The sequence below is a fragment of the Microtus pennsylvanicus genome, chromosome 12 (assembly GCF_037038515.1).
Source record: "Microtus pennsylvanicus isolate mMicPen1 chromosome 12, mMicPen1.hap1, whole genome shotgun sequence".
Taxonomy (NCBI): domain Eukaryota; kingdom Metazoa; phylum Chordata; class Mammalia; order Rodentia; family Cricetidae; genus Microtus; species Microtus pennsylvanicus.
The window spans coordinates 97,122,468-97,266,646 of NC_134590.1; the positions used below are offsets into that span (position 1 = coordinate 97,122,468).

Genomic DNA, 144,179 nt, shown 5'->3' on the forward strand with positions numbered 1-144,179 from the left:
CCCATGTAAATTAGATCTGTGTAAGTGTCTGTCAGTGTCCCCATTGTTATTGAAGTGCTCCAGGATTGTGGTTTGTAGGCTGGTTTTCTTTGCTTTATGTTTATGAGTGAGTACATGGGATAATTATCTTTCTGGGTCTGGGTTACCTCACTCAAAATAATGTTTTCTAGCTACATCCATTTTCCTCCAAAATTCAAGTTGTCAATATTTTTTCTGCCGTGTATACTCAGTTGTGTAAGTGCACCACATTTTCCTCATCCATTCTTCAGTTGAGGGGCATTTAGGTTGTTTCCAGGTTCTGGCTATGACAAACAAAGCGTTAGCAGCTTTTATAAGACTATGACTTCACATTACATTATAGTCAGATTTAGTCAAAAACAATAATTTTGAATTAAAACTCTTTTAGTATCAAAATAAAACCTTTTAATTATAGATGATTATATATAGATTAATTACATAGATAGATAGATAGATAGATAGATAGATAGATAGATAGATAGATAGATTAATTATAGAGTCTAGTAAAGAAATTGGGATAACCATTCTTTGGGTAATGGGAGAACAAGTTTATACCACACTGAGACTGTCTCTTGAGAAGGCAAAGAAAAGTGATTATATCAGACAATAATCAGAATATTTAGAGGTAAATTTTAAGCTTGGGCAGTCAATAAGGGCTACAGCCAGTACGCACTGAACATGGTTAACTTATACAGTTAACAAACAGTTAGTGGGCATGTTTATGCATTTAAACCAGACAAAACTTTTCTTTCCAGTTGAGTTCTTTGGCAGGGGGAGGGGCTGCAGGCCATTTGTCCTTTCCTGGTGGGTCTGCTCCTGCAGCTGCTCTGCTCTGGTGCTTCCCATTGTGCCACTTTGAAGCAGGAGTCATCTTGTGAGGCCAAAACCAATTATCATCCAGGAGAAGTGATGGACGGTGGCCATCCTTGGTACCTGTCCTTGTAGTCATCTCTGCTCACCTCTGTCCTCCTGGCTCCTCGTTGGCTTTTGGGTCTGAGACTGCAGTACCTGTGGGGGGAGGGGCAACCCTCTCCCTGGCTGCCTGCAGTGCTAGCACAGACAGAAGCCTGCTGAAGCCAGGCGTCCTGAGGAAAAGAGGCGCAGGGAAGGTTGGCAAAATCTACTGTTAGATTCCTGAAATCCTAGAAGTGATAGAATCGGATGAGAAACCTCCAGGCATAAGGACTGACAACCTTTAAGTCTCATTGTGGCTGTGTCAGAGCCAGCTGAGAAATCTGTGAATCCTTGCAGCAGGCGAGTCCAGGGGAATGAGCAATGAAGCCCTGGCTTTAAGTGTTAGGTTGAAGAAGGCATCCTTAAGATTGAGAACTGAATACACTTGAAGCTCCAGGGAGAGGGAGATTATCGGGGTTGGGGACTGTGGCATGAATGGAGGCTTTTTAAGCATTTGAAAAAAGAGCTCACTGTAAATTATTAATCACTGATCTGCTAAGAAAGCTGCTGACAGTCTGTTCTCATATTTCTGGACTTATAACTTTATAATTTTATACATTCTTATTTCTAAAATCTATATTTTTATTTTCTTATTCTAGGACTCTTCAGTCTACATAGTAAGTTCCAGGACAGCCAGCGCTACATAGTGAGACCTTGTCTCAAAAAGAAAAAAAAAGGGTACAGTGTATGAAAGAAAAACATTATCTGCTCAGGATACCCAAGGTAAAGTTCTCAGCACAAAGAATATTTCTCTGCATCAAAGGAACAGAGGGCAGTGAATAAGAAACAAACACAGGAGATAGAAGATGAGAGAGAAGGGGAAGGGAACAAGACAATGGGGGTAGGGATATTTGTTCCAGAGGGACAAAGGACTGCCTCTCAATAGAGGAGAGATAGATACAGCCCACAGGCATGGTGGTTGATAAAGGTAAAATGGGAAATCTTGCATTAGGATGAGGTATTTACTGTTAATTGGTTAAGCAAAAATTAGATGAGCCAAAGAGGAATTTTGATTGCTGGCAGTCAGCCTCAGGCAGAGGAAGAGACCAAATAAGGTGTTGTCTGTCTGTTTGTCCATCTGCACAATTGGTATCCCATTGGGCAGGGCTCATGCCACGCTCTGATGATCATCCCCCAAAGCAGGTCAGTCTCTTTGCCCTTGTCCTTCTCTACATAAGCTTTGCAACAAACAGTCTTAGAGCTTTAAACAAAGTTTGTAGACCTCACCAAAGCAAGACCTTGGGAAGTTGCTGCCCATACAATAACCATAGACATTATACATATTTGGGAATATTAAAAATATTACACTCTAACCAACACACAAGGCCAATGATAAAAATATTATTTATAAATCATATATATTTACAATGATGTCTCTGGTAACATACAACCTATACATAGAAGCCCAGCAAGAATACAAAAGCCTTTGCTATATATTGACAATTTTACTCCTGAGTCACTCAGCATACCATTACTTCGTTTTTATCGAGTGCTCACTTTTAATTTGTGGTGTTCATCAATTTAATCCCATTCTCAAGCCCCAGCATCCAGCACCATTTGTCTTGGTCCAGCCGACTTGAGCCTATGTTCCTGAAAAGTGGAGTGTGAATTGAGGAAAGAAAACACAAAAGTCTGAAGACAGAGTCAGGAAGGCATTCCAATGAATACGGAATCTGCCTCAAGTGAATTTTTCTAGCCCTTTTATACCTCAAGCCAAAGAGGAGGGCAAAAGACTGGTTTTTTTAAAATCATGATATAAAAAAAAACAAGAGTGATTACTTCCTTAATATTCAAAACATCTAACAGCTATGCCTTAAGGCAAACATCCTATAATTTGAAACAAAATATCCAGTAGCTACATCTTAGGCCAAACATCTTGTTGTTTGACCTTGAAGGATCAATAATATGCTTGAACTCTCTGACCTTATATCAAGATGGAGCAGAGCCATTTCTGTGGGCCTCCACATACGCTGCCTTTGGGGACACAAGATCCTGGGAGAGTAACCTATTGAGGTTTAGACATTCTGGGTGACTTAGTATCCCCACTCCAGCACCCAGGAACCCTGGTCTGGTGAATGGAAAGATATACCCAAGCCCAAAAGGCTCAGGGTATAGGGACCTAAGGCTATAGCTTTATTTCTGATTTACCCGGTCAAGGAACAGTCACTCACCATGGCCTCCTCTGGTACTCTTTCCATTATCATAGGCACTGGTGGTCTGGGTGCCCTCTATCCCAGCATCAGTGGACACAATAGCCAGCACATTCAGCCAGGGTTAGGCTCCATTTCTGAGCTGTGGTTTTGGGCTTCCTGCCCTGTCAATGCTACCTTGGCTTCCAGAGCCCTGGCAAAGAGAAGACTATACCTTGAGGAGATAACCCTACAGCAGAGCTCCCATACCCATAGATCCATTAGGGTCTGCTTGCTCACCCTGGAGTGCATGGGAGGTTCCTGGGTGTGCTTGGGAGGCCTGAGTATCCCACCCAGGTCTTCCTGTCTCTCCAAGATGCCTCACAACACTGGGAGAAGAATGGAGAAGAGGATCCTGGGCTTCAGCTCTACTTCTATCCCTAGCACCTCCCAGCCCAGGAAACATCTGTGAACCAAGTGGCCATCTACTGCATAATCATAAAAAAAAACCCTGTTTGGATGAGGGTCCAGCCCTCCTTCACAGCACTGTGACATCGGGTTCTTAGCCCTTTCTGAAGCTACCCACTACTTCCCTGTGGTTGCTAAGACAGTAGCCCATCGCAGGGAATCCTAGCTCTGTCAGAGTAGACCAACAAGGGCCAGCAAGATGATACTGCAGACAAAGGTGCTTGCCAGTAAGCCTGGTAGCCTGAGTTAATTCTGCAAGATCCACATGGCGGAATGAACTCTCACAAGTTGGGACCATCATATGTACACCTTGGTATCTGTGAATGCATACAGGCACACACACACACATCAAATGCCATAAGTGGTGGTGCAAGCCTTTAATCCCAGCACTCCAGGAAGCATAAGCAGTATGATCTCTGTGACTTCAGAGACTGGGGATCTACAAAGTGTGTTCCAGGACATCAAGGGCTACATCATGAGACCTTATCTCAAATAATTTAATACATAAATAAGTAATTATTTATTGTAATAAAAGATATTATAAAGACCACATCAACAATCGTTGCTTCCCAGAGTACCCCAAATCCTCTCGGGGTAGCCACCCTGCCATATGGATACTTCTCTTATCTCAGCTCTTTGCCTGGCCTTGAGTAAAGTGAGGTACAGAAGTAAGATCTCCCTGTGAGTATAGGGTCTTTTGAGAATAGCTGAGGGAATCTATGCCCTTGCTTAGACCTGACACTGAATACCTGCTGTAAGGCATTGTCTAAGGACTCTTGAGGAATATTGTTTTCAGGTGTATTACTTTTGTATATGCTGCATTTGATTAACTGTAAAGCTGTGATTCTTTGCCTATCTAAAACATCTGAGGGTCTAATAAAGAGCTGAAGAGCCAATAGTGAGGCAGAAGCAAGGAAAGGTGCACCACACAGGCAGAAAGTATAAAAGGAGTGAAAGACCCTACAGACCCCCTCCTCAAAATCCGCAGCTAGCATGCTCCCGGGGTAACGTCCTGTTTGCTTTAAAAAAAAAAATTCTCTGGATCAGCAGCCAGCCTGCTCTCGTAAGAACATCCCATGTGCTTGAGAGGGCAGGATGTCAATAAGATAGGACATCAACAAAGCAGGTTGACTGCAAAACAGGATATCTATAAGATAGGAACAGGGTGACTTTTGCTGACACCCATGCTGAGAGAGGAAACCAGTCATGCCCCCCGCCTCATTCCAATAACCACGCTTTTGCTTCTGTAAACTTGCTTTTTGCTCTTCCCTATAAAAAGACCCCCCCCCCCCCGTCTGCAGGCTCGCATTGCCGCCCGCAGGTACCTATGTTTACTCAATAAACTCTTGCTAATTGCATCCTGTGGCCCGCAGGTACCTATGTTTACTCAATAAACTCTTGCTAATTGCATCCTGTGGCCTGGTCTCGAGTGTCCTGGTTCTGGGGTCTTCATCAGAGAAAAAGTCCTCTCTGAGGGTCTTTCATTTGGTGCATTGGCCAGGAATTGAAGACCCCCACCCCAGGAACTACCGACCCACCACCGGGAGGTAAACTGGCCAGCGCAGATTCGTTAGTCTGTGTCTGCATCATTTGTGTTCTTTGTTAAGCTCTGTACACTCAAATCTGAGTGCTCTGAATCTGGCGAGGTAGAAAGGGGCTGACGAGCCTGGACTCACAGCCGTGGAAGACGTTCCAAGGGTGTCTGGAGCCTTCGGGGCTCAACCCCGTGTCGGAAGGATACGTGGATCTGGTTGGAGAAGGGAGGTCCGGACTCCCATAGTCTCCGTCTGAAATTTTGCTTTCGGCTTCATGCCAAAGCCACGCAGCTGTTGTCTGTGTCTAATTGTTGGATTTTTGTGTTTAATATGTTCTTTGTTTTTGTATATCTGTTTGTACTCGAGTCTAAATCTGGTACCATGGGGCAATAAATAACCATCTCTTTGACCCTAACTCTATGGAAATCCAAAAGGAACGCTGACAGTCTGCCCCTCCTTTACTTCTCTAGGCTGTGCCTTGCTGAGGCTGTGCTGCTGAAGTGCCCTGCTTGCTGTTGCAAGGGGGGGAGGGAGCAGGGCTGTGATCTCCTGTGGCACAGCCTGGAGCCAGGCCTAGGCTGGGCAACCAGCTCCAGCTCTGAGCAAACTTCTCAGCAGGACGCAGGGCGGGGCATGGCAGCAACCCTGGCCGGAGTCAGAGAAGGGGGCAGCTGTGCCCCCCCCTGAAATCCCTGCGCTGAGAGTGACGTCCTCCCTTGCTGACCTGAAGTCCACCAGCACCGCACGGGAGGACTGGGGGAGGAGGGCTGCCTTAGACAGTCCAAGGTGTTCCCTCCCCCTACAGCCAATGCAAAGGTCTTCCCAGCTGCTACTGGCAGTGTGAGGGCTAAAGAGGAGCCGATGTGGCATCCCCTAGGAACTGAGTGGAGGCTTCCAGATGGCTGACCAATCCTGACCTCCCAAGTTCCCTGGAGGGAATGCCTCCTGGGGCCTCTGTAATCCCATTTAGAGAAAAGCTGCTAGATTGCTGTGAGTACTGAGGTGGGGTGTGGGAAGCTTGTGCTACACAGCTAGGAGCTCACTGTGGACGGAGCTGAGGCTGAAGCCAGGTCCTGGGAGGATCCCCAGTGGGGTTCCCTGTGGAGAAGGCTTGTTTTCCTTGGAAAATAAGGTGCTAGAGACTGAATGGCAGCCCCCCATCTGCAAATGCCGTGTAAAACCTTATGCCAAGGATCTGTGGCCCTTGCCCAGGGGCAGTAGCTGGTGCTAGCACCAGGGTCACAGAACTAAGGCCTCCTGTCGAGACACATGCCAGCCAGTGGGGTCCAAGCTGGTGCTAATTCCTCCCCACAGGACCCAGTAAGCCTGGGAACCTGCAGTAGGCTATTTCTCTGGGGTCGGATACCCTATTAAAAGCAAAGGTCCCCTAAAGAACCTGGATCTTTTCATTTTGGCAGTAGGGCAAGAGATTGCAAGTAAATATCCCTGTGGCTGTTGGTAAATGGTGAATGTGGATTCAGGAGTGGCAGGTAGTGGAGTAAGCTGACATTAAAAGGGCCTACCAGCCCTGATAGCGTCTCTCTTCTGGGGATGCTCTGTTCCAGTCATCATGTGCTGTATTCAGGGTAAAAGCCTCTGGTTTAAAAATTGGAAAATTAAATTAAGTCACTTTAAAATAATGTGCTTATAAAAAAACTACAGATTGTTGGTTTCTATATTTTTTACTATGCAGTGTGTCCAGAGGAAAGTGAATTCCCAGCTCTGTTTAGATGGGTGCAGGACTACACTGTCTTCAAGAACTATTGCTGTAAAAGCCCTGGCCCAGGGCTGCAGCCATACGAACAGCCCAGCTGAGCTTCTAAGCCAGCCCATGTTTAGATCTGAATTTAACACTTGTCTGCTCACAATGCTTGTGGTAAGGTAGGGGCCCCGAGTTGCCCCACATGGCAAAGATTTGCTAAAGCCTCTCACCCCACCACAATGTCAAAAGGGGTGTTACTGAATGATAAGGTTGAGTTAAAATGGCCCTTTTTACTCTTTATAATGTTTATGGCTATTTAAAAAAAACATGGCTAAGATTCTCATTTATTATTAATATAAAAAAAGGTGCATTTTGGGTTGTTTTCAGATTCTGTCTATGATAATATAAAGAATGTCACTAAGTTTTAAGATAATATGTTATCTAATTCTGAAAATCCACCATGCTAATGTTCAAAGTAGCTGTAAGCGTAAATTGTCAAATGATATTTTTAATCTTGGTCAGTTTTACAGAAATAAGATAAAATCTCAGAATTGTTTAATTTGCATTTCCCTGATGATTAAGGATGTTATATTTAAGCAAATTTTAAATATCTTTCAGTCATTTCAAGTTCATTTGTTGAGAATTTACAGTTTTGGTCTGTGACATAATTGTACTGAAATATTTGTTTTTATGAGGATTAAGCTTCTAAGTTCCTTGTATAGTTTTAAAATAATTGATAAAGATACCTTTCCTATTCTACAGGCTGATATTATGTTCTGTTAATTATATCCTTTGTTATACAAAAAGCTTCTCAGTTCTGGAGATTTTAATTACTGATTGTTTTCTTTAATGTCTACGCTATTGAGGCTATGTTCAAAATTCCATTTATATTGTTGCCCTTATGTTAAGGTCTTTAATTTGTTTGGATTTCAGTTTTGTGCATAGAGATAAATATGGATCTATTTTCATTCTTCTACATGATGATGTTTAATTAATTCTTAAAGGGAGAAACTGACAATCAAAATGCTGGGCTCATGGCAAATCTCGGGGGGGGGCTGCAAGGCACCCCACTAATTCGGCCAAGGTAAGAGAGGTTCTCCAGGGGCCAGTTAAAATCTGTGTTCCTTAAATGATTAATAAAAGTTTACAGGCATTTTACCCAACCTCTGAAGGTCAGCAGACAGCAGTAGCCATGGCCTACATAGGACTGAAAGAATAAAAGACCCCTACCTAGTAGCATTAAGTTAGCAGACCCCTACCTAGTAGCATTAAGTTAGCAGCAATAACGAGCCCAGCCGCCCCCCCCCCCCATAACCCACAGCTGGCCGGCTCTCATGAGAAACATCCTGTCTGCTTGAGACCCTCAGGACCCTCTCAGGACCTGCAGCTAGCCGGCTCTCATGAGAACATCCTGTTTGCCTAGGGGAAACAGGATGCCTATAGCCAGCACATGTGCCCAATTTAGGATATATCAGCAATTCACAGGAGAAACAATTCCCCCTACGAAAGATCCCAGCTTAGCTGCTGTAACGTCATTCCATAAGGCTTTTGACAAACAATGTAAATGCAGAGTGAGGTCAGGGTTCCTGGCTGCAAGGCAGAATATAGAATCAATTAACAGGAAGCCTGTTGCCATACATCTGGGCTGGGAAAGGAAGAACCAAAAAAAAAAAAACAGGATATTTGACCCCATACATCTATTCTGGGAAAGGAAGAACCACCTGTGCCCCTTGCCCATTCCAGCTGACCAATAACCATGCATTTGCTTCTGTAATCTGCTTCTGCTACCCTCTTTCCTATAAAAAGACTTTCCCCCAGTCTGCAGGTGCGCAAGCCCTATGAAAGACTTGCTGCCCACAGGTACCTGTGCTACTCAATAAACCTCCTGTTAATTGCATCCTGTGGCCTGGTCTCGGAGTGTCCTGGTTCTGGGGTCTTCATCAGAGAGGAAGGTCCTCTCTGGGGATCTTTCATTTGGTGCGTTGGCCGGGAATTGAAGACACCCCCCAGGAACTACCGATCCACCACAGGGAGGTAAGCTGGCCAGCGCTGATTCGTTAGTCTTTGCGTTTGTCTGTGTGACCGTTTGTGTTTCTATGTTTGCGCTTGCGACCGTACTAGTTAGCTAACTAGACCTGTATCTGGCAGAGGTGTCTGGGGCCCGTATCTGTAGGTGTATCTGTATCTGGCGGACCCGTGGAGGAGCTGACGAGCTCGTACTCCCGACCGCAGCCCTGGGAGACGTCCCAGAGGTGTCTGGGGCCAGATTCTTGGCCCATCTGTATCCGTATCTGGCAGAGGTGTATCTGTATCTGGCGGACCCGCGGAGGAGCTGACGAGCTCATACTCCCGACCGCAGCCCTGGGAGACGTCCCAGAGGTGTCTGGGGCCAGGTTCTTGGCCCATCTGTATTCGGTGAGTCCTACCCAGGAAGGGCTGTTCGGGGCACCCCCACAGTCCAAAGGGTACGTGATTCTTCTGGGAGGAGAGAGGTCTCCGTCTGAAAGTCTGTTTTGGGTATTACGCCGAAACTGCGCCTGCGCATCTGTATTGTTTGTGTATTTTTGTGCTTAATATGTTCTTTGTTTTGTATATCTGTTTGTACTCGAGTCTAAATCTGGTACCATGGGGCAGTAAATAACCATCTCTTTGGCCCTAACTCTATGAAAATCCAAAAGAAATGCTGACAGTCTGCCCCTCCTTTACTTCTCTAGGCTGTGCTGCTGAACTGTCCTGCTTGCTGTTGCAAGGAGGGAGGGAGCAGGGCTGTGATCTCCTGCAGCACAGCCTGGAGCCAGGCCTAGGCGGGGCAACCAGCTCCAGCTCTGAGCAAACTTCTCAGCAGGACGCAGGGCGGGGCATGGCAGCAACCCTGGCCAGAGTCAGAGAAGGGGGTAGCTGTGGCCCCCACATCTGCGTGTGAGTCCCCTCCCCGGCCCAACAGCGGCCGCCTTAGCTGTTACCATGGGCGCCGATGCAGAGATGCTTAAACTCCTTAGCATCATTGCAGGAGCCCGGGGAGCATAACTCTCCCCTCAGTGCCAGGTGCTGGGGTAACACTGAGCCTCTGCCACACCCCACCCCACAGGGGAGCTCACTGACGGGAGAGCTCTCTTAGCTGTGTCAAAACCAAACAAAGGCTTTAGCTCCGTTAGACGCTGCTCAGGAATAAGCCCAGCTGATGACTAGTTGGGCCATGTAATCCTGCCCACCTCTGCTCACAATTTGCTCTCCCTGCTACGTCAGGTAGAGACTGGGGTTGGAACATCCACGAGAAGGGAATGCTTGCCCCCCCCCCCCTGAAATCCCTGTGCTGAGAGTGACGTCCTCCCTTGTTGACCTGAAGTCTACCAGCACCGCACGGGAGGACTGGGGGAGGAGGGCTGCCTTAGACAGTCCAGGATGTTCCCTCCCCCTACAGCCAATGCACAGGTCTTCCCAGCTGCTACTGGCAGTGTGAGGGCTAAAGAGGAGCCTCAGTGGTGACCGATGTGGCATCCCCCAGAAACTGAGTTGAGGCTTCCAGATGGCCGACCAAACCTGACCTGACGAGTTCCCTGGAGGGAATGCCTCCTGGGGCCTCTGGAATCCCATTCAGAGAAAAGCTGCTAAATTGCTGTGAGTACTGAGGTGTGGATGGGGGATGCTTGTGCTATACAACTAGGAGCTCACTGTGGACGGAGCTGCTGAAGCCAGGTCCTGGGAGGATCCCCAGTGGGGTTCCCTATGGGGTCTTCTTTCCAAAGATAAGGCTTGTTTTCCTTGAAAAATAAGGTGCTAGGGATTAAATGGCAGCCTCCCCTCTACAAATGCCATATAAAGCCTTGTGCCAAAGATCTATGGCCCTTGCCCAGGGAAAGTAGCTGATGCTAGCGCCAGGGTCACGGAACTAAGGCCTCCTGGACCTTTCCGTTTTGGCAGTAGGGCAAGAGATTGCAAGTAAATATCCCTGTGGCTGTTGGTAAATGACAAATGTGGATTCAGAAGCTGCAGGTAATGGAGTAAGCTGACATTAAAAGGGCCTACCAGCCCTAATAACATCTGTCTTCTGGGGATGCTCTATTCCAGTCATCATGTGCTGCATCCAGGTAAAAGCCTCTGGTTTAAAAATTAAAAAATTAAATTAAGTCACTTTAAAATAATGTGCTTATAAAAAAACTACAGATTGTTGGTTTCTATTTCTTACTATGCAGTGTGTCCAGAGAAAAGTAAATTCCCAGCTCTGTTTAGATGGGTGCAGGACTACACTGTCTTCAAGAACTATTGCTATAAAAGTCCTGGCACAGGGCTGGGGCCCTATGAACAGCCCAGATGAGCTTCTAAGCCAGCCCATGTTTAGATCTGGATTTAACACTTGTCTGCTCACAATGCTTGTAATAAGGTGGGGGCCCCGAGTTGCCCCACAAGGCAAAGATCTGCTAAAGCCTCTCACCCCACTACAATGGCAAAGGGGGCGTTACTAAATGATGAGGTTGAGTTAAAATGGCCCTTTTGACTCTTTATAATGTTTATGGATATTTCTTAAAAAAAAAAAACATGACAAAGATTCTCATTTATTATTAATATAAAAAGGTACATTTTGGGTTGTTTTCAGATTCTGTCTATGATAATATAAAAAAATGTCGCTAAGTTTTTAAGGTAGTATGTTACCTAATTCTGAAAATCCACCATGCTAATGTTCAAAGTAGCTGTAAGCATAAATTGTCAAATGATATTTTTAACCTTGGTCAGTTTTACAGGAATAAGATAAAATTTCAAAATTGTTTAATTTACATTTCCCTGATGATTAAAGATGTTATATTTAAGCAGATTTTAAATATCTTTCAGTCATTTCAAGTTCATTTGTTGAGAATTTACAGTTTTGGTCTGTGATGTAATTGTACTAAAATATTTGTTTTTATGAGAATTAAGTTCCTAAGTTCCTTATATGTCTCATGATACCTCCCCATTGTACAGGCTGATATTATGTTGTTAATTATATCCTTTGTTATAAAAAAAGCTTCTCAGTTCTAGAGATTTCAATTACTGATTGTTTCCTTTAATGTCTACGCTACTGAGGCCATGTTCAAAATTCTATTTATATTGTTGCCCTTATGTTAAGGTCTTTAATTTGTTTGGATTTCAGTTTTGTGCATAGAGATAAATATGGATCTATTTTCATTCTTCTACATGATAACGTCTAATTAATTCTTAAAGGGAGAAACTGACAGTCATAATGTTGGGCTCATGGCAAATCTCAGGGGGCCTGCAAGGCACCCCACTAATTCGGCCAAGGTAAGAGAGGTTCTCCAGGGGCCAGTTAAGATCTGTGTTCCTTAAATGATTAATAAAAGTTTACAGGCATTTTACCCAACCTCTGAAGGTCAGCAGACAGCAGTAGCCATAGCCTACATAGGACGGACAACATCAGATATAAAAAAAAAAGATACAGCAAGTAGATAGAAAAAAAATTATACTTAGTAAAATTTGGAGAGAAAAAAAATTGTTAAATGAGGGACAGAGAAAGGGAAATGAAAGAGAGAGAGGCGGGAAGCAAAAGAAAGATAGGACTCAGATAGATTAGGAGCCTGGGCAACAGAAGATCAAAGACAAATGAAGAGGGATACTGGAACTGAATAAAGAATACAAACTGGACACCTTACGAACTATAAATTTAAAAAAAAAAAAAAGACAAATAAATGACTCGTTCTTCCCTGGTCACTTCTGAATATATGACCAAAGCCTTTTGTTGACCAAATGAGGGACTTTTGCTTTTGCTGCTGTTTTCAGTTCTGCAGGAGACACAGGCTGCTTGTCTGCCTCTGCCTCTACCACGCCCTCCTCACCAGGATGACCACCTCTCCCTGCCTCCACCGCTAAAGAAATCCTCACCTCCTAGCAACTGCCTTGATGCTGTGCTTGCTCTAAAGCCCACATGAGCCCTGACTGCTCACTTTACAGTCTTGCTCCCCTCACCCATGTCAGACTGCGATACAGCAGTCAAATGCTACCACAGGTGCCCTCCTGTGCCTGACTACTGCTCCTGTGCTGGGCTGACGTCGATGAACTATGGATCCTACCAGCATCTGCATAAAGGACAGGCGAATGGCAAAATGACAGACTAAGCTGTGCCAGGCAGAACCGAAAATGAGGGCAAAGCTTGCCATTGGCACAAGGCTGACGGTCTGAGCTAAGCAGGTACACAAGACTGAAGGTAAGCAGAAGGCGGGGGCAACATTGGTGGACAGGAAGCAAATGATCGGGGCCAGTAGCCTCCGTTCAGGGATGGCAACCCGACCAGAACGCTGAACTTGTGGCTTTGATACAAGCTCTACAGATGGCAGAGGAAACGTCTATACTAACAGCAGGTATGCTTCAAAGCAATATACAGACAAGAAGGACTGACATCTGCAAAAATTTTGAGCCTCCAGGAGGCCACACATTTGCCAAAGAAGATAGCCATCATACATTGACCAAGATTGAGACACCCAATATAATGGCTAAAAAGATCAAAAAAAAAAAATCATCCTAAGGTTTGGGATGCCCAAGATAATCATGTCCCATAATAGACCTGTCTTTGTTGCCCAGGTAAGTTAGGATGTGGCCAAGACATTGGGGATCAATTAAAATTTAAACTTACCAACCCCAAAGCTCAGGTCAGATAGATAGGATAAATAAGATTCTAAAAAAACAAATTGACATAATTGGCCCTGGAGACCAGCAAAAATGACTGGACAGACCTCCCTCCCTCCTGTCCTTCCTGGGTTCAAAACACCCCGGCAATCGCTGCCACTAGTTCTGTTGCCTGGCTAGTTAGCTGCTGCTCATGTATCCGCTGACGGTGGCTGACCCTGGTGATAAAATCCTGAGCTCAAGGCTTGCACAGGGCAGGCACATCTGCTATAAGATGGGCTTACATCACCTTTAAGGCTCTTCTTTCCTAAAGTCAGAAACCCACAGGGCTCTGCTCATTTTTTTTAAAAAAATGTCTTTTAAAGCACAATATCAGACAGCAGAAGCAAAAGACAATCCTGTTCTGCTCCTCCTCTGTGTGTCTGGGACCTATGGACAGAAATTATTTAGTACAGTTTGAGACTTTTCCAGATCAGACCATATTGTGCAGATAGCTGCAGAGAAAAGCAAACACACCTAAAGCCTCCTTACCTCTTGGCAGGTTTTGTTTTTCTACAAAAAAATCTTGTTTTAATCTATAGGGATATGGCTTTCAAAAGATAAACAGATATGGTTTAATATATGATAAAATAAATTATCAATGGGATGTCAAAACTTTTTTTAATACTATACTTACAAATGTAAAGCCTGGGTAAGGTCAGTCTCAAAAAGATATTTATGTCTTCATTGGCTGTCCTCTGGTTTTAGGGCTTTTTGTTTATTTTGAACATTTGTCATCCTGTATTGCATTTTCTCTCATTGTTTGTTAAAGTTCTCACAATGGACACAACCCTGTATGTTTGGATAAAACTGATGCTACAAGATGCAATGAAAACTCGTAAATGCCATGTGGTGCCAGCTGGACCGAAACTGACTTCTCCAGCACATTCTCTGGAGCTGAGAAACAACACTCCCGGTGCCTACAACAAAAGAGATTTGAAACTTGCCTCTTGGGAAAAGGCATCCATGTGTTTCATAGGACTGAGTTAAGCCCTTTGTAGTCTATCCCCCCCCCAAAAAAAATGGGGAAATGAAAGAATAAAAGACCCCTACCTAGTAGCATTAAGTTAGCAGACCCCTACCTAGTAGCATTAAGTTAGCAGCAATAACGAGCCCAGCCGCCCCCCCCCCATAACCCACAGCTGGCCGGCTCTCATGAGAAACATCCTGTCTGCTTGAGACCCTCAGGACCCTCTCAGGTCCTGCAGCTAGCCGGCTCTCATGAGAACATCCTGTTTGCCTAGGGGAAACAGGATGCCTATAGCCAGCACATGTGCCCAATTTAGGATATATCAGCAATTCACAGGAGAAACAATTCCCCCTACGAAAGATCCCAGCTTAGCTGCTGTAACGTCATTCCATAAGGCTTTTGACGAACAACGTAAATGCAGAGTGAGGTCAGGGTTCCTGGCTGCAAGGCAGAATATAGAATCAATTAACAGGAAGCCTGTTGCCATACATCTGGGCTGGGAAAGGAAGAACCAAAAAAAAAAAAAACAGGATATTTGACCCCATACATCTATTCTGGGAAAGGAAGAACCACCTGTGCCCCTTGCCCATTCCAGCTGACCAATAACCATGCATTTGCTTCTGTAATCTGCTTCTGCTACCCTCTTTCCTATAAAAAGACTTTCCCCCAGTCTGCAGGTGTGCAAGCCCTATGAAAGACTTGCTGCCCACAGGTACCTGTGCTACTCAATAAACCTCCTGTTAATTGCATCCTGTGGCCTGGTCTCGGAGTGTCCTGGTTCTGGGGTCTTCATCAGAGAGGAAGGTCCTCTCTGGGGATCTTTCAAGGACAGGCAACATCAGATATAAGAACAAAAAAGTTACAGCAAGTAGATGGGTTACAAGATTATACCTAGTAAAATTTGGAGAGACAAAAAAAAAAAGTTAAACGAGGGACAGAGAAAGGGAAGCAAAAGAGAGAGAGGCGGGAAGCAAAAGAAAGATAGGACTCAGACAGATAAGGAGCCTGGGCAACAGAAGATCAAAGACAAATGAAGAGGAACACTGGAACTGAGTAAAGAATACAAACTGGACACCTTATGAACTATAAATTTGGGAAAAAGACAAATAAATGACTCGTTCCTCCCTGGTCACTTCTGAATGTATGACCAAAGCCTTTTGTTGACCAAACGAGGGACTTTTGCTTTCGCTGCTGTTTTCAGTTCTGCAGGAGACGCAGGCTGCTTGTCTGCCTCTGCCTCTACCATGCCCTCCTCACCAGGATGACCACCTCTCCCTGCCTTCACCGCTGAAGAAATCCTCACCTCCTAGCAACTGCCTTGGTGTTGTGCTTGCTCTAAAGCCTGCATGAGCCCTGACTGCTCACTCTACAGTCTTGCTCCCCTCACCCATGTCAGACTGCGATACAGCAGTCACAATGCTACCACAGGTGCCCTCCTGTGCCAGACTACTGCTCCTGAGCTGGGCTGACGGCAATGGACTATGGATCCTACCAGCATCTGCATAAAGGACAGGCGAATGGCAAAATGGCAGGCTAAGCTATGCCAGGCAGAGCCGAAAATGAGGGCGAAGCTTGCCAGGGGCGCAAGGCTGGCGGTCCGAGCTAAGCAGGTACACAAGACTGAAGGTAAGCAGAAGGCGGGGGCAACATTGGTGGACAGGAAGCAAATGTTGGGCCAGTAGCCTCCCTTCAGGGATGGCGGCCCGACCAGAACGCTGAACTTGTGGCTTTGATACAAGCTCTACAGATGGCAGAGGGAACGTCTATACTAACAGCAGGTATGCTTTTGCCCTCACCTATATACACAAAGCAATATACAGACAAAAAGGACTGTTGACATCTGCGGAAATTTTGAGCCTCCAGGAGGCCACACATTTGCCAAAGAAGATAGCCACCATACATTGACCAAGATTGAGACACCCAATGTAATGGCTAAGAAGATCATTAAAAAAAAATCATCCTAAGGTTTGGGATGCCCAAGATAATCATGCCCCATAATAGACCTGCCTTTGTTGCCCAGGTAAGTTAGGGTATGGCCAAGACATTGGGGATCAATTAGAAATTAAGCTTACCAACCCCAAAGCTCATGGTCAGATAGATAGGATAAATAAGATTCTAAAAGAACAAATTGACATAATTGGCCCCGGAGACCAGCAAAAATGACTGGACAGACCTCCCTCCCTCCTGTCCTGGGTTCAAAACACCCCGGCAATTGCTGCCACTAGTTCTGTTGCCTGGCTAGTTAGCTGCTGCTCATGTATCCGCTGACAGTGGCTGACCCTGGTGATGGAATCCTGAGCTCAAGGCTTACACAGGGCAGGCACATCTGCTATAAGGTGGGCTTACATCACCTGTAAGGCTCTTCTTTCCTAGAGTCAGAAACCCACAGGGCTCTGCTCATTTTTTAAGTGTCTTTTGAAGCACAATATCAGACAGCAGAAGCAAAAGGCAATTCTGTTCTGTTCCTCCACTGTGTGTCTGGGACCTATTGACAGGAATTATTTTGTACAGTTTGAGATTTTTCTGGATCAGACTGTTTTGTGCAGATAACTACAGAGAAAAGCAAACACACCTAAAGCTTCCTTACCTCTTGACAGGTTTTGTTTTTCTACAGGAAAATCTTACTTTAATCTGTGGGGTTATGAAATGATATGGCTTTCAAAAGATAAACAGATGTGGTTTAGTATATGATAAAATAGATGTCAATGGGAAGTTAAAACTTTTTTTAATGCTGTACTTACAAATGTAAAGCCTGGGTAAAGTCAGTCTCCAAAAAAAAAAAAAAAAAGATATTTATGTCCTCATTGGCTGTCCTCTGGCTTTAGGGCTTTTTGTTTTGTTTTAAACATTTGTCATCCTGTATTGCATTTTCTCTCATTGTTTGTTAAAGTTCTCACAATGGACACAACCCTGTACATTTGGATAAAGCTGATGCTACAGGATGCAATGGAAACCCGTAAATGCAATGTGGTGCCAGCTGGACCGAAACTGACCTCTCCAGCACATTCTCTGGAGTTGAGGATCAACACTCCCGGTGTCTACAGCAGAAGAGATTCGTTTTCATAATACTGAACTTGCCTCTTATGAGAAGGCATCCATGTGTTTCTTAGGGCTGAGTTAAGCTCTTTGTAGTCAATAGACTATTATTGCCACAGTGTTGGGTGCTATTCTCGGGTCTACAGTGGTTCACAATGTCTACCATGTAATTACTTTCAAGCCTCATTCAGATAATTTTGTTAAGAGCTATTCTGCACACCCTAGAGATGTTTTACTATCTTCTCCCAATACTGCTCTGTAAAGTGTAAGTTATTTTGTCCCATCAGTTGTACTAGTTTTCATATGGCTATTGTCTGAGCAAATCTTTCAGAGGTGGTGCTCCATAACAGGAGGGGCCTGGACCTGTTGCTTTTAAAGAAAGGGAGTCTTTGTGCTACACTCAGGGGAAAATGTTACTTTTATGCTGACCATACTGGATTGGTTAGAAGATCTATGACCAAGCTTAGAGAGAGGTTAAGACAGAGACAAAAGCTGTTTGAATCACAACAAGGATGGTTCGAAGGATGGTTTAATAAGTCTCCCTGGTTTACAACACTATTGTCTTCTTTGATGGGTCCCTTGATTATCCTCCTTCTGATACTCCTATTTGGGCCCTGCATCTTAAACCACCTGGTCCAGTTTATAAAAGACAGGCTGTCAGTCATTCAGGCCCTAGTACTGACCCATCAGTATCACATGTTACCACAACAAGATACCGAGGTTCTGTAATTGCTTTGAGTAAAAGATTTAACTCAATAATAAAAAGAAAAAGGGGGAAATGAAAGACCCTACAGACCCCCTCCTCAAAATCCGCAGCTAGCATGCTCCCGGGGTAACGTCCTGTTTGCTTTAAAAAAAATTCTCCGAATCAGCAGCTAGCCTGCTCTCGTAAGAACATCCCATGTGCTTGAGAGGGCAGGATGTCAATAAGATAGGACATCAACAAAGCAGGTTGACTGCAAAACAGGATATCTATAAGATAGGAACAGGATGACTTTTGATGACACCCATGCTGAGAGAGGAAACCAGTCATGCCCCCCGCCTCATTCCAATAACCACGCTTTTGCTTCTGTAAACTTGCTTTTTGCTCTTCCCTATAAAAAGACCTCCCCCCAGTCTGCAGGCGCGCAAGTCCTCCGAAAGACTTTGCCGCCCACGGGTACCTGTGTTTACTCAATAAACTCTTGCTAATTGCATCCTGTGGCCTGGTCTCGGAGTGTCCTGGTTCTGGGGTCTTCATCGGAGAAAAAGTCCTCTCTGAGGGTCTTTCAGGAGAAAGGAGGAGGAGAATGAGCAACAACAAGAGAACAAGGAGGAGGACATAAGGGTCCAGCCACCCAGCTACACAACAAGCCATGGAGGTAGAAGCAAAGGAAGGTATACAGAAATAGAGAAAGATAAAAGTCCTTAAAACAGTGTAAAGGAATATTCTGCAACAGACAATGGGTAACAGCTCATGAGGAGTTGGGGATGTGGCTAAAAAGTGGGAGAACTCTGAAGAGAGATCATGGAGATGGTTGGACATATATGTCCATACATATAATAAACTAGACTAGAACTCAGCATGTAGGACACGATAGCCTTGAACTTTTAAGTTAATGTTACACTGTTTTGTGTGTGGGGTGTGTGCAACCCAGTATATGTGTAGAGGTCAGAGGACTCGTGGGAGTCAGTTGGTTCTGATTCCACTGCATGAATCCTGAACATTGAACTTAAGTACCAGCTTCTTTGGCAAGCCCCTTTACCTGACACACCATATTTCTGGCCCACTATGAACACACAGACACATGCACACACATACACAACCTGCATGTGGAATCATGACTGCTTAGTATCCATGAAAATCAGAAGAGGGAGTTGGATCATCTGGAACTGGAGTTAAATGGATGTGAGCCTCCATGTAGGTGCTGGGAATTCAACCTGGGTCCTCTGCAAGAGCAGCTAGTGCTCTTAATCACTCAGCCTTCTCTCTATCCTCTCAATATGAGTGTTTTTTTAAAAAAATAGTTTATTTACCTTTTTAATTTTTTTTTGGTTTATTTACTTTTTTATGTGCATTGCTGTCTTGTCTGCATGTATGTGTTTGAGGGTATCAGATCTTGGAGTTATAGACAGTTGTTAGCTGCCATGAGGGTTGAACCTGGGTCCTCTGGAAGATCTAATGAGTGGAGAGTGAGAGTCAACTACAATTTGTCATAGCCTGCCACGAGCATACTGCTGGAAAAAAAACATGATTATTGAAGGTTGAATCAGAGATCCTCACACATTATAGGGGCAATCATTTCTGAAAGACAAAATGTTATCACACTACTCTTTTCCCTCTCTCTCTCTCTCTCTCTCTCTCTCTCTCTCTCTGGCTACATGTCTCTGTTTGTCTCTCTGGGTACAGGTGTTTGAGCACCACTGTAGCAGAATGTCCTGAGGGCCTGGCGCCAGAGGGATTGCAAGTAACCTCCACTAGCTATGACACCCTGCTGAGTTACACCTGGCTTGGCTTGAGTTTTCACACAGCCTCCAGGCCTTCCTTTGGGTTACAAATACCTTTTGTTGTCCTATGTGATTCTTGGCTGAGAGTTTTCCATGGATACAAAGACTATGCAAAGCTTGATTCAGGGGAAACCCGGAAAGCCATGGTACTTCATGAATCAGGTATATGCACAGCATTGTATTGTGGAAGTTTCTGTCTGCAACCGCAAAGGCTAAGTGTCTTCTCCAAGTGTCTCTGAGTCTTCATTTCTCAGACCTGTGTGAACGCACACTCCCATGCCAAAATATTCATGACACACCACAACGTAGAGATAGTAAGAACCTGAAATCCCTTTCAAGAATGTCCTCTTCCATGTGGCTGGTCATGGTGTTCTGCTCAATTTCAACAACTTTGGCTTGTGGGGAATTTCAGAGTCACACAATGCAAAAAAAGTTAATGCAGTTTTAGGCAGGAAGTTTATAACTTAATTTTTTGTCATGAAATCTAAGATATCCAAAACAACCTAAGGATGCTCTTTAAGGGCATAGAAATCTAGAAGCACCCAAACCCAAAACAGTAGATGAGGAATAATAGGAAAGTTCAGAGTTGGAAGCAGTGAGGTGAGCATGCAAATTAATAAAAATGATGATAATAATAATAAAGAGATCCCTGAAAGAGCTGGTTATTTTCAAGGATATGTATGTCACAATGCAAACTCCTGAGGTGAAAGTGATCTGGAGGTCAGACACAAATTACATTATAGAAAAGCTGATGTTGAAACTGAAGAAATTCAGTCCAGAGGGTCTTTATACTGCAGGAAATTAGAAATTAGCAAAGGGTTGCCGGGCACTGGTAGCGCATGCCTTTAATCCCAGCACTCAGGAGGCAGGCAGATCTCTGCGACTTCGAGGCCCACCTGGTCTACAAGAGTGAGTTCCAGGACAGGCTCCAAAGCTACAGAGAAACCCTGTCTTGAAAAACCAAAAAAAAAAAAAAAAAAAAGAAAAAGAAAGAAAGAAAAAAATTAGCAAAGGAATTTTTAGATATATTTGAAAATTGAATTAAGATCAAATAAAAAACACTTAAAAACATGAGTCATAAGTAAGTTTGGACTGGCAATAAAACCAGTTCCCAACAAGGCAGAGCCCAGATCACATGGATTCCCTGAATCATTCAAAACTTTGCAGAAGAATGAAGACTAGGGTTACAGAAAATACTTTAAGAAAGAGAAAGCAAAGGAATAAATCCAAACTCATCCCTGTGCCAGTATTACCCTGATTCCACACCCAAATAAGTTCAATGAATTAGAGCAAGTATAAGTTCCTTTCCTCAATGAACGTAGCTGTGAAAATCCTTAATGAGAATCCTCGATACTTCACATCCATCTCAGCAACACACTGAAGAGCCCTTTGTTCTAAGTCAAAATGGCCTCACCCAGGAGCTAAAGTAAAATCTGTAGCAATCAAATTGAACAACAGCCTAATAACGAAGGAGACTGTGGGGAAGAGCCCGCAATCAGCACAGTGATTACTGAACTGTTGTGTTATAAGGAAAATAGCTAAAACTGGATATAGCTTTATACGAAACAGATCAGGTCCAAAACAGAAATAAGATCTATCTTTTCTCTTATGGGTCATGAGGAAGGAGAGAGGCTGAGCTTTTGTAAAAGTCATTGCATCAAACACAAAGATGTGATGGAGGGACTCAAGTAGTGCAGGAGAATATGATCCAAGTATAATGTAGGCAGATATGAAAACTCCCATGCTCTTTCTTATGTGTAATTAATATATATATATATCATATATTTAGTGTAATGTATGATACTTATTGTATAATTGTGATTACTATAATTAAGAGTACATAATAGTTTCTCATAGCAGAGATAATGCCTAACCCAGAGGTCACATATCTCTGTTTCCTAAAGGTTAACTCAGCTCATATGTGTCATTGATCAAGGATGGCCAAGAAACTACTCTCAGTTTGCAGAGAGAAGCTCTGGCTTTGTAAATAAAACAGCTAGCTGTAAAATGAAATGACCTAAGCTGAGAAGCTTCTTTAGCATCTGAGAAAATGGTTCACTGTGAATAACTGATTCTTGAAAAGCTGTTGGTAGTTTGCTTAGGTTTACAGCTTTCTTTATAAGTTTTTCTTCCCATATCTTAAGCTTCTACATCCTAATCATTGGTGTCTATATTTCTATTTCTATATTTTCTTTTTTTTATAATTCACTTTTTTTAAACTTTATTTATTTATTTAACTTTATTATGTTTGTTGGTGTGAAGGTGTCAGATCTCGTGGAATTACATTTTCTTCAGACAGTTGTGAGCTGCCATGTGGGTGCTGGGAATCGAACTCGGGTCCTCTGGAAGAGCAGTCAGTGCTCTTAACCACTGAGCCATCTCTCCAGCCCCTATTTCTATATTTTCATTCATATTTCCAGACCCTTTATTTTCCACCTCGAAATTGTTACCTGAATCAAATCTTTGATTCGTTTTGATTATGTTAATGTTTCTGGCTTGGCCTTCCCTCAGCCTGGTTTGGGGACTGGGAGGAAGTATTCTCCTTTATAGCTGCCTCAAGCTGAAATGGGGCTTAAATGGTCAGGGTCCAGGAAGGCTGCAAGGGCAGTCAAAGGTAGGGAGGGGATAACTGGGAACCCAGCTGGAGTTAAGCTGCATTCTTGTAAAATGGCTTGATCCGCATCAGTTCTTTGCAGTTTAGGGTTCATGAAGACAACAGCTGAGGTCTAGATGTGCCCTGTCAGTTATTTGGGAGCTTGCTGAAACAGATATAGACTAGAGACAAAATTAAACTTTGAGGAACTTAAGAAAGAATCACAGCCTTAAGTCTCAAAAAAGAGAGAAATTCCAACCTAAAAATGAGGGGGGGGGACTTCATCCTCAAAATTGTGACTTGAGTCAAGCTCTTTATTTCTCTAAGTCTACATCTGAGCTGGAGTTGAGGTCTGTCTTTGAAATTAGACTGGTGTCCAAGTCTCTGACCACTGTATATTGTGAGCAGAGAATCAGGAGTTCTCTTGAGGAGACACAACTCCTTATAAATTTAAACAACACAGTAATTATGCAAGGCCCTGCATTAAAAAATTAACCAGTGGACCAGCAATGACAGATTTTAGGGTTGTTAACCATGGTGACCAGTCAGAAAGCCTGTGGAACCAGGAGAATGGTTTCTGTCAGGATATTTTTTTCTTGTCTTTTAAGGAGACTCAGCTTGAGCTCCTGAAGAGTGTTTTTGACAACACCTGAATGGTTTGCATAAAAACAACAGGATTTTCCCAAGGCAGCACATAGATCTCCTTGCTTTAGGAGTAGCAACTCTAGTCCTCTTTTATTTTGTAGCACCATTTCTGCCAGAGAATCTACTTGTTTTTCTAAGTATGCAGTAGCTGATTGGCTACAAAATAAATCTTTTTTTCTCAGCTTTAGAAAGGCTATTATAATTGGCTTGACTAGTAATCAATGCTGCTGCTCCTATGGCGGCAGAGCCAGCGATACCTATTCCCACCTTTACTGGAACAAGAATCTGGGTTTCTCTTTTATGCTGTCCCTCTAGAGAGGAGTCCAAGTGTACCCTGCCAGGTGGCCTATCATAGTAATATATCTGTGGTACAACCTGTACTAAGACATAAAGTTCAGGTCGGTTTCCCATGGTGAAAAGACGTGTTGATATGCAGGGATGCCCATGGTGCCTGCACACCACGATCCTCTAAGAGTGACCAATAGATGGGAGTCACTTAGGTTAAAAGCATTTGTAGACTTTGAGAAAACATATTTCTTTTTCCATACAACTGAACAAGCGGTTCTGTCTAAGGGATGGTTGTAGGTAGGAACCAGGTAGCCCCTCCTTGAATGTCTCTCCAGGGTGAGAGGGACCTCCCAGGGACAGCTGTTCTGTTAGTTGAAGACACAGTTGTAAATGTTAATGAGGGCTGTGTGATCAGGAGGCCTAATCCTATGTAAAAAGGGGCCTGGGGTCCAGACACAGCCAGCATTGCTTCTTCTGTGGGTTAGTTGCCTGGCATGGGAGGCATTTAGTCACAAAGTCCTCCAACAATTTATCCATGTTGAAAATCTTAAACCTCAAGTGTCTCAGGAGCTCTTTTAATTTCCTTTGGCCTAAATGTGTCCCTTGTGAATTGGTAGATTAGGGAATTAGCCAATTCAGCTGGTAGAATGAGTAGTTTGTCTGTTGTATGCTTTCACCCATTTTAACTAGAGTGTTCATAAAGGAGGCAATGTCTTTATTGTCTTGTGTAGAATATTCTGGCTTTTCAGGCAACATGGGATCTAGCATTATTATCAATGAATCAGCAACATATAGGGCTGCTTCCTTGGCTGCCTGGTTTGTCCTTTTATTGCCTCGGGCCTTGTAGGAGTCTCCTTTTTTATGTCCTGGGCAGTAAATAATGGCCATTATTTGCAGGAGCCAGAGGGCAGATAATAGCAAAATTTCTTCTTTGTTTTTAATAGTATTTCCCTCTGCAGTCAGTAAACCCCTTTCCCGATATATGGATCCGGGGACATGCACGGCAAAGGCATATCGACTGTCTGTGTAAACATTGATAGTTTTATCCTTCCCTAATTGTAAAGCTTTGGTCAATGTAATTAGCTCAGCATTTTGTGCTGAGGCACCGGGGCAAGGAGGTAGCCCAAATTGTCTCCGAAGGTGTTGCTATTGCTACCCCTGCATACCTAGTTCCTTCTCCAATGAGGCTGCTGCCATCTGTGAAGTACGTGAGATCTGGATTTAGCCAAGTCAAGTCCGACCAGATTCCATGTACTTACTAAAGTATGTCCGTGCAGTCATGGATGACATCAGAGTCTGGATTAGGCAGCAAAGTCACAGGGTTGAGCGAGGTGCTAGGAAGGAATCTGATACAAAAGGGGTTCAAAAGTAAAGCCTGGTAGTGTGTTAACTGGGCACTAGTTGTCCACCTGTCAGAGGCGTTTTTGAGGACCCCAACTATAGAATGAGGGGTGGTTATAATTAAGGGTTGCCCAGAGTCATTTTGTCAGCATCTTTGACTAGGAGGGCTGTAGCTGCAATGATACGGTGGCAGCTAGGCCACCCACCCAGAGGCCACAGGATCCAGCTGCTTGGACAAATAGGCCACCTGTCACTCCCAAGGTCCAAGACATTGAGTCAAAACCCCCTTGGCCACCCCACTTCTTTCACCTATAAACAGTTGAAAAGGTTTATTTATGTCTGGTAGGACTAAAGCAAGGGCCTTTAACAGAGTTTCTTTTATGGCTTTGAAAGCTCCATCTGGAGTCTCAGTCCAAAGAAAAGACTCCTTTGTCACCCAGGGAGCCTCATAGAAGGGTTTTGCCAGTTTAGCAAATACAGGTATCCAGAGTCTGCAAAATCCAGCTAAACCCAGAAACTCTCCAGACTTGTCTCCAGGTTTTGGAGGTTAGGACATCCAGTATAGTTTGTTTTTGAGCAGGTGATAGCCATCTCTTACCTTTTTTCAGTATGTGTCCCAGGTATGTAACTTTTGAGGCACACATCTGGGCCTTCTTAGATGACACTTTGTGAGCCACCATGTGGTTGCAGGGAATTGAACTCAGGACCTTTGGAAGAACAGACAAAGCCCTACATGGAGACCTGAAGGATTATCAACACTCACATCTAGAGGTTAGCCTCATCTAACATGTTGATGATCTTTTGATTGCCTTTAAAGACCGAGGCTCTTAACTACAGACAACTAGAGACTTGCTACAGACCTTATGCCAATTGTGGTACAAAGTGTCAGCTAAAGGGGCTGGAGAGATGGATCAGAGGTTAAGAGCACTGGCTGCTCTTCCAGAGTGGTGGCTCACAACCATCTGTAATGGAGTCTGGTGTCCTCTTCTGGTCTTCAGGCATACACACACACACAGAATATTGTATACATAATAAATAAATAAATATTTTTAAAAAAGGAGCCTGCAGAGGGCCAACCTACCTGAAAAGGTGGCCATTCTATTTTCTTTCTTTCTTTTTTTTAAAATTTATTTATTTATTAAGGATTTCTGCCTCCTCCCCGCAACCGCCTCCCATTTCCTTCCCCCTCCCCCGATCAAGTCCCCCTCCCTCATCTGCTCGAAGAGCAATCAGTGTTCCCTGACCTGTGGGAAGCCCAAGGACCGCCCACCTCTATCCAGGTCTAGTAAGGTGAGCATCCAAACTGCCTAGGCTCCCCCAAAGGCAGTAAGTGCAGTAGGATCAAAAACCCACTGCGATTGTTCTTGAGTTCTCAGTATTCCTCATTGTCCGCTATGTTCAGCTAGTCCGGATTTATCCCAGGCTTTTTCAGACGCGGGCCAAGCTGGCCATTCTAAAGAGCAGAAGATTTTAAGTCATTCTGGCTTCACAGGGGCCTCCTTATAATCCTGGAAATGAGAAAGGACAAGTTCCAGGGGAGCCTTAGGTTTGGAAGAAGCTTTTCTGATGATGGAAATTACTTCACACACAACCACAACAAGAAGACTGACAACAAATAGAACAAGAAAATGAAAATGGGGAGACAAGAAGCCAGCAGACACAGAAGGGGAAACACTGCACATAGGGTCACGTGATCCCATATCACTTCTAAAAGGCTGCAACCACAAAACCCAATGGCTAGAGGAGGAATAATAGTTTCCCCTATGTTCCTCCAGCTCTGATATTAGAAGTGCATCCCCTAGGTCTTATTGAGCCTCCAGATTGTCCAGACACCAGAAACCAAAACCAGAAACTTACCAATTGGTAAGAACACCCATGTCAAAGCAGTTTCAAAAGGCCCTTTTGAAGTCCCATCTTTAAAAATTTAACCCCTCAAAGGAGTTTTTAACTTTTCTCCCTACCTTGTTGTTTTGGGGGAGTGAAGAGAAAGTTCCTGGCTAGCCTGTAATTGCCTGTACAATTAACCGTGGAATTTGCAGTCCAGTCTTCTCTGGTTCCTGGTGGTCTTCCTCTGGGAAGGTGTCGTGTTCTGGGCACAACAGGAGATCCCCTCAGAACCAGGTTTGTCCTTCCCTGTATGGGCCATGAAAACGTTAGGTCCAGGGGCTATCAGGCAAATATGAGAACACCACCAAAGTCTAATAAAACAGAAGCAAACATTATTCTAGAAACCAGATTCCAGGAAAACCAGAAGCAAACTTAAAAATAAAAAGGAAAAGAAAAACACTGCAGTGCACAGAAGTTTATCAGCTAGCTGAGACCACAGACAGAGTTTGGGCTTTCAACACTGGCAAAGGCCAGTTTCTAAACCCATCTTTTTTATAATAGGGACACCAAGCATTATGTTTGAACAAAGGATTTTTTACAATCTCAAGGTAAAACTCAGATACAGATGACCTTACTTTACCATCTTCATTTTTCAGTTGACCTAATGTTTGTGCTCAACCTATTGTCTTCCTTGGTATTTCCAGATAGTGTTTACTGAAGCCTGTGCTCCCCTTGATGCTGCTGGTTTCCCATAGCAGAGACAATGCCTAACCCAGAGGTCACATATCTCTGTCTCCTAACGGTTAACTCAGCTCATATCTGTCATTGATCAAGGATGGCCAGGAAACTACTCTTAGTTTGCAGAGAGAAGCTCTGGCCTTGTAAATAAAACAGCTAGTTGTAAAATGAAATGACCTAAGCTGAGAAGCTTCTTAAGCATCTGAGAAAATGGTTCACTGTGAATGATTGATCCTTGAAAAGCTGTTGGTAGTTTGCTTAGGTTTACAGCTTTCTTTATATGTCTTTTTTGCTATATCCTAAGCTTCTACATTCTAATCTATATTTCTATTTCTATATTTTTCTATATTTTCATTCTTATTTTCAGACCCTTCATATACAAGATACTAACTCAAAAATAAAAGCAAAAGTCTCAATCAAACAATACAAATCAAAAGCATCTCCTTGCCAGATATATATGAGGAATGGGGACCTAGAGACCAAAGACATGCATACCTACAGTCAGAAAGTCAATTCTTTTTCATTTTTACAAAGTGATCACAGTTTCCAAGCTACCTCATGTTATCAGGTGGATATTCCAACAAGGCATGGAATGCTGGTGATATGGCAGGCCCAGTATCAACAGACTTACTGGTGTCATCTCAGTGCAACCTCTAACAGACCTGTAATATGGTTACCATTATTATGCCCATTGTACAGAATGGGGAACAGAGGCTCAGGGGAAATGAAATAACTCATAGATGACAGTGCTATGAACTGTAGTGTAGTAATATGGGGCGGCGGCAGGACTGCGTCCCCAAAACCCCAGCCGCCTGCTCCGGCTTGGCTAGCTTATGCCCCGAAATAATTACACAGACACTGTATTCTTTTAAACACTGCTTGACCCATCTCTATCTAGCCTCTTCTAGGCTAACTCTCGCACCTGGACTAGCCCATTTCTTATCATCTGTGTAGCACCGGTCTTACCGGGAAGATTCTAGCCTAAGTCCATCTTGGGTCGGAGCTTCAGAGCTTCATCGCGTGTGTCTGCCCAGGAGCCGGTAGCATGGTGTCTGCTCCCGAGAGGAGAGCTGTCGTGTCTGACCTCACTTCCTCTTCCTCCCGGCATTCTGTTCTGTTTACTCCACCCACCTAAGGGTGGGCCTATCAAATGGGCCTAGCAGTTTCTTTATTGCTTAGCCAAAGAAATCAACAGATTGATATGTGACACTCCCACATCACTGTAGGAGGGCAGGATTCAAATTCAGGTCTTCTTGGCTCTCAGACCCACATGCTAAGTGTTTGGACTGCCCACTATACAGCCTCCAGCAGGCATTACTGCCTTGTTCCTCACTCTTTATGACTTCTCCCTGTTAGTGAATTAGTCGTGTGTTGACACTTCTAGTCTCAGTCTAGTGGGTTGTTTATTTAACTGATGGATGTTGATCCCCATTTGAGGACATGAGCATTTAAACAAAATGAAACTGTTGAGCCCCAAAGTGACACTGTGTTTACTGTTTTTCCCCGGGTTAATTGTGAACATTTTCAAATATGTATTTTGATTTGCTAACTGTCCCTAAAGAGAACTGCAGAACAGCTCAGTAATCTCATGCATCTCCAGTCCCACTCCACTAGCATGGAAAAGGGGATTGGTGACAGTCTCAAGCTATGTCGTCTTACATACATTTATTAACATCAACTCAAACAGGAGCCCTTCCCTGCAAAATGGAAATCTACTGCTTTGAATTGTTTCCCTGTGTGAAGTATGGGCAGCATCAGCATTACTGTGGCTCCATTCTCAGCTAACAAATTACAGGTCCTTCCAGAAATTCCAGTGTAGCATATGATGGAAAAAATCGGCTCAAGTATAGGTTTTGGTGGGATGAGTCAGACTCTCTGCAAACAATGAATTAATGCCACACTTAGGCAATCCCATAGTATATGAAGTGGAACCAGACCTCAGGCCAGAACAGTGCTCCTCCTCCAAGGATTCATTATATGTGAAGCAGCTAATACCCTTTAGAAGGCAGGAGTGATGGCACTACAGAGCACATTCTATTGGGAACACTGTTAAAGAGTCAGCAGAAAGACTCTGAATCTTGACCAAATCTCAAGAAACTGCAAGTACAAAAAAGAACTTCTTTTTAGCAGGATCTCAATTCTCATAAATCCCCCAAAGGGTGTTTCCACATACTTATGGCCAAGCAGAAAGTGGCATTAGAGTTGCCACTAATAACCATAGGACAGTCTATACTAGGCTGTTTTAAGATTTCTTCTGGCAACAGATTTAATCAAAAACTCTTCTCTTTAGCCTCGGGCAGACTTTCAAACAAGCACAAAAGGTAGCAAAATAGCACAAGAACAATTTCTAGGCAACATACTAAAATTCTTTTCTGAAACCTCTTGAGCCAGTTCCCAACATTTCAAATCATTATCAACACTGTTTTCTTCCATGCTCCTTCTCCTATGCCCCGTTAGGCAGTGCTTAATGCACTCCACTGCTTTCCCAACCCAAAGTCCTAAGTTCATCTGACTTCAAACAAAAGCACGGTCAGGTCTGTCACAGAAATACCCCACCACACTGGTATCAATTTCTATCTTAGAGTTTATTATTGATGTGAGGAGACACCAGGACAATGACAACTTTTATAAAGAAAAGTTTTAATTGAGGGAACTCACTTACAGCTCAATGATTCAGTTCATCATTGCAGGGATCATGGCGGCATGCAGGCAGGCATGATGCTGGAGAAGTAGCCAAGTGTCCTACATCTTGCAGGCAATTGAAAGTAAACTGACAATCACACCATGGAAAGCTTGAGAAACAGAAACCTCAAAGCTCCCCACCCCCAGCAGTGACACACTTCCTCCAATAATACCTCACCTACTCCAAGAAGGCCACACCTCATAATAGTGCCACTCCCTTTGGATCCATTTTTCTTTAAACCAATACTGTTTGGTTTTTAATTTTGTTTGTTCAGTTTTTCATGACACAGTTTCTCCGTGTAGACTTCGCTGTCCTGGAACTCACTCTATAGACCAGACTGGTCTCAAAAATCATACAGATCCCCTGCTTTTGTCTCCAGAGTACCAAGAATAAAGGTGTGTGCCACCATCGACTGACTTTAAGTCTCCTTTTATAAACACTTCACCGCTTGGGGTTTTGGAGTGTTGGTATGTTGGTGGTGTTTGTGGTGGTGTTGGTAGCAATTTGTTGCTGCCAATGCTGCCCACATACCCCCACTCCAGGTTCTCAAACAAAATACAGTTAGAGGAAATTAAAACTTCAGTAGAATAATTAAAATTCCTGTTTGTATTTTATATCAAGGAATACATTTTCATAATGATTTGTTTTATGTATTTTGCACTTTGGTCAGAAAACTATAGTTATCATTCTAAGAGGATCTTGTAACGGCATAAAGGAATGCAGACAGATTGTAAAAATATATATACAGCTTTAATGGCGAAATAGACTTACAGAACCACCATTCCCGTGGAGACCAGGAAAGCAGAACCAGTGGCTGGGAGCACACTCGCCAAATTTATAGGCAAACATTAGCCTGAGGCGAACACGCCCCCCAAGGGGCGGGACTTATCCCTACAGGATCTCCTTTGGTCCTGAATGGCTCCGACTTGCTATGTTGCTAGAGATAATCTTCTGATCCTTCTCTTTCTAGTCCCTGAGTGGTCAGATTACAGACTAGGCTAGTACACCCCAGTTTATGCAGTACTAAGAAGATGCAGCCAAGGGCTTTTGAAGCACTCTAGGCCAGGGCTCTTCAGCTTCCTTGGTGTCGCCCCCCCCACTGCCTAGTGCCTCTCCCCACTGCCTCAGTGTCCCCTCATGCTTCTTTGTTTTCCCATGACTGACTTAGGGTCCCATGGTCTGCCTCAATGTCTCCCTATGTCTACCTTAGTGTTCGTTCCCCAGAGTTCCATAGTTTCCCCAGGCTGCCTCAGTGTACTCCTCCCCTCACTAAAGACTGAGTGTCTGCCTGGCTGTGTCAGTTGACCGAGATGCCCATGTGTGTGCTGCGCCTGCGCAGCTTGGTTGCCGAGACTGTAGGAGTGTGTGTCGGGATTGAGACTTGGAGGCTGCATTGCTGAAAGAAGAACAACCTTTATTTTGCCCCAAAATAGAGCCTTTTTATACCTTTAGGCAGCTGGCTGGAGAGGTACTGAGCAGCCAGAGGTCAAGATCAGGGCAGAAGGTCAGAAGGAACACAAACATCCTTGTTGATTTCAAGGAAGTTTAGCTGTCGGTCAGGGGGAGTGAGGGCAGCCAGATCACAACCTGTGTGTCCCATGAATGCCTCAGTATACCCCCAGATGCCTCAATGTCTGTCGTCCTCACCCCCACGGCCTTTGCCTCACAGTCCTCAGGCATGTTTGGGCGTCACCCAGCTGTTTCAGGGGCTCCCATGCTACTTTGCTGTGTGCTCCCATGTTGCTTCATTGTCTCCCCCTCTCCCAGAATGTTTGGAGCCCCTCAGGCTGCTTCAGTGCTCCCCCACCCCAACTGCCTCAGTATCTCACTAGCTGACTTGGTGTAACCATTAAGAGACCCTCAAGGACCCACCCTCAGAACCCGCAGCTGGCCTGCTCCCATGAGAACATTCCGTTTGCTTAGGAGAACAGGATACCTGTGATTGGCACTTCTGCCAATCTTAGAATGACAGCAGTTCACAAAAGGAATAGTCTGTCCCCTTGAGTAATCTAACAAAAAAACCATATGGGGAATGTCAGGGCCAGAATCTGGGAAATGGAATAAACAAACAAGTTTGTCCATTGTCACTGCCTGATCTGTTTAAAACAACCTGTGGTATTTATGCTTTGAAAACTGCCGATTACGAAATTAACTTTGCCTATATAAGCTTGCTGGAATTTTGCTTGGTGTGCTCAGTCTCCGCCCCCTCCACCCCCCCCCCCCCCGGAGTCTGAGACACCCAATGGTGCTATCGAAATAAAACCTCTTGCTGTTGCATCTGCTGGCCTGGATTATTGAGTCTGGGGACTTCCCTTGTGGCCTTAGAAATTCTAGGGTCTTTCACCATGACTGCATGAATATCACCCAGGCTGTCTCAGTGTCACCGTATGCTTCTTTTGTGTCCCCACAGCTGGGTCAATGTGTGGCCATAACTACTTCAGTGTGTACCGGGTTGCCTTGGTGTGTATTCCTTTCCTCTACTGCTACCATGTACCCTGGCTACCACAGAACACCCCCCAGCTGCCTTGGAGCTCCACTGTGTTCTGTGTTGCGTGAGTTGGATGAAGAAAGAGGTCACTCCAAAATGAAATCTTTCGGCTTTTAGCCTTGGTAGCAGGAAATGTTCAGCCTCTGACAGACTGAATCTCAAGTAGCAGTACAAAGGCATATTTACTAGATGTTACACAAAGTTGTTTTTTGGGCAAACAAGTTCGTCATACCAAAGCCCCTGATCTCATATATGTGGTTTTTGTTTTTGTTTTTTTTTTTTTCTTTTTTTTTGAGACCGGGTTTCTCTGTGGTTTTGGAGCCTGTCCTGGAACTAGCTCTTGTAGACCAGGCTGGTCTCGAACTCACAGAGATCCGCCTGCCTCTGCCTCTCAAGTGCTGGGATTAAAGGCGTGTGCCACCACTGCCCAGCTATATATGTGTTTTTCTATAGCATCATGCCCCTTGTACTTTAGTCCTTAATGTGTACCCTTGGCAGTACCAAATAATCCAAGACCTTCAGGCACATCAGGAGTATCAGTGATCACAGGCATGCAAAGACTGTAAAGATGCTTCAGAAAAACAAGCTGTAAACAACAGAAAATAATCACAGATTTCTAACTAGATTTTACTTGAGGTCACAGTTCCTTTTACAAAACAACTGTTCTGTTCTTTTTTTGTTTACCCTGATAAAGTGACCCTGCTTGACCCTACAATGCTCCCTGCCCCAGAGCCATGTAAATGTTCTCCAGGCTGTTTCAGTTTCCTTCCCCTGGCTGCCTCAATGCTCCCTACCCCCACTCTTGCCTCAGCACACCCCAGCTGCATCAGTTCCCTCAGGCTTCATGGGTGTCCTGACCTTTGTTGGTGTCCCCCCCCAAACTGTCCCTCAATGTTGCTATGGTGCCCCCTATACTGCTTCAATGCCTCATTCTTGAGTGCCTCAGTGAACCACCATGTCACTCCTTATGAGCTTATGGAGGCCAATTACATTCAAATTTCCTCACCTCCAAGTCCGTAGAAGGTAGAATAAAATAGTTTTATGGTGCACTAATAGAGGACATTTTTGAAGAGCAGAGAACTTGTATAAAAAGGAGAGTTCTCGAATAAGAGTTTTACAAGAAAAGCAGTAAATAGAGGAGGGAAAATACACTTTCCCTCTACCCATCTTAGGTCCCTTGTTGGGGACTTTAGAACTAAACTGTGATTAACAAGATAGCAGTATGAAGACTTACTAGTATAAACTTCCATAGCACCAGGGCCTTTCTAAAGAAGGGAAGCCCCCAACAAGTGCTGAGACCGGAGATTTGACGCTAGAGTTGATGGAAAGTGCAACACTATGGAGTATGTGACTGAATAAGATCAGTATGAGCCAAGCCGGTGAGTGGCAAATAGTGAGGGCTTTTGACTCATGTTCTCTGTGTGTGCCTCCATCAGTCTTCAGATATGAGGCTGCTCTTTCCTCCATGGAGGAACATGTGCTACAGGAAATGGTCAGGAAGCCCTTTCTAGGTTTTATGAGCAGCTTCAGGGGAAGAACAGAGTCATCCTCACATTCAGTTTTCTGCTCAAAATATTCCATATGTCTAGTCACCATGATTTCAGGTAACATATTCTGAACTCCATCAATTATGAAATAAAGGCAAAGATATGGGTATAATTAATGACTGTGTTCATATTTGATCCTGAAATATGACATTGAGAACAATTGCGTATTAAACCATAACTTCAGTATTCCATGTTCTGCGCACATCATTTTGCATCATCTTTTCAGTATTTCTTGCTTGAAAAATATCTAGGGACTGAGATATACAAAGCAATTTAACTAATTAGACTGTTTTTCATGAAGTCTTTGAGAATTTTGTATTCCAAAAAGTGCAGTAATCATGAAGATTATTTAACTTCTGAAGTTCCTTGGAAATTTTGACATGTGTAAGAATGTTATATTTGGGTATGTGTAGACGGCTGTAGCTAGTTAATAAAAAAAAAAACCCTGGACTGTCCACAGGGATGTGCACAGCACTAATGATCAATAGCTTTAGAGCAGATAAGCTCTTTGGGCACAAAGGGCAGCCGCTCAGAGGCACAATGCTAAGAAGGCACATGCCATTTCAATAACTCACCCTGGAAACTTCCCTGGTGCCTGAAAGGACAAAGCATAGCCCCCCTCCATGTGTGGTTCCTGAGATGCAGGAAGCAATTCCCTCCAGGCAATCCAGTGGCAGCTAAATGAGCATGTTACTTGAGGGATAAGGGTTTGGCAATGTTACAGATATTGTGGTTATAGTAATTCTACTACTGTACTTGTTCTTTATGTTCTTTGTCTCCTTCCATACCAGTGGCTTCTGAAAAGATGGATGTGCTCTATGGTAACATAAGTCCTCCTTATCTGATAGAGTGGGCAGGCATTAAAGCTGTAAAGCAGGTTATAGGAAAAAAGCCTGATTAATGAAAAAATTGGATACATTTTGGAAAAATGCATAAATTATTCTTTGCCTGATTATAAAACTTGGCAAAAAATTACACTGAAGCAGAAAGGAACTTGGCTATGATAAATAAAGTTTCTGCAGAATCTAGGGCTTAAGGGCTGACTGCCTATGGCCTTATAAATCAAAATTAGAATTGTGAGGAACAACATTAAGAAAAGTACGACAATGGAGTAAAACCCATTGAACTATGCTTCTGTTATCTGCAATTAGTTAGCCTCTGAGGTGAAAACATCAGAAGTTATTCTATGATTAAATCAGCCAAGAATTAAGAATATAGTGGTCGACGTGGGGCTTGGGAGCTGGGAAAATACGATGATGAATGATGTTCTGATTTCAAAGAATCTCTTTACTTCTTTTTTTTTTTGATTTTCAAGACAGTGTTTCTCCATAGCTTTTTTTGGTTCCTGTCCTGGCACTAGCTCTTCTAGACCAGGCTGGCCTCGAACTCACAGAGATCCGCCTGCCTCTGCCTCCCAGGTGCTGGGATTAAAGGTGTGTGCCACCACCGCCCGGCTTCTTTGTACTTCTTATGAACTGTTTTGTCCATGTAACGTTTAATCTGTAACAAGAATAAAGAATCATTTTTTGTGTGTAAAATTTATAATAAAAGACTAAGGTTTGAAGCTCGGGGTAGAAGAAGAACTTGCCTGTCAGCTGGTATCAAAATCCTGAGTTTGTGCACTCATTTTGCCCTCCAGACATCCCACATCTGAGACCCACTTTTCGACTGAGGCTGGTCCCAGGCACCGTGGTGCATTTTCATACTCACTGGTGATTTCTATTGTGCATCACTTACCTACACAGCGTTGTAATTTCCCTTTTGCATTTTCCCCACACATAATTTTGGACAAGCAGTTTCTTCAAGCTAGACAGACAACTATCCTCCCATCAAGAATTCTTACCACCAGGATGAGCTTTGATTAAGATAATCAGTCATTTGAGACAAAAGTCTGCACAAATCTTTCACAAGGCACTTTAATGTGCAATGGTCTCTAAATTTCAGAACTAGAAGAAAACCCTCTAAGGGAAAGCCACAAGTTAATCACAAAGAGAACCAGGAAAGAATCAGTGATGGCTAGGTGGGTGGAGGGACAGAACTTACTCCTCCTAATTTGTCCCTTTGCCTCCATATGGAGAGAATGAGAGAATGGTATGGCATGTATTGCATGTTCATTCTATCTCTCTCTCAGAAACATATATGTGTGTGTATACAAGCATACCTTTATATTTATAAATATATTATAGAATATCAATATATCAGTGAATGTATTTATATATTTCTGCTCACTCTAAATAATTCAATAGGTATTATTATTTCAAATACCTATCAGTAGCTCTTCACACATTCACTATATGAAAGTTTATTTTAAAATGTCAGAATAGAGAAATAAGTAATGTTTATGATAATGAAAAAAATTATAGACAGCTCAAAACTGTAATTCTAATTCCAGAGGATCTGACATTCTCACAGAGGCATACATGAAGGCAAAACACCAATACATATAAAATAAAAAAAAATAATTAAATTTTTGTAGGAGCCAGTGGAGACAGGAGCACCACAAGAAATCCCACAGAACTAACTAACCTGGGATCACAGTGGCTCACAGAGACTGAACCACCATCAAGAGAGCATGCATGGGACTGACCTAGGCCCTCTGTACACATGTTACAGTTGTGTAACTTGTGTTCTTGTGGGACTCCTAACAGTGGGTGCAGGGCCCGTCTCTGTTGCTTGATTTTGGGACCCATTCTTCCTACAGGATTGCTGCATCCATCCTTAATAGAAGAGGACATGCCTAATCTCGCCACTACTTGATAGAATATGTCTGGCAGGTATCCATATGAAGTCCACCTTTTTCTGAGGAGTAAAAAGAGGAGGAGGAATGGATGGGGAGTGAGAGCAGTGGAGGTAGGAGGGAGTTACTGAGAAAAGAGGAGGGAGGGGAAATTTTGGTTGGGATGTAAAAAAAAATAATAATAAAAATAAACTCATGCCCCAAAAGGAGAATATCAATGGTTATCATACTTAAACTTGAGGTAATAAAAGAATGGACCTCTAGGGACATTGGCACTTACTGTAATTTTATAATGTGTTTGCAGTTGTATAAGAGAGTTAAATCAAATTAGGCATAATTTTGATTGGCTCTAATACATAATGTGTTTGCCTTCTTCTTGGAATAGTTATATCATGTTTAGGAATTGTTATGAACTGGCTATTGTTTTACATTTAGAAATTAATTGTGACATAAGAAGATACAATTGTGTTTTCAGTTGACATGGGGTGCGGTTGTGATAGCTATATTTGGCTGTCAACTTTATTACATCTGAAGTTAACTAAAACCCAACAATGGAGGGGCACGCCTGTGAGGAATTTCTGTTTAATTTGCAATGAAGTTCCACGTGCATTCCATATCTTTGAGGTAGAGAGATATACCTTTAACCTGGATCTTTATGGGGGAGGAAACAACCTAAACCTGGATGTTCTGAGCTGAAAAACACCACCTCTAATCTCGATCATGCCTTGTGCTGGAAGCATGTATAAAGAAATGGAAGAAGGGAGCTTTTCCTCTTTAGCTGATTGCTCTCACCTTGCTAGGAAGCCCATTTCTTCACAGGTATTGGAGCTAACGATGTTGGGATTCCAGATTATACTAAAGATGGGCTGAGACATCTGGCTTCATGGACTGAGAAACTCCTAGATACTTGGACTTTGCCATCATAGCCAGTCAATGTTGAATTAGCTGGACCACAGCCTCTAAGTCATTCTAAAATTATACCCTTTGTGTATATAGAGAAATTCATTCCATAATTCATTCTATAAGTTCTTTTACTCCAAAGAACCCTGGCCAATACACCAGACATGTATAGAAGAACTTTTAGAGTAGTTTGGGCCATGCATTAGCTTCATTTCAGTTACAAATTCCAGATGTTCACATTCTGTTAACCTGTCTTCAAAAGATGCTTTGATAAGGAATGGAAAACCAGATGTCTTAGCTTCTGTGGCCCAAGATCTGGCATTCCCAGCTACATGAAGATCAGAGGACAGTAGGTTCTTTTTCCCCTTGGTGTGACAGATCCAGTCTGGAGAATCACAGGATCACTTCCTTTATATATTAACTCTGGCTCACTCTCTGTCTCAGAAGTCAGATCCATTCCAGAGGGGTCTCACAAAAGTAAAGCAGTCATCTGGAAGAAACACTTTCTCAATATAATCTGAGATCTGCTGTGGTAAAAGAGCAGTGTAGCAAGAGTCCTAATTGGCCTTAATAAAAACTGGGAGTCAGATATCAGGGTAAATGTTGAAAGATGAGAGAAGTAAAACATCCAGCCACAGAGAGACTTCTTACCTCTACCCAATCCCCAGAGTGAAGGGGCTGAGCTCATGTCTCCATAAATCCTCAGACTGAATGGGCTAAGATCCTGTCTCTACCTGCCTTATATTACTGTCTCCACCACCATAGTGCTGGGTTTAAAGACGTGTACCTCCTAAAAACATGAGAACCCAAGGTCTGGGATCAAAGGTGTGTGCCACCGATGTCTGACCTCTGTGGTTTACTCATGGCTAACTCCACCCTCTGATCTTCAGGCAATCTTTATTTGTTAGAACACAGACAAAATATCACCACAGAGCAGCATCAACCCTCTCCTTTTTTAGTGTTGCATAGAAAAACTTTCCACAGTAAGTATGTGGCTCCTGATACAGGCTCCTTTCATTCCAGCTAGACTTAAGGCTCTTACTAACACTGCTTAGCTAGACGATCAAGAGTGGTTCCTTACCCCCCTCTACCCCAGAAGGGTCTTCTCAATTCTGCGTTTCATCAGACCAGTCATAACCTGAATTGTCATCCTAGATGAGAGGTAAAAAAAATCCAGTCCAATCTGGCAGTCATTGATTCTGGGGCAGGGTCCTGAAATTGTGTGATCCCTACGTGGATGTATGGCAGCCTAAGATAACTAGCATACCTACTTCATGTACCTGTCCCTAGAGGTCTCAAGTAACTTCTGTCTTTTGTTGGAGGTGATCCGATCCAACTAACAGAGCACATATGACTGGGAGGACAGAGTTCAAGTGTAGGACTGGAGAGATGGCTCATGCATTAAGAGCATTGTTGGCTGTCTCAGAATGTCCACGTGACAGCAAACAAACCTCTCTAATGTAAGTTCCAGGTGGAATCCACTTCCCTCAACTGGCCTCTGTCGGAATTGCATGTATGTGGTGGCAAAACACTCACAAGTAGAAATAAAAGCACTACAAAATGACCTAACATGTCTTGGAGTACATTATTTCTGCTGTGCGGTTATCATTTTTCACTCACCTTTCAAGAAAACTAGAGGCAGATTGATTTGCATTTCGTGATTTCTTTTGACCACCTTTGTTGAATGTTCTCATTTCCTAAGAAGCTTGGAACAATGTATTATTATTCCATTGTGTGTGATGGTGGAAGCCCCTCTGTATGCGGTGAATATGTTTTACTCTCATTGGTTAATAAAGAAGCATATTTTGCCAAGAGTCAGGCAGAATATAGCTAGGTAGGAAGTCCAAACAGAGAGAAGGAAGGTGGAGTCTAGGAGATGCCATGTAGCCACTGGAGGAGTAAGATGTCAGAGCATTAGTGATAAATCACAACCATGTGGCAATACACAAATTAATAGCTAGTAATAAGCCTGTGTCATTGGCCAAACAATTATAATTAATGTTAAGCTGCAGAGTAATTATTTTACAAGCAGCTGTGTCACTGGACAGAACACATAAAAGCTACTAGTTACGGTCAGTTGTGTTCCCCTTTAACTTGGTCTGTATGATGATTCATAAACATGTGTGAACAGTACCACATTTTACTGGTAGCTAAATATATGACCTCAAGGATGCAATATGTCTTGTTTTTCTATTGTCTCATGGGTATACAAAGAGTAGGCCATGCCATCCATATCCGTATCTAAGGTGCCATGTGCCTGTGTAGCCCATGGCTGGGAAATCATTGTGCAGCCCAACGTGCCTGGAACTTGCTGATATAGATCCATGACTATGAGTTCTGGGTTTATAGAAGTGTGACACCTCACTGGACTAAAGAAGAGTCTTAAGAGTGAAAAGTTGGAAATTGCTTTTTATTCATAAAATATTCATTTTATTCGATGGGGGGTTTTAAAATAGTAGCCATTATAAAGAGTGTGTAGTCTTAGCAAACTATTAAAACAAAAGAATAAAAGAAATAACAAAAATAAGAAACCCTTACACTAAAATTAAGAAAACAGGTAAACCAAAGCACAGATATCTCGAGATATATACCAAACCAAACCAAACCAAAACAAAACAAAAACAACCAACCAAACAACAGTAAGTAGAATTCCTAGTTTTCTTTTGGATTTTCTTTAAGGAAAATCAAATGAATCATGTGAGCCATGAGGAACTGGATTAGTCTCCGTAGTGAATTGTCTTCAGCAACACTTGTGCATGATATGGGGTCATCTTCAGCACTACACTAGAGAGAGATTCTTAGGCTTTTGGGTGCAGCTGGATAGCAGTGTGACAGACAGAGTCTTCCTTGTTAGATTTCACATTACATATAGAGTCAGCTTGCCAAAGCCCTTGACAGTAAGCTGAGAGAATAACTCTTCCTTACCCACATATCTTCCTCCATGTTGTTTTTCCCCACACTGTTAGGCTTCTGAGTAATTTGTGGTGTGTCCTCTGTATCTCAAGCTTATTTCTGATGCAGTCAATTCTCCAGAAATAGCCAACAGTTGTGGATCCGATTGGGGGTGGGTCCTCTGATGGTAGGTTGATATATCTCACTGGTGAGTTCATAGCTGCAAGGACATGGCTTTTTCTGAGGAGGCCTTGATCCTAGTAAGGAATACCATGCCTTCAAGGTATATCTGGCTTCCTCTAGCCTTCTCCTCTTAAGAGGTGCTGTCAAAGAAGAAATGGAAATTAGACATAGAAACAGTCCTTCTGGGACACTGGCAAGAAAAAAATTCAGGGCCTATTTACCTCTAGTAAAGAAAAGTCAAGGAAGAAAACCCATACCATTAATCCCGTGGTTGGTGGGAATGGGGCTCAATGGTGGCTTCCTAGCCTGGCATGTAGTGCTCCTGCTGCAGCTGCTCCATCAGGCAGGAGGCTCTCCTCTTGGGCTGTGGTCTGTTTCAGTTCATGCTGGAGCTGCTCAAAACTAGAGGAGGAAGGCAGCTGAGACAAAGGCCTGGTGGGGCCCTGCCATGTCAGCTTTTGAGCCCCCACCAGCTAGACAATCCAGCATTACCTTTTAGCTGAGCTCATTCTCTGCTTTCCCAAGGGAAAAAGGTCAGAGAGCCCCTGGAATGGATTATTTTTTCAACTTTTAAAAACTGCTAGAAGTTGAACTGAAAAATACACTGTGGTGAACTAGAAAAAAACCCAGCATATATATCCAACAGCCCAAAAACATTATTTTAGAGAAATATCATTATCTGAGTCACAGTTCAGGAAAGACATTGATACCAGATAAATGTGAGCAACCTGTAAAACTCTATGTCTGACCTCTAGTGGACCCTATACAGCACTGTAGAGAAGGCTGTGGTTATTCCTCTAGCTCAGATTCTGCATGGAGTTAATTTGTCAACTCCTAAACTGTTTATGGCCAGAAAAAGTATTCTCACTGGAAACTGACGAAACCTGCAGAGAGCCTGGAATCAGCAGGAGCATGCTGCATTCAAATAATCTGAAGAATAGAAATTCATCTCTAAATGTGATGTTCCTGAAGGAAAATAAAGTGGCAGAGAACACCCTGTCCTTCACAATTGACCTCCCACTTTTAGGTTTGGGGATACCATAGGAATATTTGTGGGGAAACATAACCTAAGGGATGAGATACTTAGACCACACTAGAGATCTCAGAAGAAAGGAAGGGGTCACAATCCCCAGGAGACGAATAACCAAGCATATTGTTGCCTGGACAATATTCCTGGTGATTAACTAACTCGATACTCTGAACTTTCTTTTCCTGGCTGTGGCTGGGAGCCTTGCCAAATGAACAAAAACAAAACACACACACACACACACACACACACAGAGACACACACACACTCCTTTCTTGAACCCCCAATAAACAAAGGAGAAGACTAGAGTGTTGCTGCACCTTTTTGCTCCAGGGGGAAGTTGCAGGTCATCAGTGCTGTCTCTTACTGCTCTTAGACTCAGTCAGACTATTCTGCCCTACCCTGAATTTCTTTTCCTTCCAGGAAAGTTCTTCATCTCAAGACTCACTGATCATACAGGTAAGTAAAACCCTCTACACAAGTGGGCTTGACCACAAAAGACCAAGTCCCAAAGCAAGAGGGCTGTATATAAAGCCATCAGATGGCTCTAAGTTGACCCATTAGAGTCTCCAAAGAAAACTTATCCATGCTCCTTCACAGAAAAACCTTGATAGCACCAGAGAATGGAATTGACCCACGGTCATTAACCAACAACTTTTGACCATAATATAGTGCACATAATATGAAAATAGCCCCAGATCAGTCAGTAGGAGGCTAGAGAGGTCACCCACAGTGCTTTTCTGAAATGTAGCACTCTATATAATTATGAGTATATTAATCTGTACTGACATAACCGCGTACATGATAGAGTGAGTATCAAAATGTCAGCAAAGAGATAGACTGCCAGGTTCTGTGTTGTGAAGCTAATGAGACAAACCAGACATTTCCTGGGTGGTTACCTGTGTTCAGTGAAAGAAAAGAGGTCTGCTTTTTATTTCCAAAATAGCTCTAAATTCTTTTGTTATAAAACATATTAATTACAAAATAGTAAAACTGTGGAAAAAATTGAGAAAAATCACAACGTCTTTTCTCTTTCTTACCAAATGAATCATTTAGCAATAAGATGAAACAGAAAAGGATAGGAAGCTCTATCTGTGAACAGACAGGAGATTCAAAGAGCTCTGACTAGATAGCTTAGCCAGAACAGAAATTTTCTGTTCTACCAAGTGAATGATCTACAGGCCCTTGACCTCACTCACTCACTCAAAGCTCTGTGATACTCCCTACGTGGCTCCCAGCATAGCACCCTTTCTACCGTACTGACATGTAGGTGTGCTACATGAGATTTACCTATATCCCTCAATGGACTGCAGCTTCTACCAGAGTGGGATGGTTTGCTTGCCAATCATGTTGTGTCTTCCAAGAGGTTAACTTCACAGCAAGAGTTGTGAAGGATCACAGAAATTAACTATTGGATGGAATGTAGGTGGTCAGCTGGGTAAGTGAATGCATGGTTACATGACTGTGTATATATGTGTGTGTATGGTTAGATAGGTGGGCAGCTTGCTCCTGCCACCTCAGCTTACCTGCTGCTGCTTTGCCCAGAGGTCTTAGATTTTCTCATGGGCCTCCTCACAGAGCCTCTTCGTCTTCTCACAGGATTCTTGCAGGAAAATCTGATCCTCCTGCAGCTTTCTGTTGTCCTCTTTTAACAGGTCCACTTTTTCCTCCAGCTGTGTCCATTCACTCAGAAGCTGGCTGTGGAGGGTTCTAAACCATCACAAAAAATGATGAGCTCCAGTCAATTCCTACCTGCCAATCCTACCTATATATAATACAGCTGTCCCTGCAAGGTCCCATGTCCTCAGACAGACTGAGATTGGAGCCCACATTAGCCATGCCAGAATCACCTAGGAGATGTACCTCTGACAAATGAATTCTCCCCCCCCCCACATCGGTACTTGGTTCATGGTATTGGGAGAATATCATCAGGTATAGAACAAACATGGTCTGAGGGAGGGCAGTGGACCCAACAGGAATACATTGCACATATGTGTCCCATAAAAACAGACTTTGTTAGCCCCTGTCAGAGTTCCAGAGACCATTCAAGGTGCAAACCATATTTTCTATCTAGCAGCTGTGGAAGTTGACAGGACAATGTTGGGAGGGGCTCTCAAACTCCTTGCACTTAGGAGAATCAGTCTGGTAGACACAGGTATAAGGTAAACAAAATAGAACCACAGCCCTGGTAGGAGTTGGTCCTCAGTCAGCTCCTTGCACTTGTACAAGGCCTCACTAATTTCCTTGGGGAATTTCTTCAGATCTGACATCTTCTTCTGAAGATCCATTATTAGCACCTCTTGCTCAGAATTCAGCCTATGGTAGAGCATGACCGCAGGAACAAAGAATCCCATGAACACAGCGATCAGAATCCCATGAACACATGAATTAAGACTGTGTCTTGGACTACTCTAACCCACTGGATGTCACATCCTGAATCCTATGTACTATGTCCTGTTGATGTTTGTTAGACTTGCTACCCTGCCCAGGGCCAGAGAGTCAGAGTGCCAAGAGGAGATAGACAGGGCTACATGAGCTTCGTCAGTAGGCCTGGAGGAACTAGCTCTTTTTAAGACTCCCTAGGAGTCTGTGCCACAGGTCTGGGCCTACCTGAAACCGGGTATGACATTTCTCTTGTCTTCAGAAAAGGAATTGTTTATTTTGTGATCCTGTTATCACAATGATACCCAGAACTCATAATCAGGATTTCCATAGAGGAGACAGTATACCACAATGGCTTTATAAACTCCCCAGTGAATTCTAATGAGTCACCAAGGTGAGCACAAAGAATGAGGGCACTGATGTTCAAAATGGGACTTCCCTGGCCTCAGCACTTATATTACCCGAAAACTCTGAAGCAGACAAATCCTCAGTCCTGTTACCAGTCTCTGACTCACAGGATCTGGAAGGACAGACATATGCGTGCGTGCATGCATGCGTGCACACACACACACACACACACACACACACACACACACACACACACACACTGTAAAGGAGCCCCTCAGAGAGAGTACAGAACAAACTCAGACACTACAGCACAAAGGAGATTTATTGCCCCAGAGGAGCAATCATGGAATTGGGGGCCCGGCTCTGAATCAGGCAAGGGCTGAGAGCAAGCAACAGGTGTTTTTTTCAGTAATGGGTTTTTAAGGAGACAGGGGAAGTCTGTGCTAGGATGAGTTGGTGAGACATGATTGGACAGGTAAGCCAGTATAGCCAAATAATGAATTGTGATTGCAGGACCTTGGTGTTTGGCTTCAGGTATTCGTCAGTGGACAAATAAGGAAATGAACCTTCGGGGCTGATTTTAGGAATGCAATTTAATGGTTTATCAAGGGAGAGGGAAGTGAAAAGGGCAAAACCTGCCACTGCCATATTTGCAATGCCTGTTAGCCCTTCACACACATAAACCCACACACAATTAGAATGTCAAAGAAATCCATCAGAGTACAAGGAACAAGATCAGAGAGGTGCCAGGATGAGCCCAGGCTCTCCAGTCAAATACTGCAATGGACCCAGTAGAACCAGGTTCTGCTCTTAGAGCAACCAGCAAGAAATCGCCTAGTCAAATACAGAGACTCACCATAAACTCATCACTCAGCCTCTCCCACAAGCCAACACCTCTCAAGCCCTCTTTGAAATGCATGTTGTGAGCTCACACACTACTGCCCCTATCCATAGCATGTGGCTCAGGCCATAGGCTCATTTCATTTAGAGGAAGCAGAACAGCCTGCGTCCCCATCTCACTCCTACCCAGGCTTCAGTTCTGCATCTCCTATGCACTCAGGAAAATTAGTTTGTGCAGGAGGGTACCTTGGATGTACAGCCTCAAGTGACATGAGAAATGCTGGGGCTGACACAGGAGGGTCAAGACAGTCACCAGAGAACTGGACATAATGACTACCCATTGTTCAAATCATTGTTGGTATAACTGGTCAGGATTCCATGAAGTTCATTCCTCTCATTGGTCATCATTTGAAGCATCAGTTTATTGACCTTGTTCATCTGCTGCTCCTGCTCAGTGAGGGAGGTTGAGGTTGATGCCTTTCCAGTACTCCCTGTAGGTAGACAAACATCAGTGAATTTGTCCAGTTAGATGGTACAGGGCCATGAGAGATCATCTTGAGTCCCAAGAAGAGGCCTGAGGAAGAGGAAATGCATGGAACCCACTAAAGACCCCAAAGAGCAGAACAACTACTCTCAAGTTGGGACCCATAAGCCATGTTTCCTTTCACAATCACTGTGGCTAGATATGTGCATCAATGTTGGGGAATATTGTTTTCAGGTGTGTGACTTTTGGTTATGATGCATTTGTTTAATTTTGTGAAGCTACATTGCTGTGCCTGTCTAAAATATCTGATGTTTCTAATAAAGAGATGAAGGGCCAATAGTGAGGCAGGAGCAGGGATAGATAGGTGGGGCTAACAGGCAGAGAGTATAAACAGAAGGAGAAATCTGAGAGAAGAAAAAGGAACCCAGGAACAAGAGGGGTGGACTCAAGGGGCCAGGCACCAACTCACCCAGCAGCCACGGAACAAGAGTGAAAGTAAGATTTTTTTGTTTTGTTTTTTTTTGAGACAGGGTTTCTCCATACTTTTTTGGAGCCTATCCTAAACAAGTGCTTGTAGACCAGGCTGGCCTTGAACTCACAGTGATCTGCCTGCCTCTGCCTACCGAGTGCTAGAACTCAAGGCGTACACTACCACCACCCAGCTCAAAAGTAAGATTTACAGAAGAGAAAAAAGCCCAGAGCAAAAGGCAGTTGAGATAATTTAAGTCAAGAAAAGATGATAAGAAACAAGTTAAGCTTAGGCCAGGCATTCATAAAAAAGAATAAGCCTTTGTGTGTGATTTATTTGGAAGCCTGGTGACAGGACCCCAAGAAAGTCAAAAGAGTAAAGTATCCCACAACACATCAGTCCTTATTACAGCCCCACTGGCCCTGGCAGATATAAGCTAGCCCAGTCATGCTGGTTTGAAAATGTCAGCTCATCTCTGATGAGAAGAAGTAGGAAGGTTCTGGAGTCCCTGGTGCTTTACACCTCTCATACCAGCTAACCTGTGTCTAAGACTAACAGCAACTGAATGTCTCAGACCTGAGTGCAGGGATGGGGAGCTTCCCTCCCTGATATGCACATCAGATATCCATGGAACCTACAGAAATCCACTGAGGATGAGGTGCAGAAAACCTGACCTTGACAACTCATTAGTGACACTGTCTCCTGGTGGCATTCTTTCCACTCAATTATATTAAGGAGGTCTCAGTACAGCAGCTGCAGCCTTGACCATTCCTAATTCTCTGCCAAACTAACCATCAGAAATCATCCAATTTTGATCTTCTCTTTAGGAATTCAAAGAAGCAGCATAGGCCGATTGCTTCAGATGGTCCCAGTTACCAAACCCCATTTCTAGAAGGTCCAATTTGAGTCTCACCTTCTTCTTAGAAAACCAAAGATCTCTCTGCCAACCAGTATGCTTAGTCTTGCCAACACGTCTCTTGGTGAACTATATAAACAATGAATGCCTCAAGGGCAGATGGCGTTGCCATGGCACTGAAGATGTCAAGGGCTCTCCAGGATACAGTAGACTGTCCAGACAAGAGACTCTTAGGATCATCACCTATCTGATAGATAGCTCTTTCTCAGTTCACCAAAAACCAAGCTGCCCTTTCCAGGAGCTTTCTCTAAGTCACAGCTGAAGCCGTTCAGCACCTCTCCCTTTCAATTTAGAGGTCTCCCTGATTCACTAGAATCTACTTCATTCTAATTCACTAGTTTACCCTGTGTGGAGGTCAAGACTTACTTTTCAGACACTTCCCAGGAATGGCTCTTCAGATCCCTAAGACAACTAATCAATAAGATGAGAAATAAAGGATGCTAAGAAATTAGCTCGGGATGTTGGGAAGGAAGATCAGTTCTATGAGTTAATTTACACATTGGGAAAAATCCATGGGACTGAAACAATGTAAGAGGTGGCTGGAGATTGTGGGTGTCCTGTCAGAACAAAGATACATCACATAAATAATGATGAAAAATATGTCAAAAACTTCAGAAAAATACTTTACAGACCTCACAATGTTAGCAAAGGCATGATCAACTATTTCTAGGTAAGGCTGAATATACCTAAGGGCTGGCCATCCACAGGTGAGCCCTCAGACACTAAGAACAAATACTTGTCAAAAGAGTGATGGCCCATTTTGCACTCTCCTTAGAGGGGAGTTTATTGGCGAGTGAGAGAAAAGGAATTCAGAAACCTTAGGGGTCACTGACATGCACCAATAATTGGTGGCTCCTACCCTGCAAAAAGTTGTGATGTAAAATGTGAAAACCTCCAGCTTTGTCCAGGGGACTTTACTCTCCCTGCTTTTAGTGACACACAACCAAAAGAAATCCAGTGTGGGTGAAGTGCAGGGCTGGGACTGAAGCCTCTTCAGTTCCTCTGTACTTCCTTCCTACGCAGAGTGAAAGCACAATGCCCTCAGCACAGCAGCTGAAGCTTTGACCATCCCAGGCTCTCTGCCAAACTAACCATCAGAAATCCTCGACTCTGTGTCTGCTCTTTAGTAACTCAGAAAAGTAGAAGAGGACCATTGCTTCCCAGAAACTCCCACCTCTTGAGCCCCACTCCTGACAGGATCAACTGAAGCCTTCCTCTTTCAGGCACCCCTCTATCCCCTGCCCATTACTCACTGTGCTTTCCCAAGAACCATTTATTTCTTGATGCAGGACTCAGAGAATGAAGGTCATCTTTCTTATGCCTCTCTCTGGTGTCCCTATGCTATCCATTCTGTCTCCCAAGCATCCTGTTCTTGTCAACATGTCTGTGGGTGAACCACATAGGCACTGAATGAATGCCCCAAAGGCAGTTGGTGTTGCCTTAACACTGGTGACATCACAGAGAATGCCAGGGCTCACCAGGATACAATAGAATGTTTAGATAGGGGATTGCTGACCTCATCATACATATATTACACCCCTGATAACTGCTTCACCCAAAAGTGACCTGAAACTAAGGTATCATTTTCAAGAGCCTCTCTGGGGCCACAGGGGAAGCCTTTAGGCACATTGTCCTTCTAAACCAGAAATCTAGCCCTCTGTTTCATTAGAAACATTTTATGTGAGAAGTTGAAAGCTCACTTTCCAAAGAGTGCCCAGGGTTGGGTTCCGCCCTTTTTTTCCAAGCCAGTCTCCATACTTTCTCTACTAAACCCCAAAGCATGTTCCTTGCAACCTAGGACTGATGACTCTGTTGAGTGATCTGTGTTATTTCAGATGGTGAAACTCTAATCAAATAAATAAGATTATCAACTTTATTTCTAAATAGAGTCTTATAGAGACCAACAAGTTGAGGATACTGGAATTTAGGAGCAAGGCATATGCCTAAACTGTTATAAAAACTCTTTAAGAACATATAGCGCAGTTTGAGGGGGGTAAGGAAACCAGAAGAGAGAGGTGATATAGATAAAGAGGGGAAGAGAATGGAAATTCTCTCATTATCTTCATGTATGCTTGCATACATAAATCTAGAGATGAGAGCAGTGTTCTAGATGGAAAAGTATGAAGAATTGCTTGAAGATACCAGTGATTAGAAAGAGGCCTGGAGGCAGCTATATTTTTGAAACTTCAGAGAGTTTGGCCTTTCCAACTACTCATTGTGAGACACCACACTTCCATGAGCAGATACACAGCCCAGTAGATATAGTTATCTACCTAGCAAAACGTACACAGAAAACACTTCTGCATGTGCCTGTCCCTCATCTCACTGATGTCCCATACCAGAAGAGGCACCATGGTCTTGCAAATGCCCTGAGATCCAGTTGATAGGGGACAGCACCTGCCCTCCACAATGTTCATCTCAGCCCACCTTTAGCACCTGGATGTGTTCAGAAATGAACTGAGAGATTAGACTTTGCACAGCTGACTCAAAGTTCAAGCTTGAGACTTCCCCTCTGTGAATCTCAGCTTTACCATTCTCTACAGCTCTGGAGGCGAGTGTCTCACTGGTCAGCTGATTTCTTCTCCCTCCTTTCACATGCTTCAGGTGACCCAGGGAACAGCCTCCTCAGGCCTACTTATAGCTGCACAGAGTACAGTTTGGCTTCCAAGCCCTCAAGTCTGGCCTCAGAAGCCATGAGAATAGTGGCACAGTTCACCATGACTAGTTTCTGAGACACAGCTGGCCTGCAATGTGCAGTGCAGTCAGTCTTGCATTTCCTTGGTTCAGTTTCCTAAGTGCTGAGATCACAGGTATGCATTACTGTGTCCAGCTCCTTTTTCGTACTCCTAATTGTTCAAATCTCCAGAAAGATCCAAAATCTAAAATGCTCCCAGGCATTTTACATGGGGTATTCTTGACTTTGGAAATCCAAAATCCAGTGTTTTTTGAGTGGCTGCTTCATTCCAATCCTGAGGCCCAGACCTGATGGAGGAAGGTCATTGGTTAAATAAAAAGAAGCTGCTTGGCCCTCATTGGTTAGAAGATAGGTGGGAGGAGTAAACAGAACAGATCGCTGGGAGGAAGAGGAAGTGAGCTCAGACTCCACAGCTCTCCTCTCCGGAGCAGACGCCATGCTCCTCTCTCCTGGGCAGACGCTCGTGATGAAGCAAGCTGACAGGCTAGACATGCTGAATCCCAGTAAGACCGGTGCTCACAGATTATTAGAGATGGGTTGATTGGGATATCAGAATTAGCCAGTAAGGGCTAGAGCTAAAGGGCCAAGCAGTGTTTAAATGAATACAATTTGTGTGTTGTTATTTCGGGCATAAGCTAGCCGTGCAGGCGGCTGGGGTGTTGAAGATGCAGCCCCGCCACTTCATATTACTACACAGACCTAAAAAGCAATGTGTGTGAGACAGAGTGTCCCATGGTGTGATGTCTCCAGACAATAGAGCTGACTCAGGCTTCACTGTTTGGCAGAGGAAACAAACTTAGAGTTGGACACTATGTCACTTATAATGCCACCATCACTGTATCCTTGGATGGCTCCTACCACAGGTCCTTAATCTGATCTTTCTTCCTAGTTTATAAATCAACTGCTTTTCAAAGCAGATTAGAAGCCTCAGTGACTCTGAGGTAGGAGGGGAAGAAGCCTAAGACCAGTCTGCGCTCCATAGAAAGACACTTTTTGCTTTGTTTCTTTGGTTGGTTGGTTGAGTTTGCTTCTTTCTTGAGATGTCGGATGATTTTTTGCTCTCTATGGGGCCCTGAGACTGCCATAATACTCAGTTATCTCACCAATTTAAAAATCAACAGGCAGGACATTGATGCCTTCCAGGTGACTCTGCTCCTGGGGCCCACTGACAGGTGGACTATTCAACTTCTAGAAAGGTCCACAGAGATATCTGTTCTGTGCATGGAACCTGATTGCCTTCTAGTGTTCTTTGACTTTATTTTGCAGCCCATGAGACACAGGAAATATTCCAGAACTGGGGCATCACAGGGCCTGTGCCATACCTCCCATCCGCAGCCAGAGCCTACCTGCTTGTCATAGGTCTGACCTCTGCCACTGTAAGCAACATTGGCACCTGCAGATACCACTGCATGGGACCTTGCTCCTCCCAGATGCTCCATTAATCCCCACAATGTCCCTATCTGATACAAGTGGCACTCTAGCTCCTTCCCACTTTTGTGGAGTCTCAGGATCTGATCCTCTTTCTTTGGCTTCTCATGTCCACACTGGATGCTCGGTTACCAAACTAGCCCAGCTGGCCTGTGCCTCACATTTTCCTCACATTGGTCCTATCACATTGTTCCTTGTATTCCTGGATCCTTCCACTGTGTCTGGCTCTGATATCTTCCATGCTTCCCCGCCTCCCCATCTCAAAAACATATCATGACATGTGGATTTGTGGGTCACTCCAGTCCTTAGATATTTAAGACAAGTCCTTTTTTGTTATAGTGGATGGTTTTCCTGATATTGGGGGACACAGAGCAATTCTGAGGGCCCTGCTTCATTCATGCCAGTAGCATTCCATCCAAGTACTTACAGCCAAAAATGGTGCTGAGCATATCAATCCTGTCCAGGGTGCCCAATGACTGTGTGACTTTGGGAATGCGCCTTTGCATGACACCCCAGGTGACTGTGTCATTCACCTCCCTCGTGACCACATTCTCATGATAGTAGCCCAATACCAGACCCTGGGGATACTGGAGAGGTGTTAATTGATTGGAAAGGAAGTTGTATGAGACACAAGCCTGTCATTCCAGTGTTAGGGTTAACAACATAGGATAAGTAGGAGTTCCAGAACAACATGGATTACAGAAACTCTGGTTCAAAGAAGACAAGCAGACCAGGATAGGGGCTCAGTTGGTGGAGGACTTTCCTAGGGTAGACAAAGCTCCAAGATCCATTTCAGCACCATATAAACATGTCTTGACATCCAGCCAGAAAGAAATATCAGAGCATGAAGGTTAGCCTTAGCTTCATGGTGAGTTGGAGGCCAGACTGAGCTGTTCACTCACATCCTGCTAGATTAGGGTTTATCAGGCAATGAACAATAGTGTGGGTCTTTTCCACTTCCGCCCCAAATAGGATTCATATTCCCCCACTTTGACCACCTTGTGCTGGATTCTGCTGTTCCCAGACTCCAGCACACACTCTGAGGCTAATGCTGTCCCCAAGAACAGGATGGTGGTATGGTCCTTCCAGCAAGACTCACTTTTGACATTTCTGGACTTGAACCTAAGGTATTCAGCATGCACACAGCACTGAACTACATAACCTCAGACGTGTGTACTTCCCTTCTGAACCTCAGTTTCTCCTGTTTTTCTTTTCCTCTTCTCCCCACGCTTTTCAGAAAATTTTGTGTGTGTGCATGTGGAGGAGCAGTCTATGTCATGTCTCCTATAGCACTCTACACCTTAGTTTTGAGACAGGATCCCGCTCTGAACCTGGAGTTCACTGATAGGTTATGTGCACTGACTAGTGAACCCGCAGGACTCTCTTTTCTTTGCTTGTCAGCTGGGGTTTACAAGCGTGCTCTGCTGTGCCCAGGTTTTATACATGGATGCTGGCGATTTGAACTCAGGTCATCATACTTGCACAGTAGTATCCCCAAAGCAGCCCTCTCCCCACCAACTTTGTGAACTGTTTCTCATCACATAATCCAGGCTACCCTAGAAATGGCAATCTTCCTGCCTCAGCCTCCAAGTCATGGGATGACAGGCATGCCTACTCCCTTTTCCAAACAGTTGATACCCACTGAGCATTGCCTGTAACAACGCCCATAGTGTCTTGGATACCAAGGAAACCCAGGTAGTGTGGGGGTCCTCTGAAGAAGCCTGGCCACCTTCCTCTAAAATCACACCTGAAGCTTTGAGGACAGATAACAAGTGACTCCAAGGGTCCGCATACCCTGCCTTACAGCAGGCATTCAGTATCAAATCTATGAAAGGGGTACAGTCCCTTTGGCTATCCCCATCTGATCCCCAGGTTCACATGGATGCCTTATTTCTGGACCTCATTTTAGTCCAAACCATGCAAGGAGATGGGATAATAAAAGGGTGGGCCTAAGAGAACTGGGAGTAGTCTGGGAAGCAATAATTATTGATATGTCCTTAGATTTTTAGATTCATACATTTATGTATTTATATGTGAAACAGGCTCTCAATATGTAGCCCTGGCTGTCTTAGGACTCCTTAGGTAAATCAGGCTATCCTTGAACTCACAGAGATCCCCCAACTTCTGCTTCTTGGAGTACAGGTATGAAAGGCTTGCATGACCATTATAGCTGGTGTGTGTGTGTGTGTGTGTGTGTGTGTGTGTGTTTGTGTGCCCATGTGTATATACAAATGCCAAGGTGCCATACATGGAGGCCATAGCAAAACTTGTGGGAATTCATTCTTTTTCCACTATGTGTCTTGCAGATTGAACTCATGAGCAGTAAGGCTTGGTGGCAAGCACCTTTAGCTGTAGCATCATCTTGCTGGCCCTTGTTGGTCTGCTCTGACATAGCCAGGTCACACTGGGTGGGCTTTTTATCCTTCCAGCCACAGATAGGAAAAAAGGAGTAGCTTAAGAAATGGCTAAGAACACACATGTAAGAGAGATGTGGAGAAGGACTGGATACTCATCCAAACAGGAGTTGTATAACTAGATAGTAGAAAGTGGCCACTTGGTATACAGATGTTTCCTGAGCCAGACGGGGTGAGGGGTGAGGTGGGGATAGGGTAGGTTCATAGGGCTAAAACCCAGGATGCTCTTCTCCATCCTTGACCCAGTTATTTGTAAGGAATTTTGGAGAAAGAGGGACCTGGGCCAGATAACCAGATATCCCAAGGACACACAGGAGCCCTTCCATGGGCTCCATAGTGAGCAAACAGAGTCCAGTGGACATGTGGGTGTGAAAGTTCTGCTGTAGAGTCATGATTGTGATGCCCCCAGAAGTTCTTTTATTGTACAGGACTGACTGTTTTGGCTATCCTGGGTGTTTTGTTTTTCCATATGAAGTTGAGTACCGTTCCTTCAAGGTCTATGAAGAATTTTGCTGGAATTTTGATGGGCATTTCATTGAATCTGTAGATTGTTCTTGATTTATTTATACTATGTTAATTCTGCCTACGCAGGAGCATGGGCAATCTTTCCATTTTCTGGTGTCTTCTTAAATTTCTTTCTTCAAAGATTTAAAGTTCTTGTCATACAAGTCTTCCATTTATTTGGTTAGAGTTACTCCAAGATATTTTATGCTAGGAATACTGTCATTTTTTATTTAGCATTACAATATTCTCTAGAAAGAATACTGAAGAAATGCTCTTAATTTCAATATTCTCTTATTTTTTGCTTATTCCTGTAAGGGTTATATTTTTAAGGTTCATAACTATGATATGCCTATACAAACTATTTAAGACTCCACTTGCATATGGGAAGAAGTGTCGATTGCCTTGGGCGGGCCACTTAGTCTAGGGTTAGTAGCCCGCCTGGCAGTTCAGTTATTCCAGGGTCACAGAGAGGCACTACCTGGAAGATAATGGGCTAAGAAAGAGGAAGAAGGCTATGCAAGGTTTGTCAAAGCCTCCGTTTATTAGGGACGAGATACAACCTTTTATAGGGTAAGGAGTTGGGGGGATGGGCACAGGGTTCTGGGCTCTTGCCGCGTGGTTCACGTTGGTCACATGGTCCTCGTTGGTCACGTAGGCAGGAGGTTATCTTCGGTCAAGTCACAGTAGGCCTGGAAGTTGCAACTAGGAGATGACACACCTAGTTCTCTAGATAATTTAGAATGTGGGGTGGGTTCCGCTAACAGATAGCTCTCATTAACAACCAATTTGGGTGTGGGGTAGGCTCTGTCAATAGAACCATTCTTAACACAATTAGGGGTGTGGGGTTCTCTGCAGACTCCCCAGGGTGATGGTTCCTGTAATGATTCCAGGAGGAAATTGGCTCCTAACAGATCCCCCTTTCTTTTATAAAGACAGGCAGCTATTAAGTGAAGGGCATCAGGTCAGAGTCCAACCAAGGTGTCAGATCTAAGAGAGAAGTGACTGGGACAAGGAGAAACCCTCCTCTCGAATGGTGAAGCAATTTACCTCTCCTGGGAACAGAGGGGTGCCTTATGATTCTTAGGTCTAGTGGGGACCAGGTCTTTATCCCCCTTACCCGTCTTAGGATTCCCAGTATCCTGTCTTAGGTTGGGGGATTTCCTGCCACAAGTCACCCATCCTTGGAGCTCCTCAAATGAAAGGTATCTAGCGAGATTTAAAATAAACAGATCACAGGGAGTCCTGTCTTAGGCTATGTGGAGGGCATTCCTCGTGCCTGGCACCATGCCATTGTTGAGCCGGCCAGTACAGCCTCTGTATGGTGTGCTGTTCAGGCGAGGATCCACACTAACTCCCGTCATTGGGCCCCTGTGTCTATCACTAATGAAAAGGCTGTGAGTAGCTCCTCAAACAAAATATAATGATATAATTTGGGGCACCAATAACTCCATTTTCCAGACAAGAAGAAAGGGCATTTTCCAAACCCAGTATTTACCTTTTAATCTGGCCTTAGGTATCCTCCTTCCTAAATGCCTACTCCACATTAAGATTATGTACGCTGCCTGCCAATAATTAGGGCAGTGTAAAAGGGATCTAAATCTAAAATTTTTTAACATATGCATTAAACCCAAACATTTTACAGCGTGTGTCAGACTTTTCTCAACATCTATAAGCAGTTATAAATATCATTAGGTCAATTTCAGTAAGAGTACAGTGACATACATTGTCGTTATCAAATACCACCAGTTCCAGTCTCTGAGCAACAGTGACAGGAACCCTAATCTTCCCCCTTCTTAAGTGAAGAAGCATTAATATTTTAATTAAAATCAGTTTTGTGTCCCAAAGATTAAAACTGTCTGATGTTTAGTACGCATCAGAAGCAGCTTTTAGGGCAGGTGGGATTCCTGAGTGAGGTGAGCTGGATTCAGCTATCTGAAGCACATCCTGGCACTTATCTCAGGCGGGTCTCCCTGGACTCTCTAGGGACAGAATTGACACCCTGCAGAGTGCGGTAGCAGGTTCTGTTATCAGTCACTCCTCTCCTTGGGGGCAGGAAAGGCCGGACCAAGGACCTCTCCCCAGTCTCCTCTGGAACTCCTCTGTGGGCATCCGCAGCCTCGACAGCATCAGATCCAGCTTTTATTTTCTTTCTGTGAAAAAAGCATAAACATATCCTCGACCCCAAATATATATAGGTCGGGTTTTTCATAATGCATTGCAAGGACCTTTCCACCTTGCCTTAGCAAAGGTTAGCTTGGTGTTATCACGCCAGATCCATTTGCGTTAGGATCTGCTTGCAACCTTTTATGAGTTGCTTTCAAGGAGCCTTGTTACGCTCCACAATTTCTTTTTTATTAGCCATATATGCAGCTCTTCCATTGGAAAAGCCATTTGTAAAATTTAGCATAAAATCCTTTAAGGGATTTTTTTTTGCTATAACATTAGCAAAATACAGTTGTGTGAATTGTAGCAATGATCTGGGAAAAGATTATTGTTTTTGCCTTTGAATTGAGCAAAGACAATTGTCCAGGAATCAATCTTTATAAGAAACATTGATTATAGTCAATATTTTGTAAAGCCATTTTTTAGCTTTTATCCTGCCCTTCTGTATTAGACAGGCTGTTTTAAATCAAGAGTTTAATATCTTAACTGGCAAAACTGAGAAGGTTTAGCCATAAACAGCATTTTTTATAAAACTGTTGTAGAATAAGTTTTACATTTAATATACACATTTGTCATAGCTGAATTATAATTAATATACTGTATTTGTTGATTATTGTATACTTTACCTGTTGATTTATATTTTTTACCTGCTTGAGTACCTGTTAGGCAGCTTTCTTTAAGCTCTCTATTGGAAACTGTTTTTTTGTAAGAATTTTACCTAGCGGCTCAAGGTCTTCCATAAGAATATTATAACTAGGGCTTTAACCATTGGACCTCCAACCAAAAGTTTTTAAGCTATCCTCCTCTTAAGTTTTAAGTCTGCCTTGCAGATAGGAAAATGGAAAAAGGAAGCATTTTTTAACTAATAATGCTGGCCTCATTAGACACCAACATGTAGAAAAATGAAAATAAATCTATATCCATCTCCATGTACAAAACTTAAGTTTAAATGAGCCAAAGGCCTCAGCATATAAAAATTATGTTGAACCTCATAAGAGAAAAATTTTTGAAGCACACTTTGCCACATCTCAAACACAGCCTCAGTGGCATAAACATTGTGAGAAACCATAAATCTCCTGAACTGAGAAACTTTTGTATAACAAGGCTATAGAGTGAGAAAAAAATCTTTATTTATCATAAATCCATTCCAAAAATATATGAAGAACTCAGGAAATTAGTTATTAAAAATTTTAATCCAAAAAAAATATTTGTTATAGACCTAAACTGAAAACTCTCAGACGAACTTAAAAATAACTGAGAGACACTTAAAAAATGTTCAAACATAACCTTTAGCCCTCAGAGAAATGCAAACTAAAACTCTGAGATTTTATCTTATCCTTGTAAAAATGACCAAGATTAAAAATTATTGCTAACAATTTATGCTTAAGAAAATGTGGGTAGGGAAAAAAACTCCATTGCTGGAAGTGCAAACCGACATAGCCATCTTTGGATCACACATCATATTGAAAAACCTGAACAAACCAGACTCTCCCAGCAGGAAGAGAAGAACCAAAAATCCAGGGCTAGCCGCTTCAGCCCTAGGAACCAGCTGAAGACAAAGCCTTGACCTGGAAAAACAGGTTTTCCAGCTGCGATTATCACAGCACTGTTTTAGGAACTAGGGGATTACATCCCGAGGCAGGAGAGCTGTCCTCCTGCAACCACCACAGGATTTTTGGAATTTATGACCCTCCCGGACCACTGCGGTGTGGCCCCTTTCCTCAAAAAATTCTTTCTCCTGGTCGTGGGGGTCGAACTCCTCCCCCACCAACCAAGGCCACATGTGCGACCTCAGCAAGGATGGTCTCCGGCGAGCTATGGGGCAGCTGCGCCATCCCAAGACCTGAGTGAGAGTCTCCCCAGCATTGAGGGACCCTCATTCTGTCTATTTTTTTAAAATTAGGCAAATATCTACCTCAAAATTTAGCAATATTTCTTTTGGGCCTAAATACAAAGATGTTTGACCATACCACAAGGACATGTGTTCAGCCATGCCCAGAGCAGAACCATTTTATCATAGCCTAGAATCTGAAAATAACCCAGATGTACCTCTTTTACATCTAGGATAAATGAGACATCATCCTTTTAAATATCCATGAATACCATAAAATATCTTGGAGTAACTCCAAGCAAGCAGGACAGAAGTTTTGGGTCCCGTCATCTCTGCCTGTGAAGGCGGAAATGTTTTTTTATTTTTAACCATTATCACTTGTTAGAGTATAACTCTGGCCCTTGATAAATTTAATTAAGAGGCCTGAGTCTCAGCATTCCACCTTGAAGCCACACCTGGCAGCAGGAAAGGTCCTCAAGCTGAAACAATACAACTCCCACCCAAGAGCGGGCCGTACAAACGGAAAAACTTGTATAATAAGAACTTTAAATCTTGAAAGATCCCCTACTTTCTTGCGAAAGCAGAAGAAACACAGCAAAAATGACAATTTCACTGAAAGCAGTTTACAGATTCAGTGTAAATGTCCATTAAAAATTATAGCAACATTTCTCACAGAACTCACATACAGATTTTAATGTAAATGTTCATTAAAATTATAGCAAAACTTATTACAGAACTCGAAAGAACAATATAGAACTCAAAAGAACAATCTCCAACCTTATACAAAAGAAATAAAAACTCAGGATAGCCTAAACAATTCTAAAAATCCTCTGAATATATCACAATCTTTGATTTTAAAACTTTCCTACAGAAACACAGTGCTGAAATTAATCTACCTTAGATATAAACTTATATATCTACAAACTAAAGATTTTTGACCAAGAAGCAAGATTTTTAAAATGGAAAAGAAGCATATTTACTGTCCTAAATGAAGCTGCAGCTTTTTGAGTCTAGATTCCTGTATAGCAAACCTGCCTGTCAGCTTTTGCTCCATATGGCAGGGGGTTAAAGACATAGGCTCTCTAGCCCTAGCAGCCAGCCTGTTTGGCAGGCGTAGCTGTGTGGATTGTACCCTAACTTCTCGCATCTCGAGGGACTCCCTTTTGAGTCCACAAGCAAACACATAAAGCAAACACATGAAGCAAACACATAAATCTCTGTTTTTGACTCTTACTCCTCTCTCCCTGAGTGATTGATTAAATTTCTATATGAATTTCTCTTCCCTTGAAAGTCCCATATCTTTTTGGACGACGGTGAGCTTGCGCCTACCTTGTCCTGCAGATCTGTCCGAGTTCTACAGCCGCAGAACCTTCTCTTTTCTTCTTGTTGTCCCGGGACTGCGCGTTGTCGTCCGATAGTTGACCGTGCTCCGAGTCACTGGTTCGGGCGCCACTGTGGATTGCCTTGGGCGGGCCACTTAGTCTAGGGTTAGTAGCCCGCCTGGCAGTTCAGTTATTCCAGGGTCACGGAGAGGCACTACCTGGAAGATAATGGGCTAAGAAAGAGGAAGAAGGCTATGCAAGGTTTGTCAAAGCCTCCGTTTATTAGGGACGAGATACAACCTTTTATAGGGTAAGGAGTTGGGGGGATGGGCACAGGGTTCTGGGCTCTTGCCGCGTGGTTCACGTTGGTCACATGGTCCTCGTTGGTCACGTAGGCAGGAGGTTATCTTCGGTCAAGTCACAGTAGGCCTGGAAGTTGCAACTAGGAGATGACACACCTAGTTCTCTAGATAGTTTGGAATGGGGGGTGGGTTCCGCTAACAGATAGCTCTCATTAACAACCAATTTGGGTGTGGGGTAGGCTCTGTCAATAGAACCATTCTTAACACAATTAGGGGTGTGGGGTTCTCTGCAGACTCCCCAGGGTGATGGTTCCTGTAATGATTCCAGGAGGAAATTGGCTCCTAACAAAGAAGAAAAAAGATCTTTGAATAAAGAAACTATGAAACAAATTTCTTGAATAATTTACAGATTTTTTCCTGTATTTTCTTTGTTAGTAGAGATGAAAATTAAAGAAACAAATGTATTTCATGGAGATGAAAGCTAGAAATAAAAGACAGCATGAAGAATTCATAAAAGCAAGGAAAGAGTACAAGTAAAAGTCCAAAAATCAAAAAAACAAGCGTAAGAAGACTGATACATATGACTGAATGAGCAAAGGCAGAACCAAGGGCAGATTTCCAGTCACAGTGTTTTATTTCTAGACTAGTCTGAAACTTAGAAGATAACCAAATGATATTTTTTATATGTCCTGGCACGATACTTGAGGAAACAACGTGATTGGAAATCCCCTGGGTTAGACAAATGTCATCAATTAGGACTACATATTTTATGAGATGCCAAGGTTATTGCTTTAAAACTTGTACTCCATGGCAAATTTACTAGATAAATTTCCACAAATTTGGCAGTAAAGGATAAATACTTTCATTTTCCATACTTCTTCACTTTGGAAATCCTGGAAATGTGGTGGTGGAGGATCCTTTCCTAGGATTTGACAGCCTGAGCACACTGCTCTGAGCAGAGGGTTGCATGGTCAATAAACTGTATTTTTCAGAAAATCAAGTGTGATTCACATTTTTGTAGAGCCATTGATTTATATAGGTATAAGTAAATATACAGGCCTGGATTATATTAGTTGCTTACTGAATGCTATTTTCTTCTTCTTTTCCACAGATCAAATCTGTATACAGCAGATTAAAAAGTTTTATCCCTTTAGTGAACTGATCATGAATGTACACCCAGAAGGCATTTATAATCAACCAGGAAAATTTTCATCTTGTTATAGGAACTCGTTAGTTATGAATTTTCATTCACAAAATATAATCCAAGTGAACTCGTCCATCTCAGTTTAAGCATGTGAGGTAGAAAGGCAGGTGGCAGTGCTCCACCTACACAATGTTTTTAAAAACTGGCCTTTAGTTAGTATTTGGACAATAACTTGTCCAAAGTTCTATAGAGAGTAAACATAGGGCTGGGACTGGGACTAGGTTCTTCTGAGTCTCCATCTTTAACCATACCCAGCATCGGGGGTGGATCTTTTTTCTTTTTTAAAAATGTTTATGCTTTATAAATAATGCCATTCAAAATTTCCACTTCCTCCCCTCCTCACATTTCCCTCTGGGGGTGGATCTTGAGATTGAATCAACAATGTGCTCCAAAACACTCAAGGTTACACAGAGAAATCTTGTCTTGAAAAACCAAAATCATATACATATGGTGTCTGTGTTTGTGTGTGTGCACATGCGTGTGTGTGTGCTGTCAATACAGACACAGCGGAAGACGGAGATAAGAAATTTTCAGAACTAGAATGTCCTGGATTGATGGGAAACTTTGTTGGCCAATGATCTTTAAGAGATGGGTCTTATTTAAGGTGTGGCTTTGCTGGGACCCAGGGAAAAACTGTGTGTACCTTTGTGGGCTGTCTCTCTCTCTCTCTGAGCCTTTTCCCGTGGGACATTGCTGTGCTTGTATTTCTCCTTTCCTGTTTTGTGAGTTTTTCCCTTATAATAAATAAAATATTATTGTTTTATCTTTGGCTAGCCTGGTTATTTCAACATATTTCAACACTGGATGAATCAGGAATTTCTTGAGGGAAAACTAAAGTGCTTGCTACCTCCTAGAAAGATTCCAATGTTGTTTCAATCTTGGACTGGACAGGAAAGCCCCTTTTTTCTCTTGTACCACCATGGGCCAGGCCTGTTACAACTTTATGCACGAGATGGCATTCATTCTGAACTCTGAAGACTACATATAATGCTGCAAGATATCGTGCTAGTGCCACCTTCATGATCACCTGGCAGAGCCCTCAGCCCTTGAGCTAGAGACCAGTGAGCTCCGAATCCCAAGCCCATAAGCCCAGCATCCCGAACCCATAGCCCTGTACTGTGATTCCCCACACCCTGGCCCCAGTAATTCTCTCTCTCTCTCTCTCTCTCTCTGGATCACCATCACCTACTTCGAGGAGTGGCACAGCCACTGACTGGAGATGTAATTGTGGAAGCTGACAGGTGAGGAGGTGGACATGGTGCCCTGCAAGACTGCAAAACTGTGCGTGTGCACAGGCTGTTGGTGACTAGTTAGTTACCCCATACAGTACAGCTGCAACCTGCCTTGCCCTAAGGATCTGTTGGAAGCTCCAGCATGTGAAGTCCCCCAATCCTACTCGTCCTGACCCCAAAACGGTTTTTGCCACTTTGATCCTAGGGTGTACCTTGACTTCAGGCAAGCAAGAGCTGTAGTTCTTGGCATTGCAGACCCTGGACAACTGCAGGGACTGTGCTTCATGGGCGGCCCCTTACCACAGAGTTCTAGATGCACGCGTACTTTTTCTTTTCAGAACTCCTAGTGCTTGTGACTTCTCCAGCAGGAGTTCTCCCAGCTGCCCATTGGGGATACTGCCCCACCCCTGAGCAATGAGCCTGTTAACCACTCACCATCCGGCAGCTGTCCTCCACAGGGCCATATTGCTGTGCCATATCCGAGGTTCTTGAGCCCTTTTGTGTGTGTGTGGGGGGGGTTGCTTTGTTTTTGCCTTGGCCTGGGCACTGGGGAGCAGGTGTCTACCCAGGTTCTGCTACGTGCTTCTCAAGATATCCACAGCACTTTGGGAAAACTCTATTTTCCTGTAAAGGGCATTTGCACATGGGAACCCTGGGCCACCCAGGATTCTCTGGGCCTTCCTTCCCCATCAAAGAACCTGGGCACATTTGCATGATTCTTCCCCCTTTACATTTCTGAGGAATTTTTCAAACACCTCTCTTCGCACCTGTTTTAAAATTTTCTTTTTCTATTTATTTGCATGTTAAAATTAAATATTGATGCCCAATCTCAGGGTCCACCCAATATTCCCTACAAGAGTCCTGGCCAGTTCTCTTCCATGGCTGAGTTTCAAGTGGCTTCAGCAGCACAGTCCAAAATCATTTCCTGTAGGCAGATTTTTCTGTCCCTAATGACAGTTCTCAAGTCAGGACATGGAAACTAATATAACTTAAATTAACCCATTTCTGATCCTCTACCTGTTGCCACTTGACTCATGGAATTTACCTGTTCTCCTGCATGTCTTGCTTCCTGTCCGTCTGGTTGGTGACTCCACCTTTCTTCTTCTCAGTGTCCTCTGTGTCTGACTGTGCCACCTATACCTTCTGCCTATCTAGTGGTTGTTTAGCTTTTTATGCAGTCAATAAGAAGGTGCCTTGGAAAAGACACATTACATAGTGTACAAAAAGATTATTCCACAACACTTGCACAGAGGGGCAGAAACTGCCCAAAGTGACAGCAGCTTCCCTGACCTGGGACTGCTTTCTAGAATATTCTTCTCTAATTATCTTTTCACATCCAATAGAGGCATCTTCTTTTCACATTTTGGTTTTGTATGTACAAACCAGTTTGAGGGTGTAGATGGCACAATGATTAAAGGCACCGACAACCTGAGTTTGAGTCCCCAGGCCCCACCCACATAATGGAAGGAGAGAACCAAGTCATATGCACTGTGGTTCATGGACCAACATACAAAACGACTTAAATTGTAACAAATTTGTTTTAAAAAAATTGTATGGTTAACCTGTCCAGTGATGGTACCTACCTCAGCACCCAGAAGGCAGAGGCATGTAGATGTCTGTGAGTTGGAGGCCTGCCTGGTCTATATAAGCCAGTTCCAGGACAGCCAGAGCTGTACAATGAGACCCTGTCTCAAAAATCCAACGTAGCAAAACCCACCAATTCGACAACCAACTGTTTGCCTCTCAGGCTGTCCAGCCCTGACCCCACCAGAACACCCTCCCTGCTTCGTGGTACTTGCTTTCACTGTGCCACCTGGCGTGTCTCCAAGACAGCCAACCCTCCCCACCCTGCCCCTGCCCCCAGGTGACACTCCTCATTATCCACTCAGGAGCTGCTTCCCAGGGCTCCCTCTCTGTGCCCTTACCCTGGACTGCTATGGCCATGGCTATCCCTGATACACCACAGAAGCAGCTAATGGCCAAGGATGAGTGTTGCTTTGTCTACTGCCTGGATATCAGGCTGAGCAGAGAAGGTGCCCTGAAGTGGTTGGGGAAGTCTTCATGGAATTCATGGCAGGGAACTTTTAGTGACCCGCAGCTGCTGACACCAAAACCTCACAGCACAGCCACATCCTGCCAGAGCCTTATGGTTCTCTCCATGCTGTAAGGACTATCATGACTCATCACTCTCTACTGTGGTGGGAATTCATGAAACAGTGACAGCAGACTACCCCTGGTAAACAGTAGTGTCTCCCTGGTCCACATTTATCATGTAGGGTGGAGGTTCTATGGGGCCCTCAGAATCATCTTATGCTGTAAGACCTGGCATGCTCCTGTCCTCACCCATGGAGTTTGGGACAATAGGGTGGGTGTTCAACCTTGCAGAAGAAATTGGGGGGGTCTCACATGGCCTCATGAGTGTCAACTCTTTATCATGCAATGTTTGCATTACCACACACTCATGTGGTCCCTGAGAATGAGTCAGAAGGTGGAGGTGCCCTCAAGATGTGATGATAGCCGGAGCAGGAAGTTGATGTTAGGCTGTGCTACACAGCAAGACCTGTTCCCCCCCAATTCAATTGTGATAAATACACATTTAACTATCACCTACTTGTTAAAGGAACCCTTCAGTGTCATCAAAACATTCATATTCACCTGGGTGGTGGTGGTGCAAGCCTTTAATCCTAGTACTCAGGAGACAGAGTCAGGCAGATCTCTGAGTTCTAGGCCAACCTGGTCAATATCATGAGTTACAGTTCAGCCGATGCTACAGAGAGGGAAGAAAAACATTCATATTGGGCTGGAGAGATGGATCTGTGATTAAGAGCACTGACTGATCTTCCAGAGGACCCAGTTTCAACACTCAGCATGCACATGGCAGCTAACAACTGTCAATAACCACAAGACCCACTCACAGTCATACACACAGGCAAAATACAAAAACACATAAATTAAATGTAAATAAATTATTTTTTAAAATTATTCATATTGAGGGGATAGAGAGAAAGCTCAGTGGTTAAGAGCAATGGCTGCTCTTGTAGAGGAGCCAGGTTTCCAGAACCTACATGGAGTCTCATATACATTTAATGCCATTTCCAGGGGATCCAACTTTCTCTTCTGCTTTCTATGGATACTAAGGAAACATGATGTCCACATTCAGGCTCTCCCCCCCCTCTCTCTCTGTTCATAGTGGGCCAGAAATGTGGTTTGTCAGGTAAAGGTGTTTGCCAAAGAAGCTAGTACTTAAGTTCAATGTCCAGTATCCACGTAGTGGAATCAGAACCAACTGACTCCCACAAGTCCTCTGACCTCCACACTCATATTTGTTCACACACACTCCACACACAAAACAATGTAACATTAACTTAAAAGCTCAAGCTATCTTGGACTGCATGCTGAGTTCTAGTCCAGTCTAATATATGTATGGACATATATGTCTAACCATCACCATGATCTCTCTTCAGAGTTCTTCCAACTTGTACACACACCCCCAACTCCTTGTCAGCTATTACCCACAGTCTGTTGCAGAATATTTATTTATACTGTGTGAAAATGTGTCACCGTGGCTGGTTTAATATAGAGCTGAATGGCCAATAGCTAGCCTAGAAGAGGTTAGGTGAGACTTCTGGGGACAGAGAGGGAAGAGGAAAGATGAGGTTGCTAGCCATAGGTGGATAAAATAGCATAAGCAGTTTAGAAAGATGTGGCAACTAGAAACATGACTGTTGTGATCTAGCTGCCCTCACTCCCCCTGACTGACAGCAGAGCTTCCTTGTGGTCTGTAATTGACAAGGATGTTTGTGTTCTTTCTGGCTGGTGATTGTCCACAGAAGCAGTAGAGGTATAAAAGGCTTTAGCTGGGGCAAAATAAATGTTGCTGTTCTTCCACCTGAAAAGAAGCCTCCTTGTCTCAATCCTGGCACCCCCTGCCAGGCTTGGCATCCAGGCTGCACTGGCTGCAGCAAAGTGGAGGCTCCACGGAGATCTGGGAAGTGGGGATTCGTGAATGGGATTGCTCCATCCACCAGCTAAATCAAGGAGTGTATTGGGGAAGGTAAGGTGATTTTTTTTTTTCTTCATCCCCAGAGATACTCTGAGGGACATCTTCCAAAAGACTAGCAAGCATAAAGAAGAGGCGGGAGGGTGAATTGAAGGCCTCAAAAAGCAACTGAAACTCTTAAAGCAACAAGGCATGGAAGTAACAATGAAGACAGCCAAAGATTTTCTACAAACAATAGCTCAAGTTAGCCCCTGGTTTATTATGGGAGGGGGCTTAAATGTTCCAGACTAGAACAAGCCAAGTCAGATTAAAAGGAGTATGTGTTTTTTCATCCCCAGAGATGCCCAAATTCCCTAAAAGATTGTAAAAGTGGGGCTCCTTCAGTGGTTCTGGAGCAGGTGCAGTAAGCCTGCTTCCCTGAGTTTTGCTCCCCTCCATGCAGCAGTTTGGATCCAGAGAGCGCACGTCTGGGACCAGAAGGCAGCTGGAGCAGAGCTCTGATAGGTGGCTGTGGTGAAAGGCATGATGCCATGACCCAGTCAGTGCCCGGCCTGGGGGATGCTGCAGCAGTGTCAGGAGTATCAACAAATATGACAACAAGTGCTGGATTATAGAAGATTGGCAGAAGCAATATACCTTGGAATATTGCTATCTCTGCCACTGCAGATACTGCTGCCATAATTGCTCTTTAGATTGTGAACCAGCTGGCTGAAAGAGTCAGCAATGCCTTGGACATTCAAAATGACAAGTGGCTCTGGTTTAGGAGCAAGTGGACTATCTTTAGACTTTCAACAGTTAGTCATGTTGTGTGCATTACTCCTGGCACTGTATTGCAGGCTTCTGCTACTGTTATGGAACTCAAACTCAAACATCATATGAGAGGGGTCTGTTAATTTTATCACCCAGTTAGTGCATGCTAGATGATTGCAGCACTGGTCTGGCTCATTGGTGCTGTCAGTCCTAGGGATACTTGGTTTAGGGCTGTGTCTGGGTAGCCACGGATGGGCTATACTTTAGGGGCAGGATGCCACCTAAGACAGGGACTATTAGAGGGCTATTCCCCAGGTATTATAAAATAAAATGGGGGGAGTTATTGTGATCCAGCTGCCCTCACTCCCCCTGACTGACAGCAGAACTTCCTTGTAGTCTGTAATTGACAAGGATCTTTGTGTTCTTTCTGGCCAGCGGGTCAGCGTAGAGGTATAAAAGGATGCTGGGCAAAATAAAGGTTGCTGTTCTTCCACCTGAAAAAAAGCCTCCATGTCTCAATCCCAGCACCCCCTGCCAGTCTTGGCATCCAGGCTGCACTGGCTGCACCACATGACAGAGTGTAGATTAAAGTAAATGGGTTAAGCTATAAAAGCTAGAGGGATAAGCCTAAGATAAGGCTAAGCTTTCATAATAATAAGTCTCAGTGTCATTGTTTGGGAGCTGGTGTATGTAAAAAGACTTGCTACAACTGTCCTACTGTTTGTCTTCACCAATGACCTTGGTGTCTCCAGTATCTCATACATAAGAAATCCCACAGTCTCTGTGATGGGCTTAGCTCACTCAACATGAAGGCATTAATGTGTTCATCTATGCGGTAGATGTGGCTGAATGTCCTTTCTTGATTAGGGCTGGAACCTGGGACCATCCTGTACCTGAGTTGGCATGGTGATACTCATAGGCATCCTTGCTCCTTCCCTTCCATGTCACAAAGCTATTCCCATAGACACTGTTGATGGGCACCTCTCCTCTCCATCCACTCCTCCTCAACTCCCACCCCAGTCACAAGCATTGAGGTCCAGACATCTTAGTGTGTATGTGGCTCTGGCCTCAACTCCAGACACGGAAGCCTTGATTGAGTGTAAATGGCTCACAGTTTTGACACATAATTACCAAACCTCCAGGCCCTGGCTGTCCCCATGAAGTCTGTTTCTCTCACATACTGTGGGCTGCTCATTCCAGGCCTTGGTTTCTTTTCCCCATGAAGGGACTAAGCCTGAGGACCTGCTGACACACATCCTGCTAGATTAGGGCTTGTGAAGCAGGAAATAGCCATGTAAGTCTCATCATCCATCTCAAATTGGAATTATGTTTCCAAATTTTGGCTACCAGTTCTGGATTCTACTGTTCCCAGAATCCAGTACACACTCTGAGGCTAGCCCTGCCACACAAGGACAGAGTGATGAAGGGTCCTTGAAGGCAGAATTTTTTTTTACATTGTAACCTGACTATGTAACCTAGGGTGTTTAGCATGTGATGTGGCCCTGAGCTATATCCCCTCAGATGTGTATGTATACTTGCCGTTCTGAACCTCTGTTTCTTTCTCTTTTTTTGGTCTTCTCCACACCTCTTTCCAGAAAGCTTTCTGTGTGTGCATGTGGAGGAGAGGTCTATGTTATGTCTTCCTCTAGCACTCTCTACCTTATTTTTGAGACAGAATCCCTCTCTGAATCTGGAGCTCATTGATGGGCTATACACACTGAACAGGGAGCCCCAAGGACCGTCCTGTCTCCACTTGCCAGCTGGGGTTTCCAGATGTGCCCTGTCATGCTCAGCTTTTATACTTAGGTGCTGGGGACTTGAACTCAGATTTCTATGCTTGCACAGTTTCTTCTCCATAGGAACCCTCTCTCCACCATTTTTTTCTTTTTTTTTTTTTGAGGGGGTTCAAGACAGGCTTCTCTGTTTAACAGCCCTGGTTGTTTTGTAACTAGTTCTTTTAGACCAGACTCACCTTGAATTTACAAAGATCTACCTGTCTCTGCCTTCCAAGTGCTGGGATTAAAGGCATGTGCCTCCACTGCTTGGTTCTCCCTACCATTTTTTTGTGGGTTGTATATCACTACATAGCCCTGACTGTTCTAGGAATTGTAGTCCTCCTTCCTCAGTCTCCAAGTGCTTTGGTGACAGGCACTACCTCTTCTGAACAGTGGGTCTTCACTGAGCAGTGCCTGTGAAAACTCCCTAGTGTCTAGGATTCCAAGGCAGCTCACAGGCCTTCTGCCTCCTGGCCACCTCACTCAGAAGTCACACTTGGAGTTTTGAGGGCCAGTGACCAGTGCTCCAAGGATCCCCTGTTGTGGGATATTTTACTTCTTTGGCTTTTTTGGGGGGGGCAGCTTCTAAATAAATCACACCCAGAAGAGGATTATTCTTAGTTATGAATGCCCAGGATTAGTTTGGCTTGTGTCTAGTCATTTTTTAAAAATCTTATGTTACCCCATAACCTTTTGCCACTGGGCTTTTCTTTTTATCTATTTCTGTATACCTTTCATTGCTTCTTTTCCCATGGCTTGTTGTGTAGCTGGGTGGCTGGCTTGTTCTCCTTTCACCTTTTATACTTTCCGCCTGAAAGCCCTGCCTTATCTTGCTTCTGTCTTGGTATTGGCCATTCAGCTCTTTATTAGACCATCAGGTGTTTCATGTAAAACAACAACAATAACAAAAATCTACCAGTCACAGAGAAGTAGTGGGCGGCTTCAGAAAGGGCTAAGAGCCCATGGCAGGGTGATGTGGAGGGCTGGACCCTGTCCAAACAGGGTTTTTTTTTTTTTACTAGGCAGCAGGAGATGGCCTCTTGGTTCACAAATGTTTCCTGGGCTGGGAGGTGCTAGGGGTAGGAGTAGAGCTGAAGCCAGGATCCTCTTCTCCATTGTTGTCCCCAATGTTGTGAGGCATCTTGGAGAGACAGAAAGACCTGGGTAGGATACTCAGACCTCCCAAGCACACACAGGAACCTCCCATACACTCCAGGGTGAGCAAGCTGACCCTAGTGGATCTGTGGGTGTGGGATCTCTGCTGTAGGGTTATCTCTTCAAGGTATAGCCTTCTCTTTGTCAAAGTTCCGGAAGCCGGGGTAGCATTGACAGGACAGGAAGTCCCAGGCTGCAGCTCAGAATGAGGTCTAATGAAGGCAGCATGTTCTGGCTACTATTGTGTCCACTGATGCAGTGATAGAGGGCACCCAGACCACCAGTGTCTAGGATAATGGGAAGAGTACCAGGCAAGGCCATGGTGAGTGACTGTTCCTTGAAGGGGTGAATCTGAAATGAAGCTATATCTGGGCAGGCTTATAACCTTAGGTCCCTAAACCCTGAGCCTTTGGGGGCCTGGGAATATCTTTCCATTTACCAGTCCAGGGTTCTTGAATGCTGGAGTGGGCATACTGAGTCCCCCACAGTGTCTGAAACTCAAAAAGTCACCCTCCCAGAATCATGTGTCCCCAAAGGCAGGGTATGTGGAGGCCCATGAAGTGGCTCTGCTCCATCCTGACAAAAGGTCAGAGAGTTCGAGCATATTTTTCCTCCTTCAAGGTCAAACAACAGGATGTTTGGCCTCAGGTAAAGTTGTTCCATATGTTGCCCAAATAATAGGATGTTTTGTCTAAGGTGTTGCTAATGGATGTTTTGCTCCAAATAGCAAGATGTTTGACCTAGGGCATTGCTGTTAGATGTTTTGAATATTAATAAAGTAATCAGTCTTATTTGTTCTTTATATAATGATTAAAAAACAAACAAACAGTCTTTTGCCTACCCCTTTGGCTTGGGGTATAAAAGGGCTATGAAAAAATAAGAGGCAGATTCAATATTCATTGGGATGATCTCCTGACTCTGTCTTCAGTCTTTTGTCCGTTTCTTTCCTCAATCCACATTGGACTTTTCAGGAACATATGGACGAGTCGGCTGGCCCAAGACAAATGGCGCTGGATGTTGCTGGGGTTTGAGAACAGGAGTAAAGTGATGGACACCACAAATTAAAAGTGAGTGCTCAGATAAAAATAAAGCGACAGTGTGGTGAGTGGCTCAAGAGTAAAGCTGTAAATATAGAGCAAAGGCTTTTATATTCTTGTTGCATTTTTATGTATGGGTTGTATGTTTTGTTCATATAACCAGAGATGTCATTGTAAATATATCTGCATTTATAAATAATATTTCTGTCATTGACCTTGTGTGTTGGCTACGTGTAAATGTTTTTGATATGCCCAAATTATATGTCTATGGTTATTGTATGGGCAGCAACTTCTCAAGGTCACAGATGTTTTATAACTTGCTATGGTGAGGTCTACAAACTCTGTTTAAAGCTCTAAGACTGTTTGTTGCATAGCTTATGTAGAGAAGGACAGGGACAAAGAGACTGATCTGCTTTTGGGGATGACTGTTAGAGCGCAGCATGAGCCCTGCCCCCTGGGATACCAGTTGTGCTGATGGACAAACAAACCTCACCCATAGTTCCAGCTCCCACCTCCGCCCTGGCAGTCTGCCTAAGGTGGACACGGTGGTGAGACCAGAGCAGGAGCCAAAGCCCAGGACTGAAGCAGAGTGACCCTAGTGGGGCACAGCCAGTATCCAGGATCCAGGTCTGGTGGGGGATTTTGCATGTAGAGTGGGCCAGTTCTACCTGCCCTGCACATGTGTTTACTCCTCAGTGGGTCTTTGCTTAGCCCCTCCAACACACATGTGACAGTGTCCCAAGGAGCCTGAGCAAGCAGCAGGTCTATGTGGAGCAGGAGCCAAGGGGAACATGGCGTCTCAGAGAGGGTTTCACCCCAACATCACTGGTGTGGAGGCTGAGAATCTCCTTCTAACCACAGGAGTTGATGGCAGCTTTTTGACAAGGCCTAGTGAGAGTAACCCTGGAGATTTTACTGTGTCTGTTAGAAGAAATGGAGCGGTCTATCACATCAAGGTTCAGAACACTGGGGACTACTATGACCTCTATGGTGGGAAGAAGTTTGCCACCTTGGCGGAACTACTCCAGTACTACATGGAACATCACGAGCAGCTAAAAGAAAAGAATGGAGATGTTGTTGAGCTCAAGTACCCACTGAATTGTGCAGACCCAACCTCTGAAAGGTGGTTCCATGGTCCCTTGTCTGGTAAAGAAGCAGAGAAACTGCTAATGGAGAAGGGTAAGCATGACAGCTTTCTTGTTCGAGGGAGCCAGAGATACCCTGGAGACTTTGTTCTCTCTGTCATCACAGGTGATGACAAATGGAAGAGCAATGATGGCAAGTCCAAAGTGAGCCACGTTATGATCCGATGTCAGGAACGGAAATATGATGTTGGTGGAGGAGAGTATTTTGACTCTTTGAGAGACCTGGTGGAGCATTACAAGAAGAACCCCATTGTGGCGACACTTGGCATAGTCCTGCAGCTCAAGCAGCCTCTCAACACAACTCGTATTAATGCTGCTGAAATTGAAAGCAGGGTTCGAGAGCTAAGCAAGGTAGCTGAGACCACAGGTATGGTCAAACAGGGCTTTTGGGAAGAATTTGAGACACTACAGAAACAGGAATACAAATTTCTCTATAGCCAAAAAGAAGGTCGGAGACAAGAAAATAAAAACAAAAATAGATACAAAAACATCTTGCCATTCGATCACACTAGGGTTGTCCTGCACGATGGCGATCCCAATGAGCCCATTTCTGATTACATCAATGCAAACATCATCATGCCTGAATTTGAAGCCAAGTGCCACAATTCAAAACCCAAAAAGAGCTACATTGCCACTCAAGGCTGCCTGCAGAACACGGTGAATGATTTCTGGAGGATGGTGTTCCAGGAGAACTCTCGAGTCATCAGCATGACCACAAAGGAGGTGGAGAGAGGGAAGAGCAAATGTGTCAAGTACTGGCCTGATGAGTATGCACTCAAAGACTATGGGGTCATACGTGTTAGGAACATCAAAGAAAGTGCTGCTCCTAACTACACCTTAAGAGAACTCAAGCTCTCCAAGGTTGGACAAGGAAATACGGAGAGAACTGTCTGGCATTACCACTTTCAGACATGGCCCGACCATGGTGTGCCCAGTGACCCTGGAGGTGTGCTGGACTTCCTGTAGGAGGTCCACCACAAGCAGGAGAGCATCATGGATGCAGGCCCTGTTGTAGTTCACTGCAATACTGGAATTGGCAGGACGGGAACATTCATTGTGATTGATATCCTTATTGACATCATTAGAGAGAAAGGTGTTGATCATGACATCGATGTTTCTAAAACCATTCAGATGGTGCGGTCCCAGAGGCCAGGAATGGTCCAGAAAGAGGCACAGTACTGGTTCATCTACATGGCTGTCCAGCATTACATCCAGAGGCTGCAGCACAAGATCAAGGAGGAACATAAAAGCAAAAGGAAAGGACACAAATATATCAACAGTAAGAATTTCCTGGTGAACCAGACAACCAGTGACCAGAACCTCATGCCACATTGCACTCAAACACCATTCAGTGCAGAAGTAAGGGAGGTTCTGGGCTTGGAACATAGATCATTACCATGTCCCACGAGCATCAGAAGTTTCCCAAGAAGCCTGGATGACTCTAAGAAGGATGATAATGACGACAGTGGGCATAGCTCCCAGAGGAGGGACAGTATCTCCAACAGGGTCTTCTATGAAGAGTTCCAGGCACTGGAAAGACGTGTTGACTGTGTGGAGCACTCCATAGGCAGCATCATGTCCAAGATTGATGCTGTGGTTGTCAAGCTTAAGACCATGGAAAATGTGTATAAACAGTCGAGGTAGATGTTAGGTGCTATTCTGTTTTGGTAGTTATATTCTCCATTTGCAGGAGAAATCATCCATCTACAAATTGAGTTAGCCCTAAGATAATCCCCTGGCCACTCATGACCAGCATAATTGAGGTGAGCTGAGTTAACTTTTAAATGATGGGATGTACGTGGCTTTTGACATATGGGTTTTACATTGTCCCATAGCCTTCCCTGCTATGTGAAAGTGGCAGTATCGGGAATGCAGAGCTTTGGTAAACACTATCCACAAGTACCAGAGAGAGACAGTGGACTGAATACAAACACTAGTTTAACTCAAGAAACCCTGTTAATGGACATTGTAAAGAAAAGCAATTATCTAAGTTTCATCTCAAAATTTTAAAAATTCCTTTGTTATTGCCTAATTCTTGTTGCTTCTTACTATAAGGAGGAGTTCAGATACCAGGTTTTGCCACAGTCTTACAAGTCCATCTCTGGCTGTGCTCTCAAGGAGATTTATTTACTTATTTTTTCATTTTTATTTTTTCCTGGAATAAAGTTTGCTTCTGGTTTACTAGACTTCGGTGGTTTTTTTGTACAACCCCCTGTGGACCTAACATTTTGGTGACCCATACAGGGAAGCACAAACTTGGTTCTGGGGGGGGGCACCCCAGTCTCTGGTCTCTGGTAAACTTTATTATTACTGTTTTTACCAATTGATAGGTTTCTGGTTTTATCTTGTATCTTGTGTCTGGACAATCCGGGGATTCAAGAAGATCTAGTAGACATGCTTCTAATCTCAGAGCCTAAGGGAAATGGGGGTGCTCCAATTCCTCCTCTGGCCATTGGATCATTTGTTTATGACCCTTTAGGACTGATAAGGGCTCATTGTGACCCAACATGCAGCAATGTCTTGTCAATTCTGTTTAATTGTCATATCATGTTAACAATTGTCTACTGTCAGGCTCATGTGGTGACTGTTAGTAAATTCTTTTTTTTTCTTTTTTTGGGGGGGATTTTTGAGACAGGGTTTCTCCGTAGCTTTTGGTTCCTGTCCTGGAACTAGCTCTTGTAGACCAGGCTGGCCTCAAACTCACAGAGATCCGCCTGCCTCTGCCTCCCGAGTGCTGGGATTAAAGGGTTGTGCCACCACCGCCCTGCGACTGTTAGTAAATTCATGTCTACCCTGGGCTAAGGTACTGTAGTTCCAGGCTGGCTTGTCAAGGATAAGTCAGGAGGACAGAGGCAAGTTAGGCACCTGTAAGGCCAGGTACCAATATGGCCACTATCAGCCACTTGTCCCAGAAAATAATTGGTTTTGGTCTCACAAAATGACACGTGTTCCAAAGCTGCACAGCAGGAAGCACGAGAGTGGAGCAGCAGTGGGACCAGAGCCATCAGGAAAGCAGGAGCTGATGCAGAGGCCATAGAGGGTGCTGCACACTGGCTTGCTTTCTCTGTGATGATTCTAGTTTCTGTCAAGTTGACATAAAACTAGTCAGTATACCCCTAGTAAAGTTTGTCTGGTTGACTGCTGAGATCTTGCTTTCCCCACCTTTTTATTTGTTAAATCAGCAGAAGAAAAAATATTCATTCCTGTAACTGTCTAGCCTGTCCCAGCATAGACCAGCAAGACCCAACTACATGACAGCCTCACCCATGGCCCCTCTTTTCCCACCACTCTACAGTCCCTCCCTTGTCCCCTTTTCCTCACCTCCTAGGCCCAGCACTTCAGGCTCTGATGGAGACTGTCCTGGGAAGAACAGAACCCCCTCCTCTGGGAGACCCTCCAGCCCCATCATGCTTAACCCCAGGATGGTCCCCGGGTTCTGGGACCTCTCCCCTTGGACTGCCCCAGCTCTACAGACACGGCCTGCTGCTCCCCTTCACCTGTACCTCACTTCCCAGCTCTGCTTCATATAAGCACTAAAAGATCTCTGCCACCTTTGTCTGTTCTCCTTTGCTCCTTGTCTGCCCTTCAGATGCTCTGCTGCACCCTCTGATCACAGCAGGACCCCAACATGGCCCTTCTCCTGAACCCAGCAGCCCACAGCAGCCCAGGTCATGGGGCCACAAGCAGCTTGGGCTCAAAACTCAGGGCTCCTTCCTCCTTAAATGGTCAATTCAGGCTGAGACAGGCTGGCCTGCTGCTGGGTCTTTCTGCCCCTAGGCCTCAGTGTCTCAGCATTCCTGGGCCCTGTTCCTCACTGCAAACCAGCAGCAGCTGCTGCCTTCCTAGCCTTTCCTCTTTAGTCACAGCTGCCCCATTGGAGCAGCTTGGGTCTCACTGGGTTTCTGGTGTACCATGTGGCTTTCCTCCCAGGACTAGGGATGTCTGCATGCTTGGCTTGTGGCTGTAGCTGGACACGGAGGTAGCACCTGACTGTGTTGCACAGGCTGACTTCACACTGTTCAGGAGAAGCTTCTGCCCCTCAATTGCTGGGATGACATGTGTGCTGCCATGCTGGCTAGAAAGTAGGTTCAGTCAAAGACGGGGATGTGAGGTCCTGGGACTTCAACAGCAGGGATGACAAAGTTGAGTGCCAAGACATCTTGGACAATGTCTCCACGAAGACTCTGTCACCCTCAGGACATGGCTATGTTAATAAAACTAGGCAGTAAACAAGCCGGGCGGTGGTGGAGCACGCCTTTAATCCCTTGGGAGGCAGAGGCAGGCGGATCTCTGTGAGTTCGAGACCAGCCTGGTCTACAAGAGCTAGTTCCAGGACAGGCTCCAAAACCACAGAGAAACCCTGTCTCGAAAAAAAACAAAACAACAAAAAAAAACTAGGCAGTAAACAAACCTGTCAGAGGTTACAAACAAGACTGCCAAGCTGGGACCACTCAGTGGCAAGGTGCTCACTTGGCATTGTGAGGGCCCAAGATCTATCCCTGCCATCAGAAAACAAACATCTGCTTGTGATGGCTTAGCATATGTGAGGACCTGGGCTCTATCCTCGGGACTAAACCCCAACACCACAAAAGGATCACTGTCAACACTGTGTTACTGAGTACAATTCTCATGACCCTTATCGTGTAAGGAAAGAAGCAACTCTCCCAAGTTGTCTTTGACCCCTACATGCTCCTACCCCCTCCACACACACAGAAAGTGTAGTTAAGAAAAACAAGAAGCAGGGCAGTTGCTGGTGCACCCCTTTTAAAGCACATGGGAGGCAGAGGCAGGTGAATCTCTGAGTTTGAGGCCAGCCCAGTCTACAGAGCGAGTTCTGGGACACCCAGCGCTGCACAGAAATCCTATTTCACAAACAAAACAAAACAAATTGGGTCTGAGGAGCACTTGCTGCTCTTCCAGGATATCTGAGTTTGTTTCCCAGGATCCACACTGGGAGGCTCACCAGGTTTCCTGGTGGAAATTCTATATGTGTCCCTGTGCCGCTGGCACCTGTCCACCATAGGGACTGCAGCTTTCTATGCAGATCTGACCTCCAGAGCAGCATCTTCAAGGGGCATGTCCTGCATCTACTCAAAGGCGAGTTTTTAAGGGCCCCACCTGCCAGGAGGGAGTACCACTTAGAATAGAGACTGGAGGAGGGTGTTCTTTGCAAACAGAATGCAAGGTAAGGCCAGAGGTCCTACTTAGTATCTCTGGCCGAGGGGTGATTTGAGTGTACATGGCTTCAAAACGTCCCTCTAATGCCCAGCGGGTCTGAGTGTACCCAAGCCTGGAGTACTACACAGCAGAAAAAAATAATGACATTTTGAATTTTGGAGAAAAATGGATGGAGCTAGAAAACATTATTTTGAGTGAGGTAACAGACCCAGAAAGACAATTATCGCATGTACTCACTCATAGGTGGTTTTTAAACATAAAGCAAAGAAAACCAGCCTGCAAACCACAACCCCAGAGAACTTAGACAACAATGAAGACCCTAAGAGAGACTTACATAGATCTAATCTACATGGGAAGTATAAAGTATAAAAAGACAAGATCTCCTGAGTAAATTGGGAGCATGGGGACCTTGGAGGAGGGCTGAAGGGAGGAGAAGTGAGGCAGGAAAGGGAGCAGAGAAAATGTAGAGCTCAATAAAAATCAGTAAAATAAATAAATAAATAAAAAATAACTGGGGCAGAATTGGGGACACAGACATCAAGGCTTGGAATGAGAGGAGTCTATTATGATTCCTGTGAAGAGGGGGCTGACTCCAGCCAAACACAGAAAGCAATGACAAGGATTAACCCATGATGACAAGAGCAGAGACCCCATAGCTCTGCTCTTTGGGACACTTGCTGTGGCTCCTGCTTTTGTTTGTCTCAACTGACTTTTCCAGTCAACTACCAGGAGACAGTCCTTATTTATTCCTATCTTCTTAAACTTAACGCAGCTCATATCTGTTGTTATCGTTAATCAAGAATGGTGTGTGGTGGGGTGGATGTGTTGGTCTCTCAGTTTGCAGAGAGATGCTTCAGTTTTGTAAGTAGAGCTATGGGTTATAAAGCGGAGTAACCCTCGATAATAGTTAATCCTTAAGTTGCTGAGAAAGCTGCTGACAGTCCGCTCTCATTCTCCTAGGCTTACAACTTTATATTTCTTTACTTCTATGTTCTTATTTTTGGAATCTACATTTTTATATTCTTATTCTTGGATTATATGTTATATATGTTCAAGCTACACTCAATTTCTCAGACCAATTCCTGTTGCCTATGAGTCAAGACATGAGAATGCTCAGCTCCTTCTCTAGCACCATATATGCCTGCATGCTTCCTAGGTTCCCCCCATGATGATAAGGAACTAAATCTCTGTGAGCTATCAGAATTAAAGACTTGCCATGGTCTTTGTGTTTGTTCACAGCAATGGAAACCCAGAACTAAGACAACAAGCAAGAGGACAAAAAATGGAAATTTGGAAAATGTTTGTCATTTAAAAGGTATTTTCATGGGGTGCCAATTGGCGTGTCTGCTGAAAAATAATATAAAGGAACCTTGTAGTAATAGGAATATCTTTTTCATAATCTTATCAAGATTCACACCTGGTTCTCTGGTTGGATGTAATTTGGCCTTAAAAGGAGGATACCACGATAGAACATCCCCATTGTCTCAGTGTGTGTGTGCACCCCTCGTGTACCTTTTATTGCCTGATGAAGGTTAATATTCAGGAGGATGCCTATATGTTTTTCTTTGGGTTCACCTCCTTATTTAGCTTCTCTACGATCACAAATTATAGGCTCAATGTCCTTTATTTATGGGTAGAAACCAAATATGAGTGAGTACATCCCATGTTCCTCTTTTTGGGTCTGGCTTACCTCACTCAGGATAGTGTTTTCTATTTCCGTCCATTTGTATGCAGAATTCAAGAAGTCCTTGTTTTTTACTGCTGAGTAGTACTCTAATATGTATATATTCCATACTTTCTTCATCCATTCTTTCATTGAAGGGCATCTAGGTTGTTTCCAGGTTCTGGCTATTACAAACAATGCTGCTATGAACATAGTTGAGCATATACTTTTGTTGTATGATAGGGCCTCTCTGGGGTATATTCCCAAGAGTGGTATTGCTGGGTCCAGGGGAAGGTTGATCCCGAATTTCCTGAGAAACTGCCAAGCTGGCCTGGGTCCGAAAAAGCATGGGATAAAACCGGACTTGTTGAACATAGCGGACAATGAGGACTACTGAGAACTCAAGAACAATGGCAATGGGTTTTTGATCCTACTGCACATACTGGCTTTGTGGGAGCCTAGACAGTTTGGATGCTCACCTTACTAGACCTGGAAGGAGGTGGGAGGTCCTTGGACTTCCCACAGGGCAGGGAACCCTGATTGCTCTTAGGGATGACGAGGGAGGGGGACTTGATCGAGGGAGGGGGAAAGAAATGGGAGGCGGTGGTGGGGAGGAGGCAGAAATCTTTAATAAATAAATTTAAAAAAAGGAGGATACCACATCATAAATTGTATCAAGGCCAGGCCAAACCTGATAATACCCAGGACTTCATCCCATATCAGGGGAGATGCCCAGAAGCATGGGTCCCAAGCCACTCTCAGAAGTTCCAAACCAAAGTAGCAGATGTCCCAACACCAGAATCAACAAAACCAACCAAGCAGCTGTTCATGGTACCACAAAGGCTGATGGTTATCAGTGCAGCCTCATGGTCAGTGATGCAATAGAGTTACCAAGGACATGGAGAGTGTTACCTATCAATTGTGCCAAACATGCACAAGACCCTCAGAAGACCTGTCCTGTCAACATCTTATCACGTAAGGCGGGGCTTCATGATGGGGGCATGGTCAGGCATTGTCTTCAATGGTGTAAACACTAGTAAGGTACTCATGTTCCTGTACACAACCCTTCCACACCCATGTTCTTGACAGCAGCCCTGATGTCATTCACTGAAGTGCTATGGAAAAACATTTTGAAATGTTACTGGAAAAATAAAAGACACGAAAACAGAAGAACTAGTTGGGAAGAGAGAGGGGATGAATAGGAGTGAGTGAATAAGTGAAGGTTGATGCGGGAATGTCATATATCAATCTGTTGATTTCATTGGTTAAGCAATAAACTGCTAGGCCCATTTGATAGGCCCACCCTTAGGTGGGTGGAGTAAACAGAACAGAAGGCTGGGAGAAAGAAGCTGAGTCAGGGAGTCACCATGATTCTCCCATTCCAGGCAGATGCAGGTTAAGATCATTCCTGGTAAGCCAGCTCGTGGGCTACATAGATTATAAGAAATGGGCTAGTCCAGGTGCGAGAGTTAGCCGAAAAAAGGCTAGATATAATGGGCCAAGAGGTATTTAAAAGAATACAGTTTCTGTGTAATTATTTCGGGTAAAGCCAGCCGTGCGGAGCTGGGCAGGAACGCAGCCCACCGCAGCTCCTACAACAGAAGGTAAAGAAAGATCACTACTACAAAAGCGTGTCACATACATACATAAAAGATGAGAATGAAATTTATGTTATTCATAATTAATATATGCTAATAAAGTTATTATAAAAAGGCCAATGGTTCATGAGGAACAACACCCAAGACTGACTAACATCTGGCCTCTACATACATGGAGGGGTATCCACATGAATATGCACCTACATGTACACAGCAACAGCAAAAACAGAAAACCTGCATGTCAGGTACAGTGAAGTGGTATATGCATTTAAAAAATCAGACTAGAATACACTTGAAAACACCCAGTCCTCGGGGCTCCTACTGTCACACATGGTATAATGTTTTGATGCTGGGAGTGATATTTACCAAGAATCAGACACCCTAAATTTAGATTCCCCTAAACTTCCAATAGAGAGCAAGGTAGTGTGTGTGTGTGTGTGTGTGTGTGTGTGTGTGTGTGTGTTGTGTGTGTGTGTTGATAAAGATCAAACCCCATCTATGCTAGGCAGGCAGTCTACCACTGACCTACACCCTCAGCCATACTCTCTGGAAATGGCTATGAAAGCAGCACCGGAAATGGGTTAAGGGACTAAGACCCTAGGTCACCATATGTATCTTGATTTTTGGTGATGGTAAGTTTTCCTATGGGATAAGATTTAGGATATGGGCAAAAGCCATGTTTCAACTGGCTGTGTTACAGTTGTCACACTGGGAACTTACTAGAATGTCTGAGCCTGTCACTTCAATTTGGCTTTTGGTGGTGACACCTTACATTCTGTCCAGGTCAATTCACACAGTGGTACAGTTTATATGCCATAGACACTCCCAGGTATGTGGACAGTGAACTTCAAGATTCGGCATCTTGGAACCTCCCCTTCATTGCACTTTGTAGGTCATAAGGTTGGAGAGCGGCATCACATGCCTACTGTTAATGCTCATGCCGTTCTGGATCTCACTGATGATAGCTGCCTGTTTAGCCTGATGTGCAGATGCAGGACTTCACTGTTTCAGCATTCACCTGCAAGATGCCAGGGAACTTTAGCAATGCACATCTGGAGACTCCCATGACAATGGCTTTCATCCTTGGTTTCCTAGGGCTTTTTAATAAGTATTTGTTATAATTTTTATACCATCTTCTCAACCACAAAATTTATTTTCATTTGTGTGTGTGTGTCTGAGAGTATGTTACCTGAGGGAGTATACATGAAATACATGAAGACAAGAAGTGGGGATTGGATTCTCGAGGTGCTCTGATTAAGACAAGCAGTGATGTAAAAAACAGAGATGGACTACATCAAGAAGGAGAAGACCCAAGATGCTGTGGTCTTTTGTTTTGTTTTTGGTGGGTGGAAGGGCTGTGTGTGCGCATGAATGTAGGTACTCTTGGAGGCCAGAGAGAGCATTGAATCTCACAGAACTGAAGTTACAAATTATTATGTTCCGCCATATAGATGCTGGGAACTGAAATTCAGCCTTCTGCAAGAGCAGCAAGAGCTCAAACAATTTGGGAATTACACTTATTTATTTCAGGTGGGTGAATATCAGGTCATAATAATGCCTAAACATGATATAACTATTCCAAGAAGAAGGCAAATACATTATGTATTAGATCTGATCAAAATTATGCCTAATTTTATTTAACTAGTTCTATACAACTGCAAACACATTATAAAAAAATTACAATAAGTGCCAATGTCCCTAGAGGGCCATTCTTTTAATACCTCAAGTTTAAGTATGATAACAATTGATATTCTCCTTTTTGGGCATGAGTTTATTTTTATTATTTTTTATTTTTACATCCCAACCAAAATTTCCCCTCCCTCCTCTTTTCTCAGTAACTCCCTCCTACCTCCACTGCTCTCACTCCCCATCCATTCCTCCTCCTCTTTTTACTCCTCAGAAAAAGGTGGACTTCATATGGATACCTGCCAGACATATTCTATCAAGTAGTGGCGAGATTAGGCATGTCCTCTTCTATTAAGGATGGATGCAGCAATCCTGTAGGAAGAATGGGTCCCAAAATCAAGCAACAGAGACGGGCCCTGCACCCACTGTTAGGAGTCCCACAAGAACACAAGTTACACAACTGTAACATGTGTACAGAGGGCCTAGGTCAGTCCCATGCATGCTCTCTTGATGGTGGTTCAGTCTCTGTGAGCCACTGTGATCCCAGGTTAGTTAGTTCTGTGGGATTTCTTGTGGTGCTCCTGTCCCCACTGGCTCCTACAAAAATTTAATTATTTTTTTTTATTTTATATGTATTGGTGTTTTGCCTTCATGTAGGCCACTGTGAGACTGTCAGATCCTCTGGAATTGGAGTTACAGACAGTTTTTAGCTGTCTATAATTTTTTCATTTTTATAAACATTTATTTCTCTATTTTGACATTTAAAAATATTTATTTATTTGTTTGTTTATTTATTTATTTATTATGTATACAATATTCTATTTGAGTGTCTGCCTGCCGGCCAGAAAACACCAGACCCCATTACAGATGGTTGTGAGCCACCATGTGATTGCTGAGAATTGAACTCAGGACCTTTGGAAGAGCAGGCAATTCTCTTAACCTCTGAGCCATCTCTCTAGTCCTCTATTCTGACATTTTAAAATAAACTTTCATATAATGAATGTGTGAAGATCTACTCTACTGATAGGTATTTGAAATAATAATAATATTTGTTTAATTATTTAGGGAGAGTAGAAATATATATAATACATATTCACTAATATATTGATATTATATAATATATATTCATAAATATAAAGGTATGTTCGTATATACTTCAAATGGGGAGCAACATCCATCAGTTAAATAAACACCCCACTAGACTGAGACTAGAAGTGTCAACACACGACTAATTCACTAACAGGGAGAAGTCATAAAGAGTGAGGAGCAAGGCAGTAACGCCTGCTGGAGGCTGTATAGTGGGCAGTCCAAACACTTAGCATGTGGGTCTGAGAGCCAAGAAGACCTGAATTTGAATCCTGCCCTCCTACAGTTCATAGCACTGTTGTCTATGAGTTATTTCATTTCCCCTGAGCCTCTGTTCCCCATTCTGTACAATGGGCATAATAATGGTAACCATATTACAGGTCTGTTAGAGGTTGCACTGAGATGACACCAGTAAGTCTGTTGATACTGGGCCTGCCATATCACCAGCATTCCATGCCTTGTTGCAATATCCACCTGATAACATGAGGTAGCTTGGAAACTGTGATCACTTTGTAAAAATGAAAAAGAATTGACTTTCTGTCTGTAAGTATGCGTGTCTCTTGTCTGTAGGTCCCCATACCTTGAGACACATATATGGCAAGGAGATGCTTTTGGTTTGTATTGTTTGATTTAGAGTTTTGCTTTTATTTTTCAGTTAGTATCTTGTATAATCATAGTGTCCTCAAACTAACTATATAGCTGAGCACAGTCTTGATCTCTTGATCTTTCTGATATCACCTACCAAATGCTGAGTTTTAGGTCTGTATCATAAAGTCCATCTGGTTCTAACTTCCTTTCTTTGTTTCAGAGTCTTATTATGTAGCCCTAGTGGGCTTTGGACTTGCTATGTAGAGCAGGCTGGCCTCAAGCTCAAAGAGATGCACCTGCCTCTGTCTCCCAAGTACTGCAATTCAGAGGTATTCACCATCACACCCTGGTTGTAACTTCTAGGAATATCATTCCTTTAACCTGGAATTCTCTGTAGTCTTGAGGAACCATAGTCCTGTCACAAGGTTGGTGAATTCTGGGATCTTATCTCCTGCCAAAGATACTTGGGGTAAGCTGACCACCCAGATGAAGACCATCTAAGAGGCATCCTTGACCTCCTTCACTAGTCAGACAGGTTCATCCTCGTAGTGTTGTGGACTATTCTAGGTCATATTTTTCTTTTTTCTTTTTCTTTTGCCTTTCTGAGATGGGGTTTCTCTATGGAGCCCTGGCTGTCCTGGAGCTCACCCTGTAGATCAGGCTGGCCTCAAACTCACAGAGTATCACCTGCCTTTGCCTCCTGTGAACTGGGATTAAATTCATGGGCCACATCCCACTATGGCATGTGTGTGTGTGAGTGCATGTGTGTGGAGGTCAGGAGACAACTGGAGTCAGTTTTTCCTTCTGCCGTGAGGGTTCTGAGGACTGAACTCAGGTCATCAGACTTAGTGGCAAGCACCTTTATTTACTGACCCATCTATCTGCTCAGTCCCGTGTTCATGTACAGACATTCACATTGATTTTTCTCTTCTTTGTCTATTTTAGAAGATTTGGGGATCCCTTCTGTGTGACTAAGAAGTTAAGCTGGTTATGCCTTAACCTGTCTTCTCCTTCCTGAGTCTTGAACTTGTATGCTAGCGACGTTTATTTACTTGAAAAAAAAAATTCTCTATATTGGGTCAAGCCTAGAATCCCAGTATTTGGCAGGCTGAGAGAGGAGGATCATTCTGGAGCCAGCCTGGGCCAGAGTGAGATCCTGTCTCAAACAATAAAAAAGGCCTGGAGACTTAGCTCAGCAGATAAGAACACTGGCTTCTCTTCCAGAGGACCCAGGTTCAATTCCCAGCACACATATGGCTGCTCAAAACTGTCTGTAATTCCAGTTTCAGGGAATCCAACACCTTTACCCAAACATTTATGCAGGCAAAACACAAATGCACATTAAATATAAGTAAATAAATTATTAAAAACATCGATAACAACAAAAATCTCTGGAAGTACCCAGAAAGAAATGACAATAGATTTGCAGGGATTTCTGGGCAGTTTAAGGTGGTATGGGAGAGAAATTTGATCATCTGATCCACAATTTTCAATGGTTTATTTATTTATTTGTTTTTGTCATTGTTAGAATTTTACTGATTTGGGCAGTTTGGTAATTTTTATTTATTTATTGGAGGGGTGTGTCCTGGAGGACAAAGAACAACTTGCTGGAGTTTGTTCTTTCCTTTTATCATGAATGTTCTGAGGACCAAACTCAGGTTGTCAGGCTACAAGCACCTTTACTTGCAGAGCCTTATTGCCATCCCAGTCCCATTTTTTTTTGTTTCAACTATTTTGTAAAGATTTGTTGTTTTACTTCACATGTATGGGTGTGTCACTGTATGTATGTATATATGTTCACTGCATGTGAATAGAGCAGATGGTTTGACATCCTTAACCACCACGGAAACAAAAACTGTAACTACCTGGAGGTTTCATCTTATACCATCCATAATGGCCCAGATGAAAGAAAGAAATGATAGCGCATGCCTCTGAGGATGTGGGGAAAGAGGAACACTTATTCATTGCTGGTGGGAGTGTAAACTGGTACAGCCACTACTGAATCAGTGAGGAGGCTTCTCAGGGTTGAAAATAGATATACCTCTGAATCCAGCTCTACAACTCTTGGACATACATACAAAGAGCCTCACCTGCATCAGCACACCAATGTTCACTGCTTTTCTCTCCAGAAAGTGGAAACAGTTTAGATGTTTATCAAGAGAGGAAGGGATAATGGAAATATAATCCATTTATACAATGGGATATTATTCAGCTGTGAAAACAAAATGTAATTATAAAATTTGCAGGTAAATAATGGATTGAAAAAAATCCTACTAAGTGAGGTGACCAAGACCAAAACAGACAAACAATGTGTTTTTTCCCACTTTATACATGGATGCTATCTTTAAATGTGTTTCATTTAGGATATAAACAGAGGCCAGGTATCTACGAAGGGGTTGGTAGGGTACGGGCTCTTAAAAAAACAGAAAATTGAATAAAGTGTAGTAATATGGGCGGTGCGGGGCTGCGACCCCAAAACCCCAGCCACCTGCCCTGCCCGGCTAGCTTATGCCCCAAATAATTACACGGACACTGTATTCTTTTAAACACTGCTCTGGCCCATTTCTAACCATCTGTGTAGCGCCCCTAGGTGCGCTTACCGGGAAGATTCTAGCCTAAGTCCATCCTGGGTGAGAGCTTCATAGCGTGCGTCTTCCCTGGAGCAGGTAGCATGGCGTCTCTCTCGCGTCTGCTCCGGAGAGGAGAGCTGTCGAGTCTGACCTCACTTCCTCTTCCTCCCGGCATTCTGTTCTGTTTACTCCACCCACCTAAGGGTGGGCCTATCCAATGGGCCTAGCAGTTTCTTTATTGCTTAGCCAATGAAATCAACAGATTGATATATGACACTCCCACATCACTTCCCCTTTTTCTGTTTAAACAAAAAAAGGAAGGCTTTAACCTTAACATAGCGAAATTACATATAACAAAAGTTATCAAGTAAAAGTTACATCAGAAACATTTATACATATAACAAAATTGACAGTAAATCTCTATCAATAAAGCAAAATCTATACTAATGCAAATTATTCATATCTATATCAGTGTTACAACAGGATAAGGGAAGATTCAATGGAGGAGGTAGGTGGGTGGGCAAAGTAAAGGAAGGTATATGGAAAGTGTGGTCATTTGAATAAGAATGGCCCCCATAGGCTAATATAATTTTATATTTGACATCAGGAAGTGGCATTTTTGAAAGGATTAGGAGGTATAGTCTTATTGGAGTAGGTGCAGCTTTGTTAGAGGAAGTGTGTCACTGGGGGTCCAGACCCAGTGACTCTCTATTCCTGCTCCATGCTGGTGTAGATGTAGAACTTTCAGCTCCTCCAGCACCATGTCTGCCTGCATGCCACCATGCTTCCCACCATACTGATAATGGACTAAGCCTCTGAAAGTGTAAGCAAGCTGCAATTAAATGCTTTCTTTTATAAGAGTTGTTATGGTTATGGTGTCTTTATACAGCAATAGAATATTGACTAAAACAGCAAGGTGGAAAAGCTCTATTGATAACTGGAACTCTAGAAGTTTCCTGAAATATGCACATATATAAAATGTTTAAAGATGGTTACTATGTGATGGGGAAGACAGTACTTCCAGTTAGATATCATATGCTATAAAATCAAATTTCCAGGACTAGGAATATGCTACACCTTATTGAGTTGTTCCTAAAGAAGTCACATAGTACACCACCCAAATATCATATTTTATTACTTATGCTGTTGTTAAACTTTTACAACTTGACAGTAAGGCCTAATTTCTAAAGATACTGTTCACTTAAGTCTCCATTTGCTTATGTCATCAAACGTGAATAAATTGAGAATTTGAACTAGAGACATCAGTACTACTGACTAGTGAGGGTTCTGTTAGGAGCTATCACAACTGCCGACTTCATATTCTCCTGGCCACACAGGACCTAGTTTTAACAGCCTTTTGCATGAGGGGTAAGAAATCAGCAGCCTGTGTTGAAGGCTGTCTACAGCCTTCTGTGTGCAAATGCTGAGCCCACCTGCCTGACCCCCACGCTGGCTACTCTAAAATCAGAAATTGGGTCTGTTTACTCATGTAGTGGTTAAAAACTAGCTCCATTTCAAACTGAGTGTCAAACTAAGTTGTGTGAAGAAAGAAAAACATTGGAGTCTCAGCCTAAGGATTATTAACCACAGGATGTCTGGACTACAACCCTAAGTCATGACCCTCAGCATTTGAGTCTCAATAGCAATCTAAAGGGAAGACTGATCCCAGAGCCACCTGGATCATTTCTCAAAATTGTTCCATACTGTATAATTGTTATTTTAAAATATTAGCCAGATGCTCATTCTGCTTCTGTAATCTCACTTATCCTTGCTTGCTCTAAAAAACAAGAACAGGATAATTTCTCACATAGCAAAAATACCCCAGGAGTAAAGACAATTGAGGTTTGTGCCTTTAAAAACTCCATCAAGCCATCCCCTTTTGTAGCAGCTCTCAGGTAGTCAAAGAAGATGCTTGTGGCAATGTTACTATAAATAAACTTGCATTGTTTTTCAGTCTTTTAACTTAAAGGAAGTTTTGTCTGCTGGTCTCCCTCTGCAGCACGTGTCTGCTGGTCTCACTGAGGGTCACACATGGATGATGGGTGCAAGGGCCAACTGTCCGAGGGTGACAGAGCAAGACTGCCATAAGTGATACCTGGAGGGCCAGGGGACTGCAGAGGAATAGAGAGACCCTAGAGGGCATGACTCTGCTGTGGCAAGGGATAATGGTCCCTGGGGCCTTGATTGCTTGTTTTGCATGTGTCTGAAGAGTAACAACTTGTTTACTTCTCAGGAAGGCCAGTCCCTGTGGGTCTGGAGGGGGAAAACCTTTTCAAAAAGAATACAATGAAACATTTAGTTAGAAGTCTCCCAAAGCCTGCTTAACAAACATCCTAGAAAACTGCTGAGAGGGTTTAAGAGTAAATGGATCCAAAACATCATAATTAAATTTACCTTAATTTTACCAGTTGTAGTCAAAAGAAAAAATAAAACTTTGAGAAAATATAGTGGAGAGCTCTGTCTCTGTGGAGGGAATGAAAAGAGAGGGACCACAGAAGGTAGAATGGTCTGGTTTCCTTTTTCAGGTACTTGAGGCCCTCCTGTCTTCCTCATCCCCTTCCCCCACCCCCTAGACCCCTCCCACCACACCTGCTCAGATAAACTTGCTGGTCTCCTCCCACAGACTCTCCAGAGTGGATCTACCCACACTGGACCAGAAGTTACGCGTTGGGGATGTAACACCCTCATATGAGCCTTGTGCATGAGGATGCCACTGCCATCTCCAGCCATGGGAGTCCTGGCTTGCTTGCTAGTGCTATGCATAGTGGTTGGGACCAGAGCTGCCTCCCAACCTCCTAGCACAGAGCAGAGACGTGTGAGGAAACTACCAGGTATGGACTGACTCAATGTGCCTGGCTGCAGGGTGGGATACATGTGGGATGATGATGGTGGCCGTCAGAAGCTTTGGGAATGGCAGATAGCCCCTGAGTGAGTAGGGGATGTCAGGTTGAGTAGCACCATGGGGAGCAGTGAGTTCGGTTCTTCTCCCGAATCTATAGATTGCTATGTGTCAGTGTATGAGGTATCTTTTTTTTTTTTTGTGGTTTTTCGAGACAGGGTTTCTCTGTGGTTTTGGAGCCTGTCCTGTAACTAGCTCTTGTAGACCAGGCTGGTCTCGAACTCACAGAGATCCGCCTGCCTCTGCCTCCCGAGTGCTGGGATTAAAGGCGTGCGCCACCACCGCCCAGCTTGTATGAGGTATCTTGAGTCTCAGGATCACTACCCAAGTGTAAGGCACCCAATAGAATGGATCACTGTGACAGGGAGCCTCAGACTTCTCAGCTTAAACAGTCAGAGTGCCACTTGCTGGGTTTCCATGATTCCCATTGTTGACAAAAACTGCCTGTTGTTGGTTTCTAGCTCCATTTCGAACTGAGGACAGTTCTTGCTCATCTTAAGCCAAAATGAAGGCTAGAGTTTGGGGGTAGGCAGGAGGACTCCAGCCAAAGCTCAGCTTTTGTCACCCAGTGTCTCACATGATATGTTGAGAGCTTCAGGTCTTCCACTCCTCTCTTTGCCGGTAGGTGTTTTGCGGGGTGCTCTTTCAGAGGCATACCTCTGTAGACCACACTCTGGGAGGTGAGGGGCACTTGTCCCAGGATCGCAGCTCAGCTAAACAGACTGGCTGGCCAGCAAAGTCTGATGGGACACTGAATTCCATCAAACAAAGCCAGAGTCTGAGGCTTTACCTCCCCGAGGTAAATATGTGTACTGGCTCTTCCTAACCTCTGCCCACTGTGCCTGGGTATGGTGTGGCAATGCAGGCCAATGGCCTGATGGTGCCGCACAGTACACGGTGAGCTGTTTCCCCACTGGAGCAGATGTCCCAACAGTCACTCCTTTAAACCTTGGCTTTTGTACCCTGGTGGCACAGCTCGGCCTCCTCTCCTCCACCCAGTTGACCGCAGCTCAGCTCAGCCTCCTAGGAAGGTGCAGGTGGGGGCAAGTACCTCAAGTACCTTTCTAACTCAGCAGCTGGGCTCTCCTGGAACTTTTTCCTTTTTTTTCCTGAGACAGCTGTGGAGCCTATCTTGAAGCTAGCTCTTTTAGATCAAGTTTGGCTTGAACTCACAAAAATTTACCTGCCTCTGCCTCCCAAGTTCTGGGATTAAAGGCATGAGCCACCACTGCCTGGCCTGGAACTTTTTTTTGGTGAATGGAAGTGGACTGGAAGGTTGAGTGTGCATGCCATTCAGCTGGTATGACAGCAGTTGTCAGGAAATCAGCACTCTCTTTGAGCCTCGGCTTGCATATTAGTGCTTCCTTCCCCAGGAGCCAAATGGCCAGTGACAGAAACCATATCAATTTTAGGAGAAGATATTATTCCCTGTGTCTGATGTCAGTGATCTTAGGTCCAGAGGAAAGCATGAACCCTCTCTGTGCTCCAGGCAATGAAGGTGGATTGGTGAAAATGCAGCAGCCCTGCCCCACCCAGGGAGTTTACAAGCCAATAAACTTCATCCTATTCCTTAACTAGATGGGCCTGGCAATGAAAACACAAAGACATGGCTGACTCTCTCTGGGAACATAAATCACCAAGCAGGAGCTGGCTGGACCTAAGAGTTCTGGAGCAGGGCTAGGCCCCAATCACACTGGCCACCCCTGGTAGGCAGGGCAATCTTGGTTCTGGGTTCTCAATAGGGGTAGAGAGTAGCCTACAGTGGTTTTCAAGTATCCTAATTAATTTTCCATTAATACAGTTCCTCATGTTATGGTAACCTCTGACCATCAAATTATTTTTATTGCTACTTCTTAACTGTAATTTTGCTAGTGTTATGAATTGTAATCTAAAATATCTGTGTTTTCGAAGGTCTCAAGGCTGATGGGGGTGTGAGGGCTCCATTAGACCATGATCTGATACTCTCTCCTCAGCATATACCATATACTGTGTTGTCTCAAGCCACATCCCACACTGTGTTTCCCTTATTACCTGCGGAACTCACAACACAAGCTCCTATAGGCCCTGTGACACTGGAATGGGATCACAGTGTTGGATTTGCTGTTGCCTGAGCCCAAATGTATCTGGGCTGTGCTGGCTCCTAGTGGACAGGATAGGTAGATAGATCAAATGTCAGCTCAGCTGATTCAGGGCCATTTCCCTTCCCCACCTCATACATCCAGGCATTTGTCTCTCCATCCTGTGGAATGCTGTGTCTTTCCCCAGTCACTCTCCTGATGAGAGTACTTGTGTGAATAGCTTGACCTTTTGTCTTGCCCAGACTAAATCACAACTGTTTTGGGTAATGGTTGCCCTGAGGCCACTGACTAGACAGTTCTTGGTCTTCTTTGGTGCCTCAGGAAGCTTCCAGCGTTGGATTGCCTCCATAGGACATGGCAGCAGGAGAATTAGAGGTCAGGATAGAAGATTCCTTACTGTGAGGCCCACTCAGGGACAAACAAAATCTGTCTGGCTCCATGGGACACAAGCTTCGTGGATACTTTTGAGGACAGTCTCTCCGGCTGTTGGAATCTTGGTGGGATGACTCTGGGATGGGCAGAACTGGTACTGGTTTAGTTTGAATGGACATTTGGGCATTGAATGTAGGCTATGCATCTGCAGAATGGCAAGTGACATGTTAACCAGTCCATCTGAATCTAAGGAAGGAGGTCTGACCAGCAGGACTACCTGCCCCTGTCCTGGAGCCCGAGCCCATCTGTGCCTGTGATGGTCATTGTTAGGTCCTAGCAGGGAAATCTGGGTGTGATAACCAGCTGGTGGTGTGTCCCTAGGTGTGAGGCCTTTGGGTCTCCTCATGAGCTGGGCACCATCTGGGTAGGGGAGAAGTGTATGGCTACCTGTGTCTAACCACCCAAGAACTCCAGTTTCTTAACTCTCAGGATGGGTGGCTGTCTCCACTTGACTGTGATTCTAGCTCCAGTTGGCTCACATCCCCTAGCCAAACCATGGTCCTCATTTGTGAAATGGGAACCCCAGGTGTAGGAGTTTAAAGCTTCAGACATTCCAGGCAGGTGCTGTACCATAGAGCTTCCCCCAACCTTCTTGACATTTTCAGATCTTTCAGCTACTAGGAGTGCTGCTGTGTGTCAGGGCACACAGATGTGAGTCCATTCCACCTTGATTAGAGGTCAGAGAGTTTGGGCTTGTTTTGCTTTTTCAAAGTTGTTGACAACAAGTGACTACAAAACAAGTGGTCCTGACCTAGAGTGGTTAATTGGTATTTTAAGTACAGAGGTGTATCAGCTTCATCTTGACCAAAGATCAGAGGTGCTCTGTTTATTTGTTTTACCTTGTTGATGAAGTCTGTTGTCTCCTCCTTTACCTCTTTGGAGTGGGGTATGAAAAGATATATGGAAAATAAAGGGGTGGCTCAGTATTCACTAAATTTCCCTCCTGATGCAGTTCTGTGTTTTATCTTTTATTTCTCTCTCATCTCTGTTTCTCTTTGCTTAATAATTCTAATCATCACGCTCCTACCCTCTAATGTGTGAATCCAATCTAGGCTGGTCCTAAGCAGCTGTGTCTCTTCCATATCATCCCTGGAAGACAGCTTCCTCCTCCAGGACAGAGACAGAAACCTTAACACACACCACTAACAGAGTTGAGGTACTGACACCCCTGGGCTCTTACTAAAATAGTCTGCCTACTCCTGGTTTGAACATTGTCTGGCAGAACCCCAAGCCCCAGGAGCATGCCTCTCACTTGCCTGCCATAGCTTTGCTAGTTTGCAAAGCAAAGTATGGGCCTTCAGCATGCTACTTTGAAGAATCTGTTTCACAGCTTTCCATTTCATCCACAGAGGCCCCAGGCCCTGGGCCTAACCAGCAAGAGCAAGTGGTCTTTGGCTGCGGGGACACCATGGAGCTGTTCTGCTCTGTGCCTAGAGGTGCCGGCACAGGCTGCACTGTCTGGTCTAAGGATGACACAGAGCTGATAGCTTCCCACCGCATCCTGGTGGGGCCCCAGAGGTTACAAGTGCTGAACATCTCCCATGACGATGCCGGGGTCTACATGTGCCAGCAGCAGCTCACTCAGGATGTCCTGTGCCGCTTCACTGTGCATGTGACAGGTAAGTTCTTGGTGGCTGGGGCTGACAACTGTGTTGAGCAGCTGCATAGCTAGGGAGGTCAGGGCAGTCCAAGGCAGCATGGTTCCAGTATCCCTGGCTCAAGAGTGTTGCTGGCTTAGTTCCCCACATCACAGGGGGGTGCCCCCAATTCTGTGCTATTTGAATGAATGGCCTTGCAAAGGCAGGGAGCAGTGATCCCTAAAGATGGAGAGCAGTGTACTCTCAAAATAGGGAGCAGCAGGTCTCTGGATGTAGGAGTGTCACAGGACCACTGCTTGCTTATAACTATTGCAGATGCTCCATCCTCAGGAGATGAAGAAGATGGTGAGAACGTGGCTGAAGACATAGGTAAGATCAGAGCCTAGGCACACTGACCTGGTCAGTATCAGGCTGCTTCCTTCCTGTAGTCTTGTTGTTTAGGGGCACTGCTACAGGTAGACAGTGCCCCAGGGGCAGTGAGGAGGCAGGGCTACTCTGCAGGGATTTTGGTAAGTTCTGGTGGGAAGGAATATGAGTAAACCAGGCAAGGAGCTCAGGTTGCCACTGACGAGGACATAGATCCAGGGATTCATGTTGTCTGGGTTTCTTTCCTGCCTGGTTCCCACAATCATTAAGTCCCAAAGAAATCAAACAGAGGTCTACATTAGTTATAAATTGATTGGCCCATTAGCTCAGGCTTCTTATTAACTCATAACTTATATTAGTCCATTATTCTTATCTGTGTTAGCTACATGGCTCAGTACCATTTACAGAGAGGCATTCACATCTTGCTTCTTCTGTGGCAGGGCCAGGATGGCAGAAAGAGCTTTCCACTTCCCAGAATTCTGTTCTCATTGACCCACCTCTACTTCCTGTCCAGTTGTCCTGCCTATACTTCCTTCCTGGCTACTGGCCAATCAGCATTTTATTAAAATACAAGTGACAGGGTAGAAACCATTGTCTGACAGCAGATTCACAGACCTAGTGGCTGTTGCTGCAGACCAGCAGGAGGGGAGCAGTGCCATGCTGAGGCATACATTGTAAAGGGGGCATCATAGATTTGGTGTGAGTATATGAGGGCACATGGCAGTGCCCATGGTATGGCCTAGAACCATTGTGGGAGAGAGAGAGAGAGAGAAAGAGAGAGAGAGAGAGAGAGAGAGAGAGAGAGAGAGAGAGAGAGAGGGAGAGGTACCATCTGTAGTACAACGTGTACTATTATACTGCACCTGTATTGTGGAGCCTGCACTAAAGGACCATCCATGAGCCAGGCAAGAACCTGAAGATTTAAACACACAAAGACACACAGAGACATGGGTCATCCTTGAAACAAGAATGTCCCTTTATTGTGTACCAGAACCACTTATATATGGCTCATTAACTGATAGCCATGCCCCAGGCAAACCCACCAGAAACCACTCTCCTTCCATCAGGAACTCCTGAGGGTCTCATGCTCAGAGCAGCTACAAACACAGTAAAAACAAGTTGTTTTGCTCAGACAGAGCAGCTGCAAGCATAACAAGTTGTTTACAGGAAATTCAGGGTCTGGGCAGAGAGAGAGACAGAGAGAGAGAGAGAGAGAGAGAGAGGAGAGGGAGAGAGGGAGAGAGGGAGAGGGAGGGAGAACATCATGGGTCCAGACATCTTATGCGGAGTGGTTATGACTCTGAGACTAGGTTGGTGTTAACTGAGTCCTCAGACCACCTAGAACCTTCTGGGGTAGAGTGCACAAGGGTCTGAGAGGAATCAGAGAGACAAACTTAATGAGAAAACAGGGTAATGAGTCTTATGAGTGTGTGCGGGTGAAGAGAGCAGGTATAGGGACTTGTTTGAGGTTTCACAACCCTCATAAAAATGGACTTAGATTCTAGGACTGAAGCCAAAAAAAGGTAGTAGTCCTGAGAAGTGGGTCAGTTTATCATTCTCCCTTTCAACTTTGGCTATCAGGTTGTTCAAAGCAGAATTGCTAACCCAGTTGGTCTCTAGCTTCTGCCCCAACAATTACCAATGTGTTTGTAATTTCCTGTTTTCTTCTGTCATCCTCGACTTCCCAGGTTGTATTTAGTGTTTTTGCACCATAAACACTTAGGTAAGGTGCCTGAAGGGTCACTTTCTTGACCTTACCTGGCATTGGGCACCATAAAGTTGCTGTAGTCTCCCATTGTGGCACTCTTCTCTCAAGCCTACTGGCCAAATTTGGAGCCTGGGTGGGCAATTCAGAGCTAGGAGGGACACCTCTCCAGTGTCTGCACACTTTTCTCCTATTTCACATGTCAGTTCCTCCTCCCAGAGATGCATAGGGCCCTCTGATTGAGTCACTGTGGAAGACCCTGCCCCGGCCTTTGTTCTCTGTTTTGGAAATTTGTTGCCTCCCTCAGCTTCCTCATGAGTCCAAACATATGGCATCCTGTTGCTGGTTGTTTTTGTTCTACTCTTTGGGAGCCCACCGCCCAGCTCCCAAATAAACACACGGACACATATTACTTATGATTGTATGACCTTGACGTGGCTTATTTCTAGCCAACTTTTCTTAACTTACATTATCCCATCTACACTTTGCTTCTGGGGTTTTATCTTTATTCTATATACCTTTCTTCTTACTTTGTGGCTTACTGTGTAGCTGGGTGACTGGGTCTTTGCATCCTCCTCTTTCTTTTCTTGTTCCTTCTTAAACTTTCTCCTTCTCTTTATCCTCTCTGCCTGCGAGCCCTGCCTATATCCCTCTCTTGCCCTGGTCATTTAGCTCTTTATTAGACCAGACAGAGTAACACAGCTTCACCAAGCTAAGCAAATACAACATAAAAAAGTGAAACACATCTTTGCATCATGAAACAATTGTTCCACAACATATAAAGATGTAACACATCTTAAATTGATAGTCCACCACAGCATCCTCCACCCACCCAAGAGGAAGGAGGGAATTCAGTGGAGGGGAAGCATGACCTGAAGGGTACCTGCCTTCACTGGGCACTATACAGGCTGACTCAGGTTTGGTGTACTGGTGGAATGACCTGGCCTAGTTGCTTCCCAGGATCTACATCCTACTGGGTTCTACTTCCTGGGTCCCTATACCTGTGAGCCTGCCTCAGATGGAGAGAAGAGAATACAAGACTGAGAGTGGGACAGCTGTGGATGCAGTGTTCAGACAAAGCAAAGGAGTCTCAATACAGATGAGGGATGAAGCTTGAGGGTGTGCTGGCAGGGGAGCTTTGCAAGGGTGTACTGATCATGCTGTTATTTATGAGCATTTCTGCCATCAGGGGCCCCTTACTGGACTCGGCCAGACCGTATGGATATGAAATTGCTGGCTGTGCCAGCCACCAGCACGGTACGCTTCCACTGTGCAGCTGCTGGCAACCCCACCCCCTCCATCTCCTGGCTGAAGAATGGCAAGGAATTCCGAGGGGAGCATCGCATGGGGGGCATCAAGGTAAGTCTGGAAAAGGGGCACAGATAGGTAGGGCCTGGATTCAGAGGGTATAGCCCATATCATTTGTCATAGACCAGCCTCGACAAAAATACCTCTTGCCAGGGTAGGGGCATGAGATTTTAGAAATGGAAGTAAAGTGAAAAGTAATAAAACTGAAACCATAGAAAAGTACCAGGAGGGCATTCCAGTGAATACTGAAATTTTCCCTGTTTAGTTTTCCTTATATGTTTATATCCAAATACAAAAGGAGAAGAAGGCAACAAAAGTCTTCCTTAACTTGATACGAACTACAGGTACAACAGTTAATTACTTTAACATTTTGAGGTATCAAGTCATTAGCTTTTTGTTGTTTAAGTAGCGAAGCCACTCTAGACCAAGTATCCTGAAAGCAGTCACTTCCTAGGTAACCTTATATTACAAAATAAAGAGCAGAAGTATGTTTGCATAGCCTAACTATCTGTCAGGATGAAAACAGGTTCACATTTTTGGGCATCCACAGTCACTCACCTACTAATTTTACCTGCAGCTTAGGCACCGGCACTGGAGCCTGGTCATGGAAAGTGTGGTGCCTTCTGATAGTGGCTACTATACCTGCGTGGTTCAGAACAAGTTTGGGAGCATCCAGCAGACTTACACACTGGATGTACTGGGTAAGAGCCAGGCTGGGTGACTAAAGCAGGTCAGCCTCAGGCCATTGGACCCACTGCACCGACTGTCTATGTCTTACAGAGCGCTTCCCACATCGGCCCATTTTGCAGGCTGGGCTGCCAGAAAACCAGACAGCCACCCTAGGAAGTGATGTAGAGTTCCACTGCAAGGTGTACAGTGATGCCCAACCACACATCCAGTGGCTGAAGCATGTTGAGGTGAATGGCAGCAAGACAGGCCCGGATGGCAAGCCCTATGTCATCGTACTCAAGGTGGGCTCTGTTGTTGGCAGCTGGTTGGGTGGATGGGTTAGCTGGAAGTGCCTTGCCCTGGTCCTTAAGTCCCTCTTCAGCTGAGGAATACCTTGGGACTGGGACCCACGTGTTGGGGTTTCTGGGAAGGGGCACCTGAGTCTCAGAACTGATCACCTGTTCTGAGCTCCAGGCAGGCTTTGTGTTACTTGTGCCCTCCCGTAGGACTTGTTTCTCTGTTTGCTCTGAGGCTTGGGCCTACAGAAGGCTTCTCTGGGTGATAGCTGTGGTGGCTCAGGGGGATGTCTGCTGTACTAGTACCCTCTGACATCAGAGTACTGGCTGTCTACTCTCCAGCTGCCTTCACTGTAGCACTAGCTCCACCCTGCCTTGACGGACTCTTCCTGCCTCCCTCTGCCTGTAGCTTTGCTTCATAGCCTCAGGTGGGGGCCGAGAGAGAGAGAGAGAGAGAGAGAGAGAGAGAGAGAGAGAGAGAGTGTTGGGCTTTGCAACACAGGAAAGAGAGACTTGGAGGTCTGATGGAGAGAAGAACAGGTTTTGGCAGGAGTTGGTATCCTGGCTTTGAGAGAGACCACTAGGGCCATGTCCAGTGTGGCTCCCACTGTGGGTGTGTGGTTTCGTGAGCACAGGCTGATGTGATATGACCCTTGGGATGAAGATTTGAAGAGTATGGGTTCCCTTTCTCTCTCTCTCTCTCTCTCTCTCTCTCTCTCTCTCTCTCTCTCTCTTTCTCTCTCTATCTCTGTATGTGGTTTTCTCTCTTTGTCTGTGTTTCTCTGTGTGTGCTCTCTTTCTCTGTGTGTGTTTCTCTCTCTTTGTCTGTGTGTTTCTCTCTCTTTGTCTGTCTATGTGTTTCTCTCTCTCTCTCTCTCTCTCTCTCTCTCTCTCTCTCTGTGTGTGTGTGTGTGTGTGTGTGTGTAGGGAGAGTGGACATGAAGGAGGCCAGTCTTTGAAACCACTCCCATCACTGCCATTATGTGCCTCGCTTCAGGCAGCTTTCCAATGCTTCCTCCCCCAACCCATTCTTTGGCATCTCCGTTGCCCTGTCTTGTCCTCATTGTCTTCTAGAGATATCCTGGATCAGTGACAATCTGAAGGCAGATACACACCTTTATCTTTCAGTGTGTCAGAATGGGATGGGGCAAGTACATTTGTTGAGCCATCAATTTCATAAGCATGGCTGAGAAGGCATTTTGGTGGTATGTTCACAGTCCTCAAGTAGGTGATAACTGACCCACCTCTGACTCATCTTCTGTTTCTGATGCCTTGATAATACTGGTAGCTCCCAGCCAGCACTGACTTCCTATCTCCTTCAAAGCCCCTCAGGTCTGTGCTGTTCTCTTGCTTAGAAGTTTTCAGAACCTTCCAGGGGCTGAGCCCTGTGCTGCTTCAGAACATCGACTTTCCACCATTCTCTGGCTGACACTGATTTCCTCTGGTTTTCTCTCCATACATCTGTCTGCCCATCTTTTTTTTCTGTACTAACCCTGCATGTTGCTTCTTTGTGGTACCATGCTGCCCAAGTGCCCGATGCTTGCCTTGGGACAGGGAACTATCCACCAACAGAGGGACTGGTTTCAGGCTCCGTGCCTTGGTTCAGCATCCATTGCAGTGGTAGAGCTGTAGTTGTCAAGGTGGTAGCAGAGGCGGCATTTTCCTTGAAGCCTGTCTGATCATCTCCATGTGGACTGTGCTGTGGTACCCAAAGGGACGTGCTGGTGCTTGCCTATTGATTTCTGTTCTCTCTTTGTAGACATCAGGCATTAACACAAGCAACAAGGAGCTAGAAGTTCTGTCTTTGCGCAATATCACCTTTGAGGACTCAGGGGAGTACACCTGTCTGGCAGGCAATTATTTCGGATTTTCCCATCACTCTGCATGGCTGGAGGTACTGCCAGGTATTTGCTGCTGCTGCTGCTGCTGGTGCTGGTGCTCCATCTGCCCTCTTATGGTGCGAGCTCAGAACATAACAAAGCTGCCAGGGACAGGGACAGCAGGGTGCACTGTGACTTACTGCAGTCCATCCTGTGGTAACCACCCTGGCCTTGTGCTTGGTATGGGAGTGTCACCCTTCCTCGTCTTGATCTTGCAAAGGCCTCCCCCACAATCCTCTAGTTGGATTTCCATAGTCTAGCCTTGAGGCTCTGGGATCTCCTGGGAGCCTTGGTGGTGGTGTGGATGCTTCTGGCTCTGCCAGGCTTCTCTCCTGAGTCTGGTCCCTGCTGACTCATAGATGTTTTGGACTACCAATGTGAGTTGGGGATGTAGGTCACCAAACTCTGAGTATCCCAGTAACTTTGCTCCCCAACAGGTACCTAGAGCTCAGGGCAATGGGAAGTCCCACAAGGCTGGATGAGGCATCAACATTTATGTCTTTGCAGCTGAGAGAGAGCTGGCAGAGAGTAGTGCGGCTGGCAGGTTATCTGCAGGCACCATCAGCTTCTGGGTGGGCTTCTCCATCTTAATCTTGACTGCAACTGTGACACTCTGCTACCTGCGTAGAGTCTCAAGAAAGAACCTGAGGTCTCCCAATGTTGACAATAGCTTCTGCTTCACACCTGAGCAACAGGTAACTTAAAGTAGATAACAAGTTTTGATCTCTCTGTTGTACCTTGAATCTCCTAAAGTCCCAGCCTTACCTGAGGCCTGCTTGGTACTCATTTCTCTGCAGTCAGATGAGCTGACCCTTCCCTATTCCTATTCTCCACATGGATCCCACATTACTCAAAACAACTTTGAGTCTTCAGTAACCACTGTTTGAGCATCCCTCTTCTTGGCCCTACATACTGCCTCACATGGACTTGACCTTGCTACTCCTGGAAGTTACACCACCTCAACCCTTTCCCAATGCCCAGCATCCATTGTCTGGCACCAACCTATCCCTAATGATCCAAGCAGGTGACCTCCATGAACTCTGATATACCCTTGGTCCACATCGTCCACCCAGTTTCAAGAGAACATACTGTAATGGCCAGTATTTCTGAGCTTGAGCTGCCAGCCGACCCAAAGTGGGAAATATCTAGAACTCGGTCAGTGCTGGTGGGGTTTTATGTATACTTGGAGGAGGTTCTGTGGCTGGGGGCTAGATGGCTACCAGGCAGAGGTCTGTTGGAGGTGGGGTCCGGGGTGAGACTTGGGTTACTCTGTCTTCATGAGCAAGAGCCCAATTGCCAGCTATGGATGCAGTGGCACAGGGCCATGAGGGCTGGGGGTCCTGGGCACATACTCACTGCCTCTGCTTCTTCGGACAGGCTGACACTTGGTAATTCTCTAGGAGAAGGCTGCTTTGGCCAGGTTTTTATGGCAGAGGCTTTAACATGGACAACACTGACAAGCCTGTCACTGTGGCTGTGAAAATGCTGAAAGGTGAGGAGGGAGAGAAGTAGCACAGGGCAGTGGGGGCTGCAGGGCCACCACCTGACATTCCCACTTTCAACACAGATGATGCCAATGACCAGGACTTGTTGGACCTGGTGTCTGAGATGGAGATGATGAAAGCTATTGGCAAGCACAAGAACATTATCAACCTGCTGGGGGCCTGCACACAGGGTGGTAAGTACAGCAGGTGGGTGGACAGTTAGATGGGGGCCCCTGAGTCACACAACATCTCCGAGGTATCTATACTTCCAGGGCCATTGTATGTGCTGATGGAGTATGCCGCCAAGGGTAACCTCCGGGAGTTCCTGCGGGCACAAAGGCCCCTAAGCATGGAATACTATGGTGCCTCCAGGCTGCCAGAAAAACAGCTTACCCGCAAAGATCTAGTGTCCTGTGCCTATCAGGTGGCCAGAGGTATGGAGTACCTGGCTTCTCAGAAGGTGAGCAGAGCTGGGGCACAGGTGAGGTAGGGTCTTCCTGAGTGGAAGAGTGGATATCAAGCTTGCTTAGGCTAGGGAGGTGTCAGTTTAGCACAGGTTCCTTTCATGCCTCCTCAGTGTATTCACAGAGACTTGGCTGCCAGAAACGTGTTGGTGACTGAGGACAATGTGATGAAGATTGCAGATTTTGGCCTGGCCCGTGATGTGCACAATCTGGAATGCTACAAGAAGACCACATATGTGAGCCCCATTACAGGGTGGTTGGGGTGCTGTGCTCCACCAGGGAACACCTGACAGCCAACAACTCTCCCTCTGCCTAGGGCCGGCTACCTGTGAAGTGGATGGCACCAGAGTCGCTGTTTGACGGAGTCTACACCCACCAGAGTGATGTGTATGTGTCCTATCATAGGATGGGGATAGCAAGACCCAAGTCACACCTATCACAGCCCTTAGGCTGTAGACAACAGCATAGCCCTGCCATGTCTCTCATCCACACACTCCTCCTTGCCCATTGGTAACCTGTCCTGTTGTAAAACTGTTACAGTAATTGACCAGGAATAACAGGCCTCTGCCCTCACTCCCATACAGGTGGTCCTTTGGAGTCCTGCTCTGGGAGATCTTTACACTGGGGGGCACACCATATCCCGGCATCCCAGTGGAAGAGCTTTTCAAACTATTGAAAGATGGCTACCGCATGCACAAGCCTGCCAACTGCACACATGACCTGTGAGCAAAGCATTCCTTGTGCACTCCTCTAACTAGTCCCTGGGAGTGGCTGGTTTCCTACCAGGGCTCCTGATAGGAGGCTGGTAGCCTTGGGTGAGGTAGGGATGGACAACAGGCCAAGAAACCACAGTCATATTTGCCACAGGTATGGGATCATGCGGGAATGTTGGCATGCAGTGCCTTCACAGAGGCCCACCTTCAAGCTTCTGGTAGAGGATTTAGATGGCATCCTCACTGTGACATCAACCCACGTAAGTACCACTCAGTCCTGCCCTCTCTGCCTTCTCTGATTCCTGGGCGGGATGCTCCTCCAAGTTCCAGTAATGGGGTTGGCCTTCAAGGGCCAGCCTGAACATAGATGGCCGTGGGATCAAGGGGATGCAAACTAACATAGTCCTATGACCTTTTCTACCAACAGGTATACCTGGACCTATCAGTGCCTTTTGAGCAGAGCTTGCCAGGTGATGAGGATACCAGGAGCCCCAGTTCCTTAGAGATAACTGTTCATCCACAACCTGCTACCCCCAACCCAACCCAGGAATTGGAGGCCTCAGACATGATGGGCCAAGAATCCCATAGACCAAGCCCCAGTTAATGTTTATGTATATAAAATGTATGGAGTATTTACAAGTTGTATTTGCTGTAGGGTTAACACTTCTTATGTGACACTTCCTCGTTTTATAGTATTGACTATTATGTTTCAAACGTAGTAAGAAAAAGCAGTGAACTTACTCTTGTTATTTTTTTGTACTGTTACTGAGCCCTTGACTTTGGTGGCTGTCTCTTGCCTATAAGCTAGCAGTGCCAGGACAGTGTCTCAGGGTAACTTTTCTTGGATCCTAGCATGTGGTTTGTCAGCCCACATTGGCAGAAGTAGTTTTGTTAATGCAAACAACTTACTTTCCAAAAAATAAAGAGATAACCAGTTCTGATTCACACCTGTGCCACTTACCTTCCATTCTGGCATCTGCACAGCCACATCCTCACTCTCTGTGGGGACTGGTTATGAGATTTGTCTCTGTGGGGGTAGAGATAGTAACTGGTGAGGAATCTTAGCTGTTGACTGGTCCCTAGTACAAAGTGCTGGATTCAGGCCCTAGGAGGACTAATTGTCTTACCTTTTCCTTCCCAGTGTGAGGGCAGCTGGGCTTGGACATGCTTGTCTGTGACCCAAACTACCTCTCAGAACATCAGGGTTACCAGTTTAGAAGTTCCAAAGAGAGGATTTAAGAGAGTTAGTGTCCATAGGAGGGTACCATGGGGGTGTGAAGGACGTACTCTGAGACTGCCTTGCCAGAGGAGGGATCCTATGAGGACACAGGATGCTCAGATATATGTAGTAACTTCTGTGGGAAGGAAAGTAGGCAAAATCCCTGGTTTAAACAGTATACACTGATAGGGAATGCCTTTAATCCCAACACTTGGTCTATGAGACCAGTCTGGTCTACACAACAAGTTCTAGGACAACCAGATCTATGTAGGGAAGAAGCTGTAGGTCTGGATGTTTGTTGGTTCCCCCACAGCAACCAAACAAGGGGCACCAGACAGCTTCATACCAAGGACTCAGAGCCATGAAGATACCTGGTGACAGTGAACAGGCAGGAGGAAGTAGTTAAAGAGCCTGAGCCTCCTACTCCAATCTCCCCAAGTCCTATTGATGTTAGGTTCCTTCTACTGTGTCTAGTTTCCTCTGGTCGAGAGGAGTTTCTCTACCCAGATGCCTTGCCTTTTGGACATGGGTTGTGATAACGATAGTTGATTTTCTTGTTTGTTCTGAGTAGTACTGAGAATAGGCTGGTTCCCAGTCTGACACTCCTGCTTACTAACATTGGCCTGTGGCTGGCCATCATCCTGGGTTGGCTATGGAGGCTCAACTGGTTGTGTCTATCTTACCCTCAGTGGTTAAAGTACCTACTGTAGCAATTTGCCAAAAAGGCAATCTATAATCTGTGGGCATGTGGCATTTTCCAGATACCTAGGACTGCCTTGATTGTCTTCCACATATAACTTTGTACAGGGTCCCTAGTTGTTGTGATCTAGCTGCCCTCACTCCCCCTCCCCCGACCCACAGGGGAACTTCCTTGTGGTCTGTAATTGACAAGGATGTTTGTGTTGTTCTTTCTGGCCGGAGGGTCTCCACAGAAGGAATAGAGGTATAAAAAGTTGCTGGGCAAAATAAAGGTTGCTGTTCTTGCACCTGAAAAGAAGCCTCTGTGTCTCAATCCCGGCACCCCCCCCCCACCAGTCTTGGCTATCCAGGCTGTGCTGGCTGCAGCAGGTGGATTTCCACTGAGATCTAGAAAGTGGGGATTCATGATCGGGGTTCCTCAGTCCGAGGAGCGTATTGGGGAAGGTAAAGTGTTTTTATTTTTCATCCCAAGAGATAACTCTGAGGAACATCCCCCAAGAGATAAGCAAGTATAAAGAGGCAGGAGGGTGAATTGAAAGGCCTCAAAAAATGACTGAAACTCTTAAAGCAACAATGCACGGAAGTAACAAGGAAGACAGCCAAATATTTTGTACAGGATGGGGTTTAAATGTTCCAGACTGGGAACAAACCAAGTCAGATTAAAGTAGTATGTGTGTCTTCATCCCCAGAGATGCTCTGAGGGATGCCCTCTGGAATATGGCCAGTAGGGAAGCAATAAAGAGGAGGCAGGAGGATGAATTGAGGGCCTCAAAAGATGGAATGTGTAGAAATACATGTTATTGTGTTGATTGTGTTGTCTTTTGTGTTCTGGACTGGAGAAAGACATTTGATTCTGGGAACTGCTAAGAAAGGTATTTTGACTTTAAAATACAGGCCTAAGGATTTGATGCTTTGGAAAAGAGGTTCTGCTTTTGTCTCCACAGAGGATGAGAACCTGTGGATTCAATGCACATTTATGTGGTTTAAATCACCGAGAACCCCTGAAATGTTGATGTAAAATACTCCCAAGAACGCAACACCCCCGCTCAGCAGGAAGTAGCCAGACAGGTTGACGATGCCCAAATTCCCTAAAAAATTGATAAAGTGGGGCCCCTTCAAATGGTTCCGGAGCAGGAGCAGTGACCCTGATTCCCCGAGTTCTGCTCCACTCCATGCAGCAGTTTGGATCCAGAGTGAGTGCGGCTGGGGCCAGAAGGCAGCTGGAGAAGAGCTTTGCCACCACAGCCACTGCCGGACTTGCTCTCTCACAGACTGTGCAGATGGCTGAGACTGTCAACCAGCTTGCTGAAAGAGTCAGCAATGCTTTGGACATTCAAAATTCAATTGGGCATATTGACCTTGAACCAACAAGTAGCTCTGGTTCAGGAGCAAGTGGACTATCTTTGGACTTTTCAACAGTTGTGAGTTACTCATGGCACTGTATTGCATGCTTCTGCTACTGTTATGGAATTCAACCGTCATATGAGAAGGGTTTGGAATGCTGCTTTTGTTAATTTTACCACCCAGTTAGTGCATGCTAGATGGTTGCAGTGCTGGTCTGGCTCCTTGGCACTGTCAGTCCTGGGGACACTTGGTTTAGGGCTGTTTCTGGGTAGCCACAGATGGGCAATACTTTGGGAGCAGAATGCTACCTAAAACAGGGACTATTAGAGGGCTATTCCCCATGACACACAAGGTATTATAAAATAAAATGGGGGAGTTGTTATGATCCAGCTGCCCTCACTCCCCCTGACCCACAGGGGAACTTCCTTGTCGTCTGTAATTGACAAGGATGTTTGTGTTCTTTCTGGCCAGTGAGTCTCCACAGAAGGAATAGAGGTATAAAAGGTTGCTGGGCAAAATACAGGTTGCTGTGCTTCCACCTGAAAAGAAGCCTCTGTGTCTCAATCCCGGCACCCCTCGCCAGTCGAGGCTATCCAGGCTGCGCTGGCTGCAGCACCAGTGCCTGGGGTTCTGAGCATTTGGTCTATCACCACTGTCACCCAAACCCTGCTCTGAGCCTGGGGAGAGAGTACATTGGGGCAGGGCATTGTCAGCATGGTGTGTGGAGTGGGGTTCATAATGGGAGAAGGACTATGCATACATGTGCATCTACTGTCAGGGTCACAGGTATAATTTATGACATCTCTTTTTATTAATTGTTACATACATGTGTATATATTGCTATATATACACAGTTATATATTGCTAACTGTAAACCCTTACCTGTACTCCTGTTAATTAACTTCAATTAATTTGAGGGACTAGGTTTTGCACTGTCTTCCCTGGGAGGCAGTCAGGTAATGAAGAGGGGAACTGGTAAATGATACCTATGGTCAATTTCTAGATTCCTTTTGATTTTCTATCCAGATACATTGCAGGAAGGCCATGTTACCATCAACACAGATACAAAAGCATAGTGGGCTTTTTCCTCCACCAGCAGGCTTCCTCTCCATGTTGTTTGGTTCAGTCCAGATAGATATGTTCAAGGTTAGTCCTGAAGATGTTTACCTGAACCTGCAGGTGGTCATAACTCTTGTGAGTTAACTATGGCTGTGTCATGTCCAAAAGACAACATTTCACAGCATGTCCCCTCATCCTCAGTCACAATATTCAGGACCTATTTCTATATAATACTCTTTGAGTCTTGTAAGTCAACTATTGCTGTGTCATGTCCAAAAGACAACATTTCACAGCAAGTCCCCCATCCAGAGTCACAATATTCAGGACCTATTTCTATAATACTCTCTAAGTCTATGGCGAGTGGCTTTTCTTCATGCCCCATACAGAACTTAATGTTCATGGTCACTTTAGCATTTTGAGGATTCGAGGCTGTGCATTTACGGCTACCTACTACAGAAAGAAGAACCTCTGACCAAGACTGAGAACTGAAGAGATCTATTTGTAGAAATAGAAATATCTACAAAGCAGTTACTACTAGCATAATCTTAAAGGGCTGTGACCCTTCCAGCCATGGTCTTCTGATCAGGTACTGTGTGCCGTACTAATTTTTTGTAGTGCAGATCAGAAGGAAACTAATTATACACTAACTCTCATGCCACTGTTGCACCAGTGATTTTTTTTCTTGCCTTTTAATGAAAAGTTTTAATTTCATGAGATCTTATTTGTTAATTTTTTGTCTCATTTCCTATCAGATGAGGGTCCTATTCAGAAAACCCTTACCTGTGCTTAGAAGTGGGATTATTTTCTCTACCATGTTATCCCGACCTGTGGGATATGAACGGGGGTCCCTGATAAACCTAGTGGAGAGGAATGAAAGGAGACAAGGGACACGAAATGATGGCAAGACGGGATTTCTGAAGCTGTTCCCTTTATTCCCTCTCAGAGGCTGTTATATAGCAAATAGGCAAAGGGGGGGGGGAGAGGTGTCAGGAAACTGGTCTGCTGGAATTCAGGTCTGGAGACATCCCTAGCTGATAAGTAAATACTGAGGGTCTGTAACTGTTGATTAACAAAAGAAAATGCTAACTGATTCCAGAGCCTGGTACCTTCAGGTCTCTGTTAGGAGATAAGAGGCCAGGTTGATTTCCTAGACCCTGCAGAGATGATAGAGGTAAATATTTTTCTTAACTTGTGAGCTCAAAATGCAGATCTTGAAATACAGGGTCCCCCCCCCCCCAGCGTGTCCTTTGGCATTTTCAGAGTATCAGGTCTCATTCTGACATCCATGACTCATTTGTTACAGAGTCTGTGTGGTAGAAGATAAGGGACAGAGTTTCATTTTCTGTATACTGAAAACAGGTTTTCACAACCATGATATCTGAGACAGTATCTTCAAATGCAAACATGTATATAATAAAACACAAATATATATGCAACATTACACTAGGTACTCGTGAGAGCATTTTGCTTATCAAATGTAATAAGCGGTCAAGCTCTGACCACTCAGAGGAAGGCATGGCAACCACTTGCATTAGAATAAATTTACTTCCTAATGTGAACAAAGGATCCCACTTACAAACCACATTACATGAGAAACAGCAGCACCACAACCACATGAAGATTCTTTGGGAAGCCGGGTGGAGCTGGTGGCAAATGCTTGTAATCCTTGCAAGGAGGAGGCAGAGGGGAGGCCTACCAGGTGTTCAAGGGCAACTTCTGCTATAGAGCAAAGCAGAGAGCAACTTGTGCGATGAGAGATTCTTAAAGTGCCAACGGGCTCGGTAACTCTCACTTTCCTATGCTGAGCAGCAACTTGTGCTATGAGAGATTCTTAGAGTGCCACCGGGCTCGGTAACTCTCACTTTCCTATGCTGAGCAGCAACTTGTGCTATGAGAGATTCTTAAAGTGCCAACGGGCTCAGTAACTCTCACTTTCCTATGCTGAGCAGCAACTTGTGCTATGAGAGATTCTTAAAGTGCCAATGGGCTCGGTAACTCTCACTTTCCTATGCTGAGCAGTAGGCTAGAAAGCTTGGTAGCTTGTAGAAACTGCTGGAACCAACACCATTGCTTGTTCTCTTGGTCAAATGCACTGACAAAAACAAAAACAAAGCACTCTCTCCAAACCTCATCTGTCACTCCATTTTGCTCTATTCTTTTGAGACTGGAGCCCTAGATGGGACTGGCCTCAAATTCTTGCATCTGTTTTGTCAGCCTCTTCAGGGCTGGGATTCAAGGCAGGAATTGCATCCAGTCACCTCTGAATCTTCACAGAGGACTTCTCACCCTCATGAGAACATGAACTGTGAGGAGTCACCAGACTCTGAGGAGATGGTGGTCTGCCAGCTGTGAGACCCACCAGTCAGAGGCTTAGAGTCAGGTCTCCATGGCCTCGGGGCTACTCTCACCATGCTGAATTTCACAGACCTCCTCCTCCACTGCCTCAGCAGTTCCTCAGCAGCTCTTTTAACAGTCTCTAGTGTGCACATGCTCAGCCTTCCAGACCGAATGCACATGTTGAGGGGCGGGGGTGAAACACTTCCTCCCTAGTTTCTCATTGGGCCAGAGTACCTCTGGGGTGGGCTTAAACCTCATGTTATTTATAGTGGATGTGTTTTGTGTGGCTCTATTTGGAGGCTTGCACTTTCTGGTGGGATGTAGTGTTGGTGGGAAGGATCTGAAGCATCTTAAGGGGGAGAATCATTAAGGAGTATCTGAACACTGGGGGTCTGCACATTTGCAGGCCTCTGGATCCACACAAGAAAAGTGAGACACTCTGGCCTTCCTGGCCTACTCCTGGCTGACAAGGGAGGGCCTTGTGGCCAGCACTGCACACCTACCATCCCACAGTTTTGCTCTGCTTCTCTTCACCTCCTCTCACCTCATCTCATTTCTCCCAGCCTCACAATACCTGGACCACAAAACCTCTTTGGCCATGTCTGGGAGGCTACCATATAGCTCTTCTTTCTTACAAAGAGGAGAGAATTAAAATTAAAAGTAGCTAGTCACCCTCTCAACATCTTACTGCTTCTTGTATATGACAGGTACCCTAAGCAAGTCAAGTCCACACATAGGTAGAATAGACTTTGCTACTACTCTGCAGAACTGGCCAAGACGTATTGTGTCTAGTCCCAGTGAGGAACTGGTACCTGATGTTGATTTTGTACCAGGTCATCAACTTGGTGTTCCTGTGACTCAGCATGGACAGGGAGCTTGCATGACTCAGCCTGCACCCATGGAATTCCCTGGCCCCCAGTGATTTGATAAACATTAGGAATGTAGAATGACGTAGTCTCTCTTGCCTGAGAAATAACAAAAGCATAAGTTCTAGTGATTTTATGATAATTAAAATAGAAACTCATTCCGAAGGAAAAAAAGGAGAAAAAGGTTGTATCCTAATAAACTGATTTCTTAAAATTTACTGTGAGGTTTCTAAGTTCTACCTTGTCTATTCCATCTGGATCACTTTTAGGACTGAAGGTGTTGTCAAACCAGTTGCCAAGATAGGGAAATGATTTGGGACTGGGGTTAATGTTTAAAGGAGGAGGCATGTGCCACCTTCATCAAAGTGTCTTATTCAGAACTTAGTCCTTGCAAACTTCCACTCTATATCAGCAAGACATCATGAAAGGCACAAATACAAGGTTTTGAGAGGGAGGAAACTGGAAGATGCTATTAGGTCTGATTTAAGCTCTGTAGTTGCTTCTAGAGAGGGCAACCTAGTGGTAGTTATATAAGCTCAAATTACATGTCCATTATAAATGCAAATTATATAGATCTGACAATCCACTTTGAGAAATACATTTTGTTGGCTATGGTGGTACAGGCTGCTAAACCCAGAAATTCTGAAGTTGAGGCAGAATGATTATAAATTTGAGACAAACTGAGAGTAAGATCCTATCTCAGATAACAGAAAACATGATAGGGTGTCACATAAATGCTGTCACAACAACAGAGTAGCATTCAATCTAACTTTAAAATATAAATCACAAACACCATGAAGCCTCTCAAGTTGTCTCCTCCATCTCCCACCAAGGCCTCTTTTATGACAGAAGGTGGTGTTGAACCAGGTGACATTTATGAATGGAATATTGTAGGGGCCAGATTATACAAGCCCATATTCCTACACTGTAGGGCAGTCAGAATTCTGAGCAACCTGGCAAGGCACAATTTGCACCTGCCACACAGACGGTGGTGGCTTAGCCTTTTGATAGTGATACAGCCTGATGCTCTTCTAAGCAGGTGGTCAGGATATGATAACATGTTTTCTGCTCCTTCTATTGTAATTTAGGTCTCAAGCATGGTTTTTCAGCCTATGTGACAGAACAGGCATAGATGTGGATGTGACCTAAGTCATTCTCCCTGCTACCTTGGAAACAGAATGCTAAACTTCTCTGTCAGTTTACATTTTGATATAAAAGCTATTTGAAAAATAAACGAGGATGGATTTTAGGGTGTGAATTTAGGATTTCGTGAAGGATCCCTGAACCTACCTCCCAATAGAGTTGTGTGAGTTGTGTTTTCCTTCTCACACCTCCACTCTGGTATGAGGAAGAGTTTATGTCTGGGCTGATCCCTGAATATTGGCTCCCCACAATGTGAGGCTGATAGATGAACCTCCAAACACATGGAAGAATGACCAGAAATATGGAGGAGAACGTGAGGAACCTATGAGAAAATTGCACCACAGATGCAAAGGTAAGGAATGAGTGATCAGAAATAAGGGGTAGAATTTAAAAAAGCATGTAAGTGGGAGAATAAATCAGGAATAAAAATTATAAACAATAAGGTATATAGATGTGACAAGGAGACAATATTCAGTTATGTATGTTGGCAGCTAAAGGAAGTTAAAGTGGAGCAGAAACAAAGGCAGAGATATTTAGAGTCTGTAGGCATTATGATCACAAAGATGCAGCTTTTAATGCTGCTGAATGGGTAGAAAGAATGAAGGGAATATAGCATTTGGCCCAAAAATGACCTAGGTTACCACTGAGATTGTCCATGCACATGTGCTGTAGCTAACTGAGTTTGATCCACATGAAGTAGTGAGCTGAGTCTAACCTGTCTGTCTGTAAGGCAAGCAGGAGACAAAGTTCAGAGAGCTAATACTACCTCCCACAGTCAGCACCCAGAGTCAGCCAATAGGACAGAGTAGAAGATTCAGGAATTCTCCTAATTTTATGATTACAAGTTAAAATAAAAAAGAAAAGATAGTAAGAATCAGCACAGCTACACCCACTGGAGCTTGTGATGGCATGCCATGATCTTAGAGCAGCCACAATGACAGATACCAGAGAGCCTATAAATGTACCACTCACCTCTGACCTCTGATGGGACTTTTGAACTTAGAAAGCATGACTTGTACCCAGGCAGAATGGGGATGAGGAACGGGCACCACCTGCTCCCTAGAAAGACAAAGACCCAGAAATACAAAGCCAAGTGGCAGATAGAGGGAGCATGACCTGCCAATATCAAGTTGTTTTCAGTACTGTGGCTCTGTAGTGAAGTTTAAAGTCAGAGATTGTGATGATTCAGAAGTTCCATTATTGTACAGGATTGTTTAGGCTATCCTGAGGTTTTGTTTTCCTTATGAAGTTGAGGATTGTTCTTTTGAGGTCTGTGAAGAATTCTGCTATAATTTTAATGGATGTTTGCATTGAATCTGTAGATTGCTTTTGGTAAAATTGCCATTTGTTGCTATGTTGGTTCTACCATCCCAAGAGCATGGGAGATCTTTCCATTTTCTGAAGTCTTAACTTTGTTTTTTCAAAGATTTAAAAGTTCTTGTCATACAGATTTTTTCACTTGTTCAGTTAGAGTTACTCCAAGATATTTTATGGTATTTGTAGCTATTAGTAAAGGGTGATGTTTCTCTGATTTCTATCTCAACTCATTTATCATCTGTGTAGAAGAGGTAAGTTTAGGTTATTTTCAGGTTTTGGCTATGATAAAATAATTCTGTTAACATAGTTGAGCACATGCCCTTATGGTAAGGTGGAGCATCTTTTGTGTATAGGCCCAAAAGTTGTATTCCTGAGTCTTAAAGTAGTTTATTGTCTAATGTTCTGAGAAATTGCTATACTAGGGGCCGTAAAGATGGCTCAGTGGTTAAGAGCATTGCCTGCTGTTCCAAAGGTCCTGAGTTCAATTCCTGGCAACAACATGGTGGCTCACATCCATCTGTAATGAGGTCTGGTACCTTCTTCTGGCCTGTAGAGACATACATGCAGACAGATTATTGTATAATATATATATGTATATATATATAATATATATATATATATATATATATATATATATATATATATATATATATATAATTGTTATACTAGAATCCAAAGTGGCTGTGCCAATTTGCATTCCCACCAGCAGCATAGGAGTTTTTTCTTTACCCCGCATTCTCTTTAGCATAAGTTGACATCAGTGTTTTAAATCTTGGCCATTCTTATAGGTATAAGATGGACTCTCAGAGTTGTTTGATTTGCATTCTTTAATGGCTAAGGATGTTGAGCATCTTTTAAATGTCTTTCGGTCATTTCAGATTCATCTGCTGAGAGTTTTCAGTTTAGGTCTGTACCCTGTACTTTTGTTGAATTATTTTTTCTTTTGATGACCAATTTCTTGAGATCTTTGTATGTTTTGGAGTTGATTAGTAAAGGTCTTTTCCCATTCTATAAGCTGACATTTTATCTTGTTGACTGTATACTTTGCTTTATAGAAGCTTCTCAGTTTTAAGAGATATCGTTTATTAATTGTTTCAATGTCTGTGCCACTAGGGCTATATTTGAGATACACCAATGCATTTTAGTGTACTTTTAACCTATTCTTCTGTGAGGTTCAGTGTGGTTGGTTTTATGTTGAGGACTTTGATTCATTTAGACCTGAGTTTTGCACACATAGATAAATATGGATCTATTTTCATTCTTCTACATGTTGATGCCCAGTTATGCCAGCATCATTTTTTGAATATGCTTTCTTATTTCCACTTTCCTGTAAGCTAGGCAGACTTATAACTTATAAGGAGGATAGTTTAAAAACTTTTAACTAGATACAATGGCTAAATTCTTCATAACATTTTTATAGCAGTCCTTGAGCCACTAAATAAAATTCTTAGAGGAAGCATTGAGCCAATTTCCAATAGACAGCTTATAGAAGCTGCCAAACAGGTACTCAAGCAGGTAGAATATACTATACAATAATCAGAGAGTACATTATATTAATTTTGATTCAGCCTTAGCAAGAATGTATATTGAATACAAAACTTACTTATACAGCAGTTTTATGAAAAAATGGTTTGCTTTTTATGACTGCACCTTCCCATTCTGCCAGTTAGATATTAAACTCTTAATTTAAAGCAGGGGATTGAACAGTACAAAAGAGCATATGAAATCTAGGGGATGTTTTAGCAGAGTACTGACTATGATCAATGTTTCTTATAATAAGCAATAAATTAATTGATAATTTTAAAGTAAAGATTCTTGGGCAATTGTGTTTGTTCAATTAAAAAGCCAGATTAATAATCTTTTCCCAGCCGATTTTTGCTGTTATTTGCACAGCTGTATTTTGCTAATGTTATAGCTAAAGATTCTTTAAAGGATATTCTGCTAAATCTTACAGATGGTTCATCCAATGAAAGAACTGCATATATGGTTAATAATAAAAAGGAATTGTGGAGTGTGCTTGTAACTTCTTGAAAACAGCTTAAATGGATAAACGTTGCAAACAGATTCTGGCATGGTGGCACCAAAGTGACCTTTGTTAAGGCAAGGTGAAAAAAACCCTTGTGATGAATTATAAAAAGACCCAGCCCTATATTAATTTGGGGTCCTTTTTTCACAGAAAGAAAATAAAGCTGGATGAGATGACTACACGTACAGGAAAGGAGTGGCAGTCCCGATGACATCATAGCTGATGACATCCCCTAGAGGAATCCAAGTGAGAGGAGTTGGATAAAAAGCCCACAGTCTTCTCCACCCCCATAGAGAAGAGTGCCTGATTCCCGGGACCTGATGCCATCACTCTGCATTGCTGGATGCCATTCTGAGCCGCTTCCAGAAACTTGGGACACACACACAGTCACAGAGGTCCTGCTGTACGATGACTACAACTTGCTTGCAGTCTGAATCCTGTTTACTTTGGAGCTGAAATGCAGACTGAAATTTTGACTGTTTTAATCTTTGGGACACAGAACTCATTTTGATTAAAATATTGGACCTGCAAACTAAGACCTAAGCTTTCTCCTCATGGAAGGAAAGACACAAAATTAGAAATGATTGAAGCCCTTCTTCACTCAAGAGGGGGGCAGGCCTGAGGGTTTACCTGCGGCTCAGAGACTGGAACTGGTATTTGATAGCAGCAGTGTCGTTGGACTCTCACCTATCAGAAAAAACTTTTATTGTCTTTTGATTAATATGGATTTTAAAATGTGTCATATGTTAAATTGTGGGTTTATTGTTAATTCCCATTCTAGAATTATAGTATTGACCTGATAATGTTTGTAACTGTTTATAAGATGTTGAGAAAAGTTTTGACATGTCCTGTAAATGTTTGGACTTAATGCATGTGTTAAGAAGTCTAGATTTTGAAACAGTATAAAATTATCAAGAGGTGCTCTAGAACAGCAGAAGAAACATTTTCAACTCAGGCGATCTTCCTCTCCTTTAAATAGGACACTATATCTTATAGGAGCATGATTATTCAGAAAACATTATGATCTCTCCTGACAGAAAAAGTATGGCTCCGAAACACAGAGCCCAAAGGTATTTCTCTCCCTTAATCTCTTTTATTCACAGAGGTCAGAGATGGGTTTGAAGCTTCTCCCCAGATGCCTAAGACAGGAACTCCATGATTAGAATGCTAGTTTCTGATGGTAAGCGTCGGTAGATGCAGGAGTCTTTGCCTAAGGCAAACACAATCATCTGCCCTGTTGCAGAAGCAAGGCTTTATTAAAGTTAATATAAGGGAATGGATGGTAGAGGGTGGATTATACAGGCCCATTTTCTTACATTGTATGGCATTCAGAATTCTGAGTGGCCTGGCAAGGCACAATTTGCATCTACTACACAGAAAGGAGTCTCTGCCTTTTGAGAGTGAGACAACTTGACACCATCCTAAGTGGTCAGGCTATGCTAAGGCCATTCTGTTCCTTCTATTGTGATTTAAGAGATCCCCTGGGGAAGAGGTGTTTTTCAGTCCACGTGACAGAGCAGGCATAGGTGTGGATGTGACCTAAGTCATTCTCCCTGCTATTTAGGAAATGGAATGTTAATGAACATTACCCTCCGTTTACATTTTGATATAAAAATGGTTTAAATAATAAATGCAGGTGAATTTCAGAACGTGAATTTAGGATTTCATGAAGGATCTCTGAAACGTCCTCCCTATAAAGTCGTGTGAGTTGTATTTTCAAATCTACACCGAATAGTTTCCAGAATTTAATAGCTTGGGAATATTATGAGACATATGCGTCTTTATGTAAGTGTAGGGCTCACTTCTCTAGTTTCATTAGGAGTGGTGTTACTAAGTTTCGAGGTTAATTTATGTGTAACTTCAGGCTAACCTGCCCTTAGCTCTCCATATCCTCTTTAGTGCTTGTTGTTTGCAGCATAGTCTCGCTATGGTTTTCAGTGGTATTTCCCAAATGGGTAAAAATGTTGAATTATCTGCAGATATGCATATTTGTCACCTGTCAATCTTTTGTAATGGAGCATCTGTTCAGAATGTATGTCTACTTTTATTGGCTGGTATGCACATTTTTGTAGTAAATTTGTAGGCATAGTGTTGTTCCTTTGGTCCCTGCCCCAGCCACGCCCACTCCTTTTAACTCCTGACCCCGCCCTGACATCGCTCTCTTTCTGCTTTTCCTCTCACACGGGGCTTTTGCCTCTCTCTCTCTCCTCTCTCTCTCTCTCCCCCCCCCTCTTTCTCTCTCTCTCTCTCTCTCTCTCTCTCTCCCTCCCTCTCTCTCTCCCTCTCTCTCTCTCTCTTTCCCTTTATTTCTTTCTCTCCTTGTTAATAAATTCTTATATGGCTATTTCCTGTGTTTATATGTCTGACCCGCCGCCACCGCCACAGCCGCCACCGCCGGGACCCGCTGGAATTTGCTGCCGGGTGGGGGGACCCGCCGCGTGTGTGCCCTCCTGCTGGTGAGAAGCTGTAGCCGCTTGCTCGGGTGCTGGACCCTAGAGCTGGCGCCCGGCACTGCTGTGACCCGCCGGAGTTTGCTGCCGGGCGGGGGGACCCCAGAGATTTAATTAACAACAATTGGTGCCGTTTGACTCATCTGAACCGACTGTCAGCACTCACTTCCAACTGTTTACCACGGCCATTCACCTCATCCTCATCCTCATCCGTGAGTTAACCTAAGTTGGCTTCCCTTCCCCTGGGGCGCTCAGAGACTGTCCGGCCGGCTTTCTTTGGTGCGTCCTGGACTGGGTCGCCAACCTCCCTTCCCACCCCCCCCCTGCTTCTTGCCCTTGGCTTAGGCCTGCGTCACCCGCAACCAGGAGTTCGGTGCTTCCGGCCTTTCTCTCCTTTTTTTCTAAACTTTCCTGTCTCCGGCCCGCTACGGTGTGGTGCCTCCGGGCGGTACGCCCTAAAGAGCTTAATTGTCTCCTCCCAGCCGGGTTTCTTTCTCCCCCGTACGGTTGTTGGGTTCGGGTCAATTAAGCCTTAGCACGCCCCAAGAACCCCGGGGACGCCCAAGTTCTTGGCCTTGCCGTGTTCGCGGTACTTTTTGGGTACCTTTTTGCGGATGACCTCTGCTTCAGCCATGGGCTCTAAGCACTCAAAGCCAATCCCTCCATCCTCCCCACTCGGGCAGCTTCTGAAAGCTCTGGAGCCTCATGCCCTCATTCAAGTCATGGGCTCTGTAACCAACCCCCGCACCTGGAAGGCTGGTACAATGCCATCCCTCCAGGGACCCTCTGCTCCCACCGCCATGGACCCCGGACAAACCTCAAACTCCATACCCCCCCCCCACCGCTCCTGGAGGGGCCACTCGCTCTCGCTCCGCTCAGTCGAGCGATAGCGTTTGGCTCACACATTCCTCCTCCTCCCAAGGTTTACTCGCCTGCACCTTTCTCCCATGTCGCCTGCACCTTTCCCCCTTGTCGCCTCTGTGCGCATTGCTCCCGGAGAAGCCCGGTCCCGCTCGGCTGCAGCTTGCAAGCTGCCGGCCGCGGCTCCTGCTCGCCTTCCCCTGGCGGGTGTTTTCACGGCCTTGACCATGGGAGCCAAGCCATCCAGACCTATCACTCCGGCCCCATGCTTTAATGCCTTACACCTACACAGCCGTTTTTTTCGGTTCCAGCCTTTTGCCCCTCCCCTCTGCGGCTTTTTGTTATGGCATGGCGGCTCACCAACAGAGCAGACAACACGTGGCAGTCGCCATCTTGGCTAAAGGCCAGATGGGTCAGGTGACTTTTTCCGCCCTCTTGGCTGAGGGCCAGACCACGTGACCACACTCTCCCAGTTTTAGTCCCAGTTTTACCCTGTCTTCTCACCCGGTTTTCACTAAAATCCTCCTGTTAACTCTGTTACATGTGTTTTGAGCAATGGCATGTCTCTGATAGGGCCCATCAGAGTTGTCCACTTGCCCAATTCCTGTACACTCTTTCTATACATAATAATACATATATTTTAAACTGCTATGTACCTTTAAGTCTCTTAAGCTGTTCTCTACCATTGTCAGTTCTGCCACTAATTACAAGCAGTTTTTTCCCTCTATCTGCCTTTTTACAAATGTAAATCTTACCTGTTGAGAGCCAGTGCGGTCAAGCTCAGACCCAACTTTCCAAACGAATTCTATACTATAGTTATACCTGATAAACAGCCCTCAACTGCTCAGAGATCTGGGGAATGTGATATTTAAGTATTTAATTTTTAAAAATTTTTCACAACAATAAAAAAGAGACAGGTTGGCTCCTAGCAGCAGCTCTCTGCTCCCTCCAAAGAAGACAAAAGACAGACATGCGCAGAACAACGTCCTTCAACTACAACGTCCTTCAACTGCAGAGCGCTGACCATTGGGCAAACCTGCCTTTCATCTGGAATAAAGACCTCTAGACGTGGACGGAATCACTGGAATCGGCAGCCTAGCTGCTCAGGTCAAGGTAGGCCTGTCTTCCTACAGATTTCTTAGCCCACAGGATATTCTGGAGCCTGGCAGGCCCTGCGCTAAACAACAAAGTTCAAGTGCAACCTTCAGCGACCATGGAGGATCCAAAAAGAGTAGCTCTGGGTGCCAACCAAGTAAGTTCTCTGTTATTTTCTAATCAGTAACTCAAGTAAAATCTTATCCTTCTCAAAGATCTCTGACAGTTTGACAGCTGAGAGGTTTCGCAAAGTGACCTCACCAAACAAATTTCAAACTAAATTTATCTCTTATGCTACAGTCATTATGTGTCTAAAACTTCTGTTTTCACAAATCCAAGGAGTTCTCGTGAGTTCCAGGGAGCCGAATTAAAGAATCCATCTTAAACAGGTCAGATACCCCCTCAATCCCCTGGTCCTAAAAATTTTTTTCCCCTTAATTTAACTTTGTTCTGCCAATACCTTAAACAGGATAAGAGATACCAGTTCCATGCCACAGACATCGGTCAAAAGCAAAGAGACCAGCTATGCCAGGATGTTCCCAGCACCCAGCCTTCTCTCGCGCCCCCCCAAAGACGACGCCCACAATCAGCCGGAAGCAGTCTTGAGAATTCGCCGCCCCAATTCCTTCAAACTGGAGTGTCTAATTTGCTTTTTATTAAAAGCAAGATGTGGGAATGTTGTTCCTTTGGTCCCTGCCCCAGCCACGCCCACTCCTTTTAACTCCTGACCCCGCCCTGACATCTCTCTTTCTGCTTTTCCTCTCACACGGGGCTTTTGCCTCTCTCTCTCCTCTCTCTCTCTCTCCCCCCCTCTTTCTCTCTCTCTCTCTCTCTCTCTCTCTCTCTCCCTCCCTCTCTCTCTCCCTCTCTCTCTCTCTCTTTCCCTTTATTTCTTTCTCTCCTTGTTAATAAATTCTTATATGGCTATTTCCTGTGTTTATATGTCTGACCCGCCGCCACCGCCACAGCCGCCACCGCCGGGACCCGCCGGAATTTGCTGCCGGGTGGGGGGACCCGCCGCGTGTGTGCCCTCCTGCTGGTGAGAAGCTGTAGCCGCTTGCTCAGGTGCCGGACCCTAGAGCTGGCGCCCAGCACTGCTGTGACCCGCCGGAGTTTGCTGCCGGGCGGGGGGACCCCAGAGATTTAATTAACAACACATAGGTTTGAAGTTTTCTTTTTATTAAGAATAGCTTTAGTTTTATTTGCATCAGATTCTTCTGTGTCATCTGAACAGCTTTACACATAGATATCATCTTCAAATAAATGAAACCTTTTTATTTATTTATTTTTAATTAATTAATTAATTAATTTATTAAAGATTTCTGCCTCCTCCCCGCCACCGCCTCCCATTTCCCTCCCCCTCCCCCAATGGAGTCCCCCTCCCTCATCAGCCCAAAGAGCAGTGAGGGTTCCCTGCCCTGTGGGAAGTCCAAGGACCTCCCACCTCCTTCCAGGTCTAGTAAGGTGAGAAATTCTCATCACAAAACATTTAGGTTTGAAGTTTTCAAAGACCTTGTAGACATCTCATTCCTAAAAATCTTCCTTTATGCTTTCGTTCAGCCTCTTGGCAACTCAAATGGCTTCATTTTTCTCATCCAGTGGCTCTCCAAAAAATTATCATCCTACAGACAGCTTAGTCCCTGAATGAGCTCAGAATGAGGTCACATAAAGTAAATCTCAGTAAACAAGTGTTAGCAAGATAGTTTATTTTGCAAAGGTGCATGCTGCCAAGCCTAACAAGCTGAATTCAAGTTCTAGGACCCAGATAGTGGTACAAAAGACCTGACACTAAATGTATGATTTAGAAAATGTACATGTGTGCACACCCTCATGAGCACACACACACTTAGACACAAAATTAATAAGTTAATTAAGTAATAATATAAAAAAGAGAATCTCTGTAAATAAATCTTTTCCATGTAGCTACTGGACTGATCAAGTGGTTTAACTATCTGGAGAGGGTGTGGGTAAGAATCCCAAACCTCTTCCCCCCCTCCAGTGGTTTCTAGGGTGCTGTTTTTGGCATGGATTGCTTGTTTTAAATGCCAGAGTATAGTCTGTGCTATTAAAGCAAACTGGCAGCAAGACCTAGAGTTTAAAACAAACTAAAATGACACGATGATTACAAGAATGAGGAACCCTTGTTCTCTGTAAATGATGTGTATATAATATATATTATATGCATTGTGAATGATTTAATAGGCTGATAACAGTCCATTACTTCATACAGTCAACAATCGTGAGAACATTTGAGATGCCCAATCTAATCCTTAGCATCTGTAAATATGTTAATAGCACATGAAAAGGGAGAATTAAAGTTGTGTAAGGTTTCATTAGATGGCCCTTGGAATAGATTATCTGTGTGGGTTAAGTATAATCTCTAAGTTGCTTTTAAATGCAAGAGGGAAATATAGAGGGAGTGCCAATGTGATACCATATGAGAGACTGAACCAGACTCAACACTCTTGCCTTTTAAGGGGAAAGGGGTTGTTAACCAAAGAAGGCAGAAAGTTTCTAGCGATAGGAACATAGATTTTCTGCTAGAGTTTCAGAAAGTTCAGCCAACACCTTGACTTTAGTGATGAGAAATGAAGGCTGATAGGCTTCATCTTACATTCATACACAGTTGTATGTATGCAGAGTTCAGTATCTCAGTCTATTGGGCTGAGGACCTAGTTTCTTGCTGGCTCTTGACCAAACACTTCTCCCCGTTCCCTGTCACATGTTCCAAGACATTTCACAGCATTGTAACTGACTTTAATCAGAGGAAAGGGAGAAAAAAGCCAGTTTGTTTATAGCCTAATCTTGTGAATTCTTTTTTTTCACCCAGACTTTGAAGGGACTAATTGACAATTAAATGTTGCATTTTTATAAGTATAGCATATTTGATAGGCATGTGCATTGTCCTGACACTACCTACGATAGGATTATTTCTATTGTTGGGGCCCACAGGTGTGAGTCCATTCCACCTTGCCTAGTGGTTAATGAGTTTGAGCTTGTTTTGCTTTCTCAGAGTTGTTAACTATGGGTGGCTACAACACAGAGATCCTGACCTAGGCTACAGCTATTTAGTATTTTGAGTATAAAGGTGTATCTGCTCCACACGGACCAAAGATTGTGGATGCTCTGTCTATTCCTTGTACCATGTTAGTGAAGTATGCTGCATTCCCCATCCCCTTTTGGAACGGGGTAGAAAAAGGTGTGGAACATAAACAAGAACAGATTCAGGGTTCAGTATTCACTGAATTTCTCTCCCAAGTGCTAAGATTAAAGGTGTGTGCCACCACCACCTGGCAATATTCATTTTTATAATGTTTTTTATTATAGTGAAAATATTCAACAGTATGCCTTCCATAATTCACTGTTTGAACAAGATATCATAAGTGTACTTTAAACTATGGAAGAGCATTGTTTGCTTTTGTTCTCTGTATACCTTTGTGGAGAACAGAGTGTCCTTAAATTTAGTAGTGGATATAAGCTGATGAGCTTCCCAACTTCTCTGTTGAAATTTGTTAGAAATAGCTTTTGTTTCCTGCAAATAATATCATCCCTTCATTCTTCTAAACCACTCCCCATTCTTATGCATATTGTATATTGAACAACTGTACACACAGACAGTTACATTTTATATAAAATTCTGGACAGTGAATAGAAATTTTAAAATTTATTTCTGTAAGCAACAATATCATTGCAACAAAACTTTCAATCTAAAGTAATTTGATTCAATTTCAAAATGAAGTAAGCCAAACAAGAATATCTGAACAGCTGAGCAACAGTAGGAAATAGCATACCATCTTGCTCAGTCCATGGCCAATGAATATATGTATTGAAGAAAATTTTATGCCCTCATTTCAAACTCTCCCAGTTCTGGATCCTAAAATAGTGAGAAATACAAAGCTGGAAGTTTCTGACTTTAATTTTTTAATTAGAATAGAATTATATAACTGACACTTATATTAAAAACAATTAAATTTGATGAAAAATAATTTTTCTAAATTGAAGAACAGTATCTAATGTTATGAAAAAGTCAGAAACCTCAGTTTGTCTCCTAGTTCCCATTACTCTAAAGGATGAAGAAAAAGCATGATCAAAAGCTTTCTGTTCATTTTAGTACTGAGGCTATTCCTTTTTGGTAGACTATATTTTACTAATAAAACATTCTTTTAGGAAATTAGTTTAAAACTATTGACAGTCAAAAGAAAGGAGAGTGTTCATAAATCTATAAGATGAAAGTAATGAAAGCATTCCAAAATAAAGTTCTCTTAACAGCAACACTGTGTGTCTGTAACACCCTATTCTGTGTTACCCCCTCGGTACAGTTGTGTGCCACTGTACATGAGTTGGGCAAGGGCCTGGAGATTGAAAGAACACACAAAGAGACCTGGGTCATTCGAAAGGAGATCAGTGGAATGCTGTTTATTTAACCTTGGGGAAATTCTTATATACCTTGCTGCTGTGCAAAGATTTCCACCTAGGCAGGTAGGAAATTACCACACCAAAGATGGAGTAAACAATGCCCTACAGCTAATCACCAGGTGGGGCAGAGGGAGAACAGGAATGAACAAAAAGCTTTAGTTAGCTGACCAGAAACTGTTCTCAAGATGAACCCCAGGAACAAGGGTAGACCAGAGCCCAACACTTGGCCAGTGACTCAGGCATATTTCTAGCTAGCTCTTACACCTTGAATTAACCCATTTCTATAATCTATGTATTGCCACAAGTCTATGGCTTACTGGTAAAGGTTCTGGGTGTCTGTCTTCTTTGGCAGTTACATGGCATCTCCTTGAGTCCACCTACTCTCTTTCTATATTTCTGTTCAGATTTCCTGCCTGACTTTACTCTGCTAAGCCACTGGCTGAAACAGTTTTATTCATTGACTGATAAAAGCAACACTATACAGAAGGACTTCCCACATCAATCTTGAATGAGGGAGCAATTTGGAGGTTATCATGAAACCTGGCACCAGAGAAATTCCCAGGAATCCACAAGGATGATACCAGCTAAGACCCTAAGCAATAATGGAGAGGGTGCCTGAACTGGCCTTCCCCTGTAATCAGATTGATTACTACCTTAATTGTCATCATAGAATCTTCATCCAGTTACTGATGGAAGAAGATGCAGAGATCCACAGCTAAGCACTGGGACAACTCTTTAGAGTCCAGTCAAAGAGAGGGAGGAGCAATAATATGAGCAAAGGGGTTAAGACCATAATGGGGATACCCACAGAAACAGTTGACCTGAGCTAGCAGAAGCTCATTGACTCTAGACTGATAGTGGAGGAACCTACATAGGGCCAAGTGAGGCCCTCTGAATGTGGGTGACAATTGTATGGCTTGGAAAGTCTGTGTGACTCCTGGCAGTGGGACTAGGATTTATCCCTAGTGTTTGAACTGGCTTTTTGGAGCCCATTCTTTTTGGAGGAATATAGGGCCCCGGTCTACCCTTGTTCCTGGGGTTCATCTTGAGGACAGTTTCTGGTCAGCTAACTAAAGCATTCTGTTCATTCCTGTGCTCCCTCTGTCCCACCTGGTGATTAGCTGTAGGGCATTGTTGACTCCATCTTTGGTGTGGTAATTTCCCACCTGCCTGGTCAGAAATCCTTGTGCAGCAGGGAGGTACAAAGGCTTTCCTCAAAGTTGAATAAACGGCATTCAGCTGATCTCCTTTCGAATGACCCAGGTCTCTTTGTGTGTTCTTTCAATCTTCAGGCCCTTGCTTGACTCACATATGGTACAGTGGCGTGCGAACTGTACCAAGGGGGTAACACAGAATCGGGTGTTACAGAGGCATACTTTGCTTAGCCCAGATATACAAGGGAGAGCCTTGGTCCTGCCTAAGAGAGATGTGTCAGACTTTGTTGACTCCCCATGGGAAATCTTACCCTCTCTAAGGAGTGGTTGGGGTTGGGGTGGGGGAAAGGTGGGGTGAGCGGGAGAAGGGAAGGGAGTGGGAATGGAGATAGATATGTAAAATGAGAAAAGATTGTTTTAGACAGATAGATAGGCAGACGATAGATGGATGGATGGATGGATGGATGGATGGATGGATGGATGGATGGGTGGATGGATGGATAGCATGATGCTAACAAATCTTCAGGTTACAAAAGGGGATTTATTAGAGTAGCATGCACAAGCACGAGATGCTTTACAGTCTCCTGGTTGTCTGTCAGGCTGTAAAGCCAGAGAATCTAGTAGCTGCTCTGCTTTAGATACAATTAGTGATGCAGTCCCACCCTGAAGATGAAGGTTAGAAGCCTCTGAGAGCTACTGCTGTAGGGCTGTGCTGAGGGACTGGAGAATGAGATGACATCCAAAGGCAACAGCAGCATATTGATGCGCTTTCTGCAGAACAGCGGGGTTAGCATGTGATGGCTGTTTCTCCTCTTTCACACCCATGCTGTTGGATGGCACTGCTCCCATTCATCCTGGGTCCTCCCCTGTCCATTTACTGTCTTACATGTCAGTCATCTCTAGAAATGCCTTCAAAGATACAGAGAGATGCTTTATTAATCTCACAGATCATTATCTAATCACATTGATGTTCAAGATGAGTCATTACACAGCCCAGGCATGGAGGTTGGAGATAACGTTTGTCTTGAATGAAAGAGTTTCAAATTCACCTTGAGCCTGAGGATAAAATTTGGGAATGTTTGTAAAGCAGAGAGAGAGAGTGTCCTGTGCATGTGTACTCAAACCTCACAGCTCTCATGGGTCACAGATTCAGAAAATGTTGGCGTTAATGTGAGGTGAGGTCCCCAGGGGACACTTTGCACAGACCAAGTGAAGGGTTGATGATTTTAACAGAGACATCCTTCACTCAATTCCTTCAAATTAACCACCACAGATGCTTTAGAAATGGATAAAGCATGACCATTCTGGGGTGGCTAGGTTTCCATCTAAAACTTGGGGCTTTATTTCAAAAACTGGGAGAGTAGTCCTAACTAAATAGAAGAATAAGCTCTTTTAATTGGACAATCTGAGGTGGGTGTTCTTATTCCCATTTTACAGATGAGTACACTGTAGCTCAGACTGGCTGAAGCAACCTGTTGCTAGCTGAAGGACAACCCTGCAGTCCTGAGAGGATTTGGCTCAGGCTCAGCTACTGCTTCATAGAATGTCCTAAACAATGTCTTTACTCTGTGAACATGGTTCCTTTTAGCTCCAACCTTCCGCAGCCACACAAGTCTGAGGTAGCACAGCTTCAGAGATCCAGAACCTACTATTTCCCAGCCAAGGATTACTCTAGGGCTTGTAGGAGTCTAAGCCCATGTTAGTAGACACCTGGTCTCCATCACTCCCACCATATTCACCAATATTCACCAATATCCACCATATTCACCAAGGCCATATTCACCAATTCCCATTAGGAGTTTGGGGACCATCCTTAACTTTTTCTTTAACTCTTTCCTAATATCTGGTACTGACTGAGGAAACAGAATGATTAGTAGAAAAGGAACCTAGCTGCTTTTCTACCTGAGGGAGATTTGGAAGAGAAAAGGGAGCATGGGAGGGGCTAGCCCAGTGCACAGAGGGGGTTCAGCAGTGGAGCAGTGAGGTAGGAGGGGAAGGGGAAGGTGGAAGTTGAACCTCCACATTGGGAAAGCGAGGGGAAAGAAAGTAGCTCCATAGGAGGAGGTTGGGAAGTGTGGGCTTGAGGGAGTGGGGGAGGGGCCAGTGCCTCTGGCAGCCTGGTGCTGAGAGAGACGGGCTACTAAGGGAAGGGAGGGGTGAAAGCACAGAGACCAAAAACCATGGGCACATATATATACAAAAATATTTTTAAATTGAGCCTGTCTGATACAAATGAACAGAGCAGGCTCAATTTAACAAGATTTTTGTAAGAGGCTTACAGGGGAAGAAGCGGACCTGGCTTTGAACTGTATAACGCAAGCTCTCCGGTGACGCAAAAATTCCCAATCAAGCCAAATCAAAACAAGCCGAATTAAGAAATATCCAGGTTTAGCTGGGCCATGGTGGCACACGCCTTTAATCCCAGAACTCGGGAGGCAGAGGCAGGTGGATCTTTGTGAGTTCGAGGCCAGCCTGGTCTACAAGAGCTAGTTCCAGGACAGGAACCAAAAGCTATGGAGAAACCCTGTCTTGAAAAATCCAAAGGAAAAAAAAAAAAAGAAATATCCAAGCTTAATCGGAGATCTGCGCTCTCAGATGACCCCAAGGGGAGCTGCAGGAATATGATCCCTCGGAGGAAGAAAGTGAGACCAAGTGTTCCTCTCTCTGGAGATCACTTAAGTACCCTGGGGACCTGGCCTGCTGAGATTTGGAGTCCAGACCAGGCCTTGGGGCTGGGATAGATATGAGGGACTGGGGCCTACGCTCCCAACTTGACACTGTGTTGTGCCTATTATGCTTTAAGTATTTGAATGTGGTATTGAGCCAAACACCATCCACTCATGCATTCATGGTTTTATATTTTAAACTTGGAACCTTAAAGAATTATCCAGCAAGCTGATATTCCAGATCCATTTATGGCACCCTCTCTGAGCCACAGCCAGCAAGCTTGTTCTTCCACTGTCCTCCTAAGCTCTGTAATTGCTACCATCAGTCCAGAGTAGATCCTCCTGCTTCCAGAGCCCAGAGGTGTCTTCTGATCACTGGAAAATGACTAGATCACCAATGGTACAAGTCCCTTGCCTGTCACTCAAAAGTCACCTCCTCTTTGGTCAAGGACACCCCAATGATGGGTCCAGGTTTGAGATTCCTTCGAACTTACTCTTCACCTTTGTGGGTGCTACTGCCTCAGAATGTGGCACATGTGAGGTGTCACTGCCTCAGAGTATGACACATGAAATGATGTCACTTCCTCAGAATGTGACACATGTGAGGTGTCAGCACTTCCTCAGCATGTGACACATGTGAGGGGTCACTGTCTCAGCATGTGACACATGTGAGGGGTCACTGTCTCAGCATGTGACACATGTGAGGGGTCACTGTCTCAGAATGTGACACATGTGAGGGGTCACTGTCTCAGAATGTGACACATGTGAGGGGTCACTGTCTCAGCATGTGACACATGTGAGGGGTCACTGTCTCAGCATGTGACACATGTGAGGGGTCACTGTCTCAGCATGTGACACATGTGAGGGGTCACTGTCTCAGAATGTGACACATGTGAGGGGTCAGCACTTCCTCAGCATGTGACACATGTGAGGGGTCACTGTCTCAGCATGTGACACATGTGAGGGGTCACTGCCTCAGAGTATGACACATGAAATGATGTCACTGCCTCAGAGTATGACACATGAAATGATGTCACTGCCTCAGAGTATGACACATGAAATGATGTCACTTCCTCAGAATGTGACACATGTGAGGGGTCACTGTCTCAGCATGTGACACATGTGAGGGGTCAGCACTTCTGCCTCTGAGATCCTGGGGCAAAATCTCTGCCGTTTGCTTCAGCCGTGGATTTTGGCAGCATGCAAGACAGGCACAGAGGTACAGGGACACTTGGTCGAGAGCAGTGTACAAGGCCTGTCCTCGTGGGCAGTGACTTTGGACACTTACTTGACCAGCATCTCTGACTCCTGATGGCAGGAAGCGCTGCTGGCTATAAAATGTGAGAAATGCAGTTGCTGGTTGCGGGAGCAGACACCCTTTCAACCTGACTAGGGCAGAGCAGATTTCTACATAGGGCCAGGCCGAGCACCAGGAAGTGAGTTGCTGTTTCTTCTCCAGATGCCTGATCATTTAGGTGAGCAGTCTAGAGCCCAGCAGTAGCTCCCACCCCATCAGGGCCTCATAGAACTGCTCCCAGAAGGAGGTCTCAACCCAGGATGGGGGCAAGTGCCAATCTCTGAAAACTACTGTTCTCTAAGCCTGCTTGATTGGAGAATTCTTTTCTTGCAGGTTGGCAAAGGGTTAAACTGTAGGTTACACAATGGAGGCAGAAACAGGAGGCTCTTGACTTGGGACCCTGCCTGGGCTGGCTACAGGGTGAGCCCCGATCACAAACCAAACCACGATCAAAAAGCAACAACAACAAAGGAAGATTCGCATTACCTGGTTTTAAGTTGGTTAGATGCTTAGTCTAAAACTAGTAATCAGGACCACACGTTCTTGGCTAACAGATAGCTATACAGGTGGGTGGATTAGAAATGGGTTCACACTTGCCTGGTTAATTGATTTTGTACAAAAGTGCTCATACTGAACAGTGAAGGAAAGATAGTCTTTCAGAAGGTGATGTGTTCCCATGGTGATCTTTGAGTGTGACTGGCTCCTGTGTCAGAGATGCCATTCCCAAGGGTGTATTGCATCATGTCATAAACAGCAGTCACAGACCTGCTGGCTGATGAGAAAGCAGGAGCCTCTAGGAACAGAGGGTGGCCTGTGACAAGCTGGGCCCTTGCTCTTACAACTGCAGGCAAGTGAGCTCTTCCAGCAACTCAAATGAACTGGGCAGTGTGTTCCTAGTCACCAGGCCTCAGAGGAGAGAACACCACATGGCCACACCCTGGCGGTGGTCTGGGAGAGGTTCAGCCACACAAACTTCTGAGCCCCAGCAACTAAGATGACAAGTGTGTATGTATCAAGTGAGTAAGAGTGTGGTCATTTATAGTGTGGCACAGAAAACTAGTCACTCCACATGCCAAACCAAACATGAACCTCCACCTTGTGTCAGAGCAGACTGAGAATTAGTGCAAGATGGATCATAGTCCTACCTGAATAAATGTACAGAAGACAGCAAAACCCCTGACCACAGACCCACCTGGACAGGTGGAAACCAAGATGGGCACCATGGTGAGGGGGAAAGGAAAGCACCAGTATGGTACGGTGGAGCTCAGACCACATCATGATGTATCAACTGGTGGCACCCCTGACACCAGGACCTCTGATGGCTTCCCTGGCCCCTTCTGGTTCCCTGCTTCCAGCTGCTCAATTTCTACATACTCATTCTGGTCCAAAGCTCTGGTCTTCCTAGGTGGCTGACCTGCCCTGGCATGTACAGGCCCCACTTCTGTGCAGTCCTTGTCTGGTCACTTTCCAAATTTGTGCACAGTCAATCAACAGCCACTTCCTGGTAGTGTTGCTCAGTGGTGGAGTGCTTGCCAGTAGCCATTTCCCAGCCAAGGTCGTGGGAGAAACATTGGACTGGACAGGTTCTGTTACACACACACACACACACACACACACACACACACACACACACACACACAAGCAAAGGTTCTTCTTAGTCTCTGTCCCAGGAGCTGCAGGCTAGTGATCTTGTGCTAAACACATGCCTCCCACCAGAAGTTTCCACAAGGCTACCAATGCTAACAGCTGAGTAGCCCATCTGAGAATTTTGAAGTTAATTGTAAATGTAAGTATTAGGGTAGAAGAGGAGTGTGGAAAGCTTCTGAGGCCTGACACTGTCTAGTTAGATCCTCAGGGGAACAGGCAGACCAGCTTGGGGTCATTGCTGACAACCAGGGGGCATAGTCCTCCAGATGGACTAAATTCCCATGCATTGTGTGTGTGTGTTAGGAGTGGGGGGAGAGATAAGGACCAACAGATGACACTGTTAAAAAATCAGATGAAACGGTGGCCTGTGTTAAGCAGCCTGCTTGGAGGAAGTTGTGAAGGGGTCTACTAAAACTGAAGAAGGGGTGAGTAGAGAATGCTGGGCACCTGAAGAAGGGAGGGAGGTGCACAGTAGCTCTGAACCTGCAGCAGACATGATGCCCTTGTTGAATGTTTGCTGTGAGTCAGATCCATGAGACCCCTCCCTTTGCTCACCTAAAGATAGGCTTTGCCTTCCAAGTTCAGTGGAAGGATTAGCTGAGGTCAGGGACAGAGTGGCCTGAGGCCAGGCTCTCCTAGAGTCCAAACATAAGACTGTTTCAGAAATAGAGGACAGCCCTGAGTCACTGGAGAGATGATCAGCAACTAAGAGCACAACTGCTCTTCCAGGGGACGTGACTGCAGTTCCCAGCACCCACATCAGGCAGCCCACAACTGCCTGTAACTTCAGATCTGGGGGTGGATCCAATGGCCTCTTCTGACCTTGTGGAAATCTCAATTCGTTGTGCTCTATGGCCCTGTGTGCATGCCAATATTTTCATCAAACTAGAAAATAAGAATGGAGAAAACTAGCATATGAAATGGGAGGAGAGGCAAACAAGACATCATGACAAAGTACCCAGTCCAGTCATCCTGGATATGGGGGGCAGTCATCCCAACCTCAGAGGAAGCCTGTGGAATGACCTGAGTGTTGAAGGGGACCTCTGAGGACAGGTGGTGGCAGAGGCTTGTACCTCATCATATAAAATTCCTGACTGTTGTTAGGAAATGAATGTTGTAACAGTAACAGCGAAAGGAGTCCAGCAGGGAAAGCATTGTGAAAAGGTTTCAAAGGACAAAGTCTGGTATTAGGGAACAGTATTTCCCATGAACTCCTGCTAATTTATGTTCATTTGAAGTAACCTGAGGATGTCACCCTGCTTACTGACCTAATATTGATGGTGGGCTTGCTAGTAACAGAGAAACCAATCCTGCCTGAGTCCAGATGTGACAGATGGCAAGGACAGCCCAAGACATGAGGGGCTTCATCCTGGAAGACTGAGAGGAGAAGCATGGGGAGTAAGCATGGACTGAACACAGACCAAAGGTAAGCATGGGGGACAGGGTGTTCTGTCCTCCAGCCTGTATCCATCTGTCTTTGGGGGGGATTATATATTTCTCAAATGAATCAGTGTGTGTGATGATAGTGGGTGAGTACAAAGAGGATCCTATGGGCACACAATTGAGACAGAAGAGGGTGACAGCTAGGGTATCCAATGCTGTGTAACAAACATTCCCCAAAGGTAGCAAACAACAAAATCCCTATACCTCTTTTTTCATTTAAGAAAAATACATACTTTTATTTTATGTATATGGAGTTTTCCTTCTGTGTACATTGCTCTTAGAGGCAGAGAGGGTGTTAAATCCCCTGGAACTAGAGTTACAGATGTTTATGAGCAGCCATGTGGGTTCTGGAGGTTGAATCCAGGTCCTCTGAAGGAGCAGACAGTGCTCTCGACACACAGCGAGCCCTCACCATTAACTCTTAGAGTTCTAAGGAAATGCAGGAAGAGCACAGTGGGAGCAGCCTGGTTCTGTTATGCCTGGGACTCAACAGGGATCTAAAGGCAAAGGTCCTAGCGCTGTCTAAAAGCCCATTTGCTCCCATGGGCTGGGCTGAGCTGTTGGGAGCTAGAGTGGGCCAGGTACCAAGGAAGAGCTTTCTGGGCAGGACGAACAACTGGAATGGGAAAGAAGTGGCCTATTTGTACATCCATGGGAAAATCGGTATTTTAGAATGCGGTTGCACAGGACCTGCATGCCATAGGTGAATTTCACCTTGAGTCTGAAGTGTGAGTCCAGGAAGAGACTTGATCAGGTAGGTGTTTATTTCTTTTAACTGTTATCTCTACCCCCCCCCCCCCCCGTGTGTGTGTCTGTCTCTCCCTTTTTTTCCTTCCATTCGCAGTGCTAAGGATAGGACCCAGAGCCTCAGGCATGCTTCACAAGCTCACACACAGTCCAGTAAGCTTCTTGATCAGAGTGAACAAAACCAAGTGCTGCCAACTAACCTTGGCAGCGCATTTAAACCCGGCTCATGAAAAAGTCAATATAGTACTACAGACCTAAATCCCTACACATGGGAGGCTGAGGCAGGAGAATCAAAAACTGAAGACCAACTTGGTCTACATATCAAGGTCCTGTTCTTAAATAACCATAATTCAATGAAACATTATACTTTGGAATAGCTTCTCTGAAACCACAACAGCCTATAAATATGTTTAAAACTAAAACAGAGAGGAAGTTTGACTAGCACATGAAGAAAATGTTTTAGAGATCATCACAAAGCACAGTTATAATCACCCATTGGAATTACTGTGTTGGGCAGCTTTAATACTTATTCATGGGGTGGACATAGTCTTTAGCTGACTTCCTGTTTTCTTCTTTCCAGTCAGAGTTTTATGATGTGTGGGAAGCAATATCACCAAGGCAATTGTAACCTTGATTAAGATTCCAGTTCTTTGTCCCCACAGACAACAAGGTACAATGATAGCCATTTACCTTAAGTATTGATCTGTTTTCTGTCAGTTCAGGTACCTCCTATGGTGAGGTGCTCAGGAGTGCTCTGCTGTGCCCACTGGTAGTGGCACTTCCCTGTCCGTGAAGTCAGCTCTCTGCAGTGGAAAACACTTTTTGTCTCTGCCTTTAAGGGGCCTGGAAGAGTCTTACTATTGGCCATCTCTATTTCCACTGAAGCTTAAGCAGACAATCAGAGGGAAGCTGGGGAGATGTCTCATCAATTAAGAGCACTTGTTCTTCCGGAGGACAAGAGTTCAGTTCCCACAACCCATGCAGAGAAGCTCATAACCATCTGTAACTCCAGCTCCATGGCATCTTCTGACCTTCTTGGGTACCTGCACAGGTTGGGGCACACACATACACAGAAAGAGACAGAGAGACATGTATATCAGTAAAAATAAATCTTTTTTTTTACATGTAGAGAGAGGGCCATCCAGACACATGAGACCTATCACCTATCTACTTTTTCACCACACAGCAGTTCAAACTACCCAACAGATGTTCTAAGAGGCCCCATATGGGCTGAGTGGAGAATGAATGAATTGGTCATGGGGAAGATGGGGGTCTCAGAGTCTGAGGACTGCTGCCTGGAGAACATAGCAGCCACTCATTCTCTGCTTAAGGAGGTCACAGATGTGAGTCCCTCCTGGGCTGAGAAACCAATGTGGTGATTTGAATGAGCTCTCATGAGTCTGAATTTGTGAACACTTGGCACACAGTTGGTGATTCTGCTTGGGGAAGTTATAGGGCTTTTAGGGCATGTAGAGTTGCTGGAGGAAATAAATCACTGGAGCAGGCTTTACAAGTTTGTAGCTTGGGGCTGGAGAGGTGGCCCAGTGATTAAGAGCACTTGCTGCTCATGCAAAAGACACAGGTTCAATTCCCAGCATCCACAAAATGGCTCACAACCATCTGCAACTCCAGTTTCAGGGCATTTCATACCCTCCTTTGATCAGGAATGCACAGTACACATACATACATGCAGGCAAAACACTCATATAGATAAAATAAATCTTAAAAAATATTTAAAAGAATTCATAACTTCACCTCACTTCTGGTTTGTCCTCTGCTTCCTGTGTGCAATTGAAATGTGAAATCTCAGATTCCTGCTCATGCTGCCACACCTCCCTGCCATGATGGACTTTCCCTCTACAACCCCAAGTCAAAACAATCTCTTCCTTCTATAAGTCACTTTTTGTAATGGCATTTTATCACAGCCACAGAAAAGCTGCTTATACGGAAATTGATGCCAGGGTTGGTTCTAAAGAAACTGAATTATAAAGATGGATATTTTTCTTTTAAGTTTTATTTTTGAGACAGGGTTTTTCTGTGTGTCCTTGGCTATCCTGGAACAATGTAGACCAGGCTGGCCTCAAACTTACACTATGCAACATGATGAATTTCTCTAGGTGATTTGGTGGTAGCTGGGGCGACTCTCTAACGTGATGAAACCTATGGTCACTAGAAATTCCCTTGGGAGTACACTGGTGCCCACGGTGTGAAAGAGAAGATGGGCGATGGTGGCACACACCTTTAATTCTAGCACTCAGGAGGCAGAGGCAAGTGGATCTCTATAAGTTTAAGACTAGCCTGGTCTTCAGACTGAGCTCCAGGACAGCCAGAGTGTTACACAGAGAAACTCTGTCTCAAAAAACAAAACAAACAAAAAACTACAAATAAGTATTTGCTACTCTTGAGTCACTTCTTGTGAAGCCTTAATAAGAACCCAATAACTTAGTGACTTTATACATAAAACTGCTGATCATGCTGACTGGTTGCTTACAGCATCTCTGGATAAAGTGACAAGGGGGAAGGAAGATCATGATAAAATTAGCCAGCTCCAGGTGCACATGAACAATGTATAGGTTTCTAAGAGTGTCCTGGAAAAGAACTTCTCCAGCAACCACGGAGTTCAAGTTGCCAAAGACACCAAACTCAAGCCCTCACTGTAGGATTGGCTGACTCTGCACAGTTTTAAGTTCCAGCCTTGCAGGTGTCGGCAGTGATGTGAGCACTGACTGGAAGAGGTTGGAGCCTGGAGCTTGGCATGGAGGTGCATGGGGGTACCCTAGTGAGGCTGAGAATAGTGAACCCTCAGATTCTGAAGGGTTTACTGTTAATTTTGAGATTTGCTAAAGAAAAACTAGTTCTACCATTTTGGGCCAAATTTGAAGCAAGCTGCATTAAAAAATTAAATATTGACCAAGATTAACTTTCAGGACCACTCCCTGAAAACATCCCAGTTGAGTGGCTCCGAATCATGTGTTTTCGGGGCTTTTGTGGAAAAAAACTCATAGACCATCATACTTTCCCCATGAGGCTTTGTTGTTATTGTTCAGGGACTACAACTCCCTGCATTCCCAGAAGTTAACTGGTCCTTGGGGAGGTGGGGTTTACAGGTTAATTTAGGGTATTATATTTACTTCACCTGAGGAAGCAGGGTTCTCCTCTGAAGAACTTCTGTCTCTGCCCTTGCCTGGGGCAATTAATCCTGCATTGTCTGCAGAAGCTGCAATGATTTTCCCTGAGGGAGCTGCCAGGCAAGACAGTACTGGTGTTCCCACCACCCAGCAAACATTGCCTTTAGACCTAAAGCAGACTTAAAGCTAAGCAAGCCCCTAGAAGTGAGATAGAAGAGAATTTTCACTGCACAGCTAATGAAGTTGTTGTTTGCTAATTCATTTAAGTAGAAGAGAAGAATATTTGTGGGAATGGATTTCAAGGGTGTGGGATAATGGAAAACGAAACCTAAAACTGATTTGGATCGAGTTAATTGATATGGGCCCACTGAGTGGCTATTCTAGGTTTAATATGGAAGTTTGTAGAGTTAAAAAAAAAGGTATCAAAAGTTTATTCAGTTGCTTGATTGATGCATTTATCAACAGATGGCCTGCTGAGGAGCTGAATGTTCGGTTGGAAGTGTCACCCCAGCCTCCTGGCTCCATTTATCCAAGGAGTCTGGGATGTTTTGTTGGAGGCTTCGCTCCAGCCCCTGGCATCCATTCTGAAAAATTTTGGTGGAACTTTTCACCCCAATCCTCCTCCCCTGAAAGTTTCCGCAGTTCAGACTTCACCTCTGAGAAAGCCTACCAAACAGCGACCCTCCCTAAGAGGCTCAAGACCACTCCACAGGCTATTTAAACTGCCCCCAGAGAATAACACATGGTCTTTTTGGTTTCCTTTCCCCTCTTCATGGTTTCCCAGTCTTCTTCCTGTCCAGTCTCCTCTCTGGGGACTGGAAGGTCACCCAGGAGCAGTGGAATCCATTAAACCTGGGCTTTTCCTAATTTGGTTTGATTTGGATCATTAGGTTGGCAGAGAGGATTATTGGGAGGTAAAAACTTTACACTGGAGATACCCAATATACTTCATTTAGTGTTGATAAAGGGATTTTAAGGCTCAGGGAAATTGTAATGCTGGATGTTGCTGATCTTCCAGAAGACCCAGGTTCAATTCCCAGAAACCACATGATGACTCACAGCCATCTATAACTCCAGTTCCAGGGGATCTGATGCCCTCTGACCTATGTGGACATAAGGCATACACATAGTATACAGATATACATGCAAGCAAACACTCGTATACATAAAAATAACAAAAAATAAAAAAAATAAACTGAAAAAAATAAAAACAAACTGAAAGCCTAATCCCCCACAATGGAAAAGCTCAGAAGACATGCCCTTCACTAATTCTACAAGGCAGAAAATGGTGAGCGAGCACTAGAACATTGAGAGAGCACCAATGACTATACGAACTTAGTCAACTAGTGACTCCAAATACAGCTGCTGCGCCAGGCATAGCCCAGCTCAAACAGGCTAACACATCTCTTCATCTGGCAGATGCCTTTTTCTCGGTCCCTGTCCATGAGGACCACCAGAAGCAATTTGTTTTCAGATGACAAGGCCAGCAGAATACCTTTATAGTATGGCCTCAGGGGTACATTAACTCTCCAGCTCTGTGTCATAACTTGTTCAATCAGATCCTCATCATTTGTCTCTTCTACAAGATGTCGCACACTGGTCCACTATATTGATGATATATAAATTGGACCAAGTGAGCAGGAGGGAGCAGCCACTCTGAATGTGTTGATAACACATATGGTCAGAGAATGAGTGTTCTGGTTAGTTTTATGTCATCTTGACATGAGATAGGGTCATCAGAGAAGAGGGTGCCTCAGATGAGAGAACACCTTCATGAGATCCGGCTGTAGACATGCCTGTAGGGCATTTTCTTAACTAAGCAGCTCTCCTCCATGGCCTCTGCATCAACTCCTGCCTCCAGCTTCCTTCCTTGTTTGAGTTCCTGTCCTGACTTTTGTTTAATGATGAACTGTGATGTGAAATTGTAAGCCAAATAAACCCTTTCCTTCCCAAGTTGCTTTGGTCATGGTGTTTCATCACAGCAATAGGCAATGGGAAATAAATCCAACCAAAATTCAAAAACCTCTACCTCAGTGTAATATCTAGGAGTCCTGTGCTGTATGGTACTTATGGTATCAGTTGCAGATGGGGATGCTATTTGGAGCCTTTGGCAAGTCCTTACATATGGAACACAGAAGAGACCTTTGGGATTTTGGAGCAAGACTCTACCATCACCAGCAGACAACTATTCTTGACCTGCTATAGGCTTTAGTGGAAACTGAACATTTTAACAATGGGCTACCATGCAGTCTGAGCTGCCTATTATAAACTGAGTATTATCAGATCCACCAAGCTATAAAATAGGACATGCACATCAGTAATGCAGTATCAAATAGGTGTGTGTGTGTGCAAGAATCCAGGGAGGTCTTAAGGGCACATGAAAGTTACATGAAGAAGTTTCCAAAATGCCTATTGTTTCTACTCCCATTGCAAAGCTGTCAGCTGCCAAGCATGCACACATAACCCCTTTGGCTTGTCCTATGATCAGTTGACTAAGGAAGAGATGATTAGAGCACAGTTACTACTGGTTCTGCACATTATGTGGGTACCACCAAGAAATGGACAGTTGGCTGGACAGTGGTTGCACATGCCTTTAATCCCAGCAGTTGGAAGGCAGAGGCAGGTGGATCTCTATGAGTTCAAGGCCAACCTGGTCTACAGAGCAAGTTCCAGGACCATCTCCCTAGCTACTAGGAAATCCTGTCTCAAAAAACAAAAAAAAAAAGGAAAGAAAAAGAAATGGACAGCTGCAGAATTACAACTGCTTTCTGGGACAACCATGAAAGACACCAGCAAAGGAAAATCTTCATAGAAGGCAGAACTTTGGGCACTACACATGGTCATACACTTTGTTTGGGAGGAAAAATGGGCAGATGGCTGATTGTGCACTGACTCATGGTCTGTAGCCAGAGAACTAGATGAATGGTCAGGAACTTGGAAAGAGCATGATTGGAAACCGGGAGAAAAAGACATTTGGAGAGGTTTGTGGCAGGATCCCTCCAAATGGGCAAAGGATGTGAAGACACTATGTGTCATGTAAATGCACACCAGATGGTAACTTCAGCAGAGGGGTAGATCTGATGGACTGTTTTATGCACTGTCAACCTCTTTCCCTGGCCATCCTTCTCGTTACACAATAGGCCCATGTACTCAGAGGCCATGGTGAAAGAGTTGAAGGGTGGCTATTCATGAACTCAAGAACATGGATTTCCACTCACCAAAGTTGACCTGACTACAGCTGTTGCTGAATGTCACATCTGTCTGATGGAGGAAGGTCATTGGCTAATAAAGGAACTGCCTTGGCCCATTTATTGGTTAGAGCATAGGTAGGTGGAGTAAACAGAACAGAACACTGGGAGGAAGAGGAAGTGAGCTCAGATTCCACAGCTCTCCTCTCCAGAGCAGACGCCTCAGAGAGACGCCATGCCCCAGCTCTGACCCAGGATGGACTTATGCTAGAATCTTCCCGGTAAGACCGGTGCTCACAGATTATTAGAGATGGGTTGATCGGGATATCAGAATTAGCCAGTAAGTGCTAGAGCTAAAGTGCCAAGCAGTGATTAAAAGAATACAGTGTCCGTGTAATTATTTCGGGGCATAAGCTAGCCGAGCAGGCGGTTGGGGTGTTGGGGACGCAGCCCCGCCGCTTCATATTACTACATCTGTCAGCAGGAGAAACCAACGCCTGCCTCTGCCTCCCGAGTGCTGGGATTAAAGGCGTGCGCCCGGCTAAAATTGCCATTTTTACTATGTTAATTCTACTGACAAAAGAGCAAGGGAGATTGTTCTATCTTCTGGTGTCTTCTTCAATTTCTTTCTTCAAAGATGTAAAGTTCTTGCCATACAAGCCTTCCACTTGTTTGGTTAGAGTTACTCTAAGATATTTTATGCTATTTGTGGCTATTGTGAAGGGTAATGTTTCTCTGTTTTCTTTCTAACCCCATTTATCATCTCTGTACAGGAGGGCTACTGATGTTTTTGAGTTTATCTTGTATCCTACTACATTACTGAAAATGTTTATTAGTTGTAGAAGTTCCTTGATAGAATTTTTTGGGTTACTTATGTAAACTATCATGTCATCAGCAAACAGTGAGAGTGTGACTTCTTTTTCAATTTGTATCCCCTTGATCTTTGTGTATTGTCTTATTGCTCTAGTTAGAACCTCAAGAACTATATTGAATAGATATGGAGAGAGTGGACAACTTTGTGTTATTCATGATTTCAGTGAGATCACTGTGAGTGTCTCTCCATTTAGTTTGATGTCAGTTGTTGGCTTGCTGTATATTGCCTTTATTATGTTTAGGTATGTTCCTTGTATCTCTGCTTTCTCCAAGACCTTTATCATGAAGGGATGCTATATTTTGTTGAAGGCTTTTTAAACATCTAATGAGGTGATCATGTGGTTTTTGTTTTTCAGTTTGTTTATATGATGGATCACATTGACAGATTTTCATATGTTGAACCACCCCTCCATCTCTGGGATGAAGCTGACTTGATCATAGTGGATAATGGTTCTGATGTGTTCCTGGATTCAGTTTGCAAGTATTTTATTTAGTACTTTTGCATCAGTGTTCATGAGTGAGATTGGCTCAAGCAAACTGTCTCAGTGGATGAACCCGTCATTGTCTTGGATTCCTTGCTCATACTCTGACTCCTTCCACTCTTCAACTGGATTTTGGGATGTCAGTCCAGTGCACTGATGTGGGTCATTCCTTCTGTTTCCATCTATTGTTGGACAACGGTTCTATGGTGATATTTAAGATAATCATTAGTCTGATTACAGGGTAAGGCCAGTTCAGATGCCCTCTAAAGGGGTTAAATCAGCTCCCTTTAGAGGGCGGGGTTTGCCTCAGGCGAATCCCGGCCAATAAAAAGTGCGCGGAGAGGCGGCTCGGCCCTTTTGTTCCTCGCTACCTGTGCTACGCTGGAACTTTGGTTCAGTAAGTTTAACAATAAACTGGTAAATATTCTTTGATATCTGCATTGCCTTTATTTTGTGCCGGTACATCTGGCGCCTCCCCCGTGGGGCTTTGCCGAGAACCGGCCCCGAATTGGAGTCTCTTGCACCTCGAGCCGCTGCAGCGGTCTCTCTGGGCGCACGCTGAAACGGCTGAGATTCTGAGCGGCTCGATTTTCCCTGCTGCTTGTTAGAGGATCAAGCAGTGAGTTTGATTCGACAGAGCCTTTTTAACAGCGCCTAAGTCTCTGTTCCGAGCCGCCCCGGCCAGATTTCACGTGCGCAACCGCCCGCCGGCGCGCGCGCTGCCTGTGTCTGCTCCCCCTCCCACCCCCACCGCCGCCAGCGCTCAGGTCACGTGACAGCGGCCTGAGAGCCCCGGCAAAAAATACTTATCAGCTTGGTGTCTGTTTCAATTTTGTTTTTGAGTCCTTTTATTTCAGATTTAGGACACGTGGATTCAACTGGGCTCTTTCGCCACCACTGGCAGGAACCAGTTATTACAGGTAAGAGAACTTTTTCTTTTCTAAATAATGTCTGACAACGTGACCTCAGCCTATTTCAATAGTTCTTTTGAATGCACCATTTGGGAGATCTTACAAGAGGTGTCTACCACACCACATATATGGATATTCCTGGGATTCTTAATTTTCCTTAGCACTATTTGGTTTGATAATAGGAAAATGATCAAATCTCTTAAGGCAGAGGTTGAACGTTTAAAAACAATTGAGAATGACAACAATCTTCTCAAGAATCAGTTTGAAGTTCTCCAGGAAGAAAACAAATCTTTGTTTAACATGACTCGGTTAACTGAGCAAAATCTAAAAAAAGTACAGGTTGATGTTAAGGAGAAATTCATTACTATGGAAGAAGGAACAGCTGAATTGGATCGTAAGTTTCAGCAGTCCCTTTCTGATGTTAAGGAGAAATTCATTACTATGGAAGAAGGAACAGCTGAATTAGATCGTAAGTTTCAGCAGTCCCTTTCTGTAGGAACTGAAACGTTAACTGAGAGAATCAAAACTGCTGAATGTGACAATCGAATTTTGTCTAAAGCTTATGACAGATTGGCGGAAAGATTGTCAATACAAGAAGGCACGGTTTATGCCATAAAAATTATGTCCAAAGATGACAAGTTATCTCTACTGGACAAATTTCATACTCTAGAATCCTCAATGAAGGCTTTAGAACATAATTCTGGGCAGGAGATTCAGACATTACAAAAAGCAATGGTGAATAGAATTGAAAAGATTGAGGAATTTCTAAATTCTGAAGAAGAAGAGCAAAGGGTAGAAAGGCAAATTTTAACTACATCTGTGGATAAATCCCTCCGGGACAATTTTCACAAAGCTCTACCTACAGCTCTACATGCCTTTCCTGTAATAACAACAGAAAAGGTGGTTGGTTCCAGAAACCCTAGGGTCATCAAGGAAGATACATGGGAGCCTGTCCGTATGAATGATCTCAAAGAAATTAAACAGGCCATCATGTCTTTTGGGATGCACTCCCCTTTTGTTAAAGAGATGCTAAAATCTTGGGCCACAACAAGCAAAGCAACCCCCTTGGACTGGCTCCAGCTGAGCTCCGCGGTCCTTGAGAGTGGACCGCACTTAAAATGGAAATGCTTATTCAGGCAAGAGGCTAGACTTTTAGAACAGCAGGAAAAGGCGAAGGGAATTGACGTTTCCCTAGATAAAATTCTAGGTGAAGGGCTCTTTTCAGACCCTCAGGAACAAGCTAATTTGGATGAAAACATACTTTCTATGTGTACTACAGCAGCCTTAAGGGCTTGGGACAGAGTACAAGACCCAGGACAGAGAATGGAATCATTTGTCACAGTTAAACAGGGTCAGAGAGAACCCTTTAGTGACTTTTTACAAAGATTAACTAAAGCTGTACAAATGGGGATACCTGACCCAGAAGCAAGACGTATAATAATTGAGTCTTTGGCCTATGAAAATGCTAATGTGGAATGCAAAAGGATCTTGAGGCCTTTAATGTTCAGATCAGCGTCCTTGGAAGAATGGGTCTTGCATACACTAGATGTTGACACATTTGACTATGGCACTGAAGCATGGGTAGAAGAAGCAATTTCCAATGGTAAAAGGAGACACCAGAATACCAAATGTTTTAATTGTGGCAAAATGGGTCATATGAAAAGGAATTGTAAACAACGGGTTTTCAGAAATAATAATAATGCGTCTTCTAGAAATAACAGGAATAGAAGGAATCAGCCTTCAGGTTTATGTAGAAGATGTGGGAAGGGCAGACATTGGACGAATGAATGCAGGTCTACAAGAGATAGACAAGGCAACCTGATACAGACGGGAAACGTGAGAGGGGGGGCCTCTCAGGCCCCCATGGCAAACATGGTTCAGACATTCCCAGTTTCTGCAGAGAACATGCCTTGTCAGGACAATTAGAAAGCCACATGCCTACTGTTACAAGCAATAGTAATCAGAAAGATGAGTTACGTGTGTTTTGGCAAACTTCTATAAATGATCAAAGACCTAAGCTGAGAGTGTGTGTAAATGGCATTTTTATTACTGGCCTACTGGACACAGGTGCTGATGTAAGTATCATTACCCCAGAATCTTGGCATCCATATTGGCCTCTTCAGAATGTAAATGTTCAGCTCCTGGGAATTGGAACCCTATCTCGAGTAAGGCAGAGCACGAGATGGGTTGAATGTATAGGGCCTGAGGGACAAATAGGAAAATTAAGGCCTTATGTAGCCAATATTGCAATGAATTTATGGGGTCGTGACCTATTACAACAATGGAATACTCAAATTAACATTCCTGCTACTTCTAGAGCCCATATTTCTGAAAGGAATATTAAAAGTTATTACAAAAGGACAAAACCGGCCATTAGGGCTGTGCAGGAACAAGCAATTGATGTCCCTTCAGAAATACCAACAGCCTTGCCTCTAAAATGGTTGACTGAGAAACCAATATGGACAAAGCAATGGCCTTTAGCTGAGGAAAAGCTACAGGCTTTAGAACAGCTGGTACAAGAGCAACTAGATGCTGGACATATAGAAGAATCTACCAGCCCTTGGAATTCTCCTGTATTTGTGGTTAAGAAAAAATCAGGTAAATGGAGAATGGTGACAGATCTCAGGGCCATCAACAAGGTTATTCAACCTATGGGCCCTCTGCAATCTGGAATTCCGTTGCCCTCTTTATTACCAAAAGGATGGCCTCTCATAGTTATTGATTTGAAGGATTGTTTTTTCACTATACCTTTGCAAAAAGAAGATAGAGAAAAATTTGCCTTCACAGTGCCTACTTATAACAATTCTCAACCTTCGAGGAGGTACCACTGGACCGTCCTCCCCCAGGGTATGTTAAATAGCCCCTCCCTGTGCCAATATTTTGTGAACCAACCATTGCAAATAATACGCAAGAAATTTCCCAAATCTATTGTATACCATTACATGGACGACATATTGTTATCTGATTCAAACATAGATACCTTGAACAGGCTGTTTGAAGAAATACAGATACTGTTACCTAAATGGGGATTGCAAATTGCTCCTGAAAAGATTCAGAAGGGAGATTCTGTTAATTATTTAGGTTATAGAATAGGTTTGCAAAAAATTAAGACACAGAAGGCACAAATTCGGAGGGATCGCTTACGGACTCTTAATGACTTTCAAAGACTGTTAGGAGACATTTCCAGTTTACGACCAACTATTGGGATAACACCTGATCTAATAATTCATTTGAACAAGACCTTGGATGGTGATAAAGATTTAAACAGTCCCAGAGAATTAACAGCTGAAGCAGAAAAGGAACTGACAATGATTGAGGAGAAATTACAACAGGCACATGTGGACAGAGTGAATCCAGAGCTCGATTGTATTCTCG

The 144,179-nt window shown here is 44.3% G+C and overlaps 1 protein-coding gene and 1 pseudogene across 1 annotated transcript; both read left to right on the plus strand.

Annotated features, from left to right (window-relative positions):
• The first annotated feature begins 71,881 nt into the window (after nt 1-71,881).
• Nucleotides 71,882-73,201, plus strand: LOC142832841 (tyrosine-protein phosphatase non-receptor type 11 pseudogene; annotated as a pseudogene).
• Nucleotides 73,202-89,272: 16,071 nt separating this feature from the next.
• LOC142832842 (fibroblast growth factor receptor 3-like) lies at nt 89,273-103,005 on the plus strand. Its single transcript, XM_075943616.1, is given in 19 exon segments — nt 89,273-89,375; nt 93,303-93,572; nt 93,867-93,920; nt 96,812-96,981; nt 97,508-97,631; nt 97,711-97,901; nt 99,655-99,799; nt 100,283-100,434; nt 100,725-100,930; nt 101,153-101,214; nt 101,217-101,267; nt 101,343-101,453; nt 101,532-101,719; nt 101,837-101,959; nt 102,040-102,110; nt 102,308-102,445; nt 102,591-102,696; nt 102,864-102,943; nt 102,945-103,005. Coding segments are annotated over 19 exon segments (2,406 nt in total).
• The last annotated feature ends 41,174 nt before the right edge of the window (nt 103,006-144,179 follow it).